Below are 144179 nucleotides of genomic sequence, written 5' to 3'. Positions count from 1 at the left end.
TGGGTAAAATAGAACAGCCACACACACGGTATAATTAACGTAACAGTACCCAAATTGCACCGAGTACCCAAATTGCACCTATTAAGCCAAAATAGTAAAAATAATCTTACAAGATTTCCTAGAGACCGTAAACAATTTGTATTTTTATGATTTGATACTAGGCACATCTTTCAACATAGGTAAAACTATTTAGATATGCACAAAACGTTCACAGTATTTATCAACAGGTGAAGTGTTTACTGAAAAAGCAAAATGTACTGAAACGTCGCCATGCGACGTCATCAAAACGTCATCTTTTTAAAATGATCAAATACAATATGTTACAAGTATCCATTTAAAAAAAATAAACAGTAAGCATGGACTAATATCCAATTGTTCAAAATATTTGAAGAAATTAAACAAAATGCTCTGTTATTAGAATTTTGACAGTGCGAATTTAAGCATGGATGCAATTTGGGTACTCCTCATTTCAGAATCATTGATGGTTTGGAGGTCAGTTTAGACCAATTTTTCTATGATTCCATATGGATTAAAAATCAATTTGGTGTACCTATATAATAAAGAAGGTTACGGCTACAAAATAAACACAGAATGGAAATTTTTGTCTTTATCATAAAAAAACGTAGGTGAAAAAACTGTCAAAATAGGTGCAATTTGGGTACCGTTACGTTACCCATCATCGCTTCAGTTTTTTAATGATCGTATTTGTCCTATTAGAATCGAAATAATTCATGGAAGCCATAGATTTGTTGTAAATTTACACATGGCCTGGGCCGTGATATTCGTTAATTTTATCCCTCGCTAACGCTCAGGATAAAATTCGAATATCACGGCCCAGGCCATGTGTAAATTTACTAGGAAGAATTCCATTGAATTTAAGTGCCGAACATTCGGAGTTCGAGAGACTATGTCATGTTCACGTGGTTCAGTGCATAGCAACATATGGACGTTGTGTCAGGTTGGGCAATACATGATATGTCATCAATCGAGATTATATAAGGCCTTAATGCTGAGAGACTAAAGTGTATATATTTGTCTGTATATGAAAAAAACACCGCGCTGAAGTACGTCCATTATTCATAGTTCATTATTCATTATTCAATAATGAATAATGAAATAGTTCACTATTCATTATTCAATATTGAAAAATGAATAATGAATAATGAAATGGTTTATGTTTCATTATTCAAATTGAAGCGGTGAATAGTGAAAAAAATATAAAAAAAATTGACTGTGACACTATAGCTATATTTTGCTTCGAAATTACCATAAGACGGTTTACGGAGTACCTAAATGCCACAATATGCATTAAAATGAGGAAATATAAAAAAGAAGATGTGGTATGATTTCCAATGAGACAAATATCCAGAAAGACCACAATGACACAGACATTAACAACTATAGCTCACCGTACATTCTTCAACAATGAGCAAAGCCCATACCGCATAGTCAGCTATTAAAGGTTCCGCAACGAATATTAGAAGACCTAAATGCCAAAATACGCGTGGAAAAAAAGAAATAGCCAATTTTGAATAATGAAATGGATATTTTGAATAATGGAATGGAGTGCGGCGACCCTTTAGCCCCTAATTATAGATAAATCTTATAGCTCATTCGAAAGCTGATTACAAGAGGACCAAAATGTATATAGTCAATATGTTCCGCAACGAATATTAGAAGACCTAAATGCCAAAATACGCGTGAAAATTAAGAAATAGCCAATTTTGAATAATGAAATGGATATTTTGAATAATGGAATGGACTGCTGCGACCCTTTAGCCCTAATCATAGATAAACCTTATACCTCATTCGAAAGCTGATTACAAGAGGAACAAAATGTATATAGTCAATATGTTCCGCAAAGAATATAAGAAAACCTAAATGCCAAAATACGCGTGAAAATTAAGAAATAGCCAATTTTGAATAATGAAATGGATATTTTGAATAATGGAATGGACTTCGGCGACTCGTTAGCCCCTAATTGTAGATAAACTTTATACTTCATTCGAAAGCTGATTACAAAAGGAACAAAATGTATATATTCAATATGTTCCGCAACGAATATTAGAAGACCTAAATGCCAAAATACGCGTTAAAATTAAGAAATAGCCAATTTTGAATAATGAAATGGATATTTTGAATAATGGAATGGAGTGCTGCAACCCTTTAGCCCCTAATTATAGATAAATCTTATACCTCATTCGAAAGCTGATTACAAGAGAAACAACATGTATATAGTCAATATGTTCCGCAACGAATATTAGAAGACCTAAATGCCGAAATACGCGTGAAAATTAAGAAATAGCCAATTTTGAATAATGAAATGGATATTTTGAATAATGGAATGGAGTGCGGCGACCCTTCAGCCCCTAATTATAGATAAACCTTCTACCTCATTCGAAAGCTTATTATAAGAGGAACAAAATGTATATAGTCAATATGTTCCGCAACAAATATTAGAAGACCTAAATGCCAAAATACGCGTTAAAATTAAGAAATAGCCAATTTTGAATAATGAAATGGATATTTTGAATAATAGAATGGACTGCGGCGACCCTTGAGCCCCTATTATAGATAAACCTTATACCTCATTCAAAAGCTGATTACAAGAGTAACAAAATGTATATAGTCAATATGTTCCGCAACGAATATTAGAAGACCTAAATGCCTAAATACGCGTGAAAATTAAGAAATAGCCAATTTTGAATAATGAAATGGATATTTTGAATAATGGAATGGAGTGCGGCGACCCATTAGCCCCTAATTGTAGATAAACCTTATACCTCATTCGAAAGCTGATTACAAGAGGAACATCATGCTTATAGTCAATATGTTCCGCAACGAATATTAGAAGACCTAAATGCCAAAATACGCGTGAAAATTAAGAAATAGCCAATTTTGAATAATGAAATGGATATTTTGAATAATGGAATGGAGTGCGGCGACCCTTTAGCCCCTAATTATAAATAAACCTTATACCTCATTCGAAAGCTGATTACAAGAGAAACAACATGCTTATAATCAATATGTTCCGCAACGAATATTAGAAGACCTAAATGCCAAAATACGCGTTAAAATTAAGAAATAGCCAATTTTGAATAATGAAATGGATATTTTGAATAATAGAATGGACTGCGGCGACCCTTGAGCCCCTATTATAGATAAACCTTATACCTCATTCAAAAGCTGATTACAAGAGTAACAAAATGTATATAGTCAATATGTTCCGCAACGAATATTAGAAGACCTAAATGCCTAAATACGCGTGAAAATTAAGAAATAGCCAATTTTGAATAATGAAATGGATATTTTGAATAATGGAATGGAGTGCGGCGACCCATTAGCCCCTAATTGTAGATAAACCTTATACCTCATTCGAAAGCTGATTACAAGAGGAACATCATGCTTATAGTCAATATGTTCCGCAACGAATATTAGAAGACCTAAATGCCAAAATACGCGTGAAAATTAAGAAATAGCCAATTTTGAATAATGAAATGGATATTTTGAATAATGGAATGGAGTGCGGCGACCCTTTAGCCCCTAATTATAAATAAACCTTATACCTCATTCGAAAGCTGATTACAAGAGAAACAACATGCTTATAATCAATATGTTCCGCAACGAATATTAGAAGACCTAAATGCCAAAATACGCGTTAAAATTAAGAAATAGCCAATTTTGAATAATGAAATGGATATTTTGAATAATAGAATGGACTGCGGCGACCCTTGAGCCCCTATTATAGATAAACCTTATACCTCATTCAAAAGCTGATTACAAGAGTAACAAAATGTATATAGTCAATATGTTCCGCAACGAATATTAGAAGACCTAAATGCCTAAATACGCGTGAAAATTAAGAAATAGCCAATTTTGAATAATGAAATGGATATTTTGAATAATGGAATGGAGTGCGGCGACCCATTAGCCCCTAATTGTAGATAAACCTTATACCTCATTCGAAAGCTGATTACAAGAGGAACATCATGCTTATAGTCAATATGTTTCGCAACGAATATTAGAAGACCTAAATGCGAAAATACGCGTGAAAATTAAGAAATAGCCAATTTTGAATAATGAAATGGATATTTTGAATAATGGAATGGAGTGCGGCGACCCTTTAGCCCCTAATTATAAATAAATCTTATACCTCATTCGAAAGCTGATTACAAGAGAAACAACATGCTTATAATCAATATGTTCCGCAACGAATATTAGAAGACCTAAATGCCAAAATACGCGTGAAAATTAAGAAATAGCCAATTTTGAATAATAAAATGGATATTTTGAATAATGGAATGGACTGCGGCGACTCGTTAGCCCCTAATTGTAAATAAACTTTATACTTCATTCGAAAGCTGATTACAAAAGGAACAAAATGTATATATTCAATATGTTCCGCAACGAATATTAGAAGACCTAAATGCCAAAATACGCGTTAAAATTAAGAAATAACAAATTTTGAATAATGAAATGGATATTTTGAATAATGGAATGGAGTGCTGCAACCCTTTAGCCCCTAATTATAGATAAATCTTATACCTCATTCGAAAGCTGATTACAAGGGAAACAACATGTATATAGTCAATATGTTCCGCAACGAATATTAGAAGACCTAAATGCCGAAATACGCGTGAAAATTAAGAAATAACCAATTTTGAATAATGAAATGGATATTTTGAATAATGGAATGGAGTGCGGCGACCCTTCAGCCCCTAATTATAGATAAACCTTATACCTCATTCGAAAGCTTATTACAAGAGGAACAAAATGTATATAGTCAATATGTTCCGCAACGAATATTAGAAAACCTGATTGCCAAAATACGCGTGAAAATTAAGAAAAAGTCAATTTTGAATAATGAAATGGATATTTTGAATAATGGAACGGACTGCGGCGACCCTTGATCCCCTATTATAGATAAACCTTATACCTCATTCGAAAGCTGATTACAAGAGTAACAAAATGTATATAGTCAATATGTTCCGCAACGAATATCAGAAGACCTAAATGCCTAAATACGCGTGAAAATTAAGAAATAGCCAATTTTGAATAATCAAATGGATATTTTGAATAATGGAATGGAGTGCGGCGACCCTTTAGTCCCTAATTATAGATAAACCTTATACCTCATTCGAAAGCTGATTACAAGAGGAACAACATGCTTATAATCAATATGTTCCGCATCGAATATTAAAAGACCTAAATGCCAAAATACGCGTGAAAATTAAGAAATAGCCAATTTTGAATAATGAAATGGATATTTTGAATAATCGAATGGACTGCGGCGATCCTTCAGCCCCTAATCATAGATAAACCTTACACATCATTCGAAAGCTTATTACAAGAGGAACAAAATGTATATAGTCAATATGTTACGCAACGAATATTAGAAAACCTAAATGCCAAAATACGCGTGAAAATTAAGAAATAGCCAATTTTGAATAATGAAATGGATATTTTGAATAATGGAATGGAGTGCGGCGACCCTTTAGCCCTTAATTATAGATAAACCTGATACCTCATTCGAAAGCTGATTACAAGAGGAACAACATGCTTATAATCAATATGTTCCGCAACGAATATTAGAAGACCTAAATGCCAAAATACGCGTAAAAATTAAGAAATAGCCAATTTTGAATAATGAAATGGATATTTTGAATAATGGAATGGACTTCGGCGACCCTTTATCCCCTAATTATAAATAAACCTTATACCTCATTCGAAAGCTGATTACAAGAGAAACAACATGCTTATAATCAATATGTTCTGCATCGAATATTAGAAGACCTAAATGCCAAAATACGCGTGAAAATTAAGAAATAGCCAATTTTGAATAATGAAATGGATATTTTGAATAATGGAATGGAGTGCAGTGACCCTTTAGCCCCTAATTATAGATAAACCTTATACCTCATTCGAAAGCTGATTACAAGAGGAACAACATGCTTATAATCAATATGTTCTGCAACGAATATTAGAAGACCAAAATGCCAAAATATGCGTGAAAATTAAGAAATAGCCAATTTTGAATAATGAAATGGATATTTTGAATAATGGAATGGACTTCGGCGACCCTTTAGCCCCTAATTATAGATAAATCTTATACCTCATTCGAAAGCTGATTACAAGAGGAACAAAATATATATAGTCAATATGTTCCTCAACGAATATTAGAAGACCTAAATGCCAAAATACGCATTAAAATTAAGAAATAGCCAATTTTGAATAATGAAATGGATATTTTGAATATTGGAATGGACTGCGGCGACCCTTTAGCCCCTATTATGGATAAACCTTATACCTCATTCGAAAGCTGATTACAAGAGGAACATCATGCTTATAGGCAATATGTTCCACAACGAATATTAGAAGACCTAAATGCCAAAATACGCGTTAAAATTACGAAATAGCCAATTTTGAATAATGAAATGGATATTTTGAATAATGGAATGGACTGCGGCGACCCTTCAGCCCCTAATCATAGATAAACCTTATACCTCATTCGAAAGCTGATTACAAGAGGAACAAAATGTATATAGTCAATATGTTCCGCAACGAATATTAGAAAACCTGATTGCCAAAATACGCGTGAAAATTAAGAAAAAGTCAATTTTGAATAATGAAATGGATATTTTGAATAATGGAACGGACTGCGGCGACCCTTGATCCCCTATTATAGATAAACCTTATACCTCATTCGAAAGCTGATTACAAGAGTAACAAAATGTATATAGTCAATATGTTCCGCAACGAATATCAGAAGACCTAAATGCCTAAATACGCGTGAAAATTAAGAAATAGCCAATTTTGAATAATCAAATGGATATTTTGAATAATGGAATGGAGTGCGGCGACCCTTTAGTCCCTAATTATAGATAAACCTTATACCTCATTCGAAAGCTGATTACAAGAGGAACAACATGCTTATAATCAATATGTTCCGCATCGAATATTAAAAGACCTAAATGCCAAAATACGCGTGAAAATTAAGAAATAGCCAATTTTGAATAATGAAATGGATATTTTGAATAATCGAATGGACTGCGGCGATCCTTCAGTCCCTAATCATAGATAAACCTTACACATCATTCGAAAGCTTATTACAAGAGGAACAAAATGTATATAGTCAATATGTTACGCAACGAATATTAGAAAACCTAAATGCCAAAATACGCGTGAAAATTAAGAAATAGCCAATTTTGAATAATGAAATGGATATTTTGAATAATGGAATGGAGTGCGGCGACCCTTTAGCCCTTAATTATAGATAAACCTGATACCTCATTCGAAAGCTGATTACAAGAGGAACAACATGCTTATAATCAATATGTTCCGCAACGAATATTAGAAGACCTAAATGCCAAAATACGCGTAAAAATTAAGAAATAGCCAATTTTGAATAATGAAATGGATATTTTGAATAATGGAATGGACTTCGGCGACCCTTTATCCCCTAATTATAAATAAACCTTATACCTCATTCGAAAGCTGATTACAAGAGAAACAACATGCTTATAATCAATATGTTCTGCATCGAATATTAGAAGACCTAAATGCCAAAATACGCGTGAAAATTAAGAAATAGCCAATTTTGAATAATGAAATGGATATTTTGAATAATGGAATGGAGTGCAGTGACCCTTTAGCCCCTAATTATAGATAAACCTTATACCTCATTCGAAAGCTGATTACAAGAGGAACAACATGCTTATAATCAATATGTTCTGCAACGAATATTAGAAGACCAAAATGCCAAAATACGCGTGAAAATTAAGAAATAGCCAATTTTGAATAATGAAATGGATATTTTGAATAATGGAATGGACTTCGGCGACCCTTTAGCCCCTAATTATAGATAAATCTTATACCTCATTCGAAAGCTGATTACAAGAGGAACAAAATATATATAGTCAATATGTTCCTCAACGAATATTAGAAGACCTAAATGCCAAAATACGCATTAAAATTAAGAAATAGCCAATTTTGAATAATGAAATGGATATTTTGAATAATGGAATGGACTGCGGCGACCCTTTAGCCCCTATTATGGATAAACCTTATACCTCATTCGAAAGCTGATTACAAGAGGAACATCATGCTTATAGGCAATATGTTCCACAACGAATATTAGAAGACCTAAATGCCAAAATACGCGTTAAAATTACGAAATAGCCAATTTTGAATAATGAAATGGATATTTTGAATAATGGAATGGACTGCGGCGACCCTTCAGCCCCTAATCATAGATAAACCTTATACCTCATTCGAAAGCTGATTACAAGAGGAACAAAATGTATATAGTCAATATGTTCCGCAACGAATATTAGAAGACCTAAATGCCAAAATACGCGTGAAAATTAAGAAATAGCCAATTTTGAATAATGAAATGGATATTTTGAATAATGGAATGGAGTGCGGCGACCCTTCAGCCCCTAATTATAGATAAACCTTATACCTCATTCGAAAGCTGATTACAAGAGGAACAACATGCTTATAATCAATATGTTCCGCAACGAATATTAGAAGACCTAAATGCCAAAATACGCTGAAAATTAAGAAATAGCCAATTTTGAATAATGAAATGGATATTTTGAATATTGGAATGGACTGGCAGGACCTTTCAGTCCCTAATTACAGATATATATTATACCTCAATCGAAAGCTTATCAAGAGAGAAACAAAAGGTATATAGTCAATTTGTTCCGCAACGCATATTAGAGGAGTAACGAAGGACTTCAAGATCGAATTACGCATGAACATTGAGAAATAGCCAATTTTGAATAATGAAATGGGTATTTTGAATAATGGAATGGACTGGCAGGACCCTTCAACCCCTAATTACAGATATATACTATACCTCAATCGAAAGCTGATTAAAAGAGGAACAAAAGGTATATAGTCAATTTGTTCCGCAACGCATATAAGAGGAGTAACGAAGGACTTAAAGATCGAATTACGCGTGAACATTGAGAAATAGCCAATTTTGAATAATGAAATGGATATTTTGAATAATGGAATGGACTGCTGCAACCCCTCACCTCTTATTCAGGATTTTTTTGGCAACGCATATTAGAGGAGTAACGACGGACTTAAATGTCGAAATAATAGATGAATAAATTGAGAGAAAAAACAATATGTACCGCAATGACCATTTGAGGGGCTACGGGGGACTTAAATGCCAAAATTCGTGTGAAAAATAAGAAACAGTCAATTTTGAATAATGAAATGGATATTTTGAATAATGGAATGGAATACTGTGACCCTTCAGCCCTTTATTACAGATCTACCTTATACCTCATTCGGAAGCTTATAAAGAGAGGAACAAATGGTATATAGCCAATTTATTCCGCGGAGTAACGAAGGACTTAAATATCGAAATATGCGTGAACATTTTGAGGGGAATGTGTGCTGGGACCGGACCGAAAAATTCGAAAATCTTGCACGCTCGTTGACGAGGTTAAGAGGGGGAAAAGTGGGGGTTGGGGTCGTGGGAAAATGTATCTTTGTGGAAGAAAGAAAACACACCAAGAAAAATCCACAGATAATAAACACAATGGATTGTAAGATTACAAATATGTCTGATCAGAGAGAGAATATGGCGCAAGAGGTAGAAATTTTGGAAAATACTGCTGAGGAAACTCTCAAATGGCGAGAAGTTAGTCAGTACTCACCCTGGATTGTCAAAGACATTAAAGATGTTGACACGAAGTTGACACGAAATGTGGGTTCGCAAAAATCATAAGCTTGTGCTGGAAACGAAAAAATATCCGCATTTGGGGATGTGAAAGACTAAACAAACAGCTGACCACCGTCGGGGCAAAGAGAGAGACCGATGGAGCAGTGCAAATCGTGAGCTATGGGATGAAAAAAAAACAGGCGCACCGGCTATGATCACCACGGCTTTTATATTTTTGATAAGGACGGTATGATTGGAAGTGTTAGGATATGTTGTTTAAGCCTGAAAATCGGGCCTGAAACCATTGAATTGAGTTTTTGAGGCAGGTGACGACTTTCCCAAACTCGGCATCATAGATCTGTTCATCATTAGCTAAAGCAGAGCTGATACATTGCTCAACCAAGGACTTTTTGGACTGGGGCAATCGCAAGGTATCGTGGTGTTTCTTTTTTTTTTTGGTTACATGCCTAGAAATTAGTGTGAGATCCATTACGGTGGTAGCATTCAAGCAAGCTAGAAACCCCAGAGGAAGGGTGGATATAAGACCTGTACCGGTCAAAGCTGAACCCAGGGTACTGCTGGTTAACACCAATCTAACCACAGAACAAGCACCCAGTGCTACAGATACAGCTTTGTCCATACGTTTATAGGCATTCAAGGTAGTTTGATACCTTCAAATTTCTGCATCGAGTTGATTCGACACACATTGTCGGTACCAAGAATCTAAATCGTTCATTTATTTTATAGGAGCATACCGAGGAGGGGAATGTTTTGAAGGGACTGTAAGCATCTAAATATAAGATCAGAACGGCTCCGTCGTGGAATTGCTGACCATGCTCCAAGTAGAGTCCATACCCATAGGTAATCCGAGCGTTTGGGGATTTGAGGTAGAGACCGTTGCCACTAGGATTCACTGTGTAAACGCAAGAAGATGAAAACGGATAGTGAGATGTTCACCTTTGAGATCGATGAGCCTACCGTCTTGATCGTTGAGATATGTTTGCATGCGATTGCTGGTTCGCAAGATCACTAGCAAGTATACTACCAAAAGGTGCTTGGGGGTTTGAATGATTTTCATACCAGGACCGTCTGCGGGAAAAAAAAGCTGTAGATTGAAGACTGTTGTGTACCATTTACATAACTTCATGGTTGATATCACCATTCACCAGAATGCTGTTGATTCTGATGATATTTACAATGTGCTCCCCTTCTGTATAACCGTTTGTGATCATACCGAACGTGTAAATCTGCCACTTGGATCCCAAGACGGTGTTGATGTTATTGACAACTTTGAAGTCTACTTGATAGAGTTTGGCGAGGGTCAGCGTTGCTTTAGGGTCGCCCGATTGGCATCGATGATGATCTTCGTTTTGTGTTTGTTGAGCCGTAGCTGTCGCTGGATTTCATTGTTGATGTCTTCGATGCCATAGGAACCTGTGCTCAGTGCGATACCTGTGCTCAGTGCGATGGAAAACCAGTTGGTACCATCATCGGGAGAGTAGCGGAAGGAATGGTTACCTGTATACATATGAATGTTAGGAGTGGAATTATTGGTTTTCAGATTTACCAATGCCATCTCGTAGGTCTTTGATTCCTTGAGTTGCAGTGGAGGTTGAACCGGGTAAGAATTTGGCTATCGTTTCCAGAAACGATGAAGGAAAACCCATGCTTGTGGTTGTTGATTTTAGCAATTGCTGAAACCATGTGTTATCCATTTATTTATGGTACACCATTGTCACATGTTTTTGCTTCCACTCTTCGATACCGTCATACTTCTCAGTTGTTGATCACAACGATCGCATAGACTTCGGCAGAGCGGCTGGCAAAGAGGAGTTACTTGTAGGTGAATTTTATCCATTTTTTTACTTTTTGTACACGACGTTCATCTTCTGACTATCGGATTCAAATGGACTGGTGACTCACATCAATGACAAACAGTAGATACAGATCGTTGAAATCGGAGGGGTTAATGTTGCAGTTGCTGATAAAACGGTCCATGTTGAAGTAGTTAGAACTCTGCGACATTCTTGTACTCTCTGGCGATCTTGGTTTGTGTGAAACTGGCATTGAAGTCTACCGCCAGGTAGCGTTCTGCGTTGAGGGTGTCGTAGATAGTTCGCAACCGGCAGTGGTCGAACACGGCTTCATTTTAAGTCCGATCGTACTTTTACCGGTCTGAAAGGCTACGATGATGTATCTCGGTTTCTCCCAACCGCTCTTGGCAGACAAACGCCAGTGGAACTGTAAGGTTTCGGTAGCACTTGTAGAATCACACTGTCGTATTCGGAAACCACAATCGATCTTACTCTTGCTTTGGATGGTCTTTTACAACCGCAGTTTTTTTTTATCGGAAGGAAGGAAGGACGTGAGGAACAAACCAAGAGATCCTACTCAGGTTGATTTTCGCCACGTCGTTGACAGCAGCAGCAGGATGGCATTGTCGTCCGAGTCGCGCACGAGTGACAATTCGTGCTTGAATCCATACACAATCTTGTTGTAATCGTCTGCAAAGCCGAAAATATGTCTCAGGGGTATGGTGAATGAAAACGATCCTTTTATTGGCGGGCTTGGTGATAATATACCCATGACGTGCTGCAAAGCCTGTGTTTTCGGCCTCGGCTTCGGTGGATGAATCTTTGTACTACAGCTAGTTAAGACCTTGGGATTTGGAGAAATTGTTGGGATAAATCAACATTCCCAGCATAGTGATGTCAACGACTGGGTCGTTGATATGTTCGATCAGCTGGCATGAGAGCTTGCATTAATTGTAACTGATAGTCTTGAAGAGATACATGATTCCATTGTGAATGAGAGACACTAGATCTGCATTAGCATATGCACTACCGTGGTTCTTTTACAGTCGCCCCTCTACCAAGAGATAACTTTCAGCGGGATGGAGGAACAAGTTTTGGGTTTCGATGTTGATTCGGATCTCACCTGAATTATTCAGGTTGGCACCAGCTTGAGGTTCGTATTCTTGAACCTTATATTTTTGGAGACTTTCGTCGTAGATCAACCCTTCGGTGATTATAAGGATGTTGGACATTATGTATTTATTTATAGCGCTGCACAAAGTCGTGGCTGGTAGCAATGCTAGAACCGGAGATCAGGTTGTTCAACTGGGTTTGCTGCGGTTTTCTGATTGACCATTGGACTGTTGAGTGGACATTCTGCGTTTTCGGGGGCGGGTCACTTTATCAACCACATGGTCGACGGCTTTGGGGCCCCTTTTTCAACACCTCTCAAGGCTGCATTGGTGTTTGCACTCACGGCCTTACTTCCTATGGTTTTGGTGGCAAAGGAAGTAAACATGGGTCCAGCCAAACTGGCAATTGTGCCAAACAGTCCTCTACCACTGTATGCCTAATGATAATCTTGATAAATGTCATTTATCTAATAGGATCGAATGCTGTTGAACGCCCCTTAAGCGTTGGTGTGAACGCCCCTAATCAATGAGTTGCGCATGAAGGTATTACGCAGCTGATACGGATCCCTTTTCTTCGAAAGATTCTAGTGTCATGGGTATGTGCACTGGTGGCCTCAAAGCGTCTTGGCAGGGCATTGGGGTCGAGAAAATCTCTACACCTTACCATAATGGTGGAGTTCCATGCATAGAAATCACCTCCACCGCTTTAGATCGTTCGAAGGATCACGCAACTGCATTTTCAACATGGAACCCACTCAAAATTGCATTTGTAGGGCCATTTGAACTTGCAGGGCTGGGGTTCCTCTGTGTCCAGATATTATCTATTTATATTATCTTATACCTCAAAGAACTCATTTAATTTGCATATTTTCCATTTGCCTTGGTGCTTGTAAAATCGATGGTTACAAATCCATAGGGCTTGGACCAGCAATGCTTACACAGAGCGTCAAACTGTACTGTTCCTTGGTGAGATCGTTGCAGTGATCGCGTCGGATGTGGTCGATATTCTTAGCATTCTGCTGAAAGAGGCAGGGAAAGTTGGCATTCTCCCGGATCGACTTGCGGGGCAGTGTGAAGTAGTTCTGGCACAGGTAGAAACAATCGACGTTGTCTTCACACGTGTTCTGTTTTCTAAGCATCAAGTCGTCGAACACCATGAGGTACACCATGAGGTTCTTACGGCTGGGATCAAGTTCTCGGGGGTTCGGTACATCGCTCCCTTGATCGAAAAAAAGTCTCGATACCACTCGGGTGTCGTGGTGGTGATAAGGTGTTGACCACATCGATCAACGAGTAGGGTGACTTGTCCTTGCACTGTAGGAGGTCTCGATATCTTCTTTAGGGAAGCTTTTTTCAAGCGCTTGCTCCAACAGCTGGTAGATAGGTTGGTGAAGCGATTATCCGTAGACGTACAATCGATTGTAGTCGGAGCCATCCATCGCGCTGGAATAGGTTGTTCAGCAGCGTCGTCTTACCACAGTCCGATTTCCCAATGATCAACCGTCTTATCGATCGCTGAAGTAGGAGGTAGTGATTACTCCTCGTGGGGGCGTTGGCACTGTAGGAAATGTCTTCAACGTTCATTTATTAAAATAACATAGAGATGATTTTCTGCGTGAAAGTCATAGAAAGACGGACACAGTTAACACAAGCGAGGTAATGACCAGCAACGGGCGACGGAGAAAGGTTGGCAACTGCAAGGTGTGCGATGCCAAGAAGTCTCAGTTCGTTGCTACAACCGGTACAGGGTTCATGAACAAACTAATCAACCGATTACCCATGGAAATGCATGTACCCGGACACAACTTCACCGGGCGAGGGACTAGACTTAGAAAGCGACTACTTCCCGATGGCACCCGAAGGCTTGGTCAAAACCCATTATTCAAATTGACCAAATATCACCACGATCTTTTTTATGTCCAGGACAAGGATGCAACCGCACGCAACACCATCTGTGACGAAGCTATGCTAGCCTCGCTTAACACCATTCCCAACTGTACCACACACGAACGCTTGGACTGCAGTATCGTCGGACCAATCATCGGTACCAAATTCGATTCGGTCTGGGTGTTAAAAAACTGTTCGCTGGACCGATGAGCTAGCTGAGGAGTTGCACAAACCAGTTCGACGTTAGTTTCATAAACGCTGTGTAGCGGTGGGTGGTGTGGATGAGACCTGGGCGTCCGACCTCGTTGATATGAGTGACTTCTCTAGGGACATCACGGGAAATAAATTTATTCTGAGCATTATCGATGTCTTCTCGAAATATGACTGGCTAATACCACTCAAGAACAGGAAGGGGGTGATGGTGCGGGATGCCTTCCAAGCGGTGTGCCCAAGAAGCTATGTACAGACAAAGGCACTGAGTTTTACAACACACATGTAAATCAGCTGCTTCAAAAGCATGGTATCGATCTCTACTCCACCGGGAACGAAGATAAGTCGAGTATTGTCAAACGTTGAAACCGCACCATGAAAGAGAAAATGTTCAAATACTTTTCAGCCAACTCCACACGCACCTATATCGATGTCCTGGACGATCTTGATCGCCAGTGCAATACCACCAAGCCACGCTATCAAGATGGCCCCTGTTGCCGCAAGTCATAAGGAGCATGAAAACAAGTTGTATTGGAACCTTTACGGCAGCATACCTCCCATTAAACCACCGCGATTTTCCGAATCACCAAGAAGAAAGGTACATTCGAGAAGGGATACACCCCCACTGGACCGAGGAAGTATTCACCATTTCCCTAGTTTTGTCAGAGGTCCACCGGGCAATCTTTTCTACGATCTTTTCATCTATCTCCTCAAGGGTTTCAACCAAGTCCGTGGCCGCGGTGAAAATCTAGTTTCCAGAGTGAAAGTATCTCTCGTTCTCATCATCCGCCTTACCTGTTGGATTAATTTTTCAAAGGTACAGTGCATGATCACATTGGTTTGCCCCTTACAATGCCCATATTCTATAAGTAACCCACGTGACACCCGAGAGACCTCAAGGGAGGTCTGCACATCCATGCCATGATGGGGTCATATATCAGGTAGTAAATACATCTTTAAAGGCTTTCTTCGGCGAATGTACCCCAATGTTATCCCCAATGGCTTTCCTATCTTCCCAAATCTTTTCCTGCACCTTCTTTAGCAGTCGATCTATCGACAGCCTGCTAACCCCTTTCAACCCAAGTTGTTTTGTCTGGGTGATAATATCCTTCTTCGTGTGGGGTTTGGGACGACGATGAAATTTAAGATTTGTCTTCGTTTCTATCACCTCTCAACCAACTGATCTTTCCTCAACCGGGAATACCCTCGAAGGTGGTTCATTTTGGCTATACCTCTCAGGGCTTTGACGTTTTCAACTACTAACTCCATGTTCACTATTGGATTCATGTCTTTATCCTAACAATAAAAAAATCAATTTAGGTCACCCCAAAATCACCATCCCCAGTTCACTGGTTTTCAGACCCAGTTTTGGGACCTTCAAAACATATCCTAACACTCTCGATCCTACATCCTTATGAAAAATAAGAAAGTCGTGAAACGTACCCGGTGTGTCTGGATTTTTTAATCCCATAGCTCAAAAATTGCACAGCTCCATCGGTCTCTCTCTTTGCCAAGACGGTAGAAAGCTGCTTGTTTAATCTCTCACATTCCCATGTGCGAATAGTTTCCCCTTTCGAGCACAAGGTTATAATTTTGCAGACTTTTTACTTCGTGTCAACATCTTTAATGTCTTTGACAATCCATGTTGAGTCCGGCCCTACTCCTTTCCATTTGAAAATTTCCTCATCATTGCAGCGCTGTTCTCGATTGGCCTTAACAGCGTCCACTTTTTTTTTCAGAATTTATACCTCTTGCGCCGTATTCCATCTCTGATCAGACATATTTGTAATCGTAAAATCCATTGTGTTTATTCTATTTGTGAGTTTTTATTGTCGAGGCCGCAACTTTTGTTGCAGAAAGCTCGACATAGGGATAGTGATCCGGCGGCGACGGCGGTGTTAGATTACTTTTTAAAAGCTTTATATTTTAGAAGGTAGAAGAGCTGGATGCTTCAAACTTTATATATATATATGCCTCATGTTACGAACTTTCCGTCAGCCACATGTTCAATGTCATTGACCTCATTTTCATGGTTCAGTGACTACTTGAAAAAATTTAAGATTTTTTGTAATGTTAAATTCTCTCTTATTATTAGTAACAAGATAACTATATTTGGTATGTGCATACCTTGCAAGGTCCTCATGTCCGTCAGACAGTTTTCACTTGACCTCGACCTTATTTCATGGATCAGTGAACAAGGTTAAGTTTTGGTGTTCAAGTCTATATCTCAGATACTAGCAATAGGTCTAGTATATTTCGTGTATGGAAGGACTGTAAGGTGTACATGTCCAACTGGCAGATGTCATCTGACTTTGACCTCATTTTCATGGTTCAGTGGTTATAGTTAAGTTTTTTGTGTTTTGGTCTGTTTTTCTTATACTATATGCAATAGGTCTACTATATTTGGTGTATGGAATGATTGTAAGGTGTACATGTCTAGCTGACAGGTGTCATCTGACCTTGACCTCATTTCCATGGTTCAGTGGTCAAAGCTAAGTTTTTGAATTTTGGTCTATTTTTCTCATACTATATGCAATATGTTTACTATATTTGATGTATGGAATGATTATTAGGTGTACATGTCTAGCTGACAGGTGTCATCTGACCTTGACCTAATTTTCATGGTTCAGTGGTCAAAGTTAGTTTTTGAGTTTCGGTCTATTTTTCTAATACTATATGCAATAGGCCTAGGTCTACTATATTTAGTGTATGGAATGGTTGTAAGGTGTACATGTCTAACTGACAGGTGTCATCTGACCCTGGCCTCATTTTCATGGTTCAGTGGTCAAAGTTAAGTTTTTGAGTTTTGGTCTATTTTCTAATACTATATGCATTAGGTCAACTATATTTGGTGTATGGAAATTATTTACATACTTATCTATAATAAAATTATGTCAGTCGCGCAGGTTTTATTTGACCTTGACCTCATATTCACGGTTCATTGCTAAGTGCTATGTGTTTGTGTTTTGGTCGGTTTTTCTTAATTTATAAGCAATAGGTCAACTATATTTGTTGTATTGAAGAATTGTTAGATGTACATGTCTGCCTGGCATGGTTCATCTGACCTTGACCTTATTTTCATGGTTAATTGATCAATGTTTCATTTTCTTGGTTTATGTTGAGTTTATGTGACAGTTGTAATAAAGCTTTATATTTAAGACTATCAAAATAATATCAATGATTAGTAAAGAAGGAGAGACATTTCAGCGTGTGCACTCTTGCTTTTTTGTGTGTGTGTGTTTCTTTCTTCCACAAAGAATGTCTTGATAAGGGACTGAATGGTTGCAGCAGTCCACTCCATTATTCAAAATATCCATTTCATTATTCAAAATTGGCTATTTCTTAATTTTCACGCGTATTTTGGCTTTCAGCTCTTCTAATTTTCGCTACGGAACATATTGACTACATACATTTTGTTCCTCTTGTAATCAGCTTTCGAATGAGGTATAAGGTTTATTTATAATTAGGGGCTAAAGGGTCGCCGCACTCCATTCCATTATTCAAAATATCCATTTCATTATTCAAAATTGGCTATTTCTTAATTTTAACGCGTATTTTGGCATTTAGGTCTTCTAATATTCGTTGCGGAACATATTGACTATATACATTTTGTTCCTCTTGTAATCAGCTTTCGAATGAGGTATAAGATTTATCTATAATTAGGGGATAAAGGGTCGCCGAAGTCCATTCCATTATTCAAAATATCCATTTCATTATTCAAAATTGGCTATTTCTTAATTTTTACGCGTATTTTGGCATTTAGGTCTTCTAATATTCGTTGCGGAACATATTGATTATAAGCATGTTGTTCCTCTTGTAATCAGCTTTTGAATGAGGTATAAGGTTTATCTATAATTAGGGGCTAAAGGGTCGCCGCACTCCATTCCATTATTCAAAATTGGCTATTTCTTAATTTTCACTCGTATTTTGGCATTTAGGTTTTCTAATATTCGTTGCGGAACATATTGACTATATACATTTTGTTCCTCTTGTAATAAGCTTTCGAATGATGTGTAAGGTTTATCTATGATTAGGGGCTGAAGGGTCGCCGCAGTCCATTCTATTATTCAAAATATCCATTTCATTATTCAAAATTGGCTATTTCTTAATTTTAACGCGTATTTTGGCATTTAGGTCTTCTAATATTCGCTGCGGAACATATTGATTATAAGCATGTTGTTCCTCTTGTAATCAGCTTTCGAATGAGGTAGAAGGTTTATCTATAATTAGGGACTAAAGGGTCGCCGCACTCCATTCCATTATTCAAAATATCCATTTCATTATTCAAAATTGGCTATTTCTTCATTTTCACGCGTATTTACGCATTTAGGTCTTCTAATATTCGTTGCGGAACATATTGACTATATACATTTTGTTACTTTGGTAATCAGCTTTCGAATGAGGTATAAGGTTTATCTATAATAGGGGATCAAGGGTCGCCGCAGTCCATTCCATTATTCAAAATATCCATTTCATTATTCAAAATTGACTTTTTCTTAATTTTCACGCGTATTTTGGCAATCAGGTTTTCTAATATTCGTTGAGGAACATATTGACTATATACATTTTGTTCCTCTTGTAATAAGCTTTCGAATGAGGTATAAGGTTTATCTATAATTAGGGGCTGAAGGGTCGCCGCACTCCATTCCATTATTCAAAATATCCATTTCATTATTCAAAATTGGTTATTTCTTAATTTTCACGCGTATTTCGGCATTTAAGTCTTCTAATATTCGTTGCGGAACATATTGACTATATACATGTTGTTTCCCTTGTAATCAGCTTTCGAATGAGGTATAAGATTTATCTATAATTAGGGGCTAAAGGGTTGCAGCACTCCATTCCATTATTCAAAATATCCATTTCATTATTCAAAATTGGCTATTTCTTAATTTTAACGCGTATTTTGGCATTTAGGTCTTCTAATATTCGTTGCGGAACATATTGAATATATACATTTTGTTCCTTTTGTAATCAGCTTTCGAATGAAGTATAAAGTTTATCTACAATTAGGGGCTAACGAGTCGCCGAAGTCCATTCCATTATTCAAAATATCCATTTCATTATTCAAAATTGGCTATTTCTTAATTTTCACGCGTATTTTGGCATTTAGGTCTTCTTATATTCTTTGCGGAACATATTGACTATATACATTTTGTTACTCTTGTAATCAGCTTTTGAATGAGGTATAAGGTTTATTTATAATAGGGGCTCAAGGGTCGCCGCAGTCCATTCTATTATTCAAAATATCCATTTCATTATTCAAAATTGACTTTTTCTTAATTTTCAAGCGTATTTTGGCAATCAGGTTTTCTAATATTCGTTGCGGAACATATTGACTATATACATTTTGTTCCTCTTGTAATAAGCTTTCGAATGAGGTATAAGGTTTATCTATAATTAGGGGCTGAAGGGTTGCCGCACTCCATTCCATTATTCAAAATATCCATTTCATTATTCAAAATTATTTCTTAATTTTCACCAGTATTTCGGCATTTAGGTCTTCTAATATTCGTTGCGGAACATATTGACTATATACATGTTGTTTCTCTTGTAATCAGCTTTCGAATGAGGTATAAGGTTTATCTATGATTAGGGGCTGAAGGGTCGCCGCAGTCCATTCCATTATTCAAAATATCCATTTCATTATTCAAAATTGGCTATTTCTTAGTTTTCACGCGTATTTTGGCATTTAGGTCTTCTAATATTCGTTGCGGAACATATTGACTATAAGCATGATGTTCCTCTTGTAATCAGCTTTCGAATAAGGTATAAGGTTTATCTACAATTAGGGGCTAATGGGTCGCCGCACTCCATTCCATTATTCAAAATATCCATTTCATTATTCAAAATTGGCTATTTCTTAATTTTCACGCGTATTTAGGCATTTAGGTCTTCTAATATTCGTTGCGGAACATATTGACTATATACATTTTGTTACTCTTGTAATCAGCTTTTGAATGAGGTATAAGGTTTATTTATAATAGGGGCTCAAGGGTCGCCGCAGTCCATTCTATTATTCAAAATATCCATTTCATTATTCAAAATTGACTTTTTCTTAATTTTCACGCGTATTTTGGCAATCAGGTTTTCTAATATTCGTTGCGGAACATATTGACTATATACATTTTGTTCCTCTTGTAATAAGCTTTCGAATGAGGTATAAGGTTTATCTATAATTAGGGGCTGAAGGGTCGCCGCACTCCATTCCATTATTCAAAATATCCATTTCATTATTCAAAATTGGCTATTTCTTAATTTTAACGCGTATTTTGGCATTTAGGTCTTCTAATATTCGTTGCGGAACATATTGAATATATACATTTTGTTCCTTTTGTAATCAGCTTTCGAATGAAGTATAAAGTTTATCTACAATTAGGGGCTAACGAGTCGCCGAAGTCCATTCCATTATTCAAAATATCCATTTCATTATTCAAAATTGGCTATTTCTTAATTTTCACGCGTATTTTGGCATTTAGGTCTTCTTATATTCTTTGCGGAACATATTGACTATATACATTTTGTTACTCTTGTAATCAGCTTTTGAATGAGGTATAAGGTTTATTTATAATAGGGGCTCAAGGGTCGCCGCAGTCCATTCTATTATTCAAAATATCCATTTCATTATTCAAAATTGACTTTTTCTTAATTTTCACGCTTATTTTGGCAATCAGGTTTTCTAATATTCGTTGCGGAACATATTGACTATATACATTTTGTTCCTCTTGTAATAAGCTTTCGAATGAGGTATAAGGTTTATCTATAATTAGGGGCTGAAGGGTCGCCGCACTCCATTCCATTATTCAAAATATCCATTTCATTATTCAAAATTGGTTATTTCTTAATTTTCACCAGTATTTCGGCATTTAGGTCTTCTAATATTCGTTGCGGAACATATTGACTATATACATGTTGTTTCTCTTGTAATCAGCTTTCGAATGAGGTATAAGATTTATCTATAATTAGGGGCTAAAGGGTTGCAGCACTCCATTCCATTATTCAAAATATCCATTTCATTATTCAAAATTGGCTATTTCTTAATTTTAACGCGTATTTTGGCATTTAGGTCTTCTAATATTCGTTGCGGAACATATTGAATATATACATTTTGTTCCTTTTGTAATCAGCTTTCGAATGAAGTATAAAGTTTATCTACAATTAGGGGCTAACGAGTCGCCGAAGTCCATTCCATTATTCAAAATATCCATTTCATTATTCAAAATTGGCTATTTCTTAATTTTCACGCGTATTTTGGCATTTAGGTCTTCTTATATTCTTTGCGGAACATATTGACTATATACATTTTGTTCCTCTTGTAATCAGCTTTCGAATGAGGTATAAGGTTTATCTATGATTAGGGCTAAAGGGTCGCAGCAGTCCATTCCATTATTCAAAATATCCATTTCATTATTCAAAATTGGCTATTTCTTAATTTTCACGCGTATTTTGGCATTTAGGTCTTCTAATATTCGTTGCGGAACATATTGACTATATACATTTTGGTCCTCTTGTAATCAGCTTTCGAATGAGCTATAAGATTTATCTATAATTAGGGGCTAAAGGGTCGCCGCACTCCATTCCATTATTCAAAATATCCATTTCATTATTCAAAATTGGCTATTTCTTTTTTTCCACGCGTATTTTGGCATTTAGGTCTTCTAATATTCGTTGCGGAACCTTTAATAGCTGACTATGTGGTGTGGGCTTTGCTCATTGTTGAAGAATGTACGGTGAGCTATAGTTGTTAATGTCTGTGTCATTGTGGTCTTTCTGGATATTTGTCTCATTGGAAATCATACCACATCTTCTTTTTTATATTTCCTCATTTTAATGCATATTGTGGCATTTAGGTACTCCGTAAACCGTCTTATGGTAATTTCGAAGCAAAATATAGCTATAGTGTCACAGTCAATTTTTTTTATATTTTTTTCACTATTCACCGCTTCAATTTGAATAATGAAACATAAACCATTTCATTATTCATTATTCATTTTTCAATATTGAATAATGAATAGTGAACTATTTCATTATTCATTATTGAATAATGAATAATGAACTATGAATAATGGACGTACTTCAGCGCGGTGAAAAAAACCTGTTTTTTTCTGTTCCTATTTTGTTTATTCTTTTTGTTGTCTGATATTTAGTTAATTGTATGTATTCATTGTATCTCAATTATGAGGAAATAAAGACATGAATGAATGAATGAAGGTGTCAATTAATTTGGAAGGGCTGTCTGACATGAGTGGTTAGATCGAAATCCAGATTGTGCCTCATGTAATACTTTATATTTTGACAAATATAGATAAAAATGTTTTGCGACATGTTTTTCAAATATTTTTGATAATGTAGGAAGTATTGATATAGGTCTGTAGTTTTCTGGCATGTGTTTATCACCATTTTTAAATATTGGAGTTACTTTAGCTAATTTAAGATTTTCTGGAAAAACACCCTCTAGTATACTTAAGTTTATTAAATACGTTTTACTTGGGGCTAAAGCTTCCGATGACAATTTAATGAAAAACGGACAAACTTCATCAAGTCCAGTTGCTTTTGATGTTTCTAGTTTAGAAAGTAATTTCTTAGTTTCGTCTAGTTTAATAAACGGAATCGTAAATCTAACACCACCGGGTATTTTATCTTTAACATAATCATTTAATTTATTTGCTTGATATTGCGTGTTATTTGTAACATATTTATCATCTATTGTTGTAAAGTGAGTGTTGAAATGATTTACTATATCTTGCATATTATCATACTCTTTATTGTCAAAATTCATGGTAGATGGAATTTCATTTTGGGTTTTGGGTTTTAAATCTTTGAGTAAAGCCCAAATTTCTTTAGTTTTATTTTTGTTATTTTCTATTGCTTGCTTGAAATAGGACTGTTTAGATTTTTCTATTAATTTAATACATTTGTTGCGCCAATAACGGATTTTTTCCCCAATCCCTCTTGCTTTGATAATGGTTTCTTTTCCTTTGAGCGTCTTTTGTCTCATCGGTAGGCCAATCTGGTTGGCGTTTATGTTTAATTCTTTTACTTTGACAGGAGCGTGTCTGTTAATAACTGACAGAAATAGTTTATACCACATGTCAGTGGCAGATTGAATGTCACTTATTTGTTCAATTTGAGCAAAATTTGTCTTATCTAAATCCTCCAAAAACTTGTTTTCATTAAAGTTTTTGAAACATCGATACCGAATTTGTTTATGCTGTAAGCTTGGAACATCTTTTTGGTTTATTTTTCTCGTAATTTATACTGGATAGTGATGACTAAGGGCTATTTTTTGGGACATTTGTTTCAACTATATTTTCAGGGTTGTTAGTATAAACATGATCAATGATAGTACTTGATGTTGATGTGATACGGGTAGGAGTATCAATTAATTGTACAATAGATTGTGTTAGTAAAAGATTTTCCCATTTATTGTTCAAGCACCCCCCTGTAAAAATGGACGTCAAGTTGGTTACTTATTTCCTATTCCCTATTCGTTACTTATTCCCTATTCCCTATTCGTTACTTATTCCCTATTCCCTATTCGTTACCTATTCGTTACTTATTCCCTATTCGTTACCTATTCGTTACTTATTCCCTATTCCCTATTCGTTACCTATTCGTTACTTATTCCCTGTTCCATATTCGTTACCTATTCGTTACTTATTCCTTATTCGTTTCCTATTCGTTACTTATTTCTTATTCCTTATTCGTTACTTATTCGATTTTTGATATCCTTCCCCCTTTTTAATTGTTTATATTCTTATCTCTGGTTATAGTTCTAAATTTGTTGAGGTCAAATGACCTTTTTATGACCTATTTATATGTGTTTGTGCTCAATCGATCCTGTTGCTTTATGTTCGATATATTTGTTTCTTATTTGATTTTTATACGTTCTACCTTTTAAATGTTTTATATTCGTATGTTTGAAGATCTGGTTCTTGGTTCGAAGAGGTGAAATCACCTTTTAGCGCTTGTATAAAAATAAAGATGTGGTATGATCGCCAATGAGACAACTCCCCACAATAGACCAAAACGACACAGAAATTAACAACTATAGGTCACGATACGGCCTTCAACAATAAGCAAAGCCCATACCGCATGGTCAGCTATAAAACATGTTAGCGGGGTGTACATCGTTTCGGAGCTTGACTAATACCTTGTTTATAACACGCGTATTATACGTTGCACCTTATAGAAAAGGATTTTCAATTGTGTTCTTGTCACTGGTGGTAAATTTGGGTTCTAAGGGGTGATTTAACCCTATAAGCGCGTATGTACCTGTTTTAGCGCTCGACTGTTACCCTGTTACTTATTCGTTTCTTATTCGCGTCTCATACGTTTGTTATACGTTGCACCTTTTAGAAAATGATTTTCAATGGTTTTCTTGTCTCTGGTGGTACCTATGTGTTCTAAGAGGGGAAAAAACCCTATTAGCGCCTATGTACACGTTTCAGCGCTACACTGTTACTTATTCGTTCTAAAAGCACATTGTTACCACTAGAGACATGAACACAATTGAAAAACGATTTATTTCAAGGTGCAACGTTTACCCCGCGTATTAAAAGCGAATAAGTAACGAATAAGTAGCAGGGTATTATCCGAGCACTGGTACGGGTACATACGTTATTACCACCAGAGACATGAGCACAATTGAAAATCCTATTCTAAAAGGTGCAACGTATAACAAACGTATTATAAGTGAATAATACACATACGCGGTAGTATGGTTATTTCATCTCTTAGAACACATTGTTACCACAAGAGACATGAACACAATTGTAAATCCTTTTCTAAATGGTGCAACGTATAACAAACGTATTATAAGTGAATAAGTAACAGGATATTTACCGAGTGCTGGAACGGATACATATACGCTAATAGGGTCATTTCATCTCTAAGACCACATTGTTACCACTAGAGACATGAACACAATTGAAAACGATTTATTTCAAGGTGCAACGTAAATCCTGCGTATTAAAAGCGAATAAGGAACGAATAAGTAACAGGGTATTAACTGAGCGCTGGAACGGGTACATATGCGCTAATATGGTTATTTCATCTCTAAGAACACATTGTTACCACCAGAGACATGAATACAATTGAAAATCCTTTTCTAAAAGGTGCAACGTATAACAAACGTATTACAAGCGAATAAGTAACGAATAAGTAACAGTGTATTTACCGAGAGATGGAACGGGTACATACGCGCTAACAGGGTTATATCATCTGTAAGAGCACATTGTTACCACTAGAGACATGAACACAATTGAAAAACGATTTATTTCAAGGTGCAACGTATACCAAGCATATTAAAAGCGAATAAGTAACAGGGTATTATCCGAGCGCTGGAACGGGTACATAAGCACTAATAGGGTTATTTCAACTCTTAGAACACATGGTTACCACCAGAGACATGAACACCATTCAAAATCATTTTATTTCTAGGTGCAACGTAAACCCTGCGTATTAAAAGCGAATAATAAGTAACAGGGTATTAACCGAGCGCTGTAACGGGTACATATGCGCCAATATGGTTATTTCACCTCAGAGAACACATAATTACCGCCAGAGACATGAAAGCAATCGATAATCGATTTATTTCAAGGTGCAACGCATACCATGCGTTTTAAAAACGAATAAGGAACGAATAAGTGACAGGGTATCAGTGTAGCAATGAAACGGGTACATATGTTCTATTAGGGTTATTTCTCCTCTAAGAACCGACAGTTACCACCAGAGACATGAAAATATTTCTTTTTTAAAGTGCAACGCATAACACACGTTTTATAAGCGAATAAGTAACAGGGTATCAGTGTAGCGCTGAAACGGGTACATATGAGCTAATAGGTTTTTTTCACCTCAGAGAACACATAATTACCGCCAGAGACATGAAAGCAATCGATAATCGATTTATTTCAAGGTGCAACGTATACCACGCGTATTAAAAGTGAATAAGGAACGAATAAGTAACAGGGTATCAGTCGAGCGCTGGAACGGGTACATATCTTCGATTAGGGTTATTTCACCTCTAAGAACCGACAGTTACCACCAGAGACACAAAAATATTTCTTTTTTAAAGTGCAACCCATAACACACGTTCTATAAGCGAATAAAGAACGAATAAGTTAAAGGATAACAGTGTAGCGCTGAAACGGGTACATAGGCGCTAATAGGTTTTTTTCCCCTCTCAGAACACATAGGTATCACCAGAGACAATAAAACCATTGAAAATCATTTTCTAAAAGGTGCAACGTATAACTAACGTATGAGACGCGCATAAGAAAACGAATAAGTAACAGGGTAACAGTCGAGCGAGAAAACAGGTACATACGCGCTTATAGGGTTAAATCACCCCTTAGAACCCAAATTTACCACCAGTGACAAGAACACGATTGAAAATCATTTTCTAAAAGGTGCAACGTATAATACGCGTGTTATTTACAAGGTATTAGTCAAGCTCCGAAACGATGTACACCCCGCTAACATGTTTTATAGCTGACCATGCGGTATGGGCTTTGCTTATTGTTGAAGCCGTATCGTGACCTATAGTTGTTAATTTCTGTGTCATTTTGGTCTATTGTGGGGAGTTGTCTCATTGGCGATCATGCCACATCTTCATTTTTATACAAGCGCTAAAAGGTGATTTCACCTCTTCGAACCAAGAACCAGATCTTCAAACATACGAATATAAAACATTTAAAAGGTAGAACGTATAAAAATCAAATAAGAAACAAATAAGTATCGAACATAAAGCTACAGGATCGGTTGAGCACAAACACATATAAATAGGTCATAAAAAGGTCATTTGACCTCAACAAATTTAGAACTATAACCAGAGATAAGAATATAAACAATTAAAAAGGGGGAAGGATATCAAAAATCGAATAAGTAACGAATAAGGAATAAGGAATAAGTAACGAATAGGAAACGAATAAGGAATAAGTAACGAATAGGGAATAGGGAATAAGTAACGAATAGGTAACGAATAAGGAATTAGGAATAAGTAACGAATAGGTAACTAATAGGGAATAGGGAATAAGTAACGAATAGGTAACGAATAGGGAATAGGGAATAAATAACGAATAGGTAACGAATAGGGAATAGGGAATAAGTAACGAATAGGTAACGAATAGGGAATAGGGAATAAGTAACGAATAGGTAACGAATAGGGAATAGGGAATAAGTAACGAATAGGTAACGAATAGGGAATAGGGAATAAGTAACGAATAGGTAACGAATAGGGAATAGGGAATAAGTAACGAATAGGGAATAGGGAATAAGTAACCAACTTGACGTCCATCCTGTAAAATCGATATTGATATCGCCCATTATTATCATTAGAACTAGTTCTAATTCATTTGCCTTCTCGATTTCCTTTTCAAATTCATCAATCCACGATTGTGGCATATCAGGAGGTCTGTAGATAAAACATATTAATAGTGATTTGGAGTTTTTGAAATGAATCTGAAGCCATATACTTTCCAGTGAACTTATTTCTAAATCAGTTCTTCTTTTGTATTTTAAAGAGCTAGAAACGTAAGCAAGTACACCCTCCCTTTTTCTCACTTGTTTCACATCGATCTTTGCGTTCAAGTTCAAATCCTTTAATACTAATAAAACTGTCTTCCGTGTTACTTGTGAGAATTGTTTCACATATTCCCATAATATGTGTGTTATTTTTTTGATTTATAAATAAATTCATCTCATCAAATTTAGATAGGACCCCTCTTATGTTTAAATGAGAAATTTTCAATCCATTTTTCTTAAAATTTTTAATCCATTTTTCTTAAGGCCAAAATATGTTTCTTCTAAATATTTTGTAGTTTTATTTTCATTATTTTGATATTTAGTGGCCTTTATTGATTCTTTTCTGTTATTATTTAAACATCTGTTTTTCTTTAAAGTAGTGTTCTGTAAGTGTAAAGTTTTTTTGCACTTATGGAAGAATAGTATTGATCATTTTCCATTCCATTACATTTACATTCAATATTTTCATTGGTTGTCAATCATAACATCCAACCAATGAAATAAGACTTGATATGGACATTGAAATTATAAAATTATGAGTAAAATTGTGATCCATGAAAATCATTATATATGTTTACTAATGTTAATGTCAGGATATACCAAACGTTACAAGTATCACACGTTAACGCGATGAGGATGAAAACAAAACAAACTATTATTCTTGCAATTGTGTGTGCATTATCATTACTGACATTTAAGTTATATTGCAATACCAACTTTGTTTTTATGAAGGACACACAACATCGCTACATGAAGGACCTAAGTTTTTATAATTCGGAAGACAAAGAAACACCAGAACCCGAAAGAATTGTACATAAGACAATAACAAAAGCTACAGGTATAAATAATAAAACCGTATTTAAGGAAATGAATATTTCTACAGAGTTTGAATACTTTTATCTTAACGTATCACAAGAAAGACTAAACGATGCGTTGCTCCACAAACATCAGTACAGAACATTATTGAACAACGATCTGAAATGTATTGGAAAAAATGTATTTCTTCTGGTATTTGTTCATGTTGCATCGCACAAGATTTTGCGACGACATCTGATTCGGTCAACTTACGGATCAATTTCAGAATTTGAAGATCATCATATAGAATATATTTTTGTACTCGGACAAACATCCAACATAACTGTTCAAAGAGAGATAAATGACGAAAGTAGGAAATATAAGGATATTGTACAAGGTAATTTTGTGGATTCCTACAGAAATTTAACATATAAACTCGTATTTAGTATGTTTTGGGTTAACAGTTATTGTAGCAGAGCCAAATATGTAATTAAAGTCGACGATGATCTCATTATCAACATTCCATTTGTAATGAGTCATCTTCAACAAAAAGCGAAAAACAATGTGTTTACAAATGTTCTTGAATGTATTACACAGTTGGTATCTGAACCCTTAAGAAAAGGATATAAGACGAATATATCTATATTGGAGTATCCTTTTCAAACATTTCCACCATACTGTTCTGGAGCCTCATCCATAATGTCAATGGATGTCATTAGAAAAATGTATGATGCAACTAAACAAGTACCTTTCATTTGGATAGAAGATGTTTATGGAGGTGGATTTCTTCCTTGGGTTTCTAATATTGAAATGCAATCGCCTAGGTGTTTTCTGGAGAAAGTGGGTGACAAGTACAATGATATATCGTGTTCACTTGTTTATTTAACAGACAGCATGAGAATTCAAAGAATTGTGTGGGAAACAATATCAAATCGGACCAAATTCCAATGCAAGTGTTGAAATTAACAATGAGTAAACAAAAATAAGGATATTTTGTCTGTTTGGCTTTTTCTTTTTTAGCCATGGCGTTGTCAGTTTATTTTCGATTCATGAGTATCTCTCGCTCTTCTTTTTAAGATGAAATATAGTATGGATAAAAACACAAGTGGAAACAATCTTAAACCTTAAGCATATGGTACTTCCAATAAATAATTCAATACCCCAACAACAAACATGTCAAAGAAGAAAAATAAAAAAGGTCCATAAACTCATTATAGATACCAGGATTTATTTTTTTTTCTCGCCAGACGCGTATGTTGTTTACAAAAGACTCATCAGTGACGCTCGAATAAAACAAAACGTTGAAAAAAGTTAAACAGCATTGAGGACCAAAAGTACATGTGCATGTGGTCAAAATTATAAGAGCTGAGATTGGAAGTTAACACCAACAATCAAACATTAAAAAAAATAAATGGTTTATTTATATGTTTCGAATTTTTAGTGTGCCGTCCATTTTGCTGAACTAGTATACTTTTTAGTTAAGAGGCCAGCTGAAGTCCGCCTCCGGTTGCAAGATTTTCTCGCTATGTTGAAAACCCATTGGTGACCTGATATTTGGTCGGGTTGTTGTCTCTGACATATTCCCCATTTCTATTTTCAATTTAGCTCATCTGGCGCAAAAGTCCAATTGAACTTTAATCAATACTTGGCGTCCGTCGTCGTCCGTTAACTTTTACGAATATCTTCTCCTCAGAAACTACTAGGCCAAATATAAACAAACTCGACCAAAATCATCCTTAGGGTATCTAGTTGAAAAGTGTATCCGATGATCCCACCCTGTTCATCAATCAAGATGGCCAACATGGCTAAAATTATAACAAGTGGTAAAATGCAGATTTTGGCTTATATCTCTAGCTAAAGCATTAAGAGAAATTTGACATAGAATATAATGTTCATCAGGTCAAAATCTATCTGTCCATAAATTTCCGACGCATCATGCAACCCGTTGTTGTGTTGCAACACCTGAATTGGTAATTTTAAAGAAATTTTGCACAATTTTGGGGGTATTATTTGAATATTATAATAGATAGAGATAAACTGTAAACAACAAAGTAGGCTCTACAAATTAATGATTGATCAAATTTGTCAATTCACCCCTTCAAGAGTTATTGTAAATTTTTAACAATTTTTAACAATTTTTGTAATCTTTTACAAAAATCTTCTCAACTTAATCTATCGGACCAAATAGATTTAAACTAAGCCAAACGTTTCAATAGTATATCTTCATTAAAACAGATGTTACCGATGACCCTATCATCAATGCACGAATTCTATTTTACAATGCGTATATTCTTCCACGTTTAGATTACTGTTGTTCAGTATGGGGAAACTGTAACAAGTTTTTAGTTGACAGTTTACTAAAATTGCAAAAAAGGGCAACTAGAAATATTTTAAACGAACACGATATTCGTAAACCATCTATTGAACTTTTTAAGCAATCTGGAATTATTCCTGTTACTTAGAGAATACTTTACTAGACTCAAGCTGGCAGCCACTTTTAGCAGTAAATCAAGATAGCAGCCACTTTTTTCCAGCAGCCAATTTTGATGAAATGTATAAAAACCAAAAACCTCTATAAGACTCAAACGTTCCAAAAATCTCAATTTATTAGTTAAATGACTCAAACGTTCCAAAAATCTCAATTTATTAGTTAAATATAATTTAACAGATTAATTCGACAAATTCACGGCTTATTATGATTCTCTAAGGATTTCAGTACGTGTTAGATACCAATAATGATAGCAGCCACTTTTTTCGGAGGAAAATGTTTTCTGAATAAAAAATTGTAAAATTTTCGTTTTTATTTCTCGTTTCTTATTCCTTATGACGAGGAGGTACAGAAACAATGTATAAATAGAAAATAAAAACAAAATTGAAAGAACAACTTCAGTGGCGGATCCAGAATTTTTCGTAAGTGGGGGACCACTGACTGACATAAGAGGGGGGCCCACTCCAGTCACGCTTCAGTGATTCCCTATATAAGCAACCAATTTTTTTCCCAAAAAGGGGGGTCCGGGCCCCCTGGCCCCCCCTAAATCCGCCACTGAACTTTCACTGTATATAATAGATTTAAGTAAGTTGTGTGGAATCGTGTGATGTATATATATAAAACTGTGTATAATTTCAATCAATTTGGACTGAATAAAAAAGGTGCAATGCACAATAGAAAAATTTCATACACGTCATGTTTTCCATATACTCGGCATCCTCAAATATTACGTATTTTAGCTGATACCATATTTGATATCTATTGCTGTATGTATCAAATGAAAATATTTCGATAGACATATAATGCTTATCTATTTTTTTAAGTGAATAAGTATATTAACGAAGATCCTAAGTGGACTATTTTGTACGGCATGCATCATTACCAATTTTAAACTGAAATCTTCCATGTCAAATGTGCCAATACAAATAATTCAAAGTACTACTAAAACTGTGGTGGCTAGACGGGCCCGGATCCCAGAAAAATATTTAAGTGGCGAATAGCCTCGGTCAAAACCATTGAAATGAGCTAGGTCCGGTTCGGAACTTTGCCGTATATGCCGAGGAGTACCGAATGTGTGGTTAATATGGAAAATTCGCTATAAGGGCAACTTTGAACCTCTGTGGTGGCTAGACGGGCCCGGATCCCAGAAAAATATTGAAGTGGGGAGTAGCCTTGTTCAATACCTTTGAAATGAGCTAGGTCCAGTCCGGAACTTTGCCGTAGGTATATGCCGAAAAATACCGAATGTGTGGTTAACATGGAAAATACATAAATGGGCAACTTTGAACCCCTGTGGTGGCTAGACGGGCACGGATCCCAGAAAAATATTTAAGTGGGGAGTAGCCTGGGTCAATACCTTTGAAATGAGCTAGGTCCAGTCCGGAATTTTGCCGTAGGTATATGTCGAAAAGTACACATTTTGCATATCAGTGAACCACACATTCGGTACTCCTCGGCATATCTCTACGGCAAAGTTCCGAACTGGACCTAGCTCATTTCAGAGGTATTGACCCAGGCTATTCGCTACTTAAATATTTTTCTGGGATCCGGGCCCGTCTGGCTACCACAGAGCTTTAAAGTCGCCCATTTACGTATTTTTCATACCAACCACACATTCGGTACTTTTCGGCATATCCCTACGGCAAAGTTCCGAACCGGACCTAGATCATTTCAAAGGTAACGACCAAGGCTATTCCCCACTTAAATATTTTTTCTGGGATCCGGGCCCGTCTGGCCACCACAGATGTTCAAAGTTGCCCTTATAGCGAATTTTACATATTAACCACACATTCGGTACTCCTCGGCACATCTCTACGGCAAAGTTCCGAACTAGACCTAGCTCATTTCAAAGGTATTGACCTAGGCTATTCGCCACTTTATTATTTTTCTTGGATTCGGGCACGTCTGGCCACCACAGAGGTTTAAAGTCCATTTATGTATTTTCCATAACAACCACACATTCTGTACTTTTCGGCATATCCCTACGGCAAAGTTTCGAACCGGACCTAGCTCATTTCAAAAGTATTGACCCAGGCTATTCCCCACTTAAATATTTTTTTGGGATCCGGGCCCGTCTAGCCACCACAGAGGTTCAAAGTCGCCAGTGGGTGACCCGTCAAACCGTCATTTAAGCAGTCTCCGATAGGTTTTCACTATACAATTCTGTTTTTGTTTTTTCTGGCTTTCCATAAATATTTTTCGATTTATATTTTTGAATGTTTCTGGAGTGATGGTTTTTGTTTTTGTCTTATATATTATATATTGAATATTGAATACATCTTTTTGAATCTTTCGTGCCGTTTTATTGATAAAAATCTTTATTACATAAAGACAAATATGCACTTTATAAAATAACCCAGCTAACACATAATATTTTCATGATATTATTGACTGGTTATATATATATGTTTTTCAAAAATATTTACATCAGAAATTATGCATTAATGATATTTTAACAATAATATTTCGTCCCAATGTTTGAATGCTAATATAAACACATTTTTTGTAAATATTTTTTTATAATGAATATTAAATATTCTTTGCTGATGTTTTTAAAACGTTAAATAGACAGTTTTATATATTTTACCTATGACGACGTTGTCAATATCATGTTAATTTCGTTAGCAACGCCACGTGTCCTTAGTTTCTGAGGGCCCTCATGGGGTTTTTGATTATGTGATTACTTGGCCGTTTTTTTAATGATTATTTGATCATTAAGCCAAATATTTCATGATTATTTGATTACCTAGGACTGTATTTTTAGTTTATGATTATTTGATTACTAAAGATAAGCAAATTAAGATTTATAACTGTAGGGTTATAGCTAGTTACTAGTGTAAGTGGAATTTCCCTTTGTCTAAAATTATCTGACAGAGTACTGCATCGTTTAATCTTGTATTTCACATCTTTAATGTTTTTTGCAGTTTCCAACTTATCATAGCCTCTATCTATAAGTTTATTCTCCAAAGTCAGAAGATGTTTGTTGAGATCAGTTTCGTTGCTATTATTTCTTATGTGACGAATTGTTTCACCTGTAATAATACTTCTAAAAGTATGTTTAGGATGTGCACTTGTAATTGGGAGGTACTGATACGTTTCAGTTGGTTTGACATGTAACCTGATGTCAAGGACACCACTCGATTTAAAACGCTCCCCTTTGTACACCTCAGTATCTAAGTACGTCACTTCTGTATTGGAGAAATTATACGTAAACTTAAGTAGAGGGTCAATGTTGTTTGCAATTGCAAAGAACTCATCAATTTGTGATTTGTTGCACACTGTAATCATGAAACCATCGTCACGATATTGACAAATCATACTAATGCTATTTTTAAATTGAAATTTGTCTAAGATTTTTGTAAGTATTGTTGACAGTCTTGAGGTTTAAGAATGTATGTTGGTGATGGGAATCTTTGCATTTGTGGTAAGTTTACCCAAATGTTTGTTAAATAAAATATGACATTCTTAAGAGACCATGGACATCAATTCATGAATTTATGAAACTGAACATGTATCTACCTTTCGTCGATCATTTGATAGCAGAGTTGAATACAAGACTTCTGACAGCAGAGCCACGTTATGTCGCACAAAAATTAATCCCTAAAAACATTGACCAACTTACTTTAGCTGTTGGGGACATAATCTTTAATGAAATGCAGATGATGCCCATGTTACAAAAGACGAATTTCAAGATCGAAATTCGGAGATGGTTAACAAAATGGACTGGATATTTTGATAACATTCTAACAAGCTGCAGGAAACATTAAATGTTATAAACCAAAGATACCCGGGAATTTTTCAGATACTTAATGTATTTGCATGTATGCCGGTCTCGACGGCAACGCGGGCAGAACGGTTCTTTAGTACCATGAGAAGAGTGAAGACCTAGTTGAGAAAATCAAATGCAATGAAAACGAATCGTTTATCTGGACTCAGTCTTTTGAACATATACTAAGAAAAAAAAATTAAAACAGACACGGTTTTGGACATCTTTAGTAGAAAAAAGAAAGGAAATGAGCACTGATTTTTCAGAATTAAATTTGAGAGAAAAAAAAAAGAAGCTGAAAAACACTGCTTGTTCACTCATAAAATAAAACATAAAGATATGTGTCTGATTCGAATTTTTATTTATGTATTATCTCAATAAGAAAAATACCATTTAAGTTGCACAGTGTTGGGTTAGAAATTAGTTTGTTTTCTAATGTAAAGTGGGTTCAGCATGATTAGATAACAAATAAAATATACCTAACAAACTAATAAGAAAAATACCATTTAAGTTGCACAGTGTTGGGTTAGAAATTAGTTTGTTTTCTAACACTGTGCAACTTAAATGGTATTTTTCTTATTGAGATAATACATAAATAAAAATTCGAAGTCCATTTTGTTAACCATCTCCGAATTTCGATCTTGAACGGTGGCGGATCCAGAACTTTTCCTAAGGGGGGGGGGGGGGGGGGGCCCGCTGACTGACCTAAAAGGGGGGCACTCCAGTCATGCATCAGTGATTCCCTATATAATCAACCAAATTTTTCCCACGAAAGGGGGGGGGGGGCCGGCCCCCCAGGGCCCCCCTGGATCCGCCTATGTTGAAATTCGTCTTTTGTAACATGGGCATCATCTGCATTTCATTAAAGATTATGTCCCCAACAGCTAAAGTAAGTTGGTCAATGTTTTTAGGGATTAATTTTTGTGCGACATAACGTGGCTCTGCTGTCAGAAGTCTTGTATTCAACTCTGCTATCAAATGATCGACGAAAGGTAGATACATGTTCAGTTTCATAAATTCATGAATTGATGTCCATGGTCTCTTAAGAATGTCATATTTTATTTAACAAACATTTGGGTAAACTTACCACAAATGCAAAGATTCCCATCACCAACATACATTCTTAAACCTCAAGACTGTCAACAATACTTACAAAAATCTTAGACAAATTTCAATTTAAAAATAGCATTAGTATGATTTGTCAATATCGTGACGATGGTTTCATGATTACAGAGTGCAACAAATCACAAATTGATGAGTTCTTTGCAATTGCAAACAACATTGACCCTCTACTTAAGTTTACGTATAATTTCTCCAATACAGAAGTGACGTACTTAGATACTGAGGTGTACAAAGGGGAGCGTTTTAAATCGAGTGGTGTCCTTGACATCAGGTTACATGTCAAACCAACTGAAACGTATCAGTACCTCCCAATTACAAGTGCACATCCTAAACATACTTTTAGAAGTATTATTACAGGTGAAACAATTCGTCACATAAGAAATAATAGCAACGAAACTGATCTCAACAAACATCTTCTGACTTTGGAGAATAAACTTATAGATAGAGGCTATGATAAGTTGGAAACTGCAAAAAACATTAAAGATGTGAAATACCAGATTAAACGATGCAGTACTCTGTCAGATAATTTTAGACAAAGGGAAATTCCACTTACACTAGTAACTAGATATAACCCTACAGTTATAAATCTTAACAGAGCTATTAAGAAGCATTGGCAAATTTTGCAAAGAGATGAACATTGTAAAACAATATTTAAACAGATGCCTATCATTGCATATAAACGCAGTAAAAATTTAAAAGAGCACCTAGCAAAAACAAGACTTTTAAATAGGGAGACTTTTGAGAAGGGACCCTTGCTAAAATAAAACTTAGCTAAAAAATCCCGAAACACCGTTAATTAATTATATATTTCTAGTAAAAAAAAGGCAATAAGTCATTACGACTCTATAAAAACGGTGTCAAGTCTTGAGGTTTAAGAATGTATGTTGGTGATGGGAATCTTTGCATTTGTGGAAAGTTTACCCAAATGTTTGTTAATAAGACGTGACAATTGTGTTTTGACACCCGGAGGACTAAGCCATTTTAAATTGTTTGTATCAGCAACAGAATCACGATGCTGATTTCGTAAATGAAAAGGGAAGACAAGTTATCGGAACGGAATATAGCTACAAAGTGATCATTAACATATTTTTTTTATTAACTTCATTAATTACTTTAGTTTAATTCTTACTAGATTTACCATATTTTTATTTTTGTGAGATTTTCGATGTGTACGCAACTGCGTTTTTGCGTACGGGTTGCTACGCGCCTGTTTTTTTTTCAAAGAGTTCTAATTGTTATACGACCGCAAAATTTGAAAAATTTTTCGTCGTATATTGCTATCACGTTGGCGGCGTCGTCGTCGTCGTCGTCGTCGTCGTCGTCCGAATACTTTTAGTTTTCGCACTCTAACTTTAGTAAAAGTGAATAGAAATCTATGAAATTTTAACATAAGGTTTATGACCACAAAAGGAAGGTTGGGATTGATTATGGGAGTTTTGGTCCCAACATTTTAGGAATAAGGGGCCAAAAAGAGCCCAAATAAGCATTTTCTTGGTTTTCGCACTATAACTTTAGTTTAAGTTAATAGAAATCTATGAAATTTTGACACAAGGTTTATGACCACAAAAGAAAGGTTGGGATTGATTTTGTGAGTTTTGGTTCCAACAGTTAAGGAATTAGGGGCAAAAAAAGGGCCCAAATAAGCATTATTCTTGGTTTTTGCACAATAACTTTAGTTTAAGTAAATAGAAATCTATGAAATTTAAACACAAGGTTTATGACCATAAAAGGAAGGTTGGTATTGATTTTGGGAGTTTTGGTCCCAACAGTTTAGGAATAAAGGGCCCAAAGGGTCCAAATTAAACTTTGTTTGATTTCATCAAAAATTGAATAATTGGGGTTCTTTGGTATGCCGAATCTAACTGTGTATGCAGATTCTTAATTTTTGGTCCCGTTTTCAAATTGGTCTACATTAAGGTCCAAAGGGTCCCAAATTAAACATAGTTTGATTTTAACAAAAATTGAATCCTGGGGGTTGTTTGATATGCTGAATTTAGAAATGTACTTAGATTTTTAATTATTGGCCTAGTTTTCAAGTTGGTCCAAATGGGGGTCCAAAATTAAACTTTGTTCATCAAAAATTGAATAAATGGGTTCTTTGATATGCCAAATCTAACTGTGTATGTAGATTCTTAATTTTTGGTCCAGTTTTCAAATGGTCTACATTAAGGTCCAAAGGGTCCAAAATTAAACTAAGTTTGATTTTAACAAAAATTAAATTCTTGGGCTTATTTGATATGCTTTATCTAAATATGTACTTTGATTTTTGATTATGGGCCCAGTTTTCAAGTTGGTCCAAATCAGGATTCCATATCAAGTATTGTGCAATAGCAAGAAATTTTCAATTGCACAGTATTGCACAATAGCAAGAAATATCTAATTGCACAATATTGTGCAATAGCAATTAATTTTCAATTGGAGTTATCTTTCTTTGTATAGAATAGAAGTTGATAATATATGTTGGAAATTTGCCAGACATGACTATGATGTCATTTTCTATTTTTATTTGCCAATAACTTTATGTAAATAACTTCATTGGAAATTTGCCAATATAAAATGTTGCTGATGAAGCTTTTTTTCCTTATCTTATCTAAAATGTTTTTAGATAATGTATGTTGGACATTTGCCAGACATGACTATGATGTCATTTTCTATTTTTATTTGCCAATAACTTTATGTAAATAACTTCATTGGAAATTTGCCAATATAAAATGTTGCTGATGAAGTTTTTTTTATTGTTTTATACAATAAACAATGTATATTCACTTTTACTACCAACCAATCTTTACCATTCAGTGATAACAAGCACTTTATTTTACATTTTAATATTTTATGATGTATTTAAAAGAGTAGTTATTGTTGCAAACTCCATTAGAAATTTGAATTGATATCAGTTTTGGAAAAAGGGAAACGGGGATGTGAAAAAAAGGGGGGGGGGTTAAATTTTTCTCATTTCAGATTTCATAAATAAAAAGAAAATTTCTTCAAACATTTTTTTGAGAGGATTAATATTCAACAGCATAGTGAATTGCTCAAAGGCAAAAAAAATATTTTAAGTTCATTAGACCACATTCATTCTGTGTCAGAAACCTATGCTGTGTCAACTATTTAATTTTAGATTTAAAAAGTTTGAAGAAGAAATCTTTAATTGATTTGTAAAATCTTGACATTTGTTTTGTGTAAAAAAAAAACATGTAATGTCAAAAATTTGATCACAATCCAAATTCAGAGCTGTATCACGCTTGAATGTTTTGTCCATACTTGCCCCAACTGTTCAAGGTTCGACCTCTGCGGTCGTATAAAGCTGCGCCCTGCGGAGCACGTCCTGGTTCTAAAAATGAAATAGTAATAAATTGATAATAATAATAATAATATTAATAAAGATATGATAGTATTAAATGGATAGTGAAACGACAAGCCTACCAATTATATGTACTCTTTAGGATTTTTTAAGCAGTATTTAATATTAAAATCCGGATTGACTTAATTCACGCTTCACAAGATGAAGTTTTTCATACCTGAACAGTTTTGAATAACTTTTCTTAACCAATATATTTCCATAACTAATCAATGAAAATCAATGGTTTAAAGTTACCTTTCATTTACAAGTATGTAAAGTAATTTATGACATGTTAAATATAAGATGCATTTGTTCTTGGCTTCGAAATTGAGATGCATACATTTATTTTCACATCAAGTACGAGTACATCGGCTTCTCCGTAACCGATTCGACTTTTTCTATCGTGTACTTCTTCCGGTCCGGCTAACGATGTCCAAAAAATCTGTCTGCATCGTTGGCTCTGGTAACTGGTGAGTATTAATGTTTATGTAGATATACTTTAATGATTTGAGTTATTTCTCAATAAAATACTTGATTGTTTGTTCTAAAAAAGATGTCCCTGATCGTTTGTCCTCCATACATCCTGCAATGTCAATGTGACAACCTCGTCTAAAACATTTTGGCACACACGGTAACATAGTCCGAGATTAATCTAACGTCCAAAGGCTGTTTTGCCAGATAAGCTAGGGCCATCTCAGAAAAGTGTCAAAGCAAAAAAGTACAGTAGCCTTTCAAGACGTCATTATTATTTGGACTAGGCCCTGGACTTTAATAAGAAACCGATATGCCTGTGGTTTCTCCATCTGTACTTATGCACAGAAATCAGCCAGCTACTAAGTCCCAAAGTGTAATGTTGAAAATCACAAAAAATGATAAAGAGAGAGATTGATATGGATGACAATATTTCTTTATCCTTGTCGTAATTTGAATCAAACTTCCTTGTAGCTGGGAACAGTATATCTATATGTTCCTGCTTGTAGTATGTGTCTTCTGAATCCATGACAAATCGGCCCACACCTAATCACAATACTTTTTTACCAACTCCCCCCCCCCCCCCCCCATTTCTAAAAGTCGTCCCACTCTTGTATATCAACTCACCCCACTTATGAAAAAGGGTAAAATCCCATTGAAAATAGGTTGGATAACTTGCCCCACTTATCATGCTTATGAAAAGGTTTAAAATTTCGCTAGAATAAGGTCTGACAAAGCGCCCCACTCATGAAAAATAGATAAACCAAGATGAATTTAGTAATGCCAACTCCCCCCACTTATGAAAAAAGATGCAATCCTGTTGTACATGTATATCTATGGGCAAATATACTGTTTACACATGTACATGTACCTTGATTTTATTTGAAATGTTGTGCGTCTTAGGGAAGTTTCTTAATGAGGTCCTAGAAGGCTGGCTTTTCATCAATGGATTGTCTGGGACTCGCATTAGTGTCCCACACAGCACTAAAAAGCATGACAATAGTTATCAAAGATACCAGGCTTGTAATTTGATAAGCCAGAAACGTGTTTCGCCTACATTAAATCATCAGTGACACTCACATCAAAATAGTAAGAAAACCAAACAAGTATGAAATTTAAGAGCATTTAATTTGACATGATTGATGATCCAGAATCCCAAAAAATGTGCCAAATACTTTAAAATTATATATTCATCTAGCATGTCTAGATTTTACTTTTTTTCATAAAGTTAGTGGGGTGGATTGGTAGGGGTAAATTAAAGGGATATTACAAGTGGGGAGATACATGTAAGCCAGTGTGGTGATTTATCCTGCTTCCTGTATTCGTACATGTATGTGTGTGAACCAGATTGCTGTCAGTCTCTCTGATAGAGTAATGCCACAGTTACCAGTTGATGTCATTTCAAAGTAATTGTTCGTAAGACAATACATGATTGGCCAATCAACAAGTTTTTTTGTTTAACTTGACTACAATTGCTTATTTTAGCATATCATGTCAAAATGTAAACACTATCATGACATAACCCAATGAGCACAAAAAGCACAGAAGCAAGGTGTCTTAGGTGACTAATATGTACAATAAAAATTTATCTTATAAAATTTACTTAGACAGTCCTATCTTGGTTTGTATTAATTTAAATACAGAAAATTTCAAAAGTTTTGTTAGCAAAATTTAGAATTAATATAGGATTCCAAAAGGCAGTAATTAATGAACAATAGAAACAAGCTTGGTTTATGGTAATTCTTACTGAATACCAGTCTGTAAAATCTGGTAGAGTCTGATGTCTTAAAATTGGTTGATAATATTTGTGTTAATAACTAAATTATTGTTTATTATTTGTACCATTATTGATATTAAACTTGAAACATGTAAAAAATCAATCATGACAGTAAAAGTGGTTTTGACATAAATGTATAAATGCAAGATAAATGCATCAACTGGTTAAATATCATTTAATCATGGAAACATTATCAAGTGCTGATGTATAAATCTTTTGTACCATGAATTTATTTATAAATTGCCTTTTAAAGGGGCTCAGCCATAGCTAAGATACTGGGAAAAAATGCCAAAGAACGCAGTGATCAATTTGAAACCTGTGTTAAAATGTGGATGTATGAGGAAATGGTGGATGGTAGAAAATTAACAGACATAGTAAATACAGAACATGAAAACGTAAAGTACCTACCAGGTGTTAAAATACCTGAAAATGTGGTGAGTGAAATCATAAACAATATTTAATCAAACATTTACACATGTATATATAAATATAAAACTGTGTGATTTTTTTTTATCAATATTACATTTTCCAGATGACATGAAAACAAACCCAAAAAAAGCATTTTTTTAGGCAAAGAAAGAATATGGACATCTGTCACATCCCATCAAAATGTCTTTTACCTAATTTAGCCAAATGGTTTGATATTAGTTATTGCCACAACTTTGTATTTTAACCTTTATTAAAGATCCTCTCTGAGGCATTAGGCTATTTGAACAAATCTTGACTGCAAGAATCTGTAAGGCCCAAGTTCATTATAACTTTAATTTTCTGCTAACCAAAAAATATGGCTACAGGAAGGTACTCATAGAGTACTTGTAAAATAATGTAAATATTATGATCTGCTATTATAACTGCTAGTCTTTATTCTATTGATCCAAAATATTAGCCATTGACCCTTACTACCTCTTTTAGTTTGACAACCAGATAAATCAAACCTCAATTAGGATACTAAGACAGTCTCAGAACTATGTATTGTTGATTTAATATAACCTCAAATACTGCATATACATATGAAAATAAGAAGATGTGGTTTGATTGCAAATGAGACAACTCACCACAAGAGACCTGTCACCAATTGATAAAACTATAGGACACTGTACGGCCTTCAACAATGACAATGTTCTCCCCATAATTTTCAAATAGCACCATGGAAATTAACATAGCACTGGTTTTCCAAAAAATATAATACCATGGACCCTTTACATTCTATTATAAAATCATCTAAGAAAGAGAACACCGAATGATTAATTAAGTCTTATAGGATTTGTAAGTATGCTTCATTTAATCACTTGAACATTGGTTTCTTGATTGTGGTTATCTACAGCAGTTGCTTCAAATTTCTGTCCATGTGAAAAGTTTGAATTGATTAAACAAATTGCATTTGGGCCAGAATTAAACATGAACTGCAAAAAATAGAGATAACACTAACCTGACTTAATGTACAATCAATAAGAGGAGAAGAATAATTCTTGTTAAAATTGTGAAATTTTGACATACATGTAAAGAGCAACTGGTAGACATGGTGCATATCATTCATTTTTTTGTAAGACAAATATGTATAATTTTTTACTGAAAGTGAGTGAATAAGACAAATGTTAGCTGAGATAGTTGGAGCTGTTGAAAATCTGTAAAAATTGAATACTAATTAACCACCACCCAATTCCATACCATATTTTCATTTCTGTAATGAGATGTATTCAAGCAAATATATATAACTGTGCCAGTACTATATATTCTTATGGTATTTCTGTAGGTGGCTATACCAGTACTATATATTCTTATGATATTTCTGTAGGTGGCTATACCAGATTTGATAAAGGCTTCAGAAGATGCAGATATACTCATATTTGTCTTACCTCATCAGTTTGTAGGCAAAACTTGTGAGCAGATGAAAGGAAAAATAAAATCATCAGCTATTGCAGTATCTCTTATCAAGGTAATTTTCAGTTTCCATTCTATCATAGTTTTCACAAAGAGTGAGAATGGAATATTATACATTTTTTTTCCCGTTCCTGAGGGAGACATATATATGAAGATTTGTTCACCCAAGAATATTCATATTTCATGAGGGCTTTGCCCGAGGGAAATGTGATTTTTCGAGGGTGAACAAATCTTCAAATCTCTCGAAGCTAAGGGAAATGAATGTTTTATTCCACTGTCTATGATGTGTCTTACTGAATATACTATATTAATTTGTATACATTTGTTTTCTTATCTGCTTGTTTAAATAGCTAAACATGGCATAAACTTTGATAAACAGTACGAATCAAAAGTAAATTAATAGTCTTTTTATTTTAACGCTTGAATAAATTTAAACACGGTAATGACTTATCTAACGCTATTTTTATTTTGATAAAACCACCTTCAAAACGGTATGCACATTAACCGCGCGTAACGTCATACTAAGAGGTCCCAATCTACAGAGGGGAATATGATGTTCAGAGAGGAATATGATACTCAGAGGGGAATATGAAGTTTTGTTCGACGTCACGTGTGATAGTTTAAACCAATCAAATGTTGATTTCACCATCAAAATCAACATGCAGTGGAATAATATTAGTTACATTGAGTTACTTAGTGGGCTAGTGACCTAAAACATTATATGTAGGGTCAGTAAATTCCTTATTGGGTGAGAGCAAATTTATAGTGAATATAATGTCATAATATTGTAATGATTATCGTCTAATGAAGCTTGTTAGGTATTAATTTACAATTGTAGATTACAAAGATCTGTTAAATTTGATCTTTTAAAATGATATGTTAAAAATTGAAAACAACATGTTTAATAATTTCATGTGTCCGAAGCGCTTTTCTGGATTTACCTTCATCAGGAACGCTCAAAACCAAACATTTGAAATCCGAGGATGTCCGAAACCGTTGAAGAGCTATATGTCAAAAATACCTAAAATAAATAGCCAAAGTCATCTAAAGTCAACTTTGCCTGAGGGAGTTGAAACCTTAGTTTCTTAATAATTTCAAAATTTATAAACGGACAATTTTAGAAAGGTTAATTCACATGATTATATATTTAGGGTGTGTCCATTGATGATTCTGGGATGAGAATGATATCTAATGTGATTAAAGAAGTTCTAGGTATTGAATGTTGTGCATTAATGGGAGCTAATCTGGCTGGAGAAGTAGCCCAGGAACAGTTCTGTGAAACAACAATAGGTAAACTAGTACTATACTGGCAAATTTCATTCAAGAGGTTTAAAACATGAGAATTCTCTATACAAGTATTTCTCGTTTAAAATAAAAACAAATTTGAAAAATAAGTTAATTGTTTTTAACTAAGAAATTTATAAACGGTAAAACCTATATATAGAAAAGAAAATGTGGTATCCAAATGATACAGAAATTAACAGCTACCACTAGAGAAATCATTGAATTTGGATTTGCCTTGTACTAAAAGAAAAACACTTTTTCTAACAATTATAATAGTTACTGTTTTACCCATTGATGTTGTGAAAGGACAAAGCATCTAGCACAGTAAAACTGTATTGGATAGGAATTTGAAAAATTGTCCGTTTAAAAAAATCTTTGATTCTTTTAAGATTGAGTACCTTGTTTTTAAGGATGTGCAGTAAATGGCACAGGAGAACTATTGAAGTCCCTGTTTGAGACTCCATATTTTAGATGTTCAGTAGTAACAGATCAAGCAACAGTGGAACTATGTGGTGCTCTTAAGGTATATATGTACTTTTGTTTTTATTAAGCTAGACTTCATATTCTGAATCTAAAAAAAATGTATTAAAAATGATCTGTAGAGGGGCCATGTCTATCTGTTATAAAATACTAAGAATTACTAGAAGGAACAATATGGATTTGATATCTTAGCCACACTTTGTAATTATGAAATTCATCCATGAGTAGAAATTCAGCCTATTTAGCCTTAATCATTTTTATGCCCCACCTACGATAGTTCAAGGTTTTTGTTATGTGGATAGAAATATAAATGAAACTTGTAGGGTGCAGTTTTGTTGTGGCCATGGTATAAAAATAAACGGTGCTTTAATCCGTTAATTAACATCAACACAAATTAAAGAACCTTAGTGAGCGCGCTCACATACCCCACGCCCCCACATTGTCACTGGACAAATAAAATAACTCTAAGAAAAAAAATTGAATCATAATTTCCTGTCGAAAAGCACATCAACATAGTATGTCCTTATTATCTACAAAGTTTCATGAAATTCTGTTGTGATGTTTCAGAGGAGTTTTGATGACAAACTGTTGCATTAGTATATTGAGGCAAATAAGTTCAAAGGGGAATAACTCCTAGAAAAAAATTGAAATCATAATTCCCTGTCGATATGCACATCTACATAGTATGTCCTTATTATCTACAAAGTTTCATGAAATTCTGTTGTGAGATTTCAGAGGAGTTGAGATGACAAACTGTTGCAGTAGTATATTGGTGCAAATAAGTTCAAAGAGGCATAAATCCTAGAAAAAAATTGAATCATAATTTCTTGTCAATATGCACATCTACATAGTATGTCCTTATTATCTAAAAACTTCTCTGAAACCATACAAAGTCAGAAATATTTGTGATATGACGTATAAATGTAATGTTTTGTACTTCCTAAATTTGTTTTTGAAACAACAGAAAATGCCAATTTTTGAGAAAATATCCAAATTCGGAGACCGTTATCGATTCGTGTCTTATATGCTTTCGCATGCTCAGTCGACGTACTGCCCGCAGAATTTAACTTTATATATAAATAATCTAGGACAATGGTGTAGATTAAAAATTACACCATTTCAGGCCCTTTTGTTTTCCACATAATTAATATTACCAATAATTAAAAAGTTGTGGGTCGAATCTGATACCGATTCCAATAGTATATTTCACAAAATTACCTGATCCCTGTTACATAATCTGTACATTCCGCCTCTGTCAGGTGCACAACCAAACGGTGTATTGAGGATTTGCTATAAACACGGTTAATAATCACACCTGAACTTCATCATTATACAGGGAATAACTGTGCACCTTATAATCAGTGTGACTTTACCAAATGACAATTCGAATTCTAAAAATCCAGGCTAAAACTAAGGGGTAGGTTCTTTAATTCAGTCAAGGACCCGCGATGTCGCGGGTATGGTCAAGATTGCATTATGCGTTTCGTCCATATGTATGAATGAATAACCAGTTGCACTCAGGACTCTTCAGTAGATAGTGCAAATGGTTAAAAAGGTGACAAAACCACCTAGCATCATATTCCAGGTAGCAATGTTTGGTATATTTCAATGTACTTTTTTTTATTTGGCTATCTGGATGCAAAGTATTTGTTTCAAATGCATTTAAAATAATTTAATCTATCTTAAACAAATCATGCTCAGTGGATGCTGCTTCAATAATTCCTGGTGAAGACAATTTCAACGATCTTACCTTAGTTGTTTATATCACTGAGCTTAATGCAAAGCACTTTAATAATACGCTTAGACAGAGAGCTCAATCCAGTGATATACTTCTTGAACACCAAAAACAAACATGCCTAAGTGCACGGATCGGAGGTCCTGAAAATAGACATGTAAATTAATTATATAATCATGATAATATGTAAATAAAATGTCTATGTACATGTATATAAAACTCAAATACAAATATATAAAAATACAAATTTCTGATAAAAATAGTTAGTAAAAAGCAAGTAGATGTCACTACATGCACAAATAAATACATCCTGAGTGTCTTTCTCTTGAAATAAGAACAAACTTCCACCTTATCTTGGTAAACAGGTGAAGAAAAAAACATTCAAAACTAAAAAGTTTTCAGTGTCTATTACCATCACCACTGAATCAATACATTTGTATTAGTAAATGTACATGTATTTGCATCAGTGTAAAAATGTGCTAAAAAGTAGTAAATTTTTTACTAAAATAAATGTATAATTTACGCTTGTGTATGGCTGTATTTAATTGTTTTGCGCCTACATCAATATTCATTATTATTAAAAAAATAAAATAGCCTTTCAACATGGTCAATACGTCATAATTATTTGGCTTAGATGACCATTTGATAATTTGGGGGGGGGGCCAGAAGTAATATTTTCCAAATTGAATATTCATTTTCATCTGTTATACTTATTTTATTCAGTGGACATGTGGATATGATATTCATTTTCAAAATCCTTCTCCCCAAAAAATCAAAGAATAATCCCCTTTCCTTTCAACTTTATACCTATATGTACCTCTGTACTCAGATCTAATCCTCTTGCACACTGTTTTTGTTGCTCTCAAGAACATATATAACTATATTAAGTTTAGCTTCTACAGACCCCTTATCTGGGATCTGGGAAATGTCCTACTATAGTGAGAATTTCTTCTTACAATCGATAGGGATTTTTGTTTGGGGGTCAAAGTTTTGAAGCTATGTGTTAAGGGGAGGGGGGTCATTATGTGGTGAAAAATTTGAACATACCCTTCAGCTGATAAACAATGACCGTTCCCTAAGTTTAGCTTCTAGATACCCCTCTACTTCTTAAAGTGAGAATTTCTCCTCGCGTAACGTTTCAGTTCTCATTATTAAATCCGACTGAAAACATATGAAAAAGCATTCCGACCTTGGAGTCCTTGCCTTCACCTGTTAAATCTGATAGTCAAGAGACAGGTTATTCCACTGGTCCACTAAAAGCTAATTTCACTGACGGCAATCGATAGGGATTTTTGTTTGGGGGTCAAAGTTTTGAAGCTATGTTGGTAAGGGGAGGGGGGTCATTATGTGATTCATAATGTGTTTTTTTTTTTTTTTTGGGTGGGGGGGGGGGGGGGGGTTCAATAAATTTGAACATACCCCTCAGCTGATAAACAATGACCGTTCCCTAAGTTTAGCTTCTACAGACCCCTCTACTATAGTGAGAATTTCTCCTCGCGTAATGGTTCCAGTTCTCATTAATTAAATCCAGCTGAAAACATATGAAAAAGCATTTTGACCTGGGAGTCCTTGCCTTCACTTGTAACTGAGACTACTATAACTATAGCTTTTTTTAGTGTAACAGGTTTTAAAGGGAAATTGAGAGTGACCAATCTCTGTGTTATAGTAGTCTCAGCCTGTGATAAATCTTAGTGTCAAGAGACAGACTATTCCACTGCTCCACTGAGAACAAATTTCACTGACGGCTAGAAATGTTTGCATATATACTAATGCTTACCTTTTCTTAGATGCAAAATATCCAAAAGAAATGATAAATGTCCAGCTGGCGATATACGATGACCTAATTTTGGAAGAAAACATAAAATAGAGAACTCTACCAAAATTTCACGGAGCTGAATTTCCGGATTATATAAATCGAACGTTTTGGAAAATCTCTCAGGTTTTCCACACAAAACGAAGGTGTCAAGTTAAGAATTTTGAAACAAAAAGATCATTTCAGCGATACTGGCCTAATTTATATGTATATTTATGTGTTTCCTGTCAACCCCATAACAAATTAAAAGTTTTCAAATAATACACTTCCGCCCGCCATGATCCAGTAAATATATATTTTGTTATAAGTGTAGTTAAGAACTGTTACACTTTTATTGAAAATTGTATTTCCATTTCATGGTCCTACAGTAATGAAGTCAGAGTAAACTAGCAAAATTGACAAATTATTAGAAATCTCAACCTTTGATACACAGATGCTGTAAAAAAAGACATCAAGTTGTGTAATTTTCAACTATCTGCTGACTGATTTTTGTGTGTGTGTAAAACGTCTCGTAAAAACCTATTTTTATCATACAGTAACATCAAACATCAGCTAATTTCCTTATTTGTTAAGCTTGTATTTTAAACTAAACATAGGTAAGGAAATAACACCAATAACATTGTCTTTTAGTAGATTTACAGGAATTTACAAATACCTATATTTTTAGCTCACCTGGCCCGAAGGGCCAAGTGAGCTTTTCTCATCACTTGGCGTCCGGCGTCCGTCGTCGTCCGGCGTCCGTCGTCCGTCGTCCGTCGTCGTTAACTTTTACAAAAATCTTCTCCTCTGAAACTACTGGGCCAAATTTAACCAAACTTGGCCACAATCATCATTGGGGTATCTAGTTTAAAAAATGTGTTCGGTTACCCGGCCAACCAACCAAGATGGCCGCCATGGCTAAAAATAGAACATAGGGGTCAAATGCAGTTTTTGGCTTATAACTCTGAAACCGAAGCATTTAGAGCAAATCTGACATGGGGTTAAATTGTTTATTAAGTCAAGATCTATCTGCCCTAAAATTTTCAGACGAATCGGACAACCGGTTGTTGGGTTGCTGCCCCTGAATTGGCAATTTTAAGGAAATTTTGCCGTTATATGGTTATTATCTTGAATATTATTATAGATAGAGATAAACTGTAAACAGCAATAATGTTCAGCAAAGTAAGATCTACAAATAAGTCAACATAACCGAAATGGTCAGTTGACCCATATAGGAGTTATTGCCCTTTATAGTCAATTTTTAACCATTTTTCGTAAATCTTGGTAATCTTTTACAAAAATTTTCTCCTCTGAAACCACTGGGCCAAACTTATCCAAACTTGGCCACAATTATCTTTGGGGTATCTAGTTTAAAAAATGTGTCCAGGGACCCGGCCAACCAACCAAGATGGCCGCCATGGCTAAAAATAGAACATAGGGGTAAAATGCAGTTTTTGGCTTATAACTTAAAAACCAAAGCATTAAGAGCAAATCTGACTATTAGAAAATTGTTTATCAGGTCAAGATCTATCTACCCTGAAATTTTCAGATGAATCTGACAACCTGTTGTTGGGTTGCTGCCCCTGAATTGGTAATTTTAAGGAAATTTTACTGTTTTTGGTTATTATCTTGAAAATTATTATAGATAGAAATAAACTGTAAACAGCAATAATGTTCAGCAAAGTAAGATTTACAAATAAGTCAACATGACCGAAATGGTCAGTTGACCCATATAGGAGTTATTGCCCTTTATAGTCAATTTTTAACCATTTTTCGTAAATCTTAGTAATCTTTTACAAAAATCTTCTCCTCTGAAACTACTGGGCCAAATTAATCCAAACTTATCCACAATCATCTTTTGGGTATCTAGTTTAAAAAATGTGTCCGTTGACCCGGCCATCCAACCAAGATGGCCGCCATGGCTAAAAATAGAAGATAGGGGTAAAATGCAGTTTTTGGCTTATAACTCAAAAACCAAAGCATTAAGAGCAAATCTGACAGGGGGATAAATTGTTTATCAGGTCAAGATCTATCTGCCCTGAAATTTTCAGATAAATCGGACAACCCGTTGTTGGGTTCCTATCCCTGAATTGGTAATTTTAAGGAAATTTTACTGTTTTTGGTTATTATCTTGAAAATTATTATAGATAGAAATAAACTGTAAACAGCAATAATGTTCAGCAAAGTAAGATTTACAAATAAGTCAACATGACCGAAATGGTCAATTGACCCCCTAAGGAGTTATTGTCCTTTATAGTCAATTTTCAACAATTTTTATAAAATTTGTAAATTTTTACTAACATTTTCCACTGAAACTACTGGGCCAACTTCATTATAGATAGAGATAATTGTAAGCTGCAAGGATGTTCAGTAAAGTAAGATGTACAAACACATCACCATCACCAAAATACAATTTTGTCATGAATCCATCTGCTTCCTTTGTTTAATAGTCACATAGACCAAGGTGAGCGACACAGGCTCTTTAGAGCCTCTAGTTATTGGAATGATTAAACTTGATTTTCTACAAATAATTTAAAATTTCGTATAATTACAGAATATTGTAGGTATTGGTGCTGGTATAGCTGATGGTCTTGGGCATGGAGATACCATGGAGATTATTTGGCCCCGCCCCCTCAGTCATGGTCTATTGACTTTGAAATTTTTAATTATTTTTCATGTATTAGTTTGTGATTAGGTCACTTTATAAGGAACCACTAGTGGTAGGTCAATAATAATCAAGACATATCTCTATGATAACAGTTTATCTAGTAATAATCAATAACTTCTTATAATTACAGAATATTGTAGGTATTGGTGCTGGTATTGCTGATGGTCTGGGGCATGGAGATAACACAAAGGCAGCAGTAATCAGGCTGGGACTGATGGAAATGATCAAATTCTCAGAAATATTTATTCCAGGTTTGTCATCCTAGTCACACACAAGTCAGGTCACACATTTATCTCTTACACAGCATTGCTAGATTAATAGTTTGAATTACTGTTGTTGTTGGTCAATAGAAGTGAAATAAGTATATTACTAGAAACGAACTATCATATATATAGTGAGAACATTTATAGAAATCATTCATTTGGCTCAAACAAGATTTATAGATTGAATTGATGTTGTGGGTCAATATAAGAAGAAATAAGTGATTCATTAGTAAATAAACATAAACGATATAAATCATATAAAGTAGTGTTGTCAAATCATACACTTTTTCCTAACCGGTTACTCGGATAATCGTTCGACCGATTAACCGGTTAACCGGTAGTTTAAGTTGGTGTTTGAAAGTTTATCAATAGTACCCTACACATAGATAAGATGAGGTATGAGTGTAAATTTGACAACCTTTCATCCTAGTCATAAATTTACGCTTATGGAATTAAAGTTTGTCCTTTGTTATTATAAGGCTTGTCTGGGAGGATTCATGGCGAAGTTTGACTTCTAGTAATCGAATACACTGTATCAACTATATAGAGATTGTACCAACTTCAGATTGATCTAGTAGAATTGAATATGTCTGAAACCGATTATTCTTTCCTTTTCTCTTGTCTCCGAAAATAATGTGGAGTGTTTCAATTAGAAATGATTAATCATTAAAAAAAGAAGATGTGGTATGATTGCCAATGAGACAATTTTCCACAAGAGACCAAAATGACACAGAAATGAACAACTATAGGTCACCATACGACATGTTTCTTTACTTTGTTTGCTTGTTTCTTTAAGTATGTTACTCGTACTATCATGTATACATTGAGTACATTCACATTGGTTTGCATTTCACAATTTTTGAGTTATCATTTCGTTTAAAATAAGACTAAGCCTAGCACTACGAAGGTTGCACATTAGATGTAGGTTTACACAATATTAGATCAAAAACGAAATAATGAAGTAATTAGTAAAATTTATTCGCATCACTGATTTAAAGTTACTGTTAAAAAACATGTATACTAATTATCTTTCTTTAAGATCCTGCCCGAGCTCTAATTAAGTTTATGTTTTTAGGATTAACAATAGCAATCAATATTCTGGACAATTGATCTGTCAAATTAATTACCACGACGACATTTTTTTAAAAATAAAACATAACTATTTATTGATTTCAATACAAATTTATATCAAATCTATCAAAATTGAAAAAAAGTCCGGTTAACCGGTTAGCGTTTTTGGTATTCGGTATTCGGTCGTTCGACCGGTTAACTGGTTAATCGTTGACAACACTAATATAAAGTGAGAAATTAATATAAATCATTCCATTGACTCCAATCAGATTCAATATAGGCCTTTTAAAACATCTGTCACTTATGCTTTAAAATATATCAAATCACAATGAATAGTCCAGTTTTATTTTATATAATGTTACACATATAATATAATATGATGTCCTATTTCAGTAATGTTAAAGTGAATTTGATATTTATACCAGAAATTATGTTTTTCTCATTGAAAAAATAATACATACAATTACTGTAATTTAGAAATCTTAGCGTTCCTTGATTATTGCAATTGTTAACACTGGACAAAAATGTGAGTTTATTTAATGCAGTTTCCAGAAAGGTTGCATACAAATGCTTTTAAAATGTAAAATGAGGAAAATGTTAGTTGTGTAAAAAGAATTTTTCACATATTTTACAAAAACATAGCAAATTTTTCTGGAAAGAGATTAAACTGTGGATGTTTGTAACTTTTTAACCTTAAAAAAGTTTTGTTAATATATGTTTGATATGAACCGACACAGATATTCTATGAACAATCAGCATATTTATTTTTAGGTTCACAAAGATCTACATTTTTTGAAAGCTGTGGCATATCTGATTTGGTGGCAACCTGTCATGGTGGCAGGAATAGAATGTTAGGTGAACATATTGTTAAATCTGATAAGGTAAGATGTCACATGGGTGTCATGTGATTTATTTTCTTTAATCTGACAAAAAAAAATAAGAGGTTCTGATGTCAGATACATACATGGTAAAGTAATATTTTATATTGATCCAATCCATTGTTCAGCAAAATTTAAATTTTAGGTAAAAATTATGTAACATACAACTTCAATTATTGATTTTGGCAAAAAAGCCCTACATATATCGTTGCTAACATGATAAAAACAAATAAAATTGAATAGATTTAAAAGAAATAAGATCTTTTTTAACATTGTTATTTGTAGGAAGGAAAAGTAAGTGCATTTTTATTTCTAATGAGTTATTTGTTTTCTTTTGAATTATTGTTTCTTTTGAATTTACAGTTTTCATTAAAAAAAAGATATTTTGCTTAGTAAACTTGATTCAGTATAAACAATACATTGCTTTTAGTTTGAGATTCCCGTTGGCATTGCTTGAGTAGTATTTCCTGTGAAGAAGTGTATTTTCAAAATGAAGATAATTCTGAGTATTACTGTTTAGATGGATTTCAAGATAAATATGAAAAATTAAATGTCCTCACATTATCTAATAACGGACACATGGCTGTTTATAATCTCTTAATTTCCCCCCTAAGTTGAAATATAGATGTTGTGATATTCTAATCTGAAACAACTATATTGAACTAAATTTTGCCTAAAAAATCAATTAAGCTTTTAAAATTGAATCATAATGATGTTGACTAACTATCATGGGTGCCATAAGTAAGTATAATAGATATAAAAACAGAGAAAATTAATCATGTTTATGAGCAGCAGTAATAAAGGAAAACTCTTTTCAAGAACATTTTAGTAAAGTTTATGACTATTCTATTGAGCAGCTTCACATATTCATTTATTTTTAGGTGTGTAGATATTCACTAATAATCTTTTTGGTTTGTTACAAATTTTCTTTAGCTTGAAAAAAATTCCATGGCTAGTAATAAAAATTGTTCATTGTAATCACCAACTTGTTAAGATATCAAATATGCCTTCTAAGACTTTTATCAGTATTTATTCCTATCTGAAACATTTCAGCTCAATATTACAATTTAATTGATGACAGAGCACATTGTCATTATCAATTAATTACTGGTAATTAGTTTTTGACATCATAGCTTCCTATTCATTTTAGATTAAGTTAATATAATTTAATTTGAGATGTAACATGTCTTCTGATTGGCTTAAGTTTTTGTGTTTATCAGCTAATAGACATAATTTTGTGGTGTGACTGTGACATCATCAATGTTTTTTCATGATTTACTCCTTAAAAATGGAATTTGGAATAAAATTATAAGGAATGACTTATATTTATTCTATAAAGGAAGAAAGGTCATCAAAAATGTGATGCACACTGAATAACCCATGTGTTTCATGAATTTTGATGTATCTATTAAAGGGCAGATTAAAGTTATACAAATTTGCATTATTTACTTGTGAAAGTCAATAATTTTGTTGTAAAGCTAAAATTTAAAATAATTAAACCATTTGAAAATTTAAACAAAGTCCGTTTTTGTTGCTCTGAATTCTTAAAAACAGTTGACAAAATTTATGTTTTTTTTCAGACAGTTAAACAATTAGAAAAAGAGTTACTGAAAGGTCAAAGCTTCCAAGGACCCTTAGCTGCTAGAGAAATTTTCAAAATGTTAAAAGATAAAAATCTAATTGAAAGGTAAGTGAACAGTTACTTCTTTTATTTTAATTATTTACACGAGTATCAACTTTGATTAAGAATTTCTATTTCTTTAATGAGAGCTCTATTATAATTGTCTGACATCTGTTGGCAGTTTTACCTTGTGTAGTAAGGCTTGTTATTCCTCTTTCTCAATTTTTTTTTTTCAATGTTTAACAATTCAAAATATTCTAGAATCTCACACGAAAGGGATTAAAATATCGAGGATTGGAAGTTATGTGAAAGATTTCATTTTTGACATGCCTGCAAAAATATCAATAAATTTGAATCATCCATTAAAGCATTCGTGGCATATAATATATTTGATCATATCAATTCCATAACCAGAAAAAACAATTTTACTATACACTGATTTTGACTTCATTTAAAAGTTTTATGGGCAAACTGGATCCCTGCATCTTCTGACATCAGACTCGGACTTCTCTTGAACTGAATTTTAATGTGCGTATTGTTATGCGTTACTTTTCTACATTGGCTAGAGGTATAGGGGGAGGGTTGAGATCTCACAAACATGTTTAACCCCGCCGCATTTTTGCGCCTGTCCCAAGTCAGGAGTCTCTGGCCTTTGTTAGTCTTGTATTATTTTAATTTTAGTTTCTTGTGTACAATTTGGAAATTAGTATGGCGTTCATTATCACTGAACTAGTATATATTTGTTTAGGGGCCAGTTGAAGGACGCCTCCGGGTGCGGGAATTTCTCGCTACATTGAAGACCTGTTGGTGACCTTCTGCTGTTGTTTTTTTCTATGGTCGGGTTGTTGTCTCTTTGGCACATTCCCCATTTCCATTCTCAATTTTATCTTTGACAGGATCATGTTTTTTTGGCAAAGTTTTATGGAAGTTTCTATACAAATAATAACATTTGGATGTGATCAGGAAAAAAAACCAAACAGAGATCTTCATTCTAATTGGAGACTTCTAATTTCTCCTGAAACTGTATGGTATGATTTTTCAAAAGTTGAATGACATTAATGATTGGAATATTCTTTACTGATACAGTATCTATGGTTTTGAAGAAGAAAGGGATTCTTTTGCTACAATTTCATTGAAAGGTGTTCTCCTCAGTGCATTTAAGCCACATACAACAACAATGCATAGAACCATTAACATACAAACAAAAGCCCACAGATGTTTCAGAAAGTATGATTACAGTTGGTATGTTGTGGAAACAGTATATTTTGTAGAATTCCGTTTCTGCAACAGTTGGGATGTTGTGGAAACAGTATATTTTGTAGAATTCCCTTTCTGCACTATTTGATTACTCTTATTTAATTTATCAATTTTAGATAAAATCTTATACTTAAGAGACTAGATTTAGTTTATTCACACTTATTGTTATTTTTCAGGTTTCCTTTATTTGTGTCGGTGCATTATATCTGTTTACGAGAATCTCAACCTGAAGAATTCATCAATTGTTTACGTAACCATCCAGAGCATATATGAATATATTTAGATATTATTGACAAATTTTTGACTGCTTCTCTACACTTTGCCCAAATGTACTATTATGTTTTTTTTTTATTAGCAGTACAGAATTTTGAAGTGTTGTCTTATATACATTATAAAACAGTATGTATTGGTTCGTAGTTTGTTGACAGTGCAAAATTTAAAAATATTTTTAAAATATTTATTTCTTAATAAGTTTGTATTACTATGTGTATCCTCTTCAAATAATTATTATTTTACCAAGTTCTCCTATGGAAAACTCTGGTATTAGATTGTGGCACATGGCAGTTATGTGGCTACAAATTGTTTCTGTGCAATTATTATAAGATAAGTTATTGTTGTCACCAAAAAATCTTATGACTAAAATTGTTCTTAAGTTATACTGACTTGTTGATGACTTAGGAGTAATTTTTCATATAAGATTTGTTGAAATTAACCACTGTTGAAAAGATATTTTTAGACATGCATTTTCTGATTCAGAAAATTAGTTCTTAAGTCCTTTTGTGTCATGCTCCTTGATACTGTAGTATAACTTTAGAATTAGCTTTAATGTATTCATGCAGGTCATGTTACTTTGACTGTTTTCATTGTTTAGAAGTTTATGAAGTTCTTGATCGATTTTCAACTTTACTAATCAAAGAAGTGTTTGACATTTTTTTTTATGTATAGAAAAATTTGAATTGTAACAACAACCTCGAACAACTTCTTTCGTGTTTATGAAATATTAGAATGTGTTTCCATTTTTAGCTCACCTGGCCCGAAGGGCCAAGTGAGCTTTTCTCATCACTTGGCGTCCGGCGTCCGGCATCGTCCGTCGTCGGCCAGCGTCGTTAACTTTTACAAAAATCTTCTCCTCTGAAACTGCTTGGCCAAATTTAACCAAACATGGCCAAAATCATTATTAGGGTATCTAGTTTAAAATTGTGTCCGGTGACCCGGCCAACCAACCAAGATGGCCGCCATGGCTAAAAATAGAACATAGGGGTAAAATGCAGTTTTTGGCTTATAACTCAAAAACCAAAGCATTTAGAGCAAATCTGACATGGGTAAAATTGTTAATCAGGTCAAGATCTATCTGCCCTATACTTTTGAGATGAATCGGACAACCCGTTGATAAGTTGCTGCCCCTGAATAGGTAATTTTAAGGAAATTCTGCTGTTTTTGGTTATTATCTTGAATATTATCATAGATAGAGATAAACTGTAAACAGCAAAAATGTTCAGCAAAGTAAGATCTACAAATAAGTCAACAAGACCAAAATGGTCTGTTGATCCCTTTAGGAGTTATTGCCCTTTATAGTCAATTTTTAACCATTTTTCGTAAATCTTAGTTATCTTTTACTAAAATCTTAACCTCTGAAACTACTGGGCCAAATTAAACCAAACTTGGCCACAATCATCATTGGGGTATCTAGTTTAAAAATTTTGTCTGGTGACCTGGCCAACCAACCAAGATGGCCGTCATGGCTAAAAATAGAACATAGGGGTGAAATGTAGATTTTGGCTTATAACTCTGAAACCACGGCCTTTAGAGCAAATCTGACAGGGATAAAATTGTTTATCAGGTCAACATCTATCTGCCCTGAAATTTTCAGATGAATCTGACAACCCGTTGTTGGGTTGCTGCCCCTGAATTGGTAATTTTAAGGAAATTTTGCTGTTTTTGGTTATTACCTTGAATATTATTATAGATAGAGATAAACTGTAAACATCAATAATGTTAAGCAAAGTAAGATTTACAAATAAGTCAACATGACGGAAATGGTTCATTATAGATAGAGATAATTGTAAGCAGCAAGAATGTTCAGTAAAGTAAGATGTACAAACACATAACCATCACCAAAACACAATTTTGTCAGGAATCCATCTGCTTCCTTTGTTCAATATTCACATAGACCAAGGTGAGCGACACAGGCTCTTTAGAGCCTCTAGTTCTTGTGAGTTAGGTTAGTTGATGAAAACTGGTAAAAAAGACTGTATAAATAAAATCATTTGTCCTACCGTCAATATTTTGATATGTGTCTACTTCCTATGAAAAGCAGCCACAAGTCTTGTCCTCAACATTCAATTATGGAATGGTATTTTACAAAACTTCGAAATATATAGGCTTTTATTAAATGTTATTTAGAATAATCTGTTTGTAACTGTTAATGATACCAGCAGTGATTCATTAATGTTCTAGGAGAATTGTTGATAACAAAAAACAGTGTGTTCTACATATTTCAGTTAGATTGTTGTTATTTAAATGGTGCTTTTCTGTGAAAATCACAAAAAATCTTAAGTTTGAGGTATTTCTTTATATTCAATATTTTACATTTACTGATCTATGCTAAACAGTTATTATGGAAAGATTGCTTATTAATTAAGGAAAAAAATATGTTATTAATTTTGCCATTTATTATCATACATCATATATAGTCTAAAAGAGTTATGAATTTTTAAAAGTGCATAATATTTTCTAACAGTTTGTTTACCAAATAAAATACAATTATCTTTTTTTCTTCCTCAAAACATTTTTTCAGTTCAGAAAGAGAAATAACTTGAATTATCTGTTGTACTTTTTATTTTTTGTTTTATTAAAATGGTGCTAGACCATAGAAGCTAGGCAGGGGCAATATATCTTTTGAATTTCCAATACCATTAATGGTTATTCACAGCTTCCTTTTCCAAAAACATACACATTAGATTAGAAATATTAGAAACTTTTAAGATGACTGTTTATGAGTTGTGGGAAAGCTATAAAGAAAGATACTTATTATTTTTATACGACCGCAAAATTTGAAAAAATTTTCGTCGTATATTGCTATCACGTTGGCGTCGGCGTCGTCGTCGTCGTCCGGCGTCCGAATACTTTTAGTTTTCGCACTCTAACTTTAGTAAAAGTGAATGGAAATCTATGAAATTTTTAACACAAGGTTTATGACCACAAAAGGAAGGTTGGTATTGATTTTGGGAGTTTTGGTCCCAACATTTTAGGAATTAGGGGCCAAAAAGGGCTCAAATAAGCATTTTCTTGGTTTTCGCACTATAACTTTAGTTTAAGTTAATAGAAATATATGAAATTTTGACACAAGGTTTATGACCACAAAAGAACGGTTGGGATTGATTTTGGGAGTTTAGGTTTCAACAGTTTAGGAATTAAGGGCCAAAAAAGGGCCCAAATAAGCATTATTCTTGGTTTTTGCACAATAACTTTAGTTTAAGTAAATAGAAATCAATGAAATTTAAACACAATGTTAATGACTACAAAAGGAAGGTTGGTATTGATTTTGGGAGTTTAGGTCCCAACAGTTTAGGAATTAGGGGCCAAAAAGGGACCCAAATAAGCATTTTTCTTGGTTTTCGCACCATAACGTTAGTATAAGTAAATAGAAATCTATGAAATTTAAACACAAGGTTTATGACCATAAAAGGAAGGTTGGTATTGATTTTGGGAGTTTTGGTCCCAACAGAATAAGGGGCCCAAAGGGTCCAAAATTAAACTTTGTTTGATTTCATCAAAATTGAATAATTGGGGTTCTTTGATATGCCGAATCTAACTGTCATGACTGTGTATGTAGATTCTTAACTTTTGGTCCCGTTTTCAAATTGGTCTACATTAAGGTCCAAAGGGTCCAAAATTAAACTTAGTTTGATTTTGACAAAAAATGAATCAGTTAGGTTCTTTGATATGCTGAATCTAAAAATGTACTTAGATTCTTGATTATTGGCCCAGTTTTCAAGTTGGTCCAAATCGGGGTCCAAAATTAAACTTTGTTTGATTTCATCAAAAATTGAATAAATGGGGTTCTTTGATATACCAAATCTAACTGTGTATGTAGATTCTTCATTTTTGGTCCTGTTTTCAAATTGGTCTACACTAAAGTCCAAAGGGTCCAAAATTAAACTTAGTCTGATTTCAACAAAAATTGAAATCTTGGGGTTCTTTGATATGCTGAATCCAAAAATGTACTTAGATTTTTTATTATGGGCCCAGTTTTCAAGTTGGTCCAAATCAGGATCTAAAATTATTATATTAAGTATTGTGCAATAGCAAGTCTTTTCAATTGCACAGTATTGCACAATGGCAAGAAATATCTAATTGCACAATATTGTGAAATAGCAAATTTTTTTTTAATTAGAGTTATCTTTCTTTGTCCAGAATAGTAAGCAAGAAATATCTAATTGCAAAATATTGTGCAATAGCAAGATTTTTTTTTAATTGGAGTTATCTTTCTTTGTCCAGAATCAACTTAAATCTTTGTTATATACAATATACAATGTATATTCACTTTTTACTACCAACTGATAAATTATAATAAATAACATTCAGTGATAACAAGCAGTTTTTTTTACATCTTAATATTTTATGATGTATTTAAATGAGTAGTTATTGTTGCAAACTCCATTAGAAATTTTAATTGAGATTAGTTTTGGAATAAGGGAAAGGGGGATGTGATTAAAAAAATTGGGTTCAATTTTTCTCATTTGAAATTTCATAAATAAAAAAGAAAATTTCTTCAAACATTTTTATGCCCCACCTACGATAGTAGAGGGGCATTATGTTTTCTGGTCTGTGCGTCCGTCCGTCCGTCCGTCTGTCCCGCTTCAGGTTAAAGTTTTTGGTCAAGGTAGTTTTTGATGAAGTTTAAGTCCAATCGACTTCAAACTTAGTACACATGTCCCCTATGATATGATCTTTCTAATTTTAATGCCAAACTAGAGTTTTTACCCCAATTTCACCGTCCACTGAACATGGAAAATGATAGTGCGAGTGGGGCATTCGTGTACTGAGGACACATTCTTGTTTTGAGAGGATTAATATTCAACAGCATAGTGAATTGCTCTAAGAGAAAACAAAAATTTTAAGTTCATTAGAACACATTCATTCTGTGTCAGAAACCTATGCTGTGTCAACTATTTAATCACAATCCAAATTTAGAGCTGAATCCAACTTGAATGTTGTGTCCATACTTGCCCCAACCGTTCAGGGTTCAACCTCTGCGGTCGTATAAAGCTACGCCCTGCGGAGCATCTGGTTATTAATTATATTAATTATAATGCAAGACCCTGATCTCAATAAAACCACATCATTATTTCATTCCTAGACTTCTGAAAAAGGGACAGCAGTTCTTTATGTTTAGTTGTGAATTTCTTTTTCCTTCAGAAATCTTTCCTGTTCATTTTTTTTATAGTTATTTTCTATGTGCCAACAAGGGTAGAAACAAGACTATAGTGTTAACAAGCAAAATTTAAAAGTCCACTAGCCTTCCAAAAATAGGCAAGTTCAGATATCAGAATTTTTGTATTACAAACACAGTCATTTATACTAGAAATTATTGAAACCATTTTGTGGGATACTATAAAGGGTATTTTTTTACTACCTTATTTCTTTTACATTAAAAGTAATGTTCTTCCCAGTCCCAAAGTGTTAATTTATAGTGTTGCATAAAAAAACTGTTAACATTATTTATAATACATGTATTATAATGAATAATGAATATTGATTATTCTTTTTCCTTAACAGTAGTTATTCCTTAATATATTTTTCATATTTTTATATTATAACTAAGCATAAGCTTATGGATTGTTTAAGTATTTGTTATTGATATTCTATTTGTTAATGTATAGTTAACCTTGTTAGTACTTGATAATAAAATTATCGACTTTAAAAGAGAGTTACTTTTTATGCATAATTGAACAGGTAAATGCTAAAATCTCCAGTGACAGAATTCATGATTACAAAACAATATTGCCATCCTTTGGTGTCCATTGTCAGTGTTCTTGTGGTCCAGCATTGTCAAATTAAACTTTTTCAAAGATCGTCTCCTCTTAAACTTTTGAACAAGTTACTGTGGATTAAATTATTTTTGTGGGTATTTGATTTCGTGGTTTTGCAAATCTCTGCATACAAAGCCTACAGAAATTTTGTAATTCATTGAACATTTGAATTTGTTGTTTACCTGTACCTACGAAACGGTTACCCACAAAAATTGGTATCCAACCAATAATAATGAATCTACAGTACAACCAAACTAATGATTCTCATGGCTAAACAAACCCCTTATGGGTTGAACTTTTGGATTTTTGAAATGTTGCTGTATCACATGAAGACAACGATTCATTCATCATCTTAGAAAAGCGTTTTGAATAGTTTGATGTTACTATGCAGATCCTTGATAGTGCCTGTTGAATTTATTTTCAACTCATTAGATTCAGGAAGTCAGAGTTTGACATATTGTTTTGACACGTGTCTATTGCTAATGAATATATCTTGTTTATTTATGTTAAAAGGTTGTGGTCTCTTTGATGTTAACTCTACATTTCCTCAATTCATTTTAACCAACTATATCACTTGTATTTAACTTTGTAGTGATCTGTCATTGAGGACTGCCCTTTTGGCTTTGATGCCAATTTATTGTATTGTATTTTCTTCTAGTATTTTATCTGTATTACAAGCTAAAAGTAAACTTGTGCGGTATGAGCTTTGCACATTGTTGAATGCTGTATGGTGACCTATAGCTGTTATTTTCTGTGTCATTTGGTCTCTTGTGGAGAGTTGTCTCATTGGCAATTATGCCACATGTTTTTTTTTTATTTTCTTCTTTATATTTAAAGTCATATGAAACGAGTGACTGGTGAAAAATAATGTTTATCTAATTCTTGAACCAATGCAATTATATATCATAAACTTAGTCTTCTGTGCACAATTTTAAAATTTTTTACACAAAAATATTGTATTATCGTCTTTTTTTTCTCTGTCTGTCTGTTATGAATTGAAAGTAAGGCCGCTCATTAATTGTCGTGTTTTGAAGCCGTAGTTTACCAATTGTCACCTTATAGTAAACAATCAACAAATAAGCATGGATATTGAGCATATGTAAAACTTGTACAATCAGAGAATAGTTCATTTAAATGACAGATCCATGCGTATTGCAATCACCAGATTTTTACGAGAAGGGTCACACTAAGGTCACTTTGAATACGGAAAATATGTTGGTGAATTGCTTCCTGGAAGCAAGCAATTAAAAAAAAAAGTAAATTTCTTCCAAATGTGGACAAATTAAAAAAAAAATCTTCAGAAAAAAAGTATGTACATAAGTTTAATAATGACAACTAACCATTTTGTTATAAAAACATATGCATATTTTTTGTTTTAATTTGACGTTTCATATGACTTTAAACTGTTTATTATTTGTTTAAACTGAGAATTGTAAAGTCTGTTAGAATACAGTTTGACAGATATTTTGACAACAGGATGTAGGACCATAACTGTAACTTAGCAGATAGCAATACATGTTTATATGTGGTTTACTTTTACAAATTGTGACGTGGATGAAGAGTTATCTTATTGGCAATCATACCACATCTTCTTATATCTTTAAACAATTGAAAATTACACCAATGTACAGATGATGCCCTATTCAAACATCTTTCTTCAATTATAAAATTGATATCCTTTTAAGAAAAAAATAATTGTTTACCATGGATTTAATTCACAAGCTCTATAAACAACAGAACTATAAAAATAAGGATGTCATAACATGTTTGGAATAAGACTTCAACAGTATGATAAATGTAATAGTACAACCCCATATTACTTTTCCAATTTTTTTTTGGCCAAAAGCAACATTTTTTTCAGGGACAAAATAAGGCACTCTTAAAATGGATTTCAATTTTAATAAATATAAAAATAGCTATAATTCTGTTTTTGCTGCCTCTGGAGAATTTTTTATAAAATTTAAAAAGTCTTTTTCTGATCTGCCTCCTTCATATTCTGATAAGAAATTATTACCAATGTAAAGTTTGAATGTAGGAAATCCTTCTATTTTCTCTTCATTGCAAGTTTCTGAAACACAAAACATATTATTTTTTAAGACTTTAAAAAAATGCAATTGAAAATTAAAAAGAATATGAACATGGACATGGTTTTTTTGTTTGTTCTGAATTTTAATTGGAAGTTGATTTTCACATTTGTCAATTGTAGAATACACTTCTATTTTGTTCATGGAAATAAAAGAAGAATGTGTTTATAGGACACAGATGCCCCCACTGTAAATAGGCAAAGTCCATGTACCTACTGATATTTTTTTCTTTCTTTGAAACTTAATGTGCAGCTTAATGAATATCAATTATGTGGTGTTTTTATAAATTTCCTGTTTACAAAACTTTGAATGTTTCGAAAAAATAAGGATTTTCTTATCCCAGGCATAGATTACCTTAGCTGTATTTGGCACAACTTTTTGGAATTTTGTATTTTCAATGCTCTTCAAATTTGTACTTGTTTGGTTTTATAACTTTTTTGATATGAGTGTCACTGATAAGTTTTATGTAGACAAAATGCGCGTTGCAGGGCCATAAAAATAATTCTAAAACAGAAATGAAATATACCAAAGGGATTTTCATTTCTGTTTTAGAATTATTAAGTTCTAAGACCACATTCAGTCTGTGTTAGAAACCTATGTTGTGTCAACTATTTAATCACAATCCAAATTTATTAGTCAATCAGATGCAGGGCGCAGCTTTATGCGACCGCATAGGTTGAACCCTGAACAGTTGGGGCAAGTATGGACACAACATTCAAGCTTGATACAGCTCTGAATTAGGATTGTGATTAATAGTTGACACAACATAGGTTTCTAACACAGACTGAATGTGGTCTTTGAACTTAAACTTAAAAACTTTTAAATTGGACGTTTACCTATTATGGTCCAATATCCAAAATAGAAATACATGGTTAGATTCAGCATATCAAAGAACCCAAATAATTCAATTTTTGAAGAAATCTTATTAAGTTCAATTTTGAACCCTTTAGACCTCAATGCTGAACAACTTGATAACTGGGCCCAAATATCAAAAATCTAAATACTTATGATAAGATTCAGCATATCAAAGAACACTCAGACTTTTTCTCCAGTGCAAGGAATTAAAGTCGCAAAAAATATTCTTTTGCAGATGATGGGCTACTCTAAAGTGCTGGAAACTGTATCACATCAATGACATATGACAGCCGTGAGAGTAACAAATGTTACGTAAAAAAAGGATCCTCATAGGAATACCTTAGGTTCAGCTTAGTGAAAAACATCATCACTAATGATTGCCAGCAATAGTTTTAAAATATTTGATAAACAAGAATGTGTCCATAAAACATGAATGCCTCATTCGCACTATCATTTTCTATGTTCAGTGGACTATGGAATTGAAGTGAAAACTCTTATTTGACATTAAAATTAGAGAGATCATATTATAGGGAACATATGTACTAAGTCTCAAGTTGATTGGACTTCATCTTCATCAAAAACTATCTTGACCAAAAGCTTTAGCATTAAGCAGGTCAGATGGAGAACTAAACAAAATGGCACACAGACAGAAAAAACATAATGCCCTCTTCTATCGTAGGAGGGGCATAAAAAACAGAAGCCTATTTTACATATCAGTCACTATAGATGAACAGCCAGAATGTATGACAACATTATTTAAAACATACCTCTACTTTTAGTACAATCAACTGCTACAAAAGCTTTATTTTTATCCTTTAATGAATCAGCAGCACTCTGGAAGATTGGTTTTGAACTTTTACAATGGCCACACCAAGGTGCATAAAACATCACTAATGATGCTTTATATTTTGAAAGTTGACTTTTAAAATCTGAATCAGATAAATGTTTCACTGCACTTTTAACTGAGCTCCATTCTGGTTCTGGAGGTGGTGTTGGTGCTGCAGGCTGTGGACTGAAAATTCAAACATAAAATTATCTATAAATGTCATCAATTTACAGCTATAAACATTCAAATTTTTTGAAGCTTCAATTTTACTTTGAAAAAGTGATCATGCAATTCTTTTTTTTGTTTGTTAAATAAACTAGGCAGAATAAGCCAAAAATTCACTTTCTCTTTCTTTGGAAAGGAACAATTGTGCTAAGGACTCTACTTAGCCTAAAAATTGAAGTAATAGAAAAGGGTGATTTCTCTTTAAATAACTGAAATCTACGAGCAAAGATTTAACTCAGAAAGGACTTTTAGACATTATAAATATTCAGAGATCTCGCTGTTTTCTCCCAATAATTACATATTTTGATGCATATCTGTCATTCAGGAGATATTGAGAACATGCAAGTATCAAGAAATTAATAACGTGCGTGTTTTTGTTCATATCAACAAAACATTGTGGTAAATTATTTAGTTGTTACATGCCTGTGCTTAATATTTAGGTTAAAAAACTAATTGAAAATTTCCATGAAGTCACAACTAAATTTATCATAGTGTCATGAATCTTTAACTTCTTGTTTGATAATGTTATCAATTATATTTTAAAAAGGACATAAAGACCGTAACTTGACCTATAACGTTTTATTTTTATAAATTGTAACTTGGATGGAAAGTTGTCTCATTGGTACTCGTACCATATCTTCCTATCTATATAAAGAAAAATCTTTAACATATTAATCTCTAACATATTCATATTTCAGTGAAATATTTAACAGAATAAGAATAAGGTAAAAAATTTGTAACCCAGTGTCTCACCTACTTTCGCTGTTAATCACAGGCTCAACAAAAATGAGGAAAAAAAATTGATAAAAATATTTCTTTTGATACTATCTTTTGATTGAAAGAAGTTTCTGTCCAAATTTGGTAAAAATCCAGGATAGTTTATGAATCTAACATATGTGTAAATCTTTAACTGTAGACTGTATGTAATGTTTACTGGAAGTCCACTTGTAAGTAAAATACAGAAAAACAGGATTTGTTTTTTTACATTATTTACTTCTGGAAACTATCTTATGATCATAAACAAGCTTCTGTCCTAGTTTGGTAGAAATACAGGATAGCAGGGATCTCCATGGATGAAAATTGAACGATGGAGGAACTTTCACCATCATAAACCGTATCTACGCCGTACAGTGTAGCGCGATCGAAAGTATTTCATCCCTCCACATAAGGATAGGTGAACATGCTAATTCATTGCTTATTTAAATTATATTTATTTGAATTTTCATTATAAATACTATATAAAAGTATATATATTTTCAATAATTGCCGTTTGTAACCCTTCACAGGCCAAGCCCTCATGACCCCTCTCTTTCCCTTAGTCGAGAATGACCAATAGCTATCACGAAGGTCCCAATGTAGTTTTCTTGCTATTTTTGGTAATTGTAATGGGGGTTAAAATTCATGTGCAGCTTATTTTTGACGGACATTGTCAAATTCAGAATTCATTAACCCATTACCGGTATGGCTGGTTTGCAGCAACGACAAAACGAGTCGTACGGGTTATGTACGGGTTATGTAAAAGGTTAAAAGATTTGTAAAGCGAACGTTGTCAAATGAAAAGGTTTTTAATGACTTTATCTAGCAAATCAATGCTATATGCAACATGCATATTTCGAGTCTGAATAGAAACCGGAAACGCGGATGTATCAATTTATTGTAAACTACGAAATGAAGTCGGAATTACGATACGATATTTATTTACAGGAAATATTAAAAGTTTTTACTTTTTAACTTAAAGTAATTCTATATTATCATTACAATACAGCTGTACTCGAGTTATTTGCGATGAAATAATAATTACTGTTTTACGTCTTATTTTGTACTTCTTAAAAAGGGGGATGCTGATTGCGTAAGTCAAAATAAAAGCAAGTGTTCTACTTGTTAAACTTTGTAACTGGACAATTAATTTATTTTTTAAATCTGAATTATCATAAGCATTTGCGGAAACTTAATTAGATAATTCAACAAATGAATCGTCTATCTTCAGATAATATTCTCCTGTCTGCTTTGTTGATCTACCTGTACAAGCTCAGGTACAAGTGATTAGCGATCTTAATCCGGATATCCCTCAGGCGTTAGAACTGGATTATACTATAAAGAAAGCCTGAAGGTTATGCAATTCATGATTATATGCATTTGATTATAATTGCTAAAAAAATGGTGTCAGGCTATAAAAACGATCACAGTTTTGAACGCTGGCGCAAGACATTTGAACGATGGCGGAGCCCCATCGTTAAACAGGCCATGGAGATCCCTGGGATAGTTTAAGAAAGTTATTAAAATTTCAAAATCTTTAACCACAAAGTGAATATTTGTGGACTCTGGCGCCCACGCCTCTTGAATGTAGTCTCACTTTTTTGGCAAAAATCATTTGTTGATACATCATCTTTGAATTTCCTTAAATTTGTCTTTATATATGCATGTAAGGAAATATAACGGTCAGAAAAAATGAAAAAAACAATGATCAAAGTCTTTCCTTTTGTCTAGAAACATGAAGTATGGCTTTAACACTGTTCTTCTTACAAGTATCTGATTAAAATTACTTACTTTTTCATGAAACTAACCAAATCTGTCACTTTTCTGCCTCCTGAATATTCAAATGATTCTACACCGTTTCTGTAAATCAAAATAAATGTATATAAAGATATTTATCTTAAAACGAATTAATAAATTTATCTACTTCAAGAAATACCTATATTTTGATCACTAAATTTGCCTACACATGTACATGCATGTAAAATTTTTCACCATTGTGCCCATAGAGAATACTATAGAAATAATTATTCACAATATATGTAGCAATGAATATTAAACAATCTTATTCACGATGTAGCAATTAATATTTGAAACTTTTCCATTAAATTTTTTGCATGACATGAAGAATGGTGCAAATGTAGTTTTATTTTTTTGGTGCAAATGAAATGTAACCTTGTGGAGCAAAAGAAAGATTAGATTTTTTAAAAATTGGCGCAAATGCAATGCACCCCATTTATCTATGTCATATGCTAATCTTGAGTGATTAAAAATTAAAATCAATATGTAATTTTGAATCCTGAAGGAAAATGTATGAATAATACTTACTTAAAATATTTTACTGAAAAGGAAGCAAAAGAAAATATAAATGCAAATACAAGTAAACATAAACATGACGAGCAGAAAATCTTCAAATTTACATATGTTGTTAATAAAACCTGGTCAGATGTATTTCATGAAAAAATATTAGAAAATTGACTGTAACTTTATTGGTAATAATCATTTACCAATGATATTCAAGTCAAATTCATCATTAGTGTTACTTAAATTTCTGTGTTTTGTTGGTTTTAATTCACTAATTTTTCTTATCATAACTTAATTCTTTTAAAAGGTGGTACCCAACACTTTCACTTAAATTAATTTGGCTCGTTTAATTTTCATAAAATTTTGTGAAAGTATTTACTTTGACCCTTTAACAAAAATATAAAAAAATAAAAAATTTTGAACCAACCGTTTTGTCAGAAAAATTACACTGGTTATATAGCAGTTTGACAAACACTAGTTTTGATAATTGAGAAGCTCAATATTCCCTTAACAACATAACGTAATTAAAACATTTAGCTGTTTTTACAGAGTTATCTCCCTGTAGTGTTAGGAACCACCTTAATCTTAATATTATTTAAAGAAAGTAAATATACTGACAATAACCAAAGGAGAGAGAAAAGACAACATATTGTTCAAATAAAACTTCAGGAAATATTTTTTTTGAACATCTATACAATCATGGTTTCAAAATTCATGATGCCCAAAAAATTTATTATACTTTGAATAACAATGAATTAAAAGTACATCTAAAACATAATGGATCACAATGCCCTAACTGAAGAAATGAGTTTTATCTATGTAGCTTCCAACTTACTTGTAGGATAACCTTGAACTTTATATTGGCCAGCAATCTGACTGTCTATCGTAGCATCAACAGCAGCTAAAACTCCATCTACCTAAAATGAAAGTTAAAAGTAATACTAAATTATTTTCTAAAACTTCTTTTACTGCAAATTAAAGTGTCGTTGAACCACTTATGAGACTGAGATGGTAAATACCCTAATTAACTTAGACTTCATATGACCAAGATAGTCAGCAAAATTGACATCACGTATTACATAACTACTGGAAAAACTGCTTCACAAACAAATGGTTGTTTCATATTGTTTTTGACATGAGAAGTTCGACAACTATATCATATATAGATTAAGGGGCTAACATGTCTTCATCCTCAGTGGTTGTGTGAGGTGAATATCTTACAAAAGAATTACAACAATAGTTTCAATCTTTCTTAAAACAAGAATGTGTCAATGGTACACGATGCTTCACTTGCACTATCATTTTATATGTTCAGTAGACTGTGAAATTTGGGTCAAAACTCTAATTTGGAATTAAAATTAGAAACATCATATCATAGGAAACATGTGTACTAAGTTTCAAGTTGATTTAACTTCAAGTTCATCAAAACCTACCTCAACCAAAAACTTTAACCTGCTATGGGACAGAGAGACAAATGAACGAAAGGACGCACAGACCAAAAAACATAATGCCCCTAAGTGTGGAATAAAATGTTAGTTTAATCTTAATAACTTACATTTTGGTCTTTAAGTAAAGAAGCTGCTTCAGCATAAGCTGGTTTCATAGCTTTACAATGTCCACACCCTAAATAAAATATAATACAAGAGTGCACACACTGAAATGTCTCGCCTTCTCTACTAATCATTGATATTATGTTGATACTCCTAAATATAAAGCTTTATTACGACTGTCACATAAACTCAACATTAACCAAGAAAACTACACATTTATCAATGAACCATGAAAATGAGGTCATGGTCAGATGAACCATATGCCAGGCAGACATGTACAGCTAACAATGCTTTCAAACAACAAATACAGTTGACCTATTGCTTATAGTTTAAGAAAATAGACCAAAACACAAAAACTTAATACTGAGCAATGAACCGTGAAAACCAGGTCAAGGTCAAATAAAACCTAAACGACTGACATATAGATCATAAAATATTTCCATACACCAAATATAGTTGACTATGACATTTAGTATTAGATAAAAAGACCAAAACTCAAAAACTTAACTTTCATTGACAACTGAACCATGAAAATGAGGTCAAGGTCAGAATACATCTGCCCACTAGACATGTACACCTTACAATCATTCCATACAACAAATATAGTTAACCTATCGCATAAAGTATGAGAAAAACAGACCAAAACACCAGAACTTAACTATAACCACTGAACCATGAACATGAGGTCAAGGTCAGATGACACCTGCCAGTTGGACATGTACACCTTACAGTCCTTCCATACACCGAATATACTAGACCTATTGCTTATAGTATCTGAGATATGGATTTGACCACCAAAACTTAACCTTGTTCACTGATCCATGAAATGAGGTCGAGGTCAAGTGAAAACTGTCTGACGGGCATGAGGACCTTGCAAGGTATGCACATACTAAATATAGTTATCCTCTTACTTATAGTAAGAGAGAATTTAACATTACAAAAAATCTGAACTTTTTTTCAAGTGGTCACTGAACCATGAAAATTAGGTCAAGGACAATGGACATGTGACTGACGGAAACTTCGTAACATGAGGCATCTATATACAAAATATGAAACATCTAGGTCTTCCACCTTCTAAAATATATAGCTTTTAAGAAGTGAGCTAACACTGCCGCCGCTGCTGTAGCCGCCGCCACCGCCGAATCACTATCCCTATGTCGAGCTTTCTGCAACAGAAGTTGCAGGCTCGACAATAAATTACAACTATCACTTCCATGTTAAGGAATGTAAAGATATGATGTGTTAATTCAAGACAAATCATTAATGCACTTGACAATGGAACAGAATAGCATCCTTTTATCTGTTCTATAACTTGGAATTGATTACTTCAGATTAGTTGCCATTTAAATGCATTTGTACAGTATGCTTTTTTTTATAGTGAAAACTGCCATATTTTTAGGTCAGTAGGCAAGAAATACAAAACTATTTAAAAGCACACTCAAAGAAAGTGAATAAATCTTTCTTTTCCCTCTATCAAATACTATACCTGTATGCAGAATTACATCTTATTTGAATACTTACATGGTGCATAAAACATAACTAGGACTGAGTTATGCTCTTTTAAAAATGAATCAAATGAACTAGTTGTTGGAAAATGTATGTTTCTGTAACCTGTTATTTCCTTCCACTGCTCCTCTGGGGCCTCAGGAGGGGGTTGGGATGGAGCTGCACCAGGATTTTGTGGGTCATTCATAAAGTTGACAAAATCTGCCTCCTGTTAAACAAAGTATAAGTGAAAGATAATCTTTATCATACTGCTGTACAAATAAAAACATGTCTTTAATCTTTGAAGTATGGTTCATTTTCATATTTCAGACAAAGGACACACTTGTTGCTTTTAGAGCATACAAAGTATGCGATTATTCATCCTCAGTTTAATCCAATTAGAAATTTAGAAATAATATTATGGTCCTCATTAAAATCATCTGTCATACTCATGATGATTTTTAGCTTGTTACCTTATTTTGCTGTCTGTTTTTATAAGTTATATCCAGGAAATTATAACTTCATATATAATCATCAATTTGTAGTACACTTTTTGATGTATGTAAGGGAGAAAACTCTATAAAATAGTTTACATACCTCTCTACCTCCCATATAATTCTGTGGATTTTTACCATAGTTAAAGTATTTCAAGGTAGGATATCCTGTTACTTCATTTGTAGTACAGATAGTTGTATGTACTGTACAATCTACTGCTGAAAATGCTACCTGAAATAATGAACAGACATGACAGACGTTTCTCGTTTTTGATATAGATTAGACTGTTAGTTTTCCCTTTTGAATGGTTTTACGCTAGTTATATTTAGGGCCCTTCAAAGTTTGCTGTTCAGTGTTTGCCATGGCTCTGTGTTGAAGACCGTACTTTGACCTATAATGATTCACTTTTATAAATTGTGACTTGGATGGAAAGTTGTCTTATTGGCACTCATACCACATCTTCTTATATCTATGTACAGACATTGATGTATAATGTACAATTCAATACTGAAAAATGGTACCTAAAATGTTGAACAGACAGTGTACAATCCACTGCTACAACTAGAAATATTACCAGACACAGTACAGATAATGATGTATGTACTGTAAAAACACTGTGGAGACATTTATGTAAACAAAACAATCCACTGCTAAAAATGCTATTTACTTTATTTCATATAACATCATAGATGAGTTGTTTATAGTATATTCTACAAGATACATTAACTTATGAAAATTCAGATATCTTTAAAATAATGTTTGTGAAATTTGGTCAATTATATACCAGTGTTGAATAGACAGCTATCTATTGTTAAAGATATGATGATTAACTCCTATAGTCAACTGATATCTTGTGTAGTATTGTGGCTGTTGTATTGATGTTCCTCTACATCCCCTTTTATTCATATGTAAAAATAACTGATTCTATTTAAAGGAAGATTGCAAACCTTGCCAATAAGCCCTACCTTTCCATCATCTTTAAATCTAGCTGCGGCTGCCATAAATTCTGGTTTAGCTTTCTTACAATGACCACACCCTGAAGATATATTATATACTGATACACGTATAGTTAAAAGAGTGACTGCTAGCATCTGCCACTTTTTAAGGTGATGAGCAGATATGACTACAATCCATAATCTGAATTATACTTATATACAAAGAAATGATAGTATAAAAATTGCAATTGGGAATGTGCCAATGGGACACTGATGATGCACCTGCTTGTATAACATATAAAGTTATAAAGGGACATAACTGAAGAACAGTAAAAGTGACTCTTACCTTAATATGTACTTGATCTGAATTTTGTGGTACTAAGTATTGTGTTTAAACTTCATAACATTTCGTTGAAGTAAACTTAAGTAAGAGAACAGAAACAAAACATTCAGCAATTTCTCCATTTGTTTATGGGCATATCTCTAGAACAGTAAAAGTGACAACACCAAAATTCAAATATGATGTGGTAATAAGCATTATGTATAATTTTCATAACATTTGGTCACAATAATTTAATTTAGTAATTTTTCAATTTATAAAGATGCATAACTCTAGATAAAATAATATTCCCGGGAATGACTATTAAAGAATTTAGAGTTGATCTTCATTCTTATGGTTCTGCTTGAAATCATCTGTCATGAATCTAGACTCATGGTAGTTTTTGGCTTGTTAACTTGTTTGGCATAACTCTAGAACCGTTAAAGTGACTCCACCAAAATTCAAACTAGATTTATGTTTTGGGGTTATAAGAATTGTGTATAAGTTTTATAACACTATGTAGAGGCAAACTAAAGTTAGAGAAAGGAAACCAATTTCGGATGTACATTTGGACAGACAGAAGGACAGACAAACCGACAAGGGTTAAACTTAATGTCCCCTCTGCTATGGCGGGGGGAATAAAAATAGTGTTAATTTCAGAACAGAGTTAATTTTCAAAGTAAAATTTTCTTACATGGAGCATAAAACATAACTAAAGCATGTTTTTTCTTCTTGAGAACAGATTTATAAGTGTCATCACTAAGATGTAAGACATCACTTTCCACTTCTTCCCATTTAGCCTCTGGTGGTGGTGGTGGTGGGGGTTCCTTTGGACTGAAATATAAAACATAAAATATACTTAAGATAGTTTTGATTCAAACATTAGGTTGTTGAACAACCCTATTGAAGTATTCAAAGTTCTTTTAGACTAAAGAAGAGATTTTCTGTCAATTAAAAATGTTTAATTCTCTTTCAAATTGATTGAAAAAAAGTAGTATGTTACATTTCTGCTGTCCAGCATTCAGTCTTTCCTTTTCCTAGAGGACAATCAGTCCCTGAAGATACATCTACCAAGTATAGTGATTTAGGACCAATGACTTGTTTCGTACAATTCAAAACATTTTTATATTATAAAATTTGTGTTCAATACTAATTCCCACAAGCAAACAAATTATCTGGTGTTCTTTATGGTCTTGGGTTTTAATGGACATCAACATTTTCACTTTTATTTTATTCAATCATTTTTACAATCATGAAAATAAGGGCATTATATGCAACAAAAAAGTGTTTGGTATTGTTTCACTAATTGGTAAATTTAAAAAGTCTGTATCGAAACCAAAACATATAAGGAACAGAAAGTATGGAAACGGCAGTAACGATTTTGTTTGTCAGTTCTAATTGTTCAATAACAAAGGTTTTAACAAGAATGTGTCCAAAGTACACGGATGCCCCACTCGCACTATCCTTTTCCATGTTCTATGAACCGTGAAATTGGGAAATGATCTAATTTGGCATTAAAATTGGAAAGATCATATCATAAGCAACAAGTGTACTAAGTTTCAAGTTGATTGGACTTCAGCTTCATCAAAAACTACCTTGACCAAAAACTTTAACCTGAAACTCCCACTTTCATTTTCTATGTTCAGTGGACCGTGAAATTGGGGTCAAAGGTCTAATTTGGCTTAAAAATTAGAAAGATCATCTCATAAGCAACAAGTGTACTTAGTTTCAAGTTGATTGGACTTCAGCTTCATCAAAAACTATCTTGACCAAAAACTTTAACCTGGACAGACGAACGGAACCAGACGGACGGATGGACAGACGAATGGAGCCACAGACCAGAAAACATAATGCCCCTCTACTATCGTAGGTGGGGCATAAAAATTACTTACTCTTTCATAAATGCAAGAATTTTTTCTCCTGTCCTTTCATTAAAATCAAAGGCAAATTCACCATCCCTATAAAAATAAAATCATAATACAGTACATGTATTAGGGATGTATACAGATAGAATAACAGGCCTCTGGCCTTTGTTGGACTTGTATGATTTTTAATTTTAGTTTCTTGTGTATAATTTGGAGTTTTGTATGAAGTCCATTATCACTGTACTAGTATACATATTTTTTAAGGGGCCAGCTGAAGGACGCCTACAGGTGCTAGAGTTTCTTGCTACATTGAAGACCAATTGGTGGCCTTAGGCTCTTGTCTGCTCTATGGTCGGGTTGTTGTCACTTTGACACATTCCCCATTCCCTTTCTCAATTTTATGCATATGCATATAAAATGTAGCATTAAAATGGGAAATTTTTCATTAGAAACATTTAAAATACAATGTACTAGAATATCTTTTTTATGAAATATAGTATTAAAGTATTTTTCAAAGAAAAATATCCTTTTAGTCATAAACATGTACAAATCGAAACCAAAGTATATATACCAAAATAATTCTAATGAAATATAGGAAGTATTTTTTTTTAAATTAAATAAAGCAAGTATTTTCAAAGAAAATACATTCTTTTACTTATAAACATGCACAAAAGGAAATCAAACTACAATGTATATATACCAAAAATATTTCATAAAAATGTGAAAGAAACTTCAATAAAAAACAGGAAGGTTATGATGATGAACCTTTTTATTCTAGATTTATATCTCATTATATTAATTCAATAGCATAATTATATAAGTCATATAATTATATATAAAAAAAAAAAACATCAAAGAAAGAAAATTAAGAATGAATACTTACTTGAAATATTTAACTGAAAAGATGAAATAACAATGGTTCAGTAAATTAGTACAGTTAGAAGTAAATAATCTATTTTACATGATTAGCAAGTAAATGAAGATTTGATTTAACACCACTTTTAAACACCACTTTTAGGCTATTTCGTGGCCGCCAGTTTTAAAACATGAATGAAGCCAGAGTGGCCAGGGAAAACCACCAGCCTTAGTTAAGAAAACTGACCATAGTAGTCAATTGAGATTGATGTCAAGTACACCCTCACGAGCATGGTAAAGTAAAATGAATTAGAACTATATTAGAAACATACTGTAAATACAATTGTTTTTGTCAAAAATGCTTTTTAAATTTATAATCTTCAAATTTTATATTTATAAAAACATTGCAAAAAAATTCTAGAGTTATAAGTGCTAAAACATTTGTATGAGTTCAAATTATAAAAGTAAAAAAATTTGATTTCAGTCAATGACTTATAAATCTATCGGCTTTGGTATTTTTCCTGAACAAATTAACAACACAAAGGAAAATATATTATGCCTAATTTGTGTTTCAAGAACTATACATGATATTAGAATAACATTATAATGAAATATAAAGTACCTGTGGGGAATCCCTGAATTTTATATCTATCTGAAACAGTTTTATGTTGTGTAGCATCTACAGCTGCTAAAGTTCCTTCAATCTGTATTAATAATTGCATGCATTATAAAAGCATTGTACATACACAATTTTGAATATGTAAATGTTTTAGTGTGTAAGTGTGTTAGGTACTGTAAACCACTTTATTTTTGTGAATACTTTATTTGTGTTTGGCCTGTAAAAGTCTTCTTTGCACCAAGTTATTTTATCAGTTTTATAACATAGGTAATGTATTTAAGCATGGAAATATCAAAGTATCAAATTTCCAAATTTTCCCAATGAAGTAAAAGTTTGAATATAAAACGCACCAAACTTATTATCTTTTTATAGTATTTACATAATATTCAAAAGTATTTTTTGGTTTTACTTATAATACTCAAAATAACTTAGATTGTTATTTACTGAAGTTTGCTGTATTCAAAGTAATTGTAAATATATATTTAATATGTTTGTATTAAAATGAGCATGCGTAGTGCAGGATCTGCTGACCCTTCAAGAGTACCTGGGATCACCCCCAGTTTCTAGTGGAGTTTGTGTTGCTTAGTCTTTATTTTCCTATGTTGTGTTTTATGTACTAATGTTTGTTTGTTTGTCTTTTTCTTTTTTAGTCATGACGTTGTCAGTTTATTTGTAATTTATGAGTTTTAGTGTCCCTCTGGTATCTTTTACCTCTCTATTATAATATAATTTAAAAAAAAAATGAAGTTGTTTTTACTTACACCTTGTTCTTTCATCTTACTAGCTGTTTCTGTATATTCTGGCTTCATCTGCTTACAATGACCACACCCTATAATGAACAGATTATTTAAACAATTATAAAGAACACTCATTCCTGTTGACTTTACTGTTAACCAATTTATTTTCCTGGATACTTTTTTTAATTTCCTGCTCAACCACATCACAGTGCATTATTTTCACGATTTTAATATCCTTGATATTAAGGGAGGATCTAAGTTTTGCCAATTTACTGCCATCTATATTCTTCTTGCAAAAACTGTGAAAAATTAAAAGCTTAGTTGGTTTCAAAAAAACTAAATGTTACTGATGGTTGAGGCATGTTATCTAATGTTATCTATATCCCAAATTGCAATACATTTCTTGTGTTACAGTAACACTATAATGTGATATTAGCAAGTGATAACACACATACTCTAATTTGTTAACCCATCCTAAAATGTGACATTAAATTGTGGCATTCCCATACACCAAGGACAAGGACAATTTGCATTAGTCTTCATTTCCATCTAAGTACATTTATTAACTAATTAAGTCACACAAAGAGCATGCTTACCATAACAGAACTGGTCATAAATAATTGATATAGAATTTGTTAGGGAATTATATGTAACCTCCTATTGTTTTCGAGAAAAAAAATTTGGAACATCCCCTCTTAAAAGATACAAATAATATAAAGGTTAATTAATTTTGAATAACCTATAACCTTCCAATAATCCTACTTAAAAGGAGCATAAAACATGACTAAGACATTTAAGGCTTGTCATAATTTTACTTACAAGGAGCATAAAACATGACTAAGACATTTAAGGCTTCCTATAATTACTTACAAGGAGCATAAAACATGACTAAGACATTTAAGGATTCCTATAATTACTTACATAGAGCATAAAACATGACTAAGACATTTAAGGCTTCCTATAATTACTTACATGGAGCATAAAACATGACTAAGACATTTAAGGCTTCCTATAATTACTTACATGGAGCATAAAACATGACTAAGACATTTAAGGCTTCCTATAATTACTTACATGAAGCATAAAACATGACTAAGACATTTAAGGATTCCTATAATTACTTACATAGAGCATAAAACATGATTAAGACATTTAAGGCTTCCTATAACCCTACTTACAAGGAGCATAAAACATGACTAAGACATTTAAGGCTTCCTATAATTACTATCATAGAGCATAACACATGACTAAGACATTTAAGGCTTCCTATAATTACTCACATAGAGTATAAAACATGACTAAGACATATAAGGCTTCCTATAACCCTACTTACAAGGAGCATAAAACATGACTAAGACATTTAAGGCTTGCCATAATTTTACTTACAAGGAGCATAAAACATGACTAAAACATTTAAGGCTTTCTATAATTACTTACATGGAGCATAAACCATGACTAAGACATTTAAGGCTTCCTATAATTACTATCATAGAGCATAACACATGACTAAGACATTTAAGGCTTCCTATAACCCTATAACCCTACTTACAAGGAGCATAAACCATGACTAAGACATTTAAGGCTTCCTATAATTACTATCATAGAGCATAACACATGACTAAGACATTTAAGGCTTCCTATAACCCTACTTACAAGAGCATAAAACATGACTAAGACATTTAAGGCTTGTCATAATTTTACTTACAAGGAGCATAAAACATGACTAAGACATTTAAGGCTTCCTATAATTACTTACATGGAGCGTAAAACATGACACAGACATTTAAGGCTTCCTATAATTACTTACATAGAGCATAAAACATGACTAAGACATTTAAGGCTTCCTATAACCCTACTTACAAGGTGCATAAAACATGACTAAGACATTTAAGGCTTGCCATAATTTTACTTACAAGGAGCATAAAACATGACTAAGACATTTAAGGCTTCCTATAATTACTTACATGAAGCATAAAACATGACTAAGACATTTAAGGCTTCCTATAATTACTTACATGGAGCATAAAACATGACTAAGACATTTAAGGATTCCTATAATTACTTGCATGGAGCATAAAACATGACTAAGACATTTAAGGATTTCTATAATTACTTGCATGGAGCATAAAACATGACTAAGACATATAAGGCTTCCTATAATTACTATCATAGAGCATAACACATGACTAAGACATTTAAGGCTTCCTATAATTACTTACATGGAGCATAAAACATGACTAAGACATTTAACGATTCCTATAATTACTTAAATAGAGCATAAAACATGACTAAGACATTTAAGGCTTCCTATAATTACTCACATGGAGCATAAAACATGACTAAGACATTTAAGGCTTCCTATAATTACTCACATGGAGCATAAAACATGACTAAGACATTTAAGGCTTCCTATAACCCTACTTACATGGAGCATAAAACATGACTTAGACATTTAAGGTTCCTATAATTACTTACATGGAGCATAAAACATGACTAAGACATATAAGGCTTCCTATAACCCTACTTACAAGGAGCATAAAACATGACTAAGACAGTTAAGGTTTGTCATAATTTTACTTATATGGAGCATAAAACATGATAAATACATATATGGCTAGCCATAATCCTACTTACATGGAGCATAAAACATGACTAAGACTGATGGATTGTTTTTTAAGTAATCATCGTAGGTACTGTCTGTTAAATGTACAACATCTGATTCCTCATCAGCCCATTCAGCTTCTTTTTTCTTCTCTGCTGGGGGTTTAGGACTGCAAAACAAAAATATAATTATTTCTATAATGAGTTCTTGTAGATAAAAAGAGAATAAAAGTTGAAGATAGAAAGATCTGGTTTTATTCATTTTTACTGTTGTATTATCTTAAATCATATATGTCCTTTCTCAGTTTTGTTTTGATAGGATCCTGTAAATGGAGTGTACCCAATAACCAGTTACAAGAAGATTGGTTAGCATGTTTATAGTTTACAGTGTAAAGTATTTCTATCAAGAGAACTTTCGTTTCTTTTGTTTCATGTTTTATATGTGCATTTCAATTGTTTTGTATATATTTTTTTATATTTAGTTAAACACCCATCAGAGTTTATGTTTATTTGTTTTATACTATTCTGTATGTAGATAATCAATGTGTATGTCTATGTATCAGATCCCCTTTTCAATTATTTTAGATCCAGATTGGCAGAATTTCTGATGAAGTCAAATCCTTTTTCTTATTTTTTTTTCACCTCTAATTTTTATTTTTTGACATTTTGGAATAGTATTTGTTGAAATTTCATCTACTAATTAAGAGAACCTAATATATCTAAAACAATAGTGCTTTCCTAAAGCTCTGTGAAATAAGCTAACACAATTGTACTTTACTTACTCTAAACACCATTCTATGATTGAATCTTTGGTATTTTCACCTCCATATAAAAATTTCTTCTTGCCATTTCTGTAAATAAAACAAAACTTATTCATTAATTTCAAAGTATTAAGTCAATATCCAATGAGAACTCAATATGCTGTACATTTTCAATCATTAATATTACAAAAGGAAAACTCCTTATATTTAAAAAGAATACTCATTGATTAACTTTTTTCCACATGTTTCATCTTCTACATTAATTTACTAGTGCCTTTACTTTTGACCAAAAAAGGAGCAACACAACTTATGTACTGTAACAGGTAGGTCACAAATTGGATCTACTTATTGACAACATATCATTCTCTTCATTAAATTAAATATATACATAAAGGCAACAAACAGCCAGTCAGCCGACAATGATACATGACAAAGTCAGGGTAATATCAAACTGTTTCCATATACAGAACAACAGAAAAGATAACTTAAGTGTGTGTGGCTAACCTGGTAAGAATGCATATTAACTCCAATGTGAAGTGAAAAGAATATTAGTATATATATATATATATATATATAAATTTTTAAATAAAAGGAAATTTACCCCACCATTTAAATATGAAAATGGTTTAGCAAACCAAGCTATTTGTAAAATAAAAAACAAATATTTGTCAAATTCAGTTATTGTCTCTTTCAACAAGGAATATAACTCTGGAATGAATTATACAAAACTTTGTATATAGTGGTTTCTGAAAATTTGTTCATACATACTAGGAAACCTCAAATCTGTTTCAAAGCTAAATAAGAAAAACTATTTGAAGTGACCAAACATAAAGCTGATGTAATGTAAGTATTTATTTCATTATAAGATTTTAAAGACAGAAAAATCAATGGGTCATTATGAAGCAAGTTGAAAGAACGTTTATCCTTATTATAAACTGATTCATTTCTAGAGATAACAAATTCGTAGTGCAAGAATTAATTTAACATTTTTCAATGTTGATACACAATTTCTGAGATTACTTCCAATTGCAGAATTCTTGAAATAGAAATGTCTACAAATATTCCATCTGATTTAAAAAGTTATCATCCATATGAAAAAATAATAAGTCAACAGATCTGATAAAGGTCACCGATCTGTTGACTAATTTAAATTAGAAAAAAAATGTAGCGTATTTAGTGTATTCATCTAGGTAAAACATGGTTGTGGATAGTACACTGTTCATGTAACTGTAATTTCTGTAACTGCTTAATACTGTTATAGACTCAAAACATATGAAACAATATCAAATATTTGGTAAATGAGGAGAATAACTATTACAGATTTCAAAGCAAACAAAAAATATGACTTTTCATATGCATGTTTAAATGCCTTTTTTTGTGTCTAAGAAATCAAACATGTAATATCTTCAAGGATATATAATTTAATCATTTTTTTTCTTCAATATAAATGAATTCTTTAATCTAAATTATTAAAACATAGCAAGTGTTGTTTATAATATTAAAATTTAGTGCAAAACCTTCAAGAAACATGACCCAATAACTAAATAAAAATATACCAATTTTGGAAACAAAAATATCATCTGCGCAGCATGCTGACAACAGAAATCTATTTCCATCAAAATATTTAAAACATAACAACAACTAAAATGCAAATAAATGATTCTTACTTGATAAGCTGCATAATGAACAAATGCTTGAAACAAAGTTATGTCAAAACAAATGTCAAATTCTACATCATAAAACAACAATGAAAATTCTGATTTTCCTAACTTGTCAATTTTGTTCCTTTAAAAAATCAGGAAACTTTTAGAACATAGCTATAACTGAAGGAACAAAAATGTAACTCACATCTACAAATCAAGATACAGTACAAATGCATACCAAATAGTGTTGACTTAATATTAATGGTTCATCTTAAACTGAACTTATCACAAATTTTCATGTGTTAACTATGCAAATGTTGGAAAGTAAGCAATTCTTGGACATGTGAGGTGCAAATGATTTAACATTAGTGATTCATTCTAAAGTATAATTGACACAGCGACGACAGACGTCCCTGCCTGAAAACAGCATGCCTTAGTCTATCTTTTTGGACTTCATTGACGTGAGACAATAATGTACCATTAAGCAATACTATAAATAGCCTTTGTATCAAAGCAAAATAATTTATGAAAAGATGTCATATTCTTTCCTATTTCCATACAACATTAACATGATTAAGGAAAGTTAAGTTACATAAAGCCAAAGTGAAGATTGCATACTGTAAACCAAGTCATTTTAGCGAACAATTTATTTTGGTGAATATCACAAGTAGACAAATAATCTGTTTTTATAATTAAAAATTTTGAAATTAAATTGTCCAGAATATGTGAAACTTGGATCTTTCCTTGTATAAATAGATCAAGAATATAATAATATTGCGAAAAAATTAATTAGCGCTAAGTTGGCTAGAGAGATTTTTACACTAAATATAGTATGCATGAAATTAATTTGGTTTACAGTATTTTTATACTACTGCTACTTTTAGTAAGAAATATATATATTTAGTGACAAGCTTGTGAATAAGATACTATAAGTAAAAGTGATATTCTTAAGCTGTGTGCAAAAGTACATACTCAAAATAGTAGATAGTTGGAAAACCTGTTATGTTATATTCAGCACGTAGGGGCATCTGATGGGGCTTATCTACATCAATACCAGCAAGTGCCTGTAAACAAATAAAATAGAAATACATAAGAATACACTAAAAAGTCATTACAATATCAAAAACCATAGGATAAAATTCAAATATCATGGCCCACGCCATATGAAAATTTCGAACAAGTCAATGGCTTGAACGAATTATTTCTTAAATGCATGTATATCAATACATTTTACTACCAGAAAATTATTTTTTTTTCAGTTGAGCTTAAATTGTTGTTGATGGCATATTTTTGATTGTTTAATTTATTCTTAGAATTTTTTAGAATGGAGAAGATATAGTGCTCAACATATTGTATAGACAACTTTTTATATATTTTTGAAGATCTGTATGCTGGCATCTAGATTTCTTTTGGTTATTTGTGTTGCTGGTTTGCTGTATCATTGACATAAACCCCATACATGCCATACATTGTTCTAATCATAAAACAATAAAACAATAAAACAAAATCTATCTACTTTTTTCAATATTACCCACCACTTTTCCTTTAAGTTCTGTGGCTGCAGCAGAAAAATCTGGTTTCATTCTCTTACAGAATCCACACCCTACAATATAGTGAATTAATTAAGTAAACATTATAATAATAGTACTATTGATGTACTGACAAAAGCGTAATCTTTCATTTGGAAAATTTTTACTATAAATAAACAAATAATAATTTTCAACTATAATCATGACAATGAGCTCTAATTAGAACTGATTAAAAAAAATATAGCAACAGGTGACAGGTTAAAAAAAAATGTTTCTTTATATGCAGTGGGATTCCTCATGTAATTTAGTGAAATTGTCTTTGTTGGGGCAAGGTTTTTGTTTTTTGTATAAAATTTTATAAACCAATTTTTCTATATCTACTTACATGGAGCATAAAACATAGCTAGTATTTTCTTTTTTTGCTTCAATAGTTTACCAAATTGCTGAAAAAATACAACAATATTTATTATGTTAAAACTTAAATGGTCAATTTGTACTTGATCCTATTCAATTTGTTTATAAATAACAGGAAGTATAAATAGCTTAACTTGTGAACATGGTTTTCATAAATTGGCTTACTGCCAGGAAAACTGTAGAAGAAATATATCCCTTGAAAATATTTTTAGCTAACCACAGTGTGAATTACTGTTTCTCTAACTTTTGTGCTATTTTCACATTTCTTGAGCGGTGTGAGAAAATGTTTCTCCTCACTAGTGAGACAAATGATTAGATGAAATTTGATTATGACGTCAAAATTTCTTGGTTTCGATTGTGACGTCATGAAAAAAGGCGACCATGCCTGATGCTGTCACATATATAGAGCACAACTTTCTGAAAATCTTTGAAAAGAAGTGAAAATCAAAGAGCAGAATGCTCTGAGGGATACGATTGCCATATAGGTTTCATTGACACATGTATAGCAGTTCTGCCAACTTTTCATTAAGCAAATTCGTGAGATTTGGCCAAAATAGAAAAGATCAAAGAGGAAAAAAATAGATCCAAGGATAGTGCTGCAAAAAAGCATGAACATGCATGAGTCTCACGCATTTTTGGCAGCCCTGGCCTTGATAGTCCAAATAATTATGACGTCTTGAAAGGCTATTATATTTTTTTTCTTTGACTCCCTACTTCGACGTCAAAGTAAGGCTTCAAAGAAAATAATTATAATAGCCTTCCAAGACGTCATAATTATTTGGACTATGGCCTTGAAGGCATAAAACTTTGCTCAGTGCTTGGAGCACAAAAATCATGCTCGAAACAAGAAATCAAGCAATTTCATTGCTTGATTTTCGAGTATGAGTACAAAAAAACTGACTCGAAAGTTTTATGACCGCAAGGCCAGGCCACAACTGGATAGTATTATTTTCAAAACTAATTCAACTGCACATGCAAAGGTAATATAAATCTGAATATTTACTCAATTTTAAAAATAGCCAATCCCAGATACAAGTGTACGAGCAATGTACTTATTGTGTTTTATTTGTGTACTATCAATTCCAAGTTTACTTTCCACAGCAGTCAATTAGAGAGAGAGAGAGAAGATGTTTCACTTCATAGTCCGAGATTACTCTGATGTCCGACTATTCACCTTGCCAGACAAGCTGGGACCGTAGGGGATTTTTATGCTAGTATACTTCAATTACAAACTTAAATAGTCCCAGTCCCATATATTATATCAAATATTATTGGATGCCGAATTGAATTTTAAATAGGTGCCGATTTGACTAGATGCCGATTTAACCAGGTGCCGATTTGACTTGTACCCAGTAATCTCGGACTATTCACTTCGTATCTTATCACCATTAATTCTAGGAGGAACCCCATTTCCCAGTCCCATATATTATATCAAATATTATTGGATGGCGAATTGACTTTTAAATAGGTGCCGATTTGACTAGATGCCGATTTGACTTTTTCTATGGGTGCCGATTTGACCAGGTGCCGATTTGACCAGGTGCCGATTTGACTTGTACCCAGTAATCTCGGACTATTCACTTCGCATCTTATCACTGTTAATTCTAGGAGGAACCCCATTTCTAACTGTTTAATTATCAATTTCCTCAGTTGGGTCAGTGGCCATGAATCCTTCCGTACACACTCCTCTGTTTAAATTGAGATCGTTCATAATATAATACGATGTTTATCGACATCTAACGAGTTAATTTTTTCTTGACGATTTTGACGGGAAATACTTCTGAAAGGGAGACAACTCGAAACGATAATATGGAAGACTCCATTTCGGCTAAAGGGGTGTTATAGGTAAAACTTCATTGATTTTAATTTAAATGATGCATATGATTTTAAATTATGCAACAACAATATTAAACCCTCAATAACAGGCAGTCATAAAAAGAATCCAATGAGTTTCAAATTAATTAATAAGCGGGGAATCCAGAACAACCACTCAATCTGATACCCCTTGAAATCAAGAAAACTATACGCATGCGCATTAATACATAAACAAACCCGCGACTTGCGATTTGGAACAAGAACGTTTATTTAATTTATGATATGATGAATTAGTCTCAATTTCTTTAATAATGAGAGTACAGTCAGTATCAGTTTCATAACGGTAATATATATATATATATATAGAAAACTCCACTTCAGTACTTATATGACAGAAATAGAATTATCGGAATTCAAAGAACTCTCGCATTTATCAAAACTGGGGAATTCCCTCTGACGTGTTTCTAAATTTATAAAAACACTAAATATAAATACAGCTTAATTCTGACTTTCCGTGTTGTTAAAAACACGCATATAAGTCAAGGGAAAAATCAAACATGAAGATTATGAGAAGAACATTACAGGAAAGTTGTTTATGTTCAATCCTTTTGCTTGTTTTTACCTTTTAAAGCAAGACAATCATAAGAATCTGAGATGTTGCTGAATGTTAAGAATAAAACGGTTGACGTGAGGGAATGAGCCCTGAGTCAATGGTAAAAGTCTACAGATTGCTTGAAAGCAATCGTATCCCAAAAATCATTACAGATTCCGACACTACATGCACTATAGCTCGTGTATTACGATATTTCTCCACTCTCAACAGTTAAATTTTAATTATTTAAAAAGCTTGGCAAGCCTTGCGCTTTAAATAATTAAATTTAACTGTCTCGAGTGGAGAAATATAGTAACACACTTGTTGCAGTGTAGGAATCTATATTTATAACATTGTATTTAACATATTCAGGCAATTGTTTGCACCTGTCCTAAGTCAGGATTATGATGTTCAGTAGATGCCGTTTGTTGGTGTGGTTTATAAGTGTTTTTCTTTTTTTATATAGATTAGACCATTGGTTTTCCTGTTTGAATGTTTTTTTCACTAGTCATTTTTTGGGGCCCTTTTATAGCTTGCTGTTCGGCGTGAGCCAAGGCTGTGTGTTGAAGACCGTACTTTGACTAATAATAGTTTACTTTTTTTAATTGTGACTTGGATGGAGAGTTGTCTCCATGGCACTCATACCTCCTCTTCTTATATCTATGCCATGCAATACTTGTTTTATAAATCTTATCAGACTATATTGGAATACTTTGTTTTATTATTGTAACCTTAATAATGGTTTACTTAACTGCACCCTTATTTTATAAGAGCCAATATTCTTTGATAACACTCTAAATTTACTTGTTGGTTTACAGAGACTAAATTTATGTCAAATATCACAAGACATACCTCTGGAGTTTCTACATGTACAACATCTCCAGCTGTTGGTTCTTCCTCCCACGGTATATCTCCTGTAGGATCCATCAGAAAGTTCACCAAAGACTTAAAAATTATACCAGAGATTAGTATGTCAAATTGCATAGAAATATTTACACAAGTACTTGTTCCAATGTAACAGTCTGCAGGAAAAAATGTCACACTGACCTAAGCCAACCAGTCTTTGCCCTTACCCCTACCTGCCACATGCTTAAGTGAGAAGCATAAATATAAATTATAATAAAAATTATATTTATAATTATCTTATAAATATAATGTTGTTGATTTACTGTCATTCATAAAGTAACACTTCATTTTTATTTCATGATAATACGTGTCCCATGGTTAAAGTGTTCAACCAAATAAATGTTTCCTTTAGTGATTTTGCCGCAGTAATTGAATAACACAATCATGATGAATTTAGGAATCAACAAAAATATAATCTTTCCTGAATTAAAAAATGGTACCTATTCTTATAAATATATCTATGCATATAATATAATGATATGAATACGGTTACCTTAGAAACCAGTTTTCTATCATACTCTTTATTGAAAGATCCATCCCTAAAAACATACAAAATCTTTTTTAATTGAGATCAAAAGTAGTGTAACTGTCATGTTTATGGTATTGCAACTAGGCTATTTAGGCAGTCAAAAAATGAATTGACATTATATATTTTGACTTTGATAGAGTCAATGACCATATTTAGTTTCTTTTGTGATGTTGATGATGTGTTTCTATAGTCTTTTTATATGATGTCACAGAAGAATGAAGATTTCTTACAATTTAATTTTTAACAATTCTTACAAGTTGCAGTATAAAGAATGTAAAGATCTGCCAAGAATTTCCATCAAGTTTAGAGCTAACTTCACAGCCAAGAACAATATTTATTTTTGGAGACAATGTATAGCTGTTCTTTTTATACTGCAATTAACCATGTTAACAAAACTTTTTTTCAAATGAAATCTTCTGGGTCAAAACAACAATAATGAATCTGTTAACAATTATCATAAAAATTCTGTAAAATCTGTTTTATTTCACTCCATACATAAAACTCCTTAAAGTAAAAGGGCATAAAATGATGATTATTTAATCCTTACTTGTAATGTTTTACTTCTATAGTACTGGGAGACACTTTCTGATTCTTACATAACTTCTTAGCATCACTACAATGGAAATCAATAAATCAACAATTGACATATATTCATATTAACCTTTTGAATCTATTGCTTTGTAGGAAATTTTGTTAGCCTTCCACAGATGTTTTTGGTTTCGCTTAAAGTTTCATCCATATGTCAAGTATTTTTTTTAGTACAGTTAAATTTAATAAAATTGAGAAAGGAAATGGGGAATGTGTCAAAGCGACAACAACCCGACCATAGAGCAGACAACAGCCGAAGACTACCAATGGATCTTCAATGTAGCGAGAAACTCTCGCACACAGAGGCGTCCTTCAGCTGGCCCCTTAAAAATATGTATACTAGTTCAGTGATAATGGACATCATACTAAACTCTGAATTATACACAAGAAATTAAAATTAAAAATCATACAAGACTAACAAAGGCCAGAGGCTCCTGACTTGGAACAGGCACAAAATTGCGGCATGTTTATTTGTTTATGAGATCTCAACCCTCCCCCTATACCCCTAGCCAATGTATAAAAGTAAACGCATAACAATACGCACATTAATTCAGTTCAAGAGAAAGTCTTTATTTGACAGTTGGAGGATGGCAAAAGATTCTAATCAACAGTTCTTATTTTCTGTATGGTTTGATGCAATTAATTAACCACATGTATGCTCTTTCTAAATGTAAAATTAAGTTTTCAAAACAAAACAGATGTATCTCAAAGTTGAGATGAGAATGACCTTTTTCAATGGGGATGTTTGCAAATCATAATCCATGAAAAATACACCGGACATAATTCAACAAATTCTTGTTCTATTTCTAAAAACATTTATAAAGGTAAAGCATTGTAGCATTTAATCAAGATATTAGCTCAATGTCTTGTAAATATTCATGTGTGATTTTAGATCTTTTTTATATAAGGTAGCTAATCACAAATATATTTTACCTGCAGTCGACCAGACCCAGGGTGGCTTTACCCTTCATCTGTTCAGCTACATCTTCAAACATGTTTTTTAGCTTCCCATACTCTTTGCCTGTAACAAAAATCATTAACTAACTTGTGCTGATACACTTTAAAGACAAACAGGAATTTTCTTTTACCATAAGGATCAATATTCTGTTAAAAGCAGTTCAAGCAAAGACTCAATGCACTATTTTACAGCTGATTTCATTGAGTGTGTAGGGAAAGGTAGAATCCTTTGTTTGCTTGCTTATTAGCTAAACTGTGAAGTCATTATTATGTAAGGTATATGACCCTTCTTTCAAAGTAGTCTTGTCTTAAAGACAGGTTATCTGTCTGACTAGTCTACTCTTAAAGGAGGGTAGTTTACCTAACATAATAATGACTTCACAGTTCAGCTAACAAGCAAGCTAACCAAGGATTCTACCTTGCTCTACACACTCAATGAAATCAGCTGTAACAGTAATTACATATAAAATATCAGGGCAGTCTCAGCAGGCAAAGAAAAACTGTGAAGACAATTTTATCATAGCAAGCATATACATATTGTACAAGAGTAGACCAACAGAAATTATCAAGCTACATTGTAGATCTATGCTCTTTGTTTTCTTGCTTACCTTTTTTACTGTTTAAAAATCCTTTTAATCTATTAAGTTTAAAGAAAATAACAAAAAAAATGCAATAAATGTGTACAAATCATTGTTGAAGGGCAATATTAACTACAAAAGAGTACAAAAAATATGAATATTATGAAAATAAAGAATATGTAGAACTTGACATGTTGAGCTGCTTGAGAATTGTTGACATAATCAGATTTTCTCTGCTATGATTTTCAAGATACAATGTATAAGAGAAAATAACTTGTATTTTACCCTCATATTCTATTTAAACCATACTTGATATCTTGAAAAGCTGTTAGCCAAGTTTGGTTGAAATTCTTCAAATGAGGAGAAGATTTTTGAAAAAATTGGGACGCTAATGGGTACCAATAGCTCACCTGGTTAGGTGAACTAATAGGAGTATTACTACCACTGTTTTATTTCTAAGTATTAGTATTTTGCTAAAATAATATTTTTCAAAATATTGTGCAGAATTTTGTTTCAAATAAATAAAAAATGGCATGAGTAAAGTTTTATCCTGTCTAGTACTACAGTAAAATTTTTACCTCGCATTTCATTACATTTAAGAAAATGAAATGCAAGGTTAATTCCTACAACTGCAAAATTCAAGGGAATATTTTTTTTTAAACGATTTTCAAGTGAAATCAGATGTGACATACTATGTTATGTTGGTTCATGTATTACACCTAATAAGAAATAAGCCATTGATATAAGAGATAACCTTAATGCAAAAAGAATTGACTATCTATACATGTATGATGATGTAACACTTTTAAAAATACATATATAACCAAACAAAACATATTACTGGTAATATTCATTGTGGAAACAAACATGACAAATAGCACTGTAAAGAAGAAAACATATTTAATTAAAAATATTTGACATTTAATGCATTACTAAACTATCAAATTAATTAAACAAAATTGACATGTAATGTCTTACTAAAATATTAAATTAATTCAAAAAATTTGACAATTATAGTTTTGTGTTAGTATCTTAAAATTATTTTTGATGAGAATTACTGGTTCAGAGTATCTAATCTAATAACAAAGTGATTCTTTACATTATGTATCTAACAGTGTCCCTTCAATTTCAAAGGGGGTTTATTGATATCTGATTGGAAAGCAATTGATTTTCACATAACAGATACCTGCATTGAAATTAACAATGGGAATCAAACAGCTGTGTAACATACAACATGTACGACATGATTGTTAACTAAAAATGATTAATTAAAAATTGCAAGCTGTTGACAATAATTTTACTGTACATGCTATAGGCACTTTACACAATAAATCCATGGATGATTCAGTACAACATTTGGGGTTTATATTTTTACTTGAGCATTGTTGAGAGAGACAACATTTTGGGTTTATATTAATTATTTCCACTTGAGAGAGAAAAATGGTAAAATTTAATCACCTGATTTGGCATAGATAATTAGCAGATTTGTTTTTGTCCTGAGTGTCTTCTTAAACTCTTTTGGATCATCGATACCTTGTATAAGGGAAACTTTCTGTCTGGCACCCAGCTTAACAGAAACGTTTACCTACAAAATGAATAACATATATATTTACATGTAAACAGCATTGATCAAAAGCCTAATAAACCATTCATTAACAAAATAGTATGTATAATCAGTCAGGGGACTTACTGAAATAAGTGATTTTTAAATCACTTATTTGAGTAGCAAATTCAAGGTTTTGTCACAAATTGGGATTTTGTAGTTTTTTCAAAATTTTAAACACATAGGATTAAATAACATCTTTTAATTAGTAAAATTAAAAAATATGAACTTTTTGCTTCTTTTAAGTAGCAAGGTTTATGCCTTTGATGCTATCATTTACCTGAAAATTCTATTTTAGTTGAAAAAATGCTATAATAATGGCTTTACATAATGAACTGATACTTTCTTCAAAGATTTTTCACAGCAGTGGGAGTATTTTTCCTGTGAAGTTCAAGGTTTCATCTTTCAGATTATGTAATAAAATTCTACTGTTCGCGATAAAAATTTCACTGTTCGGGGGTGTTGAAATTAGTGGGGGTTATTAAAAGAATGATACTTAAAGAAGTGATTTTGGGAAGGAAATTGAGGTCTGACACTTAAACAAGTGATTTTTATGTCATTATCCTAGATTCAGTACAAGGTCATCACCTGAAATGACCTGGTCATCCTAGACAACACAGATGTTGGTTCTGATAAGTTTAGAAACATAATTAGTCCCTGGATCATTAGTATTCTATATTTAAAGCTACACTAATATTAAATCACTTCTTCTAGTGATTAATTTGTACTACTTAAATAGGTGATTATTAAAGAAAGACAACTCTAACTTCAAACCTTTATGGAAATAATGTTACTTGAATCAGTGATTTAGAAAATCACTTGTTTAAGTAAGTCCCCTGACTGATAATATACTTGTAAAATCAATTAACATTTAAAAAAATATAAATGACTATGAGATAAATTATAAAAACCAAAACTTTATTTAGACATGTTATGACTTTTACATTTGACCTAGTGACCTCATCTCTTATGTGGTCTTCTTTATCTCAGAAGGCATTGTTCATAATGTTTGGGAAATATAAAGTTTTTCATTTAAAAGATTAGAATTTTGTACAGTATTGTTTCAATATACATGTATATTTCAAATTTCCTACTTACATTCATGACTCAAGAAAATTAAGGTCTACATATTAATTCCTTTTCATCTATCTCAATATTTTTATACCTTTGAAACATGGAGAGACCTTTAATTTTTGTTGAGATTTACTGCCAATAACAGAAGCAATAAAAACTTAAGGGTAGGCAATTTGAGGCATTACCATGGTAACAAAAGGATAGGTAGGGAAACCTTGATACATCATGTACAAGTATTGTGTTTTCTTTTTTGGCCTGAAATCAACTTATAATATTACAGTCAGGGGTACTACTTGAGGAAGTAAAAATAAATATACACTTATAAGTTAATTTGTAGGATACTTGTACAAGTGAATTTTATTTACTTGCACATGTTGTGTAGGTAACAAAAAAATTGGCTTAGTTATGTCCCTTACACATTCAGATTTTTTTACTTGTATAAGTAAAAAAGTCATCCTATCTTCTTTTCTTGAATTCTTAGGATTTCTTTGCTCTTATAGAATCTTAATTTGTCTGCCCTTTGCAGATGTCTTTACTAATCATTTCAGTGTAATTTCATGGGAAATGAAAATCCTGTTTGTCTGTTATCTTCAGAACACTGCTCATTTACAAGCCCCAAGGAGCAATTTTTGAAGGCCTTGCACAAATACTTAAGATCTTTGCACAATCAGTTTCTTTGTTGAAATAATGAGATGAAACATTGAACTCTTATCAAAAATTATGAGCTAACCTGGGAAAAATCATTAAAGACATGATTTTACATCTCTAAACTTGAGAATTGTTGCGAGATTGTAAGAAAAATTACAAGTGATTTTTTGAGAAAATTAAGGGGAGATTATTCAAACATTATATGTTATAACTAACTTATATGTGTATATTTTAAAATAATACTTGTACAAGTACTACCCATGAGTGTATTAGAACTGGCTTGTTGTTTAGACTGCTTCAATATTTATTAGCACATTTTTGTATTGTAATCCTATTTTAATTAAGCTGTAGATCTCATCTAACATGCTCAAAGAACATGAAGACCAACACATGTACACACACACATGGATGTGTGTTCTTCTCCAATTTTAAAATGTAAAAGTATAATACTATCATATAATCATAATCGTGTGTATCAGTGACAAAGTATAATGAACAAAGGGAGATAACTTATATTTAACTTCAATTTCATTTGTCTAGCACAAGTTTTGTTATTAAAAATTTGCCTCTCTATAAATGCTATCTACTAACACGACTGACAAAATGTGTGAACAACCATATTCTTAATTCACTAATAACCTGAAAGCATCTAATCTCAGCTTTACTTTCAAGAAATTGTCTTAGTTTGATCAAAATACATTAAATTAAACCACTTTCTTTTAACAAACATATTTAAGTTTAAACATGTTTAAAGTAATTTCACTACTCAACTTTTCAAATCCAAGTGTTCTGGTTCATAAATTTTATTTACTTACATTGACTTACATGACTTAGGAACTTCATTAATGTATAACATGCTAATGTAGATGTATTTGTTGAAAATTAAGTCACATTTCAACTTTTTTTGTAGTTCTAAGGACACATTAAATATGAACAGTTTGTGGTAGGGGTTAAAAATTGTGATTTGTACTTTCTGTGGCTCATTTAAACAACTATAATTTTATTAAATTGCTTTGTTTCAGATTTCAGCTTCATGTCCACTTGATAACATACAAAACAGTCATGTGACAGTGTCAGCCTTGGGCTCTGAAGTTGTGATACATGTACAGATAATTTTGTATTTAAAAAAACAATAATATCAACTAAAGTTTATCTTAAACAGTCAGGGGACTTACTGAAATAAGTGATTTTTAAATCACTTATTTGAGTAGCAAATTCAAGGTTTTGTCACAAATTGGGATTTTGTAGTTTTTTCAAAATTTTAAACACATAGGATTAAATAACATCTTTTAATTAGTAAAATTAAAAAATATGAACTTTTTGCTTCTTTTAAGTAGCAAGGTTTATGCCTTTGATGCTATCATTTACCTGAAAATTCTATTTTAGTTGAAAAAATGCTATAATAATGGCTTTACATAATGAACTGATACTTTCTTCAAAGATTTTTCACAGCAGTGGGAGTATTTTTCCTGTGAAGTTCAAGGTTTCATCTTTCAGATTATGTAATAAAATTCTACTGTTCGCGATAAAAATTTCACTGTTCGGGGGTGTTGAAATTAGTGGGGGTTATTAAAAGAATGATACTTAAAGAAGTGATTTTGGGAAGGAAATTGAGGTCTGACACTTAAACAAGTGATTTTTATGTCATTATCCTAGATTCAGTACAAGGTCATCACCTGAAATGACCTGGTCATCCTAGACAACACAGATGTTGGTTCTGATAAGTTTAGAAACATAATTAGTCCCTGGATCATTAGTATTCTATATTTAAAGCTACACTAATATTAAATCACTTCTTCTAGTGATTAATTTGTACTACTTAAATAGGTGATTATTAAAGAAAGACAACTCTAACTTCAAACCTTTATGGAAATAATGTTACTTGAATCAGTGATTTAGAAAATCACTTGTTTAAGTAAGTCCCCTGACTGATAATATACTTGTAAAATCAATTAACATTTAAAAAAATATAAATGACTATGAGATAAATTATAAAAACCAAAACTTTATTTAGACATGTTATGACTTTTACATTTGACCTAGTGACCTCATCTCTTATGTGGTCTTCTTTATCTCAGAAGGCATTGTTCATAATGTTTGGGAAATATAAAGTTTTTCATTTAAAAGATTAGAATTTTGTACAGTATTGTTTCAATATACATGTATATTTCAGATTTCCTACTTACATTCATGACTCAAGAAAATTAAGGTCTACATATTAATTCCTTTTCATCTATCTCAATATTTTTATACCTTTGAAACATGGAGAGACCTTTAATTTTTGTTGAGATTTACTGCCAATAACAGAAGCAATAAAAACTTAAGGGTAGGCAATTTGAGGCATTACCATGGTAACAAAAGGATAGGTAGGGAAACCTTGATACATCATGTACAAGTATTGTGTTTTCTTTTTTGGCCTGAAATCAACTTATAATATTACAGTCAGGGGTACTACTTGAGGAAGTAAAAATAAATATACACTTATAAGTTAATTTGTAGGATACTTGTACAAGTGAATTTTATTTACTTGCACATGTTGTGTAGGTAACAAAAAAATTGGCTTAGTTATGTCCCTTACACATTCAGATTTTTTTACTTGTATAAGTAAAAAAGTCATCCTATCTTCTTTTCTTGAATTCTTAGGATTTCTTTGCTCTTATAGAATCTTAATTTGTCTGCCCTTTGCAGATGTCTTTACTAATCATTTCAGTGTAATTTCATGGGAAATGAAAATCCTGTTTGTCTGTTATCTTCAGAACACTGCTCATTTACAAGCCCCAAGGAGCAATTTTTGAAGGCCTTGCACAAATACTTAAGATCTTTGCACAATCAGTTTCTTTGTTGAAATAATGAGATGAAACATTGAACTCTTATCAAAAATTATGAGCTAACCTGGGAAAAATCATTAAAGACATGATTTTACATCTCTAAACTTGAGAATTGTTGCGAGATTGTAAGAAAAATTACAAGTGATTTTTTGAGAAAATTAAGGGGAGATTATTCAAACATTATATGTTATAACTAACTTATATGTGTATATTTTAAAATAATACTTGTACAAGTACTACCCATGAGTGTATTAGAACTGGCTTGTTGTTTAGACTGCTTCAATATTTATTAGCACATTTTTGTATTGTAATCCTATTTTAATTAAGCTGTAGATCTCATCTAACATGCTCAAAGAACATGAAGACCAACACATGTACACACACACATGGATGTGTGTTCTTCTCCAATTTTAAAATGTAAAAGTATAATACTATCATATAATCATAATCGTGTGTATCAGTGACAAAGTATAATGAACAAAGGGAGATAACTTATATTTAACTTCAATTTCATTTGTCTAGCACAAGTTTTGTTATTAAAAATTTGCCTCTCTATAAATGCTATCTACTAACACGACTGACAAAATGTGTGAACAACCATATTCTTAATTCACTAATAACCTGAAAGCATCTAATCTCAGCTTTACTTTCAAGAAATTGTCTTAGTTTGATCAAAATACATTAAATTAAACCACTTTCTTTTAACAAACATATTTAAGTTTAAACATGTTTAAAGTAATTTCACTACTCAACTTTTCAAATCCAAGTGTTCTGGTTCATAAATTTTATTTACTTACATTGACTTACATGACTTAGGAACTTCATTAATGTATAACATGCTAATGTAGATGTATTTGTTGAAAATTAAGTCACATTTCAACTTTTTTTGTAGTTCTAAGGACACATTAAATATGAACAGTTTGTGGTAGGGGTTAAAAATTGTGATTTGTACTTTCTGTGGCTCATTTAAACAACTATAATTTTATTAAATTGCTTTGTTTCAGATTTCAGCTTCATGTCCACTTGATAACATACAAAACAGTCATGTGACAGTGTCAGCCTTGGGCTCTGAAGTTGTGATACATGTACAGATAATTTTGTATTTAAAAAAACAATAATATCAACTAAAGTTTATCTTAAACAGTCAGGGGACTTACTGAAATAAGTGATTTTTAAATCACTTATTTGAGTAGCAAATTCAAGGTTTTGTCACAAATTGGGATTTTGTAGTTTTTTCAAAATTTTAAACACATAGGATTAAATAACATCTTTTAATTAGTAAAATTAAAAAATATGAACTTTTTGCTTCTTTTAAGTAGCAAGGTTTATGCCTTTGATGCTATCATTTACCTGAAAATTCTATTTTAGTTGAAAAAATGCTATAATAATGGCTTTACATAATGAACTGATACTTTCTTCAAAGATTTTTCACAGCAGTGGGAGTATTTTTCCTGTGAAGTTCAAGGTTTCATCTTTCAGATTATGTAATAAAATTCTACTGTTCGCGATAAAAATTTCACTGTTCGGGGGTGTTGAAATTAGTGGGGGTTATTAAAAGAATGATACTTAAAGAAGTGATTTTGGGAAGGAAATTGAGGTCTGACACTTAAACAAGTGATTTTTATGTCATTATCCTAGATTCAGTACAAGGTCATCACCTGAAATGACCTGGTCATCCTAGACAACACAGATGTTGGTTCTGATAAGTTTAGAAACATAATTAGTCCCTGGATCATTAGTATTCTATATTTAAAGCTACACTAATATTAAATCACTTCTTCTAGTGATTAATTTGTACTACTTAAATAGGTGATTATTAAAGAAAGACAACTCTAACTTCAAACCTTTATGGAAATAATGTTACTTGAATCAGTGATTTAGAAAATCACTTGTTTAAGTAAGTCCCCTGACTGATAATATACTTGTAAAATCAATTAACATTTAAAAAAATATAAATGACTATGAGATAAATTATAAAAACCAAAACTTTATTTAGACATGTTATGACTTTTACATTTGACCTAGTGACCTCATCTCTTATGTGGTCTTCTTTATCTCAGAAGGCATTGTTCATAATGTTTGGGAAATATAAAGTTTTTCATTTAAAAGATTAGAATTTTGTACAGTATTGTTTCAATATACATGTATATTTCAGATTTCCTACTTACATTCATGACTCAAGAAAATTAAGGTCTACATATTAATTCCTTTTCATCTATCTCAATATTTTTATACCTTTGAAACATGGAGAGACCTTTAATTTTTGTTGAGATTTACTGCCAATAACAGAAGCAATAAAAACTTAAGGGTAGGCAATTTGAGGCATTACCATGGTAACAAAAGGATAGGTAGGGAAACCTTGATACATCATGTACAAGTATTGTGTTTTCTTTTTTGGCCTGAAATCAACTTATAATATTACAGTCAGGGGTACTACTTGAGGAAGTAAAAATAAATATACACTTATAAGTTAATTTGTAGGATACTTGTACAAGTGAATTTTATTTACTTGCACATGTTGTGTAGGTAACAAAAAAATTGGCTTAGTTATGTCCCTTACACATTCAGATTTTTTTACTTGTATAAGTAAAAAAGTCATCCTATCTTCTTTTCTTGAATTCTTAGGATTTCTTTGCTCTTATAGAATCTTAATTTGTCTGCCCTTTGCAGATGTCTTTACTAATCATTTCAGTGTAATTTCATGGGAAATGAAAATCCTGTTTGTCTGTTATCTTCAGAACACTGCTCATTTACAAGCCCCAAGGAGCAATTTTTGAAGGCCTTGCACAAATACTTAAGATCTTTGCACAATCAGTTTCTTTGTTGAAATAATGAGATGAAACATTGAACTCTTATCAAAAATTATGAGCTAACCTGGGAAAAATCATTAAAGACATGATTTTACATCTCTAAACTTGAGAATTGTTGCGAGATTGTAAGAAAAATTACAAGTGATTTTTTGAGAAAATTAAGGGGAGATTATTCAAACATTATATGTTATAACTAACTTATATGTGTATATTTTAAAATAATACTTGTACAAGTACTACCCATGAGTGTATTAGAACTGGCTTGTTGTTTAGACTGCTTCAATATTTATTAGCACATTTTTGTATTGTAATCCTATTTTAATTAAGCTGTAGATCTCATCTAACATGCTCAAAGAACATGAAGACCAACACATGTACACACACACATGGATGTGTGTTCTTCTCCAATTTTAAAATGTAAAAGTATAATACTATCATATAATCATAATCGTGTGTATCAGTGACAAAGTATAATGAACAAAGGGAGATAACTTATATTTAACTTCAATTTCATTTGTCTAGCACAAGTTTTGTTATTAAAAATTTGCCTCTCTATAAATGCTATCTACTAACACGACTGACAAAATGTGTGAACAACCATATTCTTAATTCACTAATAACCTGAAAGCATCTAATCTCAGCTTTACTTTCAAGAAATTGTCTTAGTTTGATCAAAATACATTAAATTAAACCACTTTCTTTTAACAAACATATTTAAGTTTAAACATGTTTAAAGTAATTTCACTACTCAACTTTTCAAATCCAAGTGTTCTGGTTCATAAATTTTATTTACTTACATTGACTTACATGACTTAGGAACTTCATTAATGTATAACATGCTAATGTAGATGTATTTGTTGAAAATTAAGTCACATTTCAACTTTTTTTGTAGTTCTAAGGACACATTAAATATGAACAGTTTGTGGTAGGGGTTAAAAATTGTGATTTGTACTTTCTGTGGCTCATTTAAACAACTATAATTTTATTAAATTGCTTTGTTTCAGATTTCAGCTTCATGTCCACTTGATAACATACAAAACAGTCATGTGACAGTGTCAGCCTTGGGCTCTGAAGTTGTGATACATGTACAGATAATTTTGTATTTAAAAAAACAATAATATCAACTAAAGTTTATCTTAAACAGTCAGGGGACTTACTGAAATAAGTGATTTTTAAATCACTTATTTGAGTAGCAAATTCAAGGTTTTGTCACAAATTGGGATTTTGTAGTTTTTTCAAAATTTTAAACACATAGGATTAAATAACATCTTTTAATTAGTAAAATTAAAAAATATGAACTTTTTGCTTCTTTTAAGTAGCAAGGTTTATGCCTTTGATGCTATCATTTACCTGAAAATTCTATTTTAGTTGAAAAAATGCTACAATAATGGCTTTACATAATGAACTGATACTTTCTTCAAAGATTTTTCACAGCAGTGGGAGTATTTTTCCTGTGAAGTTCAAGGTTTCATCTTTCAGATTATGTAATAAAATTCTACTGTTCGCGATAAAAATTTCACTGTTCGGGGGTGTTGAAATTAGTGGGGGTTATTAAAAGAATGATACTTAAAGAAGTGATTTTGGGAAGGAAATTGAGGTCTGACACTTAAACAAGTGATTTTTATGTCATTATCCTAGATTCAGTACAAGGTCATCACCTGAAATGACCTGGTCATCCTAGACAACACAGATGTTGGTTCTGATAAGTTTAGAAACATAATTAGTCCCTGGATCATTAGTATTCTATATTTAAAGCTACACTAATATTAAATCACTTCTTCTAGTGATTAATTTGTACTACTTAAATAGGTGATTATTAAAGAAAGACAACTCTAACTTCAAACCTTTATGGAAATAATGTTACTTGAATCAGTGATTTAGAAAATCACTTGTTTAAGTAAGTCCCCTGACTGTTAAATAAATCAAAATACAATGTTCTGATTCCAAAGTTATTTGAACTTTGAAATTCCTAAACTGACAGCAGTTTTACAAACCAATGAGTACAAAAAAGACTTGTTTGGACTTTGTTTTAATTATGAACATGATGAATCAAATGTCCCTATCATGCTGTTGACCTAGGATAACTTTTGGGTCAAAACACACCTTGTATAAGCTGAACCTTGCTTTTTAATGCAGATTTTTCTGTGAAATTCCCTTATTTGAAAATATGTATTGTATACAATTTGCTTCAGAAAGTAAATGTATGCGTATCAGATGACTCAGTATCTGATCATTGATGGTCAATAGAGAAAACAATGCCAGCATTCTTTTACATTCATTTTGTTGACATGCTTGACTATATACACGTATATCATGTTTATCATAACTAAGAACATGTGTACATCTATGACTGTGTAATGATGTATAGAGCATGACAGTCAGTGGATATATTTTTGTTCAATCAACAATGCATTTTGAATTTATAATGGTGCAAAAGTTTTGCGGGTACCTGAAAATTAATGTAAAGTATCAAAAAATCATTACCATTAAGATTAAAAGCAATAAATATATCCTTGCCATCCTTATAATGCCACGTATTGGTATGTAGCCGGTAGCCTTATCATTTGGGTAGAGCTCTTCACAGTTAAGGTAAAAATCTCCTTTTTCCCGAACTTTTTAAACATTCCATTTGACATGACTGAGATTCCAAATACAACTATTATGTTGTCTTAATGAATTATGGTTAAATGAAAAATATCTTCCACGAATCAAATTAATGTTTAAAAACAACGACCATGAATTATTCAAAAGAGAGAGAAAAAATTTAACTATATACGTGATGCATAACTTAGCAATACCGGAAGTTCTATACTTGGCAACATTCAACATTCCAAAATACAAAATACGTTCAAGATGATGGAATTAAACTTATCACGAGTTGATTACCTCCAGGTTGAATTTCATTTATCTACATGATAACATGTCAATCTTTTGTTCAAGTTCAAATTAGAATTAATGCATACTTAAAGGCTGCACTCAAACTCAAAGATGCAGATTGTTTTTCCTGCTTGACCAACATACCAAGCTTTAACTGTTTAAGATAGGCTACAGTTTACTCTTTATATTCCACCAACTATATTAGATGAACAATTTTTTTTGAAAGTGTAGCTTCCCTAACTTTAATATGAGGGAGGTGTTATACCCAACTGCGGCCAAGCTTCGCGATAGGTCGTGCGACATAATGGTATCCGGTCGTTCCGGCCCCAAACCGATCCGGCCCCAAGTCAATCCGGCCCTAAGTCGATCCGGCCCAAGTCGATCCGGCCCACGTCGATCCGTCCCCAAGTCGATCCGGCCCCATAATAAAATATGAATTAACTAGATTTTGGAGGAATTTGTCACAAACTTTAACAGTATAAATGGAATTTGAAAAAAGTCTCCGATTGATGATGGGTGACAACAGGTCAGTGAAGTATTGGAGTACCAGTTAACGAACTATTTTAAATCCATACGGAAATTAGTGTTATTGTGTCTGTTTGTATCGCAGTTTTATTCATTTTTAAATTATGAAGTTATTTTCCATGATAACTTTTACTTTGAATTTCATGGCGATTTTTATTTTATTCAGTTCACACACAGAATAGCTAAATAAATATTTACAGTCCAGTGGACCTATAAAATTTAACGCATAATAATGACTTATTTAATCAAATCATTAGTCTATAATTGGTTTGTTTATTCAACAGTTGTCTGATGATTGTGAACTAAGGTAATGCGACTCGTAATGATAAATCACTTAATTCAATCCAATGCTGATTAATTAAAGTTACGTAATCCGTTTTTCAACAAGGTCTTTATAGTTTGATCTTCTGGTTGGTGTATATTAAAATAATTATTTGTATTTTTTTTCCAGGTTACATCATAGGCTTCTATACCATATAAAAATATTTTTTTGTAACATCGGATATAGTCAATATATTTTTCTTATTTTGACAATATTTTGAATAGTGTGTAGATAAAAAAAAAAGAAGTCATATGAGTATCCATTATTCTTTATTGCAAGAAAACAACAAAACAATGACATTGAATGCACGTTTTCACTCTCTAAAATATAATATCAGCACCCTTTTATCATGTTCATAGAAAGGATTCGGCAAATCAAACAACATTTCTCAATTTTAGAAATGTCAAGAACCTAAAAAGAAAAAAAAAAGTTAATATTTATCAGCTTGGGGATCGGCTTGTACCGTTCATGTATGTAACTATTTGTTATTATATGTTACACAAGATGAAAGACTTGTTAGGATCACAGTCAATTGAAAGAAAATGCTAATTACATTACTGCTGATTAATGTTGATGTCTGAATTTTTTTATATACGTTTTAATATAATTATACCCAATAATCTTAAAAACTTGTAATAAAGACATAATCAACCTAGTTGTTTTATACTCATCTAAAGAAAATATTTTTCAAAGGCCTTTTTTACTTTTTTTTACCGTACACCTTTAACATTATAATAAAAATAATAAACATTTATGAATTACAATTAATATATATTTATTTTTATTCCTTAGAAATATTTTTTTTTATTGGGGCCGGATCGACTTTACATTTGGGCCGGATCGACGTGGGGCCGGATCGACGTGGGACGGATCGACTTGGGCCGGATCGACGTGGGGCCGGATCGACCCGAAAGCCGACATAATCAGACAAACAAACTTTATTAGATTAACTCTCTAAGGAACGATCGTTTTCATTGGTCAATTCAAACCTTCGACCTCACACCTGCAAAAATAGAACACGCGTACTTTAACGTTGAATGGACTGATTAATATTCACGTAGCTGGTCAAGGTCGTCTAAAGCTTCTATCGTCGTATTCGCATGCATGATTCTAATCACAATTCTAGCTTAATGTGCATGTGAAATTCATTTGTGTTATAATTTTCTGCAATTAATTGGTAGTAAAGTTTAAACTTTAAAATCTTAACAGTTAAAATATTCAATTTAAATATCTCCTCTAAATCAAGGGACGACATCAAAAGTTTAATGTAGGATAAAAAAAAAACCTCAATTCACATATTTTTTTTCATTGACACACCCAAGTTGCTTATCCTGCCTTCTCTTTTACTCAATGGACTCGATGAATTAACGTTGTACTTGAAAAATGAAACTGTATACTTTACTACAAACACTTTTCATATTGTTTGCCAAGTTTTAGATATTCTTCATAGAATAGTGATTTTTTTTCTGATTCCATTATAACTTGAAGGAAAAAAATAAATTCCAAAATTGTAAGTAAATTCATAACATGTAACACGCTTTGTTAAGAAAAAAATGGAGATGGCCAATCATGGCACAGCGGATAATTAAATGAAGTTTATACAAACGATATAATTCATGAGGTTTTGCTATTCTCGGTTGAAAAAACGAACGTAAATTATATATTGTAAATATTAAACCGTTGGTTTTCCCAAGTTGAATGGTTTTACACTAGTAATTTTGGGGCCCTTTATAGCTTGTTGTTCAGTGTGAGCCAAGGCTCTGTATTGAAGGCCTTACATTGACCTATAATGGTTTACTTTTATAAATTGTTATTTGGATGGAGAGTTGTCTTATTGGCACTCACACCACATCTTCCTATATCTATGTAAATACAAACAAACAATGTCTGTATTCATTAAATCATTTAAATGTATTTATAAAAAGGTGAGTTTCATCTTGTACATACATTTAGTCATCCTTAATTTCTTGATATTTTTTATCAGTTTATCATACACGTTTCGTTTTGTATTTTATTTCAAATACGAATACATACTACATATACTTTAGCGGATTGTTCAACAATGTTATGCAACTCTATTGTTACAGTATAAATTTAAAAAATTAATATTCACACATTCATAATCGAAAACAGTACATTTATATGTAATAAAGAAGATGTGGTATGATTGCCAATGCCACAACTCTCCACAAGAGACCACAATGACACAGAAATTAACAACTAAAGGCCATGGTACGGCTTTCAAAAATGAGCAAAGCCCATACCGCATAGTCAGCTATAAAAGGCCCAGAAATGACAATGTAAAAACAATTTAAACGGGAGTTGTTCCTTATAAACTACGACATTCCTCACAAGTATTAATATTTATTTAGTTCCAAACATTCGAAAGAAATAATCTTCACTGAATTCATTCAGGTGCACAATTGATACGATTAGTTATTTTGTTTCTATCTTTGGGGAACAACTTCCTCCTTTTATGGTAGCTACTGTATGTATGTTTTAGCATGACAATAATAAAGGAGGAATGTCAGTGCAACCCATCATTAATTATTGTAAAGCAGGATCAGTATTATGAAATACTTTATAAGTGACTACGACATTGTAAGGATTATAACCTATCGTAGGTATGAAAGAAATTAAAAGTGGTTCATTTATTCATCCGTATAAAAGCGGCACATGTATTTTATTTTATCCTTATATTTCTCTGACATCATGCCGGGTACAAGATAATTGAGTTGCTGCATGCATAAAGAACTTAGAATATCAGTATACTTTTTTGACCTCACTATTTGAAGTTAGCAAAACATTTATTTAAATCTTTTGGCCAAAGGTTTGTAAACTATACAAATCATTGTTTTTACGTTCGTAGTAACATAGTAAATTCCATTGTCGGTCACCTGTGTCAATTCACGTGCACACTGACTAGACTGACTACATTGCTGTTGTATTTAAATCTTTCCGCCAATGAAATGAGACGTTACAAGTTGTTTGTTTATGATACGCCAGAATGTTATCAATGAACTATCAAATGCTAAACTTCACTGCATATCACTGTACATGTACCTGTGAAAGAGAACGAAGTCGGAAAAACTTGAGGAAAACTTTAATTATTTACTGTGCCTGTCTGAGGGTCTCATTGGGGTGTTATAAGTGTGATGCGGGATGGGCAGATTTTTTTAAATCGTGACACATGAAAGTCTAATTAAGTGTGAAAACGGGAAACAAAGAACGACGGGACACGGGAAATTACATGCACTATAATAGTAACGTGAAGTGGGATTCAGGATTCTCACTAAACAATAAGAAGGATCCGACCCCCCAATGAGACCCCCTTTACTATATCCTGTAAAGTTAATAGCAGATCTATAATATGTAATATATATATATATATATATATATATATATATATATATATATATATATATATATATATATATATATATATATATGCAATTCCCAGCATTATCATGATTATATCTGGTGAGCATGGTGAGAAATCAGGCAGGTGTTACCTGTGAAAAATAATTCTTTTAAGACTTAATATTTTAACAAAATTAAAACTAGACTAACAGACTAAGATCTGAATTAAATTTCCCCCCATTTTACATTTTTTTAATCACTATCATGACTATAATTGGTTATTTACCTTTAATCATCAGTGATTTGTGGCATAAACAGAAACCATATCAATTGATGAAGGTTTTTCATGGCCATATGGGCATATTATGTAGTCGCAATTGAAAACTTCTACCTTTTATGCTACCTTCAGTGGCAAATTTTCTAGGTTGAGCTATATTTACATTTGTATTATCTCTATTGACATTTTTCAAACTAGCTCTCAGTATCTTCATCATTATTTGAAAGTGCTGTCCCAATATTTTAAATGCATAGTTGAATATTTCTGTGTAACAGATCTATATCTTATGAAGCTATTGCTGTCAGAGTGCAATTTAAAAAAAGACACTTAATCATAATGATCATGTAAATATCGTAAACTAAATTTGACAAAAGGTGTGTGTTTCATTCATGTCTGTCAAATATCTGAAATTAACAAAAATGAAATATACGAGGTGCTCCATTAAAAATGTACTCTAATGGCATTATAGAGGTGGTGTTACAATATAATATATAATTATAATAATAATATAATTAAAAATCATGGAAACTGTAATAGATATATATATACAAAAAAACATTTATGATAAAATAGCAAAACCTCATATAAGTTCTAATTGCCAAAAATATTCAGTCAACTTGTTATTTGAGTTGTTGCCCTTTAATGACATTTTTCTTTACATTTTGGGATTTCTATGCCCCACCTACGATAGTAGAGGGGCATTATGTTCTCTGGTCTGTGCCTCCGTTCGTCCGTCCGTCCGTCTGTCTGTGCCTCCGTTCGTCCGTCCTGTTAAAGTTTTTGGTCGAGGTAGTTTTTGATGAAGCTGAAGTCCAATCAACTTGAAACTTAATACACATGTTCCCCATGATATGATCTTTCTAATTTTAATGCAAAATTATAGTTTTGACCCCAATTTCATGGTCCACTGAACATAGAAAATGATAGTGCAAAGTTCAGGTTAAAGTTTTTGGTCAAGGTAGTTTTTGATGAAGTTAAAGTTACATCAACTTGAAACTTAGTACACATGTTCCCTATGATATGATCTTTCTAATTTTAATTCCAAATTAAAGTTTTGACCCCAATTTCACGGTCCACTGAACATAGAAAATGATAGTGGGAGTGGGGCATCCGTGTACTATGGACACATTCTTGTTTTGTATGTAACAAATCAAATATGAGAATTTAAGTTTAATATGAGATCATGAACCCTGACAGCTAATGGGGCAGGGATATAAAGTTTCATCTGTGAATTTACATGAGCCTGTTGGGTTAGCTATCAGTTTATTTGGCCATCATATCATGCAGATTGTCCAGTCAAATAAGAATCTATATTTTGTTTATTGACAGTTTCACAAATCTGATATGTCTTATACATGTATCGTTATAGGTTGGAGTGACATCACAAAAATCAACAAAGTTATTTCCTGGAGCTGTAGGCAAAACGCAAAGGGTGAGTTTATCATTTACCTAAAGCTACAGAGTTCCTACTCAGGATTTTTTTTTAAAGATGATTAGATTGAGACTATTGACTGTATGGGAAAGTTAAACAAAATAATGAATATCAGATTTTCGGTTCATATGAAATACCGATATGTGGTACATGTATGAATGCCAACAATAAGACAACAGGGTTCTCGCTAAGGATTTTTGAAGGAGAGTCCAGGGACTCGTCATTTTTAGCCATGATGAGTCCAACAGCAAGAAGAAAATATCTTATTATAATATATTGTAATATTTTAGTCTCTATTTCCTAACAGAGCAATGACATGACATTAAATTCAGATCACTTTTAAACTTTTGCTATAAAATGATGGTATTTGTGTTTAACTGTGTTCAGTTTAAACAAAATATTTCAATCTTGATGCATCTGTGGACTCACCAGTTTTGAAAATGGTGAGTCCAAGACTCATGGACTCGCCTTAGTGAGAACCCTGAAGACAACTATCCACCAAAGACTGAAAGATTGGAACAGATTTAGAACTTTATCAGATCTTAACCTTTCTGCTTTTATTATGTTGATATGAATACCAACGAAAGAAAAGAGCAAACTTAAAAAATAGGACCTGAGTTCTTACTTCTAATAGTACATGTTAACTAATCACTGAATGTTTTTTTCTTTATTTTGATGTAGATTGTAGTTGGTGATCAAGATGGATTATTACAATGTCTTCAGATGAAAAAAGGAGATGCTCAGGTTTGTAACAAATATTTATGGAAATTATTGAGGTTTAGTATAATGTAATGCCATTTGTTTGATATAGACTTATAGAACTGTCATAAGAAATGCTTCTATTATTAGTATTAGTTATAGATGGGAAAATGGATTTAATGGATTGATTGTAATTTCTGTCTTTCTTTCCATGAGCATGATCTTTTTAGAAAGTTGGTTCCTTATAAATAAGGAAAATGTTTTTTACACCCAGTAAATGTATCAAAATTGGAAAAATAAAAATGATATTACCTCAAATGTAGTTTATATCATGCATTTAAAAATATCATTTAAAGTATGGATTACAGGCCAAAACTATTGGTCACATGACTTGTCTTCTTAAAAATAAAACTAAACAAAATAGTACAGTCTTTTATAAAACTTACATTTTCTGAGTTAGTTCCCCTTAATGTCAAAGTTGAAAAAGATATTTTTTTAATTTATTTGTAAGAAACAATCGTAGAATACGATTTATCATGATTTTCTTAAATTAGAAGAAAAGTCTGTCAAATTAGTTGCATTCATCCTTCAAAATTTGCACATTTCAATAAATCTCTAGAAAAAGTGTTTTTTACCATTTTTCATTTTTTTTGTCGAGCCTGCAACTTTTGTTGCAGAAAGCTCGACATAGGGATAGTGATCCGGCGGCAGCGGCGGCTACGGCGGCGGCGGTGTTAGCTAACTTCTTAAAAGCTTTATATTTTAGAAGGTGGAAGACCTGGATGCTTCATACTTTGTATATAGATGCCTCATGTTACAAAGTTTTCGTCAGTCACATGTCCAATGTCCTTGACCTCATTTTCATGGTTCAGTGACCACTTGAAAAAAAAGTTCAGATTTTTTGTAATGTTGAATTCTCTCTTATTATAAGTAATAGGATAACTATATTTGATATGTGCGTACCTTGAAAGGTCCTCATGTCTGTCAGACAGTTTTCACTTGACCTCGACCTCATTTCATGGATCAGTGAACAAGGTTAAGTTTTGGTGGTCAAGTCCATATCTCAGATACTACAAGCAATAGGGCTAGTATATTCGGTGTATGGAAGAACTGTAAGGTGTACATGTCCAACTGGCAGGTGTCATCTGACCTTGACCTCATTTTCATGGTTCAGTGGTTATAGTTAAATTTTTGTGTTTTGGTCTGTTTTCTCATACTATATGCAATAGGTCTACTATATTTGTTGTATGGAATGATTGTAAGGTGTACCTATCTAGCGGGCAGATGTCATGTGACCTTGACCTCATTTTCATGGTTCAGTGGTCAAAGTTAAATTTTTGAGTTTTGGTCTTTGTATCTAAAACTATATGCCATAGCTATAGGTCATCTATATTTGGTGTATGGAAATATTTTATGATCTTTATGTTAGTCGCGCAGGTTTTATTTGACCGTGACCTCATTTTCACGGTTCATTGCACAGTGTTAAGTTTTTGTGTTTTGGTCTATTTTTCTTAAACTATAAGTAATAGGTCAACTATATATATGTTGTATAGAAGCATTGTTAGCTGTACATGTCTGCCTGGCATGGTTCATCTGACCTTGACCTCATTTTCAAGGTTCATTGGTCTTTGTTTAGTTATCTTGGTTAATGTTAAGTTTATGTGACAGTTGTATTAAAGCTTAGCTTTATACTTAGGACTATCAACATAATATCAATGATTAGTATAGAAGGCGAGACATTTCAGCGTGTGCACTCTTGTTTCAAGTTGGTAGAAGACACACAATCAACTTCAAAAGAGAAAATCGTTACTTCTATGTTATTCTATGCAGTTTTGAGAAATCCATAGAAAATTCAAAATAAATGGTACATGTATACAATTTCATTTGCTATAAAAAAAAAACTTTTATAAATGTTTGGAACACTTCTATGACTGTGGTGTAGGCAAAATCAGGAAGAAATGAAACAATATGCGGACATGGTGATCTTAATGTGTTTATTTTACCATTAAAAAACCCAACAACCAAAGTCTATTATATAGTTATTAATCTATGATGTATCTAGTAAGTATTTTCTTTTTGATTATTTGACACAATCTTTATTGGACCAAGGGGTGAAACTGAAAGATAGTTAACCCTACATTCTGTTACAAAACTAAACACTTCTTTTGAATATTACTTGATTGTTACAGGAAATTCTTTGTCATATATTTGAAAAAGTTTCAGCTCTTTATGACATATTCATTTTAAATATTATATTTAACATTTACAATATTCTATAAATTACGATTTTTTTGCAGGTTATTTTTAAAGCCGTATCACCAAAGGGCATAACTAGAGTAGAACTAGGAGGACCAGTAGGGGGTGCTAGAGAAAGAGTATTTTTATCAACCGGGTCAGAGATCAAAGGGTTCACAAAGAAAGGCAAAAATTTTCTTTCGTTTGATACAAATTTATCAGAACCAATACAATCAATGTAAGTTTATGATAGACAACTCTTCACATTGATAATTACATTGGAAAATTATATATGCATGCTAGAATAAATACCGATTTATTAAACAATAAAAATATGTTTCTTTCGAAATGTTTAAAATGATGATGTACATGTTAATTTAGAAATAAATAGACATACAAATTACTTTCAGGGCACTGAAAGTTATATGATTTTTTTCATGAATTTGAAGATATGCCTGAAAACAAGATTGACGGAACCTATTTTATAAAAATAAGTAGACAAGGAATGATTATCAATGAGACAACAATCCACTAGAGACCAAAAGACAAGAATGTGAATAACTACAGGTCACTGTACTGCCTTCAACAATGAAGGACACCCGAACCATATTTTAAAGGATAAAAGGCCTGATAATGAGTGATTCATACTAAAACAATAAATAAAATACCACAACTGCAAGAAGCTACCAACTACAAAGTTACAAACACTAGATTACAGGGGCTGTTGATAAGCAAATTAAGAATGTGGCAGGACTAAACATGACTCATCTGTCCTACTTACCTGGGACAGTGCTGTTATAGAACTTCATAAGAAGAAACTGTAAAATCAGTTAGAAAGGGCTTCAGTCAGCAGATTTGTACAGTTAACAAAACAACATAGCTACAAAGTACTGGTCTAAGAGTTTTGACGTTACCCAAAACTAGTTTAATGCCCAATTTTAGCCAATAAATTAATCGTGTTTTCCTAGACTAGAATATCTGTCAGTTTAACTTCAATTGATTTACTGTAATGACATCTTTCTTCTTCCTGTGATATATAAAATATACTATATACTCTGAGAACATTTGCTTACATGTATATTCCATTTATTCTGTGATGTTCAAACTAAATAAAAAAAAACACAGCTTGACAAAATTTATATGCATTATTGATGTCAACAATTGTGCACAATTATTTTGCCTGCTGAATGCATATAAAAACATATCAAAGGTGTATTAAATCAAGGATAAGACATTATACTACAGTCTATGTAAAAGTCCACGAGATTCCAATCCTTCTTACTACACAAATCCTTGATTAAATTATGAATTATTCCTGTCAAAAATACTATTGACAGAGTAGTTTATCTCTTTTTTAGTAGTTTCTTTACAAATAAATCCATGAATAGACCAGACGGTGATATAAGAAGCATTCATGTTATTAATATACAAAAAGACGATTTCTTTTAATGTTATAGGTTTGTAGAAGGAGCTGATTTATTTACATGTGGAAACTATGTATATAACCATTATAAAGATTGTAAAGATACCAATTACTTCTTGTCTGCTGATAAAATTAGTGATGTTCTTTGTTTACCAATGGAGAAGAATGATGATATTACCCCTGTTCTAGCCTGTCAAGACAGAGTGCTTAGAGTTTTACAGGTATCTTTAGTATTTCTTGTATAATAGTGTTTGAGTTTCATTTGAGACAAAAGTGATTAAAACTTAAACTGGAAATGTCTTTTCTATGCGGCCAGCATGTAGAAAACCAATTATTCTGTTTTATGGTTTGGTCAGCTTTTATTACACATGGTTTCTTATTTTCCGCTTTCCTGATCATCTGGTACAAATGAAAACTGACTGTTTTAGTGTGAGATAATGGTTTACTTTTATTACAAAGTGGTTTTGATGAAGAGTGGTCTTATTGGCACTCATACCACATCTTCTCATATCTAATGAAAACATGAACTACTTAGACCACTTGGCCATTGAGGTCCTTGTCATACAGATCCTTCATTTACATGGTATGGTTGATAAGTATCTAGACACAACTGAATTATGTATAAATTATATCACTGAATTTAATTACCAAATTATTAAATTAAAAAAAAAACCAATGAAGTTAATGCAAGGATCCTTACCCTCTCCTAACCAAATCAATTATGTAGAAAATTGTAATTAATTTCAAAATTTGTTTACGTGTACTAACATAACAGGGATTAAACTAGAAAATTGTACTTTATCATTTGTTGTGGCCACTTAGCTAATTTTTGTTCTTGTTGATCTGCTTATAGAGCTTTACATATTAAAATGAAAACCAAAAAAGTGCATATTAAAAAAATATACCAACAGAACAATAGAAACTGTACACAATAAAAACAATTGTGTTCAACTTTAAATCTCACAGTTTATATGTTTAAGTATCAAACTGTAGATATGATGAGTCACAGTATATTTTTCTTCCATTATAGGATGCTGAGTTGTTATATGAAGTAGAGGTGCCTGGTCCTCCTGTAGTATTACAGTTGTATGGTAAAGAAGCAGGTAATATCAATACTGTATATTTACAATATTTTATAAAATGGAGAAACAAAATATGCTACTCTTATTGTTCCAAGCTTAATGGTAAATTCATTAAAAGTATGTTCCACTTATACTAAGGACATGATTTGGACAATAGTTGCTACTTTTTTTTAATGAATCAGTTGAAACATTTGGATATTTGTTTCCTTTTAAACTCTGGGTTTTTTAGTTGTATTTCAGTACATGGGTTTCACACTTTGTGATGTTCACTGAAAACATCTCAAAGGCTAACTTGAACACTTCTGTTCATTAAATTTATGTTTTAAAATAACACAAAATACATTTAAAAGTTTTTTAATGAAATCATATAGTCTTTTTTTGTTGTGGCCTGGAAAAACTTGTTTATCATTGTTCCTCAGCCAAAATAATATGTTACATTATTATAGACCATGGTTATGGAGGAATTTGCTACAACGAGGAAAACAGATTAAAAGTTCCATTTCCCATATGTTATGGTAGGAGGATCATGGTTTCACAAAAAATACACATGCTAGGGGTTTATACACAATTCTAGACAAATGTTCTCAAAATTATGTGTATGTCAGCACTTATTTTGTTCTTGGTTAAGGAACATGTTTGCAGTCATTTCCTGGCTTTAGGTGAACCTTATTTTGATGGATAAAATTACAGCACTGTAAAGTTGGCTAATACAATACATTTTTAATTTATATTCAAAATGGGTTGCAGTTTTATCATTGTTTCACATTTTGATAGCACATTTGGTGACTGAGTGGCTGAGTTGTCTATGGTGTTGGTCATCATTTTCTTATACAGATGTTATAATCCTGTCACAATTACAGTAGAAGATCTTTACTTTGTTCAAGGCTACACTGGATGCTTCATTTTATAATGAAGTTTAATAGCTCATTTCTGATTGTCTGTGGTGTTGCTTTGTCATTCAAGTTTTTTCATACATAAAACTGGTTACCTTAAAATTATTCTATAAAGAAGTATCAAAACTGAGCAGGAAAAAAAATATCACAATGTATTTAGGAAGGAAAAACAAATACTGTAAATTCAGAAATTATTGCGAGGTTTTTATTATTGCGAAAAATGCCACAGAGTTGTAAACACAATAAATTAAACTCACATTTTGAAATATTTTATATGAATTAAACAGGATTTTTCTCAAAATCATAAAAATTAAAATCGCATTTAAGTCTAAACTGACAAAATCTCAAAAATAAATGCACGCAATAATTTCTGAATTTACAGTATAAAATTTTGTCAATTCAGACTGTACCATATGGACAGTTTCATTCAGCATTATTCTGCACAGATACAGAGATTAATATATATCTATCAAGTTACATACATATATATGCACATAATTTTTTACTCCTTTGAATTTATGTTAAAATATATATAAAACACCAAGTTTTACTTATCTCTGTTAAGATATAAAGAAATGATTATCTTGTTTCATAATTTCATTTATTATAGATATATCTGATGGAGGTATATATATATATTGTGAATAACCATAACTTAAAGTAACAGAATTGTAAACCATGCACTAATCAGCTTGTTTCTTTGTACACATAAAAAAAAAAGAAATCACCTGTTTTTCCTATATTTACATTTGAATGACCATCTTAGATATCCTATGAGTGATTTTTTCACAATAAGTGTATGTGCTTTTCCATTTCTCTATAATTGCCTGTAAACAGAAATCTTGTTCCATACTTTTGAAACAGTAGATCATGATTCTGACTAAAAAATTTCATCATCTATTATGAGAATCAAACAGATGACCTCTGTGAACAAAATATCAGAAATCGTAACCAACCTAGCTAAATAAGTACTTTCCAAGCTCAAGTTATTACAGCCAGCTTAGTATCTATTACTTAAGGGAAGGAAGGAATCATGTTAAACTACCACCATCTCAAGAGTCAGCAAACCATTATGACTTCACAACACAAACCCTGACTAGATATCACCTTAAACCAACATAGTTTTTCTTTAGTTGGTTTCCAAATATAACACTATAGCATGGATATCACTAGTAAATCACATTGACCTCTCCCAGAATAGAAACCAATGTCCTCCATGTTTGAAGTCAGCCATCTAGCCAACAGAGCTAATGGAGTTCCACTGTGTGGAGTTCTTTCCAATCTCAACTGATTAATGCTGTCTAGGTGTCCAGTTACACTTGTTTAAACATCTTGTAATTTTTAAGTGCAGAGTTTTGTAATACATGTACTGACGTATTAATTAAATCTACTTTAATATAACACACTATTTTCTGTAACTAGTTTTTAGTGTATGAGAATAAGACATTCTTAAAGTATTTTTTTTTATTATAAAAATTTGAAAGGTATTTTATTGAAATTATAACATGGGTTTGTTTATAAAGTAAAGAAACATTATATAATTTAAAATCTAAAATGTAATGCTGTTTACAAAAAGTGTTTCCACTGAGCATGCTGAGTGATTTTTTAAAGTTGCTAGCTTTTATGTATACACATATTGTTTTTTTTCTAGATCCTTGTAACATTAAACAAGGAATATGAAATGATATATGGTACTGATTTTATTTTAGATTTCAGTATAATTTTATTTGTAGATTCCTTTTCTTGACAGAATACTCTAAACAATGCTAATCAATGAATGATTTACATTTTGTTTGATAATGAAAGAAAAATAATAAATTTAAAAATCCTTTCAAATAAAGCAAACACAAAAACTTAAAAATGACTGCAAGTTGTGTAATTATTTCATTTTGTTTTGAAGGAGAGGAAGGAAATGAGATACTTTATGGTACATCTGATGGGAGAGTAGGACTTGTACAGATTGGCAGGTAAAACTTATCTTTTTATTAACTATTTGAAATAAAAGTACCACATAAGGAAGGCTATCAACCATTTTTAATAAGAGTACCACAAAAGGAAGGCTATCAACCATTTTTAATAAGAGTACCACAAAAGGAAGGCTATCAACCATTTTTAATAAGAGTACCACAAAAGGAAGGCTATCAACCATTTTTAATAAGAGTACCACAAAAGGAAGGCTATCAACCATTTTTAATCAGAGTACCACAAAAGGAAGGCTATCAACCATTTTTAATAAGAGTACCACAAAAGGAAGGCTATCAACCATTTTTAATCAGAGTACCACAAAAGGAAGGCTATCAACCATTTTTAATAAGAGTACCACAAAAGGAAGGCTATCAACCATTTTTAATCAGAGTACCACAAAAGGAAGGCTATCAACCATTTTTAATAAGAGTACCACAAAAGGAAGGCTATCAACCATTTTTAATCAGAGTACCACAAAAGGAAGGCTATCAACCATTTTTAATCAGAGTACCACAAAAGGAAGGCTATCAACCATTTTTAATCAGAGTACCACAAAAGGAAGGCTATCAACCATTTTTAATCAGAGTACCACAAAAGGAAGGCTATCAACCATTTTTAATCAGAGTACCACAAAAGGAAGGCTATCAACCATTTTTAATAAGAGTACCACAAAAGGAAGGCTATCAACCATTTTTAATCAGAGTACCACAAAAGGAAGGCTATCAACCATTTTTAATCAGAGTACCACAAAAGGAAGGCTATCAACCATTTTTAATAAGAGTACCACAAAAGGAAGGCTATCAACCATTTTTAATCAGAGTACCACAAAAGGAAGGCTATCAACCATTTTTAATCAGAGTACCACAAAAGGAAGGCTATCAACCATTTTTAATAAGAGTACCACAAAAGGAAGGCTATCAACCATTTTTAATCAGAGTACCACAAAAGGAAGGCTACTTAATTTATAAGGTGTTATTTTCAGTTTATTTTCACAAATTTGTATGTGTCTACAAATTATGCAATATAAGTACCAATCTGCACTGTCTAATATAAATTGTTTGAAACACATTAGAGATAACTATAAAGGGGAGATAACCATGTAATTTGCTTACATTTTAACCAAGAGGTTATCTAGAGAATTCTCCAATTACCAATGTTTTGTTTTCAACATTGTTCTAAATTGTCTAATTCTTACAAAGAGTGGCACATACATTCCTGTTTATAAAGATGACATACATTTCAAAGAAAAGGTAGTAACTTCATTGTTTCTACAAAAAAACTTTGATATCGTTACCTACAATCTTTTAACACTGTTATCCTAATGCTAGCAAGTTAAAGGTTTGATTGACCTACTTGCTCTGTTTGTATAAATGTTTGCTTAAGCATTGCAATTAAGATTTGACATCTGCTATCAACAGATAGGCGGGGCTTCAGCTTGTATATATTATACGTATAAATGTTATTGGAAGTAAAATAAGCAATTTATACAAGTTGAAGCCCCTGTCTAACTATAACAGCTTTAAACATATTTTGACAAGTGTCTTTACAAGTACCGTCTAATACTCTACAAAACCTTATTTTCAGATTTGCTCCTTCACATAGATGGGAATTACCTAATGAGAAAAGAAATGGAGGTATGATATGTTGTCAGTTATAGTTACTCGCCACAATCTATTTTATAAGTTATAAAACAAAATGTTGGATATATGTCAATATCAGTAGATTTAGATTATGTCATGTTAACCAAAATGAGAAGATTTTTAAATAGCTGGCTACATTCTGTGAATTCATTTATTTTCGTGGGTACTTACTTTGTGGTTTGAGGAAATCTTGCATCTTCATGGATATTCTGCCATGGGAAATATGACTTTTCGAGGGTTAACAAATGTTCATTTCTCTCTGAGCCAAGGAAAATGGATGTTTTATTCCACTACCTATACTTTGTTTATTATCTGACTATAGGATATTAATTCACATACTTTTGTTTTCTTATCCGCTTATTTAAATAACAAAACATGACCTTAACATTGATAAACAGTAGGCAATTAATGGTCTTTATATATTAACGCTGGTATAAATTGAAACATGGTAATGACTATACTTAAGCTATTTAAAGGGAAACTTCGCAAAAAAATCAAAAATTGATATTATGTCCATTCTGTATAAAAATGCTCAAATTTATAGATATTAAAGTTTTATTCCGCTAAATAAGAGATCACCATCGATTTTAAATTTTGAGTATCAGTTCTCTGCTCTCCGCCATCTTGTCACCTTCTCCGATGAAAAATCCCGATATGTCTATAAACCACAAAGGAACAAAACTACAGTAAACGATGTAGTCGTAATTGCGTGTCGATATCTTGTCAATCGTACGGTTGTTTTATCTGACTGACTAACTTGATACGGAAAATGGTCTTATATTTTTAAATAACCATATAGTCTGTTATTTTTAAACTGATAATATTGTAATTAGTTAAAAAGTCAAAGTTCAAATCATAAATAAGTGTTCCGTGGAAATTGTTTTCGAAAATCTAATTCGTTCATAATTCTTTCAAGTAATAAACTTTATTTAAATAAATTCGGATCTTCCCTCATCTGATCACCAGCATGGCTAAAGGTATTACTCCCAAAGGTATTGGAAGGGGTGTAAGGTGACACGTCCAGGTATTCAATCGATTTCCTGTCCGGCTGGCTTGCAAGTTCATGCATCGCTTCACTTCTGTAGGTATTGATCAGTGTACACGACCGTTACTTATAACTTTCCATTTTGATCTATCAGGTGCATGTATAATATACATTTTTGTCTTGCGTGTCCGAAAGTGATATTTATACTATTCATTACTGAACTCATACGCTTGTTTATAAATAACATTTCTGGTGTAAAGAATATTATCTATAAAAAAAAATTAATACAAAAAAAAAAAATTGAAGAAATACAAATCTATTTACATATTTTTCCAAGGGTTAATTTGGGAAAATGTAATATATACTCATTGTCAATAGTTTAGGACAGATTGGAACATACCAGAATTATTGATTTAAAAAAATGTGCGCACTTGTCGACGATTCGTGTATACATACGCCTGGGTAGAAAGTTACGGAACTATAGTCAGTAGCGCAATTTAAAATATGTATACATGTATACATTGAACATAAGAAAGAAACATACATTTTGTGTAAATTGTGGTAAAAGTTTTGTAAATTATTATAGACTAGTCCACGTATGCCAACAGTATGTAATCAACGAATTCGATAGACTATTGTATACCAAAAGAAGAAGAAGAAAAAAAAGAAACAATTTGATTTAAATACAGGTCAATTTATAACTTGCTTTGGTTCATCGAAGTTAAGAACATAGTAAACTCACAGATTTATATATCAATTAGATTGTTCTCGAATAAAGGACTAAATTTGTCATCATCACAATTGTTCCAACATTCATGTAAAATATATGCAACTGGACGTACACTAATAATCCCCAAGGGATGTGAATATTTTCTAGGAAAACTATTGAGTATCAATTTCGGGATTTATTTTCTTTCTTGATATTCAATGACAGCAATTTAAAGAATAAACTGCTTGTCGGATATTTGTCCGCTTTAGGGGTATTCTTGCAAGTTGAACAGACTTATAATAACATTCAAAAATAGGGAATGATAACATTAAATTCGTTGTCTTTTAATTTTAAACATCGTTGGTCAAATAGTTATTTAAGTATATATATACGTTGGGAGACGACGATTATTATAGTAGTCTCAGATTTTAATAAGGACGTTCCCGATTATGAATAAATTTGGTTGACGTTTTTCACACTTGAAAAGAATATCTATTCGTAATTTTTCGATTCCATTCCAATACAAAAGTATTTTTTCTTTATTCGTACATATTATATTCCGCTTCGGTAGAGTTATCTTCAGATAGTTTCATATATTAATTAATACATGGCTTTCAAAAGTCTAAATGTAAGTGTTCTCGTACATTTTTTCGCCCAATAAAGACAAATAAAAATGATTTAGTAAAGCTATTTCTAATTTCTAAGTCCCCCTTTTTTATGAGAAATAAATCAAGGACAAGACTTGTATATCATTTCATTCTGACATATGAATTAAGTTTCCCGTCTTTAACCGAAAATTGTGTATTTCTTAGTAAATTAACTTATTTGAATTCAAATAAATAATAGCACCAAATATAATTAAAAAATTCCACGGCGACCAATTTTTATTTGTCACCAACTTGAATATGTATTTTTAATGTGTGTATTAAATGCTCCCACTGATCCGAATAGACAGTCACACCTGGCAAGGTGTGCCCTAGAGGCGTGGTTAAATACCGAAGTGCAAATAACAATTTACCTTTCAACAAGCCATCTACGAGTATTGCCACAGAACCGTGAATACACACATCGTATAAACCTAGTCATAGCAGAGATAGTAAAAGGTCAATAATCATGAGTACACCAACATATTGTCTTTACAGATTATTGTACTTTAATTTGTTCACCTTATCAGTCCGAAAATGCATTTATTAAAAATAAATTTATAACTTTTTGTGTTGTCTACAAACATAATTCGAATATATACGTTTAACATAGATAATTTATCTCACGAATGAGTACAATTGAACGTCTGTGCGTTTTATCTTCTTATTATCGGATGGTTATTAGATAAAGCATAAGTCATCGGCGCGCTTACGATTACGTTAAAATATGATTAAAAACCAAGACTTTTAATGATTGTATTTTAAATCCCGGCATGCAAAAATCAGGAGAAAACGTCACGACCTACAGGAAGTAGTTGATATTTTTAGGCAGTTAAGCTGCCTTATGCGAGCACCCTGGGTTTGGGTTCCCCCCTGGGATTTTTTGAAAAAGTGCCATTACTCTGATCTGGCAGGTCTGGTAGTTTCTTTATAACTAATTAGACATTTTTTTCACACTTTTTGTTATAAAAAACAATAAATATAAGTAAGATTACCTTAAATGATCGTCGATTTTCCCAAAACAATTGATGTTCCCCATTTGAAAAAGTGCTAATTAAAAAGTTAAGCATAGCTTTTTATCGTCTGTGCTTTTGAGGAAGATATAAGTGAACTATTGTAAGAATAATTTCATCGCCGAAAATGTTTGTAATGAAGGCATTAAAATTTGCTAAATGGTATGAACGGCGCATGGATATTATTTTGCGGCTATTACGCCGTTGAATTTGGTGGATTCCATCCTACTAAAGGTAAATATTTAAAAGCACTGTCTTACTTCCTCTCTGTAGTATAAGTCTTGGATTTGTAAGAATACTTGATTATTTTATTTCTACATTGTATGAAGATATGTATTTTATTTAATTATTTACTGCAAGCTGATGTTATTAATTGTCATCGTGTCTCTCCGTACTTGCTATGTATCGTGTAAACCCCCAAACATTATACTCGATCAGGGCCGTTGCAATTTCAATCGGGACCTCATTTGAATACGTATTTATAGATTTTGTCGATGTCAATTAAGGTCATTTCAAGATGGTTTCCTTCATCGTGTTTTAGTTTAAAGTAAAATCACAAAAATACTGAACTTAGAGGAAAATCTAAAGTTGACATGGTTAATTAATTGCTTTACACACAAACCTGTAAACTCATTCATGTAAGACGATACACCTGTACAATGTGACCTTTTACCTGGAAATATAGTTTCGTATACAAAATTCCACTTCTTTCAGGTTAACACTTTCAGTATTAATGGTTACAAATTAAAATTTAAAAATGTTAGGTCTTGATTTATTTAAGTCGACAAGTTAAGAGTTAAACACAAAAAGTCGGATACGAAATTTTTTGATAATTTAATCACAAATATTCAAAATGGCGCATCGTGGTTTTCTTGTACACACGTGAATAACATTAAACGAAATCGATCTTGGGAAGATTTCACTAGGTTTTATCTTGACTATAATGGTTTCACCATTGAAGGTTCATCTTTTATTGATATTCAGGATTCAGGTACACTGTTAAAATGCAAGGACACAAATTTTACCAAATCCGAAACGAAGCGGACATTCGATCAAAGGCTGATTTTATGCAAATTACTAAGTCAACACTGTTAGATTGTTTATTTTATTTAAAAATAATAACAAAGAGTAGTCAAGAATACTTTTATTTCTAAAAAATACAAAGAGTTGTCAAGAATACATTATAACATTGACAACACATGAATGTTTCTGTTTACTTGGCCAAACCTCAGAAAAAAAATGTCATGAAATCCTATAGTACTGCATAGTCCGCACCGCATCCATCAATTTCATTTCCAGGGTAAAAAACCGCGGACTATACACCCTTTTCTACGGTATGTAACACATAAACAAACGACAGCTACTGAATTACAGGCTCCTGACTTGGGACAGGAACTTACAAAAATTATGTAGGTATATCTCATTACCAGAATATTTAGCCCACCCCCTTTGTCATGGTCTATTGACTAATATGTATTAGTTTTTGATAAGGTCAGTTATTTATGATATTTGGTGTGCAGTTGGATAAACTTTGTCACTTTTAATTTCTTGGCTCACACCGAACAACAAGCTATAAAGGGCCCAGAAATTACTAGTGTAAAACCATTCAAACTAGAAAACGAAAGGTTTGTTCAAAAAGGACAACTTATGAAAAGTCAATGGTATTTGGTAAGCAGTTGTATATTCCTCCATGCAGCTTGTAACTATTAGCAAAACCTACATGTATAATGCATAGTAAGCTTTAAAAGACCAGGAATTACAAATGTAAAACAATAAAAACTAATAAAAATGTTAAAATAAATAATTGGACATAACTTTTGAAAGTGGCGGGATTGGATAGTGAAACTTTTAGGGTACAAAAATTATTCAATACTTGAGAAATAGCCGAGATAATATTTTCACCAGTTTTTCAACAATATTCGTCTTAACTTCTGCCAAGTTTGCCTCTGCTTTTTTTATTTAACTGCCTACAGCGCCTTTGGTGCTTTGATTTCATTAATTATTGAATTTCTCCTTTATTACTGCACATATAGCGATAAAACTTTGTGAATATATATATTATGTCATAATGAACATATTTAAACCATAAGTAAAAAATCGTGAATTTTCCCTTTAAGAAAAAAACACCTTCAAAACGGAATGTATGTTAACCACAAGTAATGTCATACAATGAGGTGGTGAATATGAAGTTTTGTTTAATCACATGTGGGATAGTATCAACCAATCAAATATTGAATTAGCTATCAATATATATGTACACACAGTGGAAAGACATGTTTTGCTGGCCATATTATACCTATATTTTGATATGACAATTATTACTGGAGTTATTGGACTTACCATATTATCACTATCATACCCGAATGACAAGTGAAGATGTACATACACATGTTACATATAAAATATAAAGTTGTTTGTAGAAAGTTGTTGTGCTTGATGAAATTGCAAATGCAACAACTTTGATTTCACATTGGATTTAATATTTCAGGAGTTCTTTCCCTTGATAACTTTGACATAACAGCAGATGGGGTTTTAGATCTGATTGTTGGCAGGGATGATGGACTGGTTGAAATATACAGTTATGATGAAGCAGAGGAACCAGTACAAAGATTTAATCATGTAAGTATCAATGCATGCTTTTTATTGTTTTAATTTTATTTTATCATATGATGTTTACATCTTTATTGTGGTATTTACAACTAGGCAAAATGTTATGGTAGTCTTGACCAATAGTGAGGTTTATTAGATTTTAAGGGGGAACTTTTTAATCATTTTATTTTGAGATAGAGTTCTGGTATTAACTTGTATTTAACCAAGTACAAAATTGATTGCAAAAGGAAAAGTTTTGCTTGTGCTCAACTTAAGCTAACAGCAGAAATATAAATAACAGGAGATATGTGATAAATACAAATGAGACAGTAACCAATTTGACAAAGAAAAAGGTTTAATTACTTCAATGGGAAAAACCATACAAATGCACAATATTTACATATTGCATACTATTGGAAAATTGTCTGTTAACCATGGTTTCAAAATTAGAACTTGGCATACTTTAAATTTTGAATGAACTGTTGTCAATGAATTCTACTTAAGATGGAAACAAAATACCTTATTTTCAAAGCAATACAGCTTATAGACAAAAAACAAATCATTCACATTTTTAAAGCATCAACAGATAACAATTTGTTTAATCTAAACAAAATTTTGTACTGATAATAGATGTTTAAGATTTATAAGACTGAAAGATTGCCTACATCACCTAAATATGACACTAAGTAAGATTGTTTGCTATAAACTATTTAAAAATATTATTTATTTGTAGACATTATCCGAGAGTGTTACATCTGTACAAGGTGGATGTGTGGCCACACCAGGGTATGATGAAATTGTCTGTACTACTTATGCAGGTATATCTCATATATAGTTGTATTGCTGAACAAAATTATGACTTACGTTTTCTAAATTCTGTCTAAACAAAATCATGAGTAAAAAACTTCCAATTTTCATTGCAAAACGAAGGGGGAAAAAAACCAAAAAATTATCATCAAGGTATTATAATATAACTACAAAACTACACTAAATAGAATTTTGGGAAACAAAACAAATTTGTTAAATTCATTATAACGTTGATAAGAAAGTTGAGTATACCAATCAGCTATGTTATTGTATTGATCTGATTTGATTGTTATCTTCAGGATGGGTGTCAACTTTGACCTCAGAACCTCTTATTAAAGAAAGAGGTCCTGACACTTTCTCCCTTACAGCTGAAGGCAAGGACAAAATCGTAGGCCTTAGGTAAAACTCACTGACCAAGCACAGGGACACTGGCTTATCAGGCTTTATATTATAACTGTCATGGAATAAACATTTTTGGTTGAGGTCTCATCTGTTCAAAATAATATTACAGTATCATTTGTTTACTGTTATCAGTTATTAGTTACATGCACTAGTAATTAGATAATTAACAATTCGCCAAAAGACGAATATATAGCTGTCTTTTACAGTCTTTAGAAAGTGACAATTTAATGCGTAAAAAATAAAAAATATCAACCTTTTCAAAGATATTTATTCCATGACAGTTTATGCAAGTGGTTTTTGCAAGTATATATAGCAGACAGAATGTTTGATATCACAGTTCTTAGCACATTTGATGGTGGTTTTGAGTTTTAATTCCACTTTGTCTCCTTTCTAAACCCATATTCTCCCCCAACCCTGTGTGACCCATTAATAAGAGTGTTTCCTCCCCCTTTTTACAGCTCATTTGTTAACAAAGAAACCCATGACTTTGTGAGCTGTTGTCATTACTAAGCTCTTGTTTATTTCTTTTGGTGAAACTTTTGAAATACAAATTGATATGAAATCTCTGCACCTGCCTTGACCAAACTTTTTCTAAATCATCTTAGAATGACTAATATACCTGACATCCCAGGATGTCTGCCATTAGTATAAAGCAACAAAGTTTTGAAATTTATTTGAAAATGTTATACAATGAGGCAAAGAACTAAAACAATCTAAGTATTTTTTCGAAACTTTTAGAAAAAGATGTACAAATGTATTAAGATCATATGCAGAAAGAATACTTGATAAACTGCCACCAAAATATGACAGACCACTGTTAATCAATTTGGGAAAAAAAGATAACATTTTCATGTAATTATGGAAAGGTAATTGACATTTTAATTACCTTTATCATGATGATCTTCAAAACTCCTAATAACTGGACCATTTTGTCAGAGCTAATGTTAATGTTGAGTTGTGTCTACCCATGTGTAACCCCCGTATCATTTAAAAGGAGTTTTTTTTTTCTTAGGCAGTGATGGCTATTTAATTATCTTAGATTTTTATTTGGAGATTTGAAATATATGGTAGTGCAAAAACTGTTTGTTTTTATTTTCTAGCATCGTTTATATGCATGTGTTCAGTTGTCACATGACATTGATTGGTGTCACATGACATTGATTGGTGTCACATTCTCATTGTTCTGTACCATTCAGAGTGGCTTGCTTTATAAATGTAAATGCTTACTTCTATTCTTTTAACAAACTTTTCTTTAATGTATATCCCAACTGTATACTTTAAAATGTATCCATTTTTGACTCAAAATTGGTAAGTCAAAAGGTTCCAGAATTTCAACATTTCAATAGTTCAAGTTGCATTGGAAAGTACAGAACTTTGAGATTATTATAAAAACTGTTATACTAACAATATATGAGGTATTTCATTATACAGAGTTTTATACTCATATAGTCACATGCAGGAATGGTTTGGTATCTGAAGCATGTTTATTTGAAGTAGGTAGATTTAGCAAAGGATTTTTTCAGGCTGGGTATTGGGATTAACATCTGAACAACAGACAAAAGGTATGGGACCTTCTGAAGTGGTCATCACAGCAGCAGCGAGCTCTAAAATTGATAGTCTCAAGTAGGTTACTGTGCTGGTTTTATGTATATTATTGAGAACTTAGATACATAGACAAAATTAACATCAATTTTTATATATTTACTAAATAGCTGAATAATTCTGAAAAATGCAAGCAGTATATAATATATAGAAAACTGAACGCTGAAAATTACTAATAGTATATGGAAAACTTTTCAAATTTGAGATACATGATGTAAATAAAGTATATTTGATTATGCATTTGCCCTTGTTGATGTTTTGAATAGGAAAGAAATAACATTTTTAATTTATATTTAAAACCAACTGCTGTCTGTTGTCTATATTGTACATGATATGGTAGAAGTTGTTATTAGGATTGAAGGGCGGTAACTAAATCTTTATGGAGAAAAACAAGTTATATTATGAATAATCAACAAGTTTATTTGATGCTACATATTTTTGTAGAAGATCCAAGAATATGGAAAGGGTTGTGTCCTTTTTAATGATGGCTTTAGCTAGATTGCTAGATATGCAAATGTTTTTTTTTCTTTTTACCAATGGTTTATAAATTATAAAACATGGTATTAATACTTATATATCATGTATATGTATATATATTTCTGTTTTAATGATATGTTTCAATCTTTATCGCAATTGTATAATTTTTCTGTTCTTTAAAGTTATATAAAGAAATGTTTCCTTTTTTGTTCAAACGAAGTTCATATAGTTCTATTTTCAAAAATATGATAAATATTATTAAAAGATTATAGGTGACCATGCTTGTTTTCAAATTACAGGCGTAGAAAAATCAACACATCTTAGGTTAATGTGAATTTAGACTGGAATTATCAAAAGAGCAAAGTGATAGAATCTCAAGAAAAAATATGCAAAGATAGCTCTGATGAAAACAGTATAAACATTTGTTATACTAAGACGAAACTACATTATTTTCTTCAATAAATCAATAGTCTTTCAAATATATCACATTTGATTATTTCATTTAAAATGTTAACTGAATGTTATCTGCAATCTTACAATCCCTGACAGGTGATTATGTATCAACCTTAAAGAAGAATTTTTTTTATCAGTTAAAACTAAGCAAGATGATAATACATATTTATGCATTGTACAAAGATGAATTTAGCATATCAATAAATTTTAGTACATACATTTATTTGCATGACTTTCTGATAACATATCAGTATTTATTTCCAATCTAACCAGGAACAGCATATAACCACCTGACCTATTAACAATACTGTCAGTTTAAGTTGAATTTGAGATGATTCTTATTAGGCTTTAACTTGTATGGAGTTTAAAAGTCTAAATGTATCTTTACCAGCTATACTTGGGTTTACTTTCTTTGAGATATAAAATACTATTAAACTTTTCCAATGTTAAACAAATATATAATTTTATATATAATTCATTTTATATAAATACAAAACATTTAGTTATCCAACTTTCATAAGAATTATTTTGACCTTTTTACTGTTTTTGTTCGGGCATTACTGAAGAGTTTTTAGTAGATGAAATGTATCTCTGGCTTACGAAATTTAAGCCTCGTATCTAAGATGAGTTGATTGATAACTGTCAAAATTATACTATTAGACAGGAACTAGATAATTTACAAGTGAAAGTTTCTTCAGAACGAGAGAAATACCAGCAATCAGCAGGCAGCAAGACAGCCATATCGGCAGTATCTGGCTTTAATATCAATGACAAGTTTGTCTTAAACAGAGAGGATGCTAGTTATACACTAAGTCTAGAATTACAATTACCCATAGATAATGTCTTACTACAGGTGAGTCTAGAATTACAATTACCTATAGATAATGTCTTACTACAGGTGAGTCTAGAATTGCAATTACCCATTGATAATGTCTTACTACAGGTGAGTCTAGAATTACAATTACCACTAGATAATGTCTTGCTACAGGTGAGTCTAGAATTACAATTGCCCATAGATAATGTCTTACTACAGGTGAGTCTAGAATTACAATTACCACTAGATAATGTCTTGCTACAGGTGAGTCTAGAATTACAATAACCCATAGATAATGTCTTAGTACAGGTTAGTCTAGAATTACAATTACCCATAGATAATGTCTTGCTACAGGTGAGTCTAGAATTACAATTACCCATAGATAATGTCTTACTACAGGTAAGTCTAGAATTACAATTACCCATAGATAAGGTCTTACTACAGGTGACTCTAGAATTACAATTACCCATAGATAATGTCTTACTACAGGTGAGTCTAGAATTACAATTACCTATAGATAATGTCTTACTACAGGTGAGTCTAGAATTACAATTACCCATAGATAATGTCTTACTACAGGTAAGTCTAGAATTACAATTACCCATAGATAATGTCTTACTACAGGTAAGTCTAGAATTACAATTTCCCATATATAATGTCTTACTACAGGTGAGTCTAGAATTACAATTACCCATAGATAAGGTCTTACTACAGGTGAGTCTAGAATTACAATTACCCATAGATAAGGTCTTACTACAGGTGAGTCTAGAATTACAATTACCCATAGATAATGTCTTACTACAGGTGAGTCTAGAATTACAATTACCCATAGATAAGGTCTTACTACAGGTTAGTCTAGAATTACAATTACCCATAGATAATGTCTTACTACAGGTAAGATCTAAATAATGTATGTTCTATATTCTAGAAATTTGTGGTTAAATTTCCTACCTATCAGTTAAAGTATCAAAAGCTTCCGAATGTTCCTATATGGAAACAGAAAATTTGATGATTTTAAGACAATTCATCAATTTTACTTGCTTTTTACACACATCTACATCTATGTTGAAAGAACTCATTTAAAGAACACATTGTCAAGTATTTGATTACAAATTTAAGTTAAAATGTTTTAAGTATTTCATTGATGTTATAGAGTGATGTTCCTATAGATCTCTTGGATGTAGAGAAGAATTCCGCAGTGGTCAGTTATAGTGCCTGTAACCCTGAGGTATGTTGTAAATGTCTAAATTTATTAATTTTGCAGTTGTATTCTATATTGTACAACATCCCAGTTTTAGAGATAGTTAGATTCAATGCATACATTGTATGATGGATTAAGATAATTGTTTAGCTTTATTCCTATAGTCATGGTTTTATGTCAATAGATTTACTAACAAATAGAAGAATTTGTCTGTTTCATCATAAAACTTAATCCTTGAAATATTGGGAAAGATTTATTGATACAGAAATTTCACAAAAGTGTTTTTTTTAATCAACTTCAATGTGTTTTTTATGCAGACATGAAAATATGATGTCAAAGCCTGGACTTCCAGTCATTTTGATGTTTACGTTAAAGGGAAATTCCACGATTTTTTACTTATCATGTAATTATGTTCATCTTAACAAAAAAAAAAAACACATTTGTAAAGTTTAGAATTTATATTCCTTCTAATAATGGAGAAAATCAAGTATTTGTAACCTTTTTGGTTGACCTTCTTGAGTGGGTTGTGACATTTTAGCCCGATGTGTTGAATTCTGGGAAAAAATAAAATCTGTTAAACTCTTATAGGTTATCACCAATTTACGTAGTTAAAAGCGCACAGATGATGGATGGTCGTAGTTATTAACCAATTATAAGAATGAACGAAAATAAATATGCGTGTACCGTTTTGTATTGATTGAATAAAACTTCATATAAGAAATTATCTAAATGTAAATATTTTCGAATTGATTTCATAAATTTTTGTTGAGATTTCTTCATAAAATATCTTGGAACATTTTTACTGATATTAAACTGAAAATATTTGTTTTATTTACCGTTTTATTTTGATAACAATTTCAATGCAAATTATGTGTGAGCAGAGTGTGTTTATTATTTTGTTAAGTCGTATATTTCTTGGTTTGAGGTCAATTCGTTTACCTTGGAGCAATTTAGCCACAGGTGTGAATTCAAGCATACACATGTATGAATGTTGTTATTTGGAAAGGATGAATAAAAAGGGTACGCTGTTTTAATATACTAAGATTTAATACACAATGAGAATAAAGATACAATGATTAAATTAAGTAAATTAATCCAAAATAAAAGTCAGATTCGTAATTCAGAAAGTGTATAAAATTAAAATGACACAATTTTTGATTACTTTCTTTGTGGCAATTGGCGTAAAGATTCAAATATGCGTACTTTAATCTTTAATCTAAAATAAATGTTATATTTCCCTATTTGATAGGGAGATACCATTGTACATCTGTTTAATATACTTTACCGGAATTCCTTAACTTGTATTTAAATCTGGCGATGTTTAAATGCTAACAATTATAATTTTAAAGTTTTTGATTGAAAAAAAAATCAACATACAACAAGCATGATTTTTTTAAGTTTCTTTTTAACATTTCATTCTTACATAATTGAATTCATTTGACAATCATTTACACAAATTATTTCTGAAAAGAATACCAATTATCGTTTAATTCATTAAAGGATATACATACAATATAAATCTAAGCTAATACATTATTTTGTTTGCGGATTTAAAAAAAAAAGTATGATAATATTTGTGCAATGGTAAACAGGATAGTCGTCATTTATCCAAATTAGTAATACAGTAGTTGTAATAAAAGGCATATCTTAGGTATAGCTTCTATTGACGATTTTAGAATAGTTTGTCTCTACATCGATTGTTCTTGCATGAAACAATATTTACTAGTATACATGTAAGTTTCCTGACGTATAAACGCCATTGAGGATTAGCTCCAGAGAAAGTAGACTAGTAGCGTTTTGTTAGTTTGTTTGTTGGGAAAGAAGAGAACGTGTAATTACTTGTACAAATAAACAGCAGAATCACCATACAAGCTTTTATAGTCAACACTATCAGAAAGAGTTCCCATCGTTGGACGGAAAATATGAAAGCTTCCAAGAATGAACAAGTGACATGTCTGCCTCTGAACAGTTAGTAAACGGACTTAACAATGATCATAGACATCGACCGCTTGTTCTTGATATTTGAAACTGCATGCATATGTATACGTTTATGAGAGTGATAATTTCTTGTGTCTGACGAAAATTAAATGACTGCATGGTTATATCTTGCCATAAGTTTATATTGGTTTGGTAGGTGATCACTCAAAATCGTTATTCAAAAATTCTGTTTGTGAGATGTAGATTCACTTCAATACCGAATTTCACCTATATAATTCATAAGTGTATTATTATAACTGTGGAGAAGCTCCGAACGTACATTACTCCCATTTTGTTTGGGTGTGCACCATCAATGTTTACAGCAATATTAAAGAATAAGATGATGATGCTAGAAAGAACTATGAGCATCATGTGGCAAACATTACATGCATATTGGACCATGAGTTGTCAATCTATAAGAAAATATTTAAAATACAACCATATTGAGGAGGAATGTTTACATGCTATACTCTAGCTCGTACTAGTATTACAGGGTTCTTGTGTTGTTTAACTCGGACATACATATTTTTACCAATGATGTTTAAAAAAAAAGACAGAACCAATTTAAAGTCATCTTTCCCTATTGTTGAATGATACTATAAGTCTGTTAATTTCAACTGGCAAGAATACCCCTAAAGGGGACAAGCAGTTTATTCTTTCTGTTATTGAATACCAAGAAAGAAAATAAATCCTGAAATTAATTTGAAACTTTGATACTCAATAGTATTCCTGGAAAATATTCACATCCCTTGGGGATAATTAGTGTACGCCCATATATATTACATACATGTCGGAAAATGAAATTTGGCATAAAGTACTTTCAGAACCATGTTCACATTATTATATACATCATACCCCACAATTGTGATGGTGACGAATTTCTTCCTTTGTTCGAGAACAATCTTATTGAAATATAAATCTCTGATTTTACTATGTCCATAACTTTGATAAACCAAAGCAAGTTAGATATCGACCTGTATTTAATTCAAATTGGTTCTCTTCTTCTTCTTCTTTTGGTATACAATAGTCCATCGACATCCGATGATAACATACTGTTGGCATACTTATAGACTAGTCTATTTACAAAACTTTTACCCCAAATTAAAGAAAATGTATGTTTCTTTCATAAGTTCAATGTATACATGTATATATTCTAAATTGCGAATATCTATAGTTCCGTAACTTTCTATTCAGGCGTATAAACGAGTGGTCACTTTTTATCCAGACCTATAAATGAGTTTTCGACAAGTGCGTACATTTTTGTTATATCAATATTTCTTGTATGTTTCAAACTGTCCTTCACTATTGACAACAGGTTTAATCATACTTACATTCCCCCAAATTTACCCTTGGAAAAAATGTGTAAATAGATCTTTATTTTTTCCAATTTGAAATCATTTTGGGAATTACTTAGATTTTTATAAATGATATCTTTACACCAGACAAGCGTATGAGTTTTGTATAATGAGTAGTAAATCACTATCGGACACGCAAGACAGAGATGTATATTATACACTTGATAGTTCAAAATAGAAAGTTACAAGTTATCGGCCGTGTACACGGATCAATACCCTCAGGAGTGAAATGATGCATGACCTTGCAGGACAGTCCGACAGGAAATTGCTTGAATACCTGGAGGTGTCACCTCACAATACCTTTGGGAGTAATACCTTTAGCCATGCTGATGATCAAATAAGGGAAGGTCCGAATTTATTTGAATAAGTTTATCACATAAATTAAAAGAATTATGAACAAATTAGATTTTCAAAAATAATTTTCACGAAACACTTTTTTATGATCATTTATGACTTTGACCTTTGACTTTTTAACTAATTCCCATATAAACAGTTTAAAACCGACAGACCATGGTTATTTAAAAAAACAAAACATTTTCCATATCAAGTTAGTTAGTTGGATAAAACAACGGTACAATTAACAAGATATCAACATGCAATTATAACTACATTAGGTTACTGTAGTTTTGGTCCTTTGTGGTTCATAGACGTATTGTGGTTTCTTAATCGGAGAAGATGGCAAAATAGCGGCACGCATTAAATTGATACTATAAGTTTAAAATCGATCGTTATCTCTTATCTAGCAAAATAAAACTTTAATATCTATGAATTTGAGCATTTTTATACAGATTGGACATAATATCAATTTTTGATTTTTTTGCAGAGTTTCCCTTTAATAAATAATATATATGTCAATTTTTGTTTGTTTGTTGAATCTAATTGATATGTTGTCATTGTTTTGTAGGAAGGGAATTATCTACTAGCTACATACAGATGTCAGGCCAATACAACTAGACTTGAGCTAAAGATTAGATCTATTGAAGGCCAGTATGGTACACTACAGGCTTATGTTACTCCTAGAGTACAACCAAAAACCTGCCAAGTCAAACAATATAACATAAAACCACTGTCACTCCATCAAAGAACACATGTGTTTGATGATAACAGGTAGGCTTCGTTAAAATAAAAATAAGATGATCTTCTTAACTGTCCACAAAACCCTTAAAAGGAAAAAAAAGAAATAAACAAACACCTACAAGTCAAAATATGGCTGTATGGTGACCTATAGTTGTTAATTTCTGTGTCATTTTGGTCTCTTTGTGGAGAGTTGTCTCATTGGCAATCATACCCCATCTTCTTTTTTTATATTTAACAAAGTGTGATGTCCCAAACCACAAAGTAAAAGATAAGTCAATACCATCCGAAAACAACAAATAAATATAAAACAAAACAAACTTTTGCCCTGGATTCTGTCTATTGATAATAAAAAGCTTTGACCAAGATTTCAGTAAATTCCATGAACATTTTAAAATTTCACAAGTAATACATTGTTTTTGAATCAGTCTATTTTACCTACAATTTCCAGGACTATGAGAGATAACAATTCTAAGCTTGATGCAATGCAGCATTTAAACTTAGTTTCACTAGAAAAAAAAAATCTCTTACCGGTTAGTACATGTATTCACAAGCACATTTATTAGATATTACAGCATGCATCTATTTTCACAGACCACTTAACACAGTGAAGTTAACAGGACAGTTCAGCTTAGCAGAAATGCATTCATGGGTCAGTTTTTGTTTACCTGAGTTACCTGAGAGGACACCTCCAGGGGAAACTATTACATTCCATTTCATGTCAACATTCCTGGACACTTTGTTAGAATGTGTCTACTCGTAAGTTATGTAACACTTTGCATTTTTTTTTGAAATAAGTAATTAAATAGAAATGTGTTTTAGACTTAAGTAAAGCAAGAGACCAACAATAACAACTTAGGTCTTAATGACATACAAAAGGATTGCTGTCCACAAACACAGCCTATAACAGATTAACTTTATCTTTTTTCTACAAAAATTGAATCAAACAAGCCAGCTGTGTACATGATACCATCTGTCTAAACAGTCCAAAACTGTTAGGGCCTCTTTGGCCTAGTGCTCTAAGTGGTTTATCTACTTTGTCCTATTTTACCAAATTTTCCTTTGATCTTACTGACTGATAATTTCTTTTCTCAGCACAGTAGAGTGATATGAAAAATGATTGCTAGAAACTAAGGGCGCACAAGCCCGTTGTCAATGAAATTGACAATGTTGCCATAGGTAAAATAACGATAAACAGATTATCATTGGTCATCTCAACTCCATTGCTTTTGTCACCGGCTCAAGTGAGAAAATCGTTGAGATGACCAACAATAATATATAAGTATCACTAGTTTGTGCATTTTTCTTTTGATCTTTTTTTGTGATAATTTTCATATCATGCTTCTCGCTTGAGATGGAAAAATTATCGCTAGAAACTAAGGAGGCCACGTGGCGTTGCTAACGAAATTGACATGAAATTGACAACGTCGTCATAGGTAAAATAGCGATAAACAGATTATCATTGGTCATCTCAACTCGATTGCTTTTCTCACTTACGCTGTACCAGCTCAAGCGAGAAAATCAATCTCGTTGAGATGATCAATGATAATCTATAAGTATCACTAGTTTGTCAATACTGAGATGTCGAGTTAAGACCCTGCATTTTGATTGCCTGCAGAAGGTCTGTGATTCTCTCTGATATTCTCCACCAATTAAAAACTGACCTCCACTGCTAATAGCTCTGAAAGTGGCATTAAACAACAAGAATCAATCAATTAATCCAAAAATGTTATCTTTAAAAGCTGTACTAATAGGTTTATTTAGAAATACTTTATGTAACAATTGACATGTCTAGCTTTCATTAAATTAAAAAAAAAAATAGATTACCTTAACTTTACCATAGGATGTAAATATATTTCAATAGTTCTTATATTACTGCATTCTCCTTATATACAATGTTCATCAACATTTGTAAGTCACTGTGTTGAGTGTGTATTATCTCGAATAATTAAATCTATTTAAGTTGCTAATATTTTTCCATGTTTTTAGGAAAGGAGAAGCTGTCTTCAGATCAGATAATATTTCTACAATATCCATTCTCAAAGACGTATTAACAAAGGAAGCCACCAAGAAAAAAATAAGACTTGATATAAGTTATGGTAGGTTTTGCCCCTCATATGCCCTAATGTGGCAATTTTTGTTGTTGAACATTCAACCCCTTTTTATACGACCGCAAAAAAATTTTGCGTTCCTATAATGGTATGATGTCGTCGTCTTCGTTTGCGTCTTCGTCTGTGTCGTCGTCCGAAGACACATTTGTTTTCCGGACAATTTCTTTAGTTTAAGTGAAGCGATCTCTATGAAATTTTATAAGAAGGTTCAATACAACAAAAGGAAGGTTGGGATTGATTTAAGGGATGATGGTCCCAACTGTTTGGGAATTAGGGGCCTAAAGGGGACCCAAAACAGGCATTTTTCTACTTTCAGGATATTATCTTGTGTATAAGTATTTTAATTGCCCTGAAATTGAACCACAACTTTTTTATATCACAGGTAGAAGGTTTGGATTGATTTTGGGGGTTATGGTCCCAACAGTTTAGGAATTTGGGGCCAAAAAAGGGGCTCACATAAGCATTTTTGTAGTTTCCAGTCAATTAACTTGTACAGACTATAGCTTTTGTTTAAGTGAATTGATCTCAATGAAATTCAATAAGAAGGTTCAATATCACAAGGGATCGATTTTGGGGATGATGGTCTGAACCATTTTGGAATTTGGGGCCCAGAAGGGGCCCAGAACAAGCATTTTTCTAATTTCAGGATATCAACTTGTGTATAAGTATTTCAATTGCTCTGAAATTGTACCACAATGTTTTATACCACAGGTAGAAGGTTTGGATTGATATTGGGGTTTATGGTCCCAATGTGGCAGAAATTTGGGGCTAAAAAAGGGACCCAAATAAGCATTTTTGTAGTTTCCTATCAATAACTTGTGTTTAAGTGTATAAACTTCTCTGACTTATTCCACAAGTTTCCATACAAAGGGATGGTTTAGGGGGGGGGGGTTATGGCTGAAATCAGTTAGCAATTAGGGACAAAAAAGGGGAAAAACAAGGGGTGTTCTGGTTAAAGGACAATTTAGACAATTTAAAAGCAGTATAAGGGAGGTAAGCCAATTCCATTTAAAGATTTGATTACCTCCTCACACTACTTGAATATTATGTATTAAGAAATGATGATTGTCTTGAGATGATTAAGCTGTAAATTTATATTTAGACATGTTAGAAGTTACTATAAATTCATATCAATTTTAACCATGACTATGTCATTTAATATATTTTGAAACTTTATGATGTATTAAAATGAGTAGGTATTTTTTGCAAACTTCTTTTGAGGGGATCAATATTCAACAGCATAGTGTATTGCTCAAAAGCAAAAAAAAATAAGGATCATTAGGCCGCCTTCATTCTGTGTCAGAAACTTATGCTGTGTCAACTATTTAATCACAATCCAAATTCAGAGCTGTATCAACCTTGAATGTTGTGTCCATACTTGCCCAAATTGTTCAGGGTTCAACCTCTGCGGTCGTATAAAGCTGTGCACTGCGCAGCATCTGGTTAAAACCTGTTAAGAGATAGATAGGTCTTTTAGTGATCATTCAATTGAAAGTCGAAATTTCTGCAGCTAACAAGCATAACAAGTGGCAGTCAAAATCTTTTCAACCCTTTAATTTGTACTTTAAGTTTAAACAACATTTTAATTTATTTTGGAAGAAGTAACCCAATAACATATGTCCAAAGATGGTTCAAAAGTGCAGTTCTAACACAGTTTGCAAAATTTGAGTATTTTTTCAAAAACATATATGAACGTCATTGACCCAAAACAAAATATCCTTTTATTGGCCTTTATGCATTAAAGCAACAAATTAATACTTTTTGGTGAGAGAAGTTGAAGGATACAAAATTGAATTATTATTATTTTTTTTTAAATGTGTTATTGTCTTCAACATTAATATGTAGCTTGGAATATAGTTGTAGATTAATTTGTGTGAGAAATTTATTTAGATTCTGATAGTTTCTAATACCAGTTTGTTTCAAATCTGACAGGAGCACAAATGTTCAGAATGTTGAGATCCTCCAATAGTCCATATACGTCAAAACTGTCAGATGACTTTTATATGAGTTATTGCTATTTTCAAAATGATAAATTTTACCATTTTTTTCACTTTTGTCCATTATCCTAAAAATACAATAAATAGAAACTTTAAATAGCAAAAATAGATCAGCAAGACCAGTTCTACAAATAAGTCTGCATTGTAGAAATTGTCAGTAACTCCTTTTTGGAGTACTTGCCCTTTACTGGTGATTTTTGATTTTTTTTTTGGCATTTTACCTTATATGATAGAAATAATAATAGCTATATAGAAACTTTCAATCACAAAAATTATCAGCAAGTAAAATTTTCTCATATAGTTAGTAGATGCACTTTTTTACCCTCTTTTGTGTTTGAATAAAAAAAAATAAAAAAAGGTAGCAAAAATTACACTGATTAAATGATCAGCAATGCAAGATCAACAAAACAGATATTTGTCATGATTTCTATCCTTTTCTACAATGTTGGAGAGTGTCATTTGTTGAATATGCACATTCCACATTTCCATTCTCAATTTTACATTATACATGTACCATTTATTTCTTTTTATAAGTCAGTTCCTTAATTGGAGGCACATCAGGGATTTTTATCCATTTACAGTAAAATAAGGTCTTTTACCTTATATTTGAGGAAAATAGTACTGAATTTTGGCTTTCATTGATAATTGCCTTTATTAAATCAATGTTGATGTTTGTTTTGTAGTTCTATACAGGTTGTTTTGTATTTTACAGATATAAATGATGAATCTATAGCATATACTCTAAACCTTATACACCCCAGACTAGAGTACCAGTTACTCTTGGCAAAGAAAGTTCAATTAATAGATGCTTTAAAGGTAAGAAAATGATGCTAATCAAAAGATCCAGACATTTTTTCATGCATGTATTAAAAATTTTCTGAAGAAGCAAGGGTGAGTTTTTTTAACTCAGATTTATACCAAAAGTGACAACAAACATATCTGTATCGCTGGTAGAAAAGAAAAACATTCTTCAAGGTCTCACACTTGCCTATCAAAATGGTTAAATGGGGGTAAAATGATAATTTCTTATCACATTCCATAAAATGGCACAAGAGGAATAAGCTTGAGATTTAGAAAACGTTTTCATTCAGAATTAATCAATAAGTCTTGACTGAAAAAAATATTTAATATTTTTGTGAAGAAAAAATAAATTGACCAACAAAAACATTTAATCCATTTTGAACATTTGTTTCATTTATCTGTAAAACCTTTATATTTTTGCTTATGGATTGTATAAATTTGTAGACAAATCTGATATTTTTTTCAGGAGTTACAGGTTCATGAGGAAGATCTGACTTTTATGTCTCCTGAATACAGACAGATCCTAGAGGAAGCTGATGCATTACAGGCTGAGTTCAAAAGACAACCATGCCATCTTGAAAGATTATATGGTATGGTATTGATATGATGTGATTTTAGTGAATGTTTTATTCTTTATTAGTCCTTTTCTCCATGCATTACATTTTACACTATTTACATATATTATTACAGTCCTATGACCAATGAATGATCTCTTTCCTTTCACAATATTAATATTTTGTTTTTTTTATGAATTAAATTAAAGGGTTACATGTAACTGTCAAATAAGGGGTCATAGCTAGTGATCATTTATTCCTGCTACATCTGTTTGTTCTACTGTTTTTGAAAATGAAAAATTGAATTTCAACAATTTAACAAATATTGCTCTGACACTAATTCAAAAGAACATTGACAACGTGAAATATATCTGATGGGCACATTTTTTATGTTTTAATCTTACTATTAGGTATGTATGCTATATATGATTATTTTTGTATATTTCAGGTATGATAACAGATTTGTATATTGACAAATTTAAGTTCAAAGGAGTGAATGTAAAGGGAAAAGTTCCAGCTCTGTTAGAAGTTCTGGACAATTATGATCTTCAAACACTTGTTGAATTCTTCAACACATCAGCATAATAATACATTTATGAATCCTTATGAAATCCAGTCACAAGACTTACAGTGACTCCCTATAAATTGATCTGCAATATTGAAAAAGCAACATTTGTTGTAAGGAATTATAAATAAAAAGAGATAAGATAACTCCGTTATAATATGATTATAAGATTACAAGGTATAAATTCAAATTTTGTAGTTGAATTATATAAGATTTCAGGTTTGTCAAAGAACTATGTCTTTATTGAATGAAAATATTTATACATGACAGAAACTTTTGTATTTTTAGAAATATGATTTTTAGCTGTGGTCCGTCCATTATACATTGTTGTGTTTTTTATTTGCTTGTTGAATTTTGTACATTTCATGTGATTAAATTATACATATAAAATCTGTGTTATCCTCTTTATTTTTCATTGTACAATAGTATCATAAACCTTCATCTTTGATGACATTTCATATACTGTAAATTAAGAAATTATTGCATGCATATAAAATGAAGATTTTGTCATTTTAGACTAAAGATTTGGCAATAATGAAAAAAAAAATCCTGGTTAATTGATATAGAAAAATATCGGGTATAAATTATTGCGATTATAACAATGTCACATTTTTGGCAATGATAAAAACATCGCCTGTGCACAGAATATAACTTACCTGATGGTCCAGATGACTGACAAGTTCTTGGTAAGTCATTGGCTCCTGTCTGAACAAGTAAAATCCCTCCATCAGTCGCAATTGCTCATTAGTCATCAATCAGGACAGTGGCTACCATTAACAGAACATATCTCTTGTAATCTATGACATTTTTCATGATTCATTGGTCAATGTTAAGTTTTTGTGATTTTGTCTGTTTTCATAAATACTCTTAAGTAATTGGTCAGCTATATTTGGTGAATGAAATGATTTTAAGATGCACATGTCTGTCTGGCATGTATAATCTGACCTTGACCTCATTTTCATTGTGAATGATACAGTTTCATAATTTTGTCAGTGTATCAGATACCAAAAGCAACATGTCAATTATATTTGTTGTATTGAATAATTGTAAGGTGTACATGCCTGTCTAGTCTGGTTTATCTTACCATGACCTCATAATCAGTTTTTTCATTTTGTTAATTTTATGTGGTACTTGTGGTGAAAACTCCATGTTACAGATTTTCAACATAAATTTAATAAGTAAAACAGGAGACGCATTTCAGCATGTGCACTCTTGTTAGATCTCTATGTAGTGCTGTAGACTGATGTTTTGAACAGAGGGAATCATATAAGAGACATATGAAATCACCATGAGGCTGTTAGGTTTTAGATAATTTTTAAAGACATAAAGATATTCTGACTTCAAGTTCACTCTAAATTTATCAAAATATCAATACAGCATGAGGAAATGTCAGAAAACAGCTACAAAAGCCTTACATGTGGTCATATACATGAACTTGTTTGGCAGGATTTAACTAGTTTTTGATAACATCTCCTTTTTAACACAATAGACCTTCAAGAAAATGTGAGATTTTGCACATCCTTGGTATCCTTGTCATTAACTATTTAATGGTCTAAAGGATGAGCATTTCTCATCACTTTGTGTTTGTGTAAGTTAATATTCTCTGAAACTACCGCGTCAAATTTATCCTAACTTGGCCACAATCATCATTGGGTTAACTGGATTAAAAAAAAGTCGGATACCTCCACAGATAAGTAGGAAACTATTTTAACAAAATATTGTTTGTGTCGGGAAGACACAACAGACCTATTAAAATCGACAGATGATACATATAAAATGTTGGGCACAAATATCCCTCTTTTTCATGAAGTCCCTCTAGATATTCGACGATTAAACGACGGAGAGAGAATTGAAAGCATAATCAGCAGACCTGGAAACCCTATACTAAGAAAGATTGAAACAACCAGGCTCTTCTTAAAAAAGGACCATATGTCGTATTTGCTTGTGACTATAATGGCACCATATAACAAATGATTCGCTGCCTTTAAACTACTAAGAAGACAACATTTTCTGGATTCTTCGTCTCCGAACAATACGATGACAGCACCGCACCTCCTTTGTTACAGTTTGTGTGTAACATGATAGAGAATATACCTGATATTAAATCGCAGTTCTACATATTAGTCCGGCTTTTAAAAGCCCAACTATTTTAATTACCATTCAACCATCCAGAAGGTTCCCGTTAAACACTAGACATACGGCTGATAGTAAGACACCATTTTGTGTGTATCTTGGAATATTACTCTTTACAAAATCCAGGAAGAGACAGCTTATAGATTCATTATTACAACATGGGTTATGCATCTCTGAAGACCGGGTACTGCAAATATAAACTGAACTAGATGAAGCTGTAATTGAACGTTATTCAAATGATGAAGTAGTTTGTCCACCTTTTTTACAAGGCAAAGTGTTCACCTCAGCTGTTGTTGAAAACATACACCATGCATAATCTCAACTAAAAAACATCAACGTCATCTGCTATTGGGAACGGAATCTATTTTTCAACATCCAATAAAGGAAATTAGGACATTAGAAAGATTAGATGATATAACATACAAGTAAACCGAAGTCTTAAAAAGTACA

The 144179-nt window shown here is 32.3% G+C and overlaps 4 protein-coding genes across 8 annotated transcripts; 3 read left to right on the top strand and 1 right to left on the bottom strand.

The window, feature by feature from the left end:
* The first annotated feature begins 28574 nt into the window (after window positions 1-28574).
* Window positions 28575-30946, top strand: LOC139510628 (beta-1,3-galactosyltransferase 5-like). Its single transcript, XM_071297178.1, has one exon. The coding sequence runs from the start codon at window positions 28800-28802 to the stop codon at window positions 29982-29984; it is 1185 nt and encodes a 394-aa protein (XP_071153279.1). The 5' UTR covers window positions 28575-28799; the 3' UTR covers window positions 29985-30946.
* Window positions 30947-40055: 9109 nt separating this feature from the next.
* LOC139512593 (glycerol-3-phosphate dehydrogenase [NAD(+)], cytoplasmic-like) lies at window positions 40056-57720 on the top strand. Its single transcript, XM_071300317.1, has 9 exons — window positions 40056-40210; window positions 42242-42422; window positions 43784-43924; window positions 45021-45159; window positions 45564-45676; window positions 51959-52079; window positions 53934-54043; window positions 55621-55727; window positions 57095-57720. Exons 1-9 carry the CDS (start codon window positions 40170-40172, stop codon window positions 57189-57191), a joined length of 1050 nt encoding a protein of 349 aa, XP_071156418.1. The 5' UTR covers window positions 40056-40169; the 3' UTR covers window positions 57192-57720.
* A 7117-nt stretch (window positions 57721-64837) lies between these two features.
* LOC139512608 (protein disulfide-isomerase A5-like) lies at window positions 64838-103338 on the bottom strand. Its single transcript, XM_071300338.1, has 25 exons — window positions 103221-103338; window positions 93232-93358; window positions 91172-91259; window positions 90198-90263; window positions 89615-89660; window positions 89068-89160; window positions 85780-85837; window positions 85401-85468; window positions 84838-84929; window positions 82244-82312; window positions 81495-81631; window positions 78885-78952; window positions 78127-78208; window positions 77533-77545; window positions 76677-76742; window positions 75479-75618; window positions 74496-74566; window positions 73633-73761; window positions 73072-73264; window positions 71556-71623; window positions 70836-70917; window positions 70025-70037; window positions 69491-69559; window positions 66660-66904; window positions 64838-65021 (listed from the first exon to the last, which is right to left on the bottom strand). The coding sequence occupies exons 1-25, from the start codon at window positions 103254-103256 to the stop codon at window positions 64870-64872; spliced, it is 2271 nt and encodes a 756-aa protein (XP_071156439.1). The 5' UTR covers window positions 103257-103338; the 3' UTR covers window positions 64838-64869.
* Window positions 103339-103462: 124 nt separating this feature from the next.
* LOC139512607 (BBSome complex member BBS7-like) lies at window positions 103463-141988 on the top strand. Of its 5 annotated transcripts, none has more exons than XM_071300334.1 (20): window positions 103503-103628; window positions 109467-109529; window positions 110211-110273; window positions 112526-112701; window positions 113921-114107; window positions 114917-114989; window positions 116472-116486; window positions 117762-117828; window positions 119411-119460; window positions 125306-125436; window positions 126140-126224; window positions 126513-126612; window positions 129808-130000; window positions 131115-131189; window positions 135399-135601; window positions 136163-136327; window positions 137558-137667; window positions 140389-140492; window positions 140944-141067; window positions 141480-141988. In XM_071300334.1, exons 1-20 carry the CDS (start codon window positions 103590-103592, stop codon window positions 141614-141616), a joined length of 2160 nt encoding a protein of 719 aa, XP_071156435.1. In that variant the 5' UTR covers window positions 103503-103589; the 3' UTR covers window positions 141617-141988. The 5 variants fall into 5 exon arrangements, with proteins under 5 accessions (XP_071156436.1, XP_071156435.1, XP_071156434.1 ...); XM_071300333.1 differs by lacking the exons at window positions 116472-116486; window positions 126513-126612 and adding exons at window positions 115415-115483; window positions 128139-128238; XM_071300332.1 differs by lacking the exon at window positions 116472-116486 and adding an exon at window positions 115415-115483.
* The last annotated feature ends 2191 nt before the right edge of the window (window positions 141989-144179 follow it).

This window comes from Mytilus edulis, chromosome 2, assembly GCF_963676685.1.
Source record: "Mytilus edulis chromosome 2, xbMytEdul2.2, whole genome shotgun sequence".
Taxonomy (NCBI): Eukaryota; Metazoa; Mollusca; class Bivalvia; order Mytilida; family Mytilidae; genus Mytilus; species Mytilus edulis.
Note: the sequence above shows the minus strand (reverse complement) of the source record. Positions and strands in the feature narration are given on the sequence as shown.

Bases quoted from the DNA above. Each gene is read 5' to 3' on its own strand.
- LOC139510628 (XM_071297178.1), top strand. From the start codon at position 28,800: ATGTTTACTAATGTTAATGTCAGGATATACCAAACGTTACAAGTATCA.
- LOC139512593 (XM_071300317.1), top strand. From the start codon at position 40,170: ATGTCCAAAAAATCTGTCTGCATCGTTGGCTCTGGTAACTG. The intron at 43,925-45,020 runs GTAATTTTCAGT...TTATATATTTAG, and splicing joins TTGCAGTATCTCTTATCAAG to GGTGTGTCCATTGATGATTC. The intron at 55,728-57,094 runs GTAAGTGAACAG...GTTATTTTTCAG, and splicing joins GATAAAAATCTAATTGAAAG to GTTTCCTTTATTTGTGTCGG.
- LOC139512608 (XM_071300338.1), bottom strand. From the start codon at position 103,256: ATGGCAAGGATATATTTATTGCTTTTAATCTTAATG. The intron at 75,619-76,676 runs GTAAGTAATTTT...TTTATATTTCAG, and splicing joins ATTCTTGCATTTATGAAAGA to TCCAAAGGAACCCCCACCAC. The intron at 70,918-71,555 runs GTAAGTTATTAA...CTTTCATTTTAG, and splicing joins CTTTACTTAAAGACCAAAAT to GTAGATGGAGTTTTAGCTGC.
- LOC139512607 (XM_071300333.1), top strand. From the start codon at position 103,590: ATGATGGAATTAAACTTATCACGAGTTGATTACCTCCAG. The intron at 119,461-125,305 runs GTATGATATGTT...TTAATATTTCAG, and splicing joins TAATGAGAAAAGAAATGGAG to GAGTTCTTTCCCTTGATAAC. The intron at 131,190-135,398 runs GTATGTTGTAAA...ATTGTTTTGTAG, and splicing joins ATAGTGCCTGTAACCCTGAG to GAAGGGAATTATCTACTAGC.